General features: G+C 36.2%; 1 protein-coding gene and 1 long non-coding RNA gene across 8 annotated transcripts; one reads left to right on the plus strand and one right to left on the minus strand.

Moving 5' to 3' along the window:
• Nucleotides 1-6046: 6046 nt before the first annotated feature.
• LOC105233073 (protein CBFA2T1) lies at nucleotides 6047-78675 on the minus strand. Of its 4 annotated transcripts, none has more exons than XM_049452085.1 (8): nucleotides 77995-78675; nucleotides 25117-25213; nucleotides 8471-9126; nucleotides 7965-8387; nucleotides 7540-7896; nucleotides 7246-7479; nucleotides 7065-7172; nucleotides 6047-6969 (listed from the first exon to the last, which is right to left on the minus strand). In XM_049452085.1, exons 1-8 carry the CDS (start codon nucleotides 78001-78003, stop codon nucleotides 6751-6753), a joined length of 2103 nt encoding a protein of 700 aa, XP_049308042.1. In that variant the 5' UTR covers nucleotides 78004-78675; the 3' UTR covers nucleotides 6047-6750. The 4 variants fall into 4 exon arrangements, 3 of the variants coding, with proteins under 3 accessions (XP_049308042.1, XP_011213328.1, XP_049308041.1); XM_011215026.4 differs by having other exon boundaries at nucleotides 76761-78675; XM_049452084.1 differs by lacking the exon at nucleotides 77995-78675 and adding an exon at nucleotides 54034-54465.
• A 24919-nt stretch (nucleotides 78676-103594) lies between these two features.
• LOC125777400 (uncharacterized) lies at nucleotides 103595-110480 on the plus strand. 4 transcript variants are annotated; one of them, XR_007422275.1, is made up of 5 exons: nucleotides 103595-105514; nucleotides 105571-105748; nucleotides 105808-106022; nucleotides 106075-106578; nucleotides 110347-110480. It is a non-coding gene; the product is annotated as an uncharacterized LOC125777400 (long non-coding RNA). The 4 variants fall into 4 exon arrangements; XR_007422277.1 differs by having other exon boundaries at nucleotides 103595-105323; nucleotides 105408-105514; nucleotides 105808-106578; XR_007422276.1 differs by having other exon boundaries at nucleotides 103595-104623; nucleotides 105218-105514; nucleotides 105808-106578.
• The last annotated feature ends 33699 nt before the right edge of the window (nucleotides 110481-144179 follow it).

Consider the following 144179-nt stretch of genomic DNA (forward strand, 5'->3'; position numbering starts at 1 on the left):
TTTCTGGTGGCGCCACCTATTGGTGGGTATATCAAATAAAAAGTTTGATCTCTTGTTGACATTTCGTAAAAATTTTAAGACAATTGGATAACTACAATCGATCTTACCGATCAAAAAGTGACAGCAGCTTTTGGTCATCGGTCGTTAAATGCATTTTGAACAAAGAGCAAATATTAAATTTTGTTTTAAACTTGGGAAAACGTTTACTGAAACATTTCAAATGATGAAAAAAGTTTATGGTGATCAGTGCCTATCCCGTAGTAACTCATGGTTTAAGCGATTCCAAGAAGGTCATGAGGACCTCTGGGACGATCAAAAGTCGGTCGTCTTCGGAAGTCAAATATAAAGACAATGCTGATTTGTTTTTACGATTCCGAGGGTATTGTACATCGAGAGTTCGTCCCACCTGGCCAAACGATTAATGCTGTATTTTACCTTGGTGTTATGAAGCGTCTTTTGTCACGCATTCGTCGTGCTCGACCACAATACCGTGAGGCAGGGTGCTGGCGCCTGTTGCACGATAATGCGCCGTGTCATCGGTCGACGCTTGTCACTGATTTTTTGACAAAAAACTCCATATTAACCATTAATCACTCACCCTACTCACCTGATCTGGCACCCTGTGATTCTTACCTATTTGTAAAACTTCATTTGCCCATGAAAGGACACTGGTTTCAGGACATTTCATCTATCCAAAAGGCGACGACCGATATTCTCAGGAGCATTCCGAAAAATGACCTTAAACACTCATTTGAAATGCTAATTGACCGGGCTAAACGCTGTATCGAAGCACAAGGAAACTATTTTGAATAAAAAAATATAACTTTTGAAAAATATTAATTTTTTGTTGTTTTTTTAACAGTCCTGTTTCTTTTGCGACACACCTTGTATGTCTGGAGAAAAAGGAAGGAATGTGGAGATCTGTACCTGTAAAAGAAAGTGACAATACGCTCTCATAATTCAGCAACAAAGAATGTTTTGATGTAACGTGTCTGTATATACGACATTTGATTTAGAAATATATTTGACGCCGACCGTGCCGGACGGAAAGCTCGATAGTTCTTAATATAATATTATAACTGTTTGTTATATATATAAATAATTATAAATCGTGAAATCGCAGAATATTACACCTTATAATCTTGGAAAGGTGAGATTTAAGCTTCATTTGATAAAAAAAAAAATTTATTTCGGGGAATTTGAAAAAAAAGTTACAGCTCTTCAAAAATGAGTGAAAATGCAGAAAATCGCTATATTTTGAAATTTTAGTAGAAAAAGGGAAAAATGCCACACAAGCCACCAATAAAATTTGTGTAGTTTACGGACACGATGCTATATCAGTTCGTGTAGCACAACAGTGGTTCGTTTGCTTCCGTTCTGGCAATTTCGATTTACACCGATGGTCTCTAGCAGAAAAATGGCAAAAAGTGGTCGACCAGAATGGTCCACCATTTGCATTGGGAACTTTCAAAGTAAAAATATAATTGTTCGAGCATTAAAAAAGTTGTGTTTGTTTAGGAATAAAAATTAATGATGGTTATTGCAGACTAGTATTGATAAAACGTTTAGCGCTTCAAGTGGATTATCGCTCTAAATATCGACGTAAACGCTAAATTTACAATGAAGGGACGAGTTGAAATCCGGGTGACTGTCTGTCTGCCCGCCCGTCCGTCCGTTGAAGCTGTAACTTGAGTAAAAATTGAGATATACATATCTATGAAACTTGGTAAGTGGGTTACTTAGTACAAAGAAAATTTTGAATTCGTGGATGGGCGTAATCGGACCACTACCACGCCCTCAAAATCGCCATTAACCGAAAACCTATAACGTGTCATAACTAAGCACTAAATTAAGATATAACAATGATTTAACACTGGGGATTGCAATAGCACGAAGCACCTGTGGGCAAACTATGTATTTTAAAAAAGTGGACGTGACCACCCCACTAAAAAGTTTAATGTACGAATTTCCTAAACCAGTAGTTCTACAAACAACCAAATTTCTTTATCGCAAATAAAGGGTGATTTTTTAAGAGCTTGATAACTTTTTAAAAAAAAAAAACGCATAAAATTTGCAAAATCTCATCGGTTCTTTATTTGAAACGTTAGATTGGTTCATGACATTTACTTTTTGAAGATAATTTCATTTAAATGTTGACCGCGGCTGCGTCTTAGGTGGTCCATTCGGAAAGTCCAATTTTGGGTAACTTTTTCGAGCATTTCGGCCGGAATAGCCCGAATTTCTTCGGAAATGTTGTCTTCCAAAGCTGGAATAGTTGCTGGCTTATTTCTGTAGACTTTAGACTTGACGTAGCCCCACAAAAAATAGTCTAAAGGCGTTAAATCGCATGATCTTGGTGGCCAACTTACGGGTCCATTTCTTGAGATGAATTGTTGTCCGAAGTTTTCCCTCAAAATGGCCATAGAATCGCGAGCTGTGTGGCATGTAGCGCCATCTTGTTGAAACCACATGTCAACCAAGTTCAGTTCTTCCATTTTTGGCAACAAAAAGTTTGTTAGCATCGAACGATAGCGATCGCCATTCACCGTAACGTTGCGTCCAACAGCATCTTTGAAAAAATACGGTCCAATGATTCCACCAGCGTACAAACCACACCAAACAGTGCATTTTTCGGGATGCATGGGCAGTTCTTGAACGGCTTCTGGTTGCTCTTCACCCCAAATGCGGCAATTTTGCTTATTTACGTAGCCATTCAACCAGAAATGAGCCTCATCGCTGAACAAAATTTGTCGATAAAAAAGCGGATTTTCACATTTCGAACCGAACACTGATTTTGGTAATAAAATTCAATGATTTGCAAGCGTTGCTCGTTAGTAAGTCTATTCATGATGAAATGTCAAAGCATACTGAGCATCTTTCTCTTTGACACCATGTCTGAAATCCCACGTGATCTGTCAAATACTAATGCATGAAAATCCTAACCTCAAAAAAATCACCCGTTATTATAATAATCCCTATCGACAGTGTGAAAATGGATGAAATCGGAAAGTAACCCCGCTCACTATCCATATACTGTTAAAAACTACTAAAAGCGCTATAAATCAGTAACTAAATATGACAGAGACATTAAATTTTACACTCTTGATGATATAGGAGAGCTTTATGTGAGCTGGTGCGAAATTTGGACGATGGGAGTGGCACTGCCCACTTTTTGGTGAAATTACATATCTTGGAACTCGACCGACAGTTTTCGACTAAATTTAGTACGTGGTATTCTTCTCATAATCCTATATCACATTGTGAAAATTTGCGAAATGGGACATTCTCATATAACAAAATTTTAAATTCCATTTGATTCTTTTACCTTCCAGTACACAAATCATGACGTAATTAATATAATGGAATAAAATTTACTAATAGTTATTTTGAACCTTATGATCAAAAATAGTCCAAATCCAACCAAAACTGTTCAAACCCCTATGTACCGAATACGTGAACCCCAGTACTTATAGTTGACTTTTGATCGAAAATACCGGTCAATGTGTGAGATATTTAATTGAAATTAAGAGAGAATCCTTTCCTGACAATGGCATCTCTGTGTATGAAAAATTAGTTGAAGTGACTAAATAGTTCCCTGAGCTCTCATATACTTACCTAATATAAAGATTTTCGAATCTTCAGCTGACTTTATGCTGGATATATCGACCAATATTTGAGTTATACCAATGAAAATTATGGAACATGATTTGCTCATAACAGTATATCTATGTATGTGCAAAAAATTGGGGTAAAACTTAACCTAGCCCCCATATAACTATTATCAGGGTTTTCGATAAATTAATGAAGCCCAAGGAACATTTTTTTTTAGTATGTCTATCCACCAATGTTTCAGAGTACCAAGCCAAAAAGATCGCTTATTTTGGCTCACCCTAATGTTTGTATAGTATATTATTGTAGTATCAACCACAGGAATATATGTATGTAAATTTATATTTGGTATATCACCATAACATTCTTAACCAATTTTATTAAAATATCGTCCATATTGATAAAAATATAGTAAGGCGTGAAGTCTAGAACACCGTAGGAACTTTTTTATTCAATCGATATCAGGGGAATCCTATCTTATCCATTCAGAAAACCATCCATTGAAATAGTTCAAACAATTAAAATATACTAAAATAGTAGAGGTCCGCCTAATGCACAATTTTCAAAATCTTAAAACTAAGTGTACCAATTTCAACTTTACCCTCATTGTTGTCAGTTTTGTTACTCTATTAAAACTACATCAACACGGGCTATAGAGGTTGTCCTCGATATCGAAAACAAAACCAAAATGGTATTTTTTTTTAGTATAAATTTAAAAAAATAAGTTGAAGTTTGATTAGAAATACGAAAAGACCTTTTTTCGACTACCCAATATTTAGGGATAGAAGTAAACGAAAAGACAGATGAGTTGACCCGCTCAGCTATTTGAAAGGTTGTTTGAAGCAATATATGTATCCTAAAGGAACAGGTCTTGGAAAACTAGCAACACATACATACTACAAAATTAATTTTGGGTAGTGTTGATGGTGGACAAATCAAAAAGCTTCATTACAGGACACCTACCTTTAGGAATCCAGCATCCGCGAAAGATGATAAGACACTGAAACATTACTTTTGGAAATGCTCAGCCTTCAGCTGGATGAGACGGGATATATTCCATGACTTCAAATGCTTAAGAGACGTTGGACAGACGTTGTCTTTTTTGTTTTTAATTTTATTTTTCTATATCGTGTATGTGCAATGTGGTCGTATAATGATAAAATAGCACCGCCAAGAGCATGAAGTTATAGTTATATCCAACAAAATGTGTAAAACATTTTCCGTTTTTATACTCTTGCAACCAGTTGCTACACAGTATTATTATAGCTTTGTTTACCTAACGGTCGTACGTATCATTTAAAATTAATCAGATATAGGGTTATGTATATATGAATGATCAAGACGACGAGAAAAGTTTATATCCGGTTGACTTTCTGTCTGTCCGTCCGTCAGTGGAAGCTGTAACTTGAGTAAAAATTGAGATATTTCGATGAAACTTGGTGTGTGGGTTCCCTAGTACAAACTAAAATTAACCAAAAACATATAAAGCACTATAAATATAATATAAAGCTGTAATTTAGTATAGAGGATCGCAGTAGCAAGGGGCACTTGTGGTCAAAATTTTTTGGAAAAGTGGGCGTGACCCCGCGCTCTAACAAGTTTAATGTATATATCTCCTAAACCACTTAAGCTACAACAACCAAATTTGCTGAAGGCAAATCTTATAATAACTTCCTCCGACAGTGTGAAAATGGTTGAAAACGGAGGATAACCCCGCTAACTCCCCATATAACGATACTGTTAAAAACTTCGCGCTCTAAATAAATAACTAAATACTACGTCAAAGACGTTAAATATTACCACCGAGATTGTATGAGAGAGCTTTATGAGAGCCGGTGTGAAAATTGGACGATGTGCGTGGCACCTCCCACTTTTTGGTGTAATCCCATATCTCGAAACACGACCAACCGATTTCGACTAAATTTAGTACGAGGCATTATTTTTACGTGCTTATGTCATACTGTGAAAATAGAAATCATATGGCACAATTTTTAATTTCACTTGATTCGTCCAGTTTCCAGTATAACGGGATGAAACTTTGCACCAATAATGTCAAAAATGGGTTGAATTGGACCAATACTTCCCTTAGCCACCATATACGTAATATAAAGATTTTCCAACTTCGAGGTGACTTTTTTACCGCACATATCGGCTAATATGTGAGTTATCCCAATGAAAATGAGAGAGCGAATTTAACTAATGGCAGTGTATCTAAAATAGATAATTTTGAGGGAAAAGTTGGCCAGAATTTTTAGACATCCGACTGACTTTACCCTATATGATTGGTTTTAGACCTTAAGTATTTCCCTGGCTTTGATTCTTGCAGGTTGCAAGAGTTTAAAATGTTCGGTTCACCTGTACTTAGCCCTTCCTTACTTGTGTATATATGTATTCGTACTCACCTTGTTTTCTCTTTTATTGAAAAGGTAAAAGTGTGTCTGTATTTACAGTCAATTAGTTAGCTTTTCATATTTATTTATTTTATCGAGCAATAACATAAATTAATACATTTAAGATTATTAAAATCTGTTTATAATACGTAATAAATAAATTACTAAAATTACCGTATATTTCTTTTGTTTTCTAGTTTTTGGTTTTTCACTCTCAGATTAATTACTTTAATATTAGTTCTACTATATTTCAAATCGGTTTACAAATTTTTAACTTTCTTGAGTCAATGATGGAGAATATTTAAAATTTTCAACCATTGAAATCAAAGTGAGCTTCTACATTGCTCTAGGGGTGCTCTGATATTGTGATATACATATATGTATGTATTTAGTATCTGTGCATAAAACGGTTCAATAACATTTGAAGTCTGCAATTGTATAAGTGAATACTAAACGTTAAAATTGTATCTCCTCTAATTCATTATATTATATAATAAAATTTTAAAGTCTATTTTGATTATGGTTTTGATATTGTTGGGCTGATGTAATAAAATTACTTTTATTTTTAGTGTTTCAATGTCGTTCTCAAGTTCTCAAGTTCTCATTTCCAATTTTTCGCAGGTTTTTATACATAGTATCAATAAATGTAGTTTATATTGTAGTTAATTCTAATTAATTTATGCATATGTTAATTTTTAGTTTAATTTGACTAGCACAAGTACTTTTTCTTCGGTTTCATCATGCGAATGCGTCATTTAGAGCTGACCCCGTTCGCCACGAGTGAACTGGGTGGCGCAACACTGCCGCTGCCTGAGTTCTGCGGCTGCGGCACTTGAGACGTTGACTGTGATGACTGCGGCTGATTGGGCGGAGATCTTGAGATGGAGCCGCGCATGTTCGCCGTAAGTGGGATCCCCTGGGACACACTGTGTTTAGCAGAAAGGTCAGATGATCGCGTGGTGCCGCAAATCTATCAAATAGCATAAAACACGCAAAAAATGCAGTTAAAATATCATACGTATAGTCCAAAGTAGTCTATTGGTCCTACTTAGGTTTTACAATTACCTGGTGATGGTGTTCCCAATCCTTGTGCTGGCAGAAAGCGCCACAATAACGGGCTAAATTGCAGCCAGAACAAGTTTCGGTTGCTTTACGTCCACAATTCCAGCAAGCCTTAACACAAAAGAATAATATGCGTAGGTTATAATGAAATAAAGTCTTTAAAATATTAATTCAATTAATTTACATTTTGCCCGGCTGTAATCGACGGAGACTTGTTGTCCAATTCACGTTCGGCTGGCACAGTTGCTGCTGCCACACCTGCGATAGCTGCACTGGAATTGTGGATACCGCCTGAATGGCGACTCATCTCGACGAAAAACTTTTCCATGCGCAAGCGTTCCTGCGACATCAATTCTGATGCGCGTGTTTCAGCTGCTACCACTGCGCGCTGTATTTCAATCACCGCCTGACGTTTCACCTAAAGCAAAAAAGGATATTTCGGTTCAACTGAGAGATCAGCTAAGGGGTATGCATTTACCTGGTTGACTGCTTCCTCGGCATTTCGTTTGAACTCAGCGACCTTCTCTTCAGTCTGACGTCGTATTTCGGCCAGTGATGCTGGTGTGACTTCGCTGTAGTTGGGCTGTTGGGGCTCTACGCCTCGCTGTTGCAATATGGTAATTGCCCGTTTTGTCTTATCTACCATTGCCGAGATACAGTTCAACATGGTGTGTATATTTTTCCATTCCTCTTCGCCGCCAAGTGTGGTATTGACGCTGCCAGCAGCACCCCCACTAGTGCTTGTGCTTGGCGGACCAGCCCGTGAAGGATGTCGTTGCGCTGCATTTTCAGCAACGATATTAACTCGCAGATCACGATCTTCCCTGTGATTTGCCTATAGATTAATACAGACATGTTATGACTAGCATTTCGAATAAAATTCAACTAATTGCGCAACTGTACCTTCTCCATAAGACTATTGAAATTATTCTCGGATTGAGTTACTGCTGACGTGCTACTAGCTGCCGCCGAGTAATCAAAAACGGTTGGTTGGCTGGTAAACGCAAGACGTGCATCGGCAGATGCGGCGCTTAAGTGAGCCGAATGTGCGTGTAAAGCACGCTTGGCAGGCGGATAAGCGGCCATATAATCATTCCAGTCTTGTATTCCATTGTGGTGTTCCATCAGAGTGTCCGAAGCTCGCCGCTTAAAGACGAGGCTGGTAGTACCGGCGCTGTTGGACGCTGTAGCTTGGGCAACGGCTGCCGCTGCTGCAGCCTGCGCAGCGTCCATGTGTATGAACATGTCACTGTATTCCGCAGAAGGCCCGTGTGGAGAAAACTCCATTACAACATTCTCATTCGTGGTTACGTATTGTAGTGTAGTCTAGAGATGAGCAATCAAGAAATTAGAATCAAGTGTGTAAGATTTCTAGATGTTTATAAACTATACAAGCAACTAACTCTTACCTGATTACTGGCACGCGCTAATTCGGAGATCTCGCGTTGCAGCAGGGAAATATGATTTTTGAGTAATGGAATGACATACGGGCGCAATGGCAAATTGATGGCATCTTGCAGCGTTAGGCGGAACTCATCAATGCTTATGCCTCCACTGACCAGTGAAAGCACCAGCGCACGCACACGATCGCTCACTTCGGGATGAATCTCTTGCGCTAACTGTACCAGAGATCCAAGGAATTTACGTATCTTACTGAGTAGTCGTGCCTGCTCAGCATGCACTGCAGCTGCAGTAGCTGCAGCAGCGGCCGCGGCCAGTGCCGCTTGTGTAGGTGGTGTGGGGAGTGGAGGCGGTGATGTGGTGGTCGTTGCTCCATTCACTACCGGTGAGGCGCTGGCATTACGATTCGGTCGTGGTGGTGGAGGGGCCAGGCTTGAATGATGCAGTTGTGGTGACATAGGTGAACGTGGTGCAATAGCACGTGCGCTCTCCGGGGAGTCGGGGGTGCGGCAACTGCGCGCTCCGTTAACGTTCGGATTCGTACAAGTCGAACTAGAGTTGCTCACCCCACTGCTACCACTTGCACCAGTGCAGCCGTTAGTTTGCGACGAGTTATTGCTGTTGCTCGAGTCCTTGCCGGAAGAAGAGTTGGAGGAAGAATTTGCTGCAATGGGGAACGAAGAGCCGAAATTGTAAATGAATAAGCATTGTTGTAATTAGCGTGTGGTAGATGTGTTCTATTTGGATAAGTGTGCCGCAAGCACCGCAACATCAACATAAGGTAAACGCTTGTTAAAGGCAACAACGTTTTGCTGCTCAACTACCAACCGAAAATGTTACGAAATGTAGCCAGCGGCTGTAGCGTGACCACCAATGCTGGCCAAATGGTCAAATGTGTGGGTGTAAGGGGCGGGCGCTGCCGGTTGTAGTGATTTTTCTTGCAGGCGGGTTGTCATGTTCAAAATATGCAGCACCTGAAACACGCAGTTGCCATTGTCATGTCCGCCCAACCGTACCTCCATTGTTGTGCCATGGCGTTCGTGTGTTTGCGCAACCGCAAATGCCGAGATTTGTGTTACATTGCTTCTGTCACTGACGCCGGCTCAGTTATGCTGTGTTTCGACTGCTGTTGCTACTGTTGCTGACCCGAAGGATAAATGCGTTGCTGGTTGGTAGTGCATGCGAAAGGACATGTCAGCAGCCGACACATCATAAATGCATTAGCTGCAACATGAAGAAGGCATTTCGCTTCGTTGCTTTGCAGCCTTGCGCATTGTTGTATCGCACATTCAAGTACAAACAGAATACAATTTCAGCCATCTCTCGCCTCGGTCATCTGCCTCTACTTCAGCAGCAGAGGCTCGAGGGCAACTGACCAATGTCACAGTACGTCCTGCAAGGTTTCCACACATTGGGAATTGTGCTTTTGTAGAATATGGCGTGCCACACGAGCATGGGGAAGTTTTGGCCGGCCATTAACCGTTACACGTTGCGACAAGGGGCAGCAGGCAACGGGCAACTTCGGTGTGGTGTGGCATTCCCGAACATGGCAAATAAATTAGTAACATTCTGGACAAATTGCACTTGCACACGAGTTTTTCTCATCGCTCGTATTCTTGTTGCAATTGCTGTCATTCTCGTTTGTCGATGATTCTGCCGTTGGTTGTTAGTGATGGTGTTGAAAGCGCAAACACGTGTTTCAACATTTGTTGCCAAATACATGATTGCATTTTGCTGCCACATGTACGGACATGGAAAACTTTAAAGAATTTGCAGCTACAACAATTAACTCAAGTTTAACATAAAAACAGGGAGTGGCAATGACCGTGTTTGAATAGATATTAACTTGACATTCCTGTATTGCCTACAGAGTTCGCTGAAAAAAGCAGAACTAGGTATTGAGATATAATATATACAAATTTAATTAGCTGTTATTTAATATTTAGCTAAGTAGCTAATTTCTCTCTTTCAAAGTCGCGCATTTGTGTTCAATTGATTTCCGACGAAATTTTATTATTTTTAGTGTTCAATTGTAATTCCTTTATAACATGTAAATTTTTGATCACATTTAGAGTAAAAATAAGAAAAAAACGTTAACTTTGGCTGTGGAAAAGCTATGATACCCTTCGCAGGTGCATATTTTATTATTTTTTTTTTTGATTTTGATTTGTCAGTTTATATCGAAGCTATGTGCTATAGTTTCTTTAGAACTTGTAGTAACGCCTTGGATTATATATATATATATTCCATGCCGTGTTGTTAAATAAAAAAGTTTTCCAAAAGATATTTAATAAATAAGAGAGCTGGCGAGGCAACGATGGTGACAGGACATCTTATATAAAGTGATGTACAAACTTGTATGAATAAAATAACTGATAGAAACAATGATGGCATTGTTGGAACGAAAGCCCAGACTACATGATCCATCATACTCGTCGACACTCAACCACTTCAACTCGATTTTGTGTGTGCATGTGTCGATCGAACACCACCTGCTGCCCTGACGTACGCATAGACACCACATCAACCCTTTCCCACAATCCGCATGGACGAGAGTGTATCTGTTCAAATAGGGTTATGTCCATAAGACAGATACATATACCATATGCATGTGGGCACGTGAGCACGTTTATTAAGGTAGATGTGAATACAATATATGTACATATATACCGATTTTGTCGCAGCGCTATTATGTGGGTTTGTTTTTGGGCTGTTAGCTGGGCTTGGTTGACGTGCTCAATCGCTCACATGGTCGACAGAAGACAATTTGCTGTATAAACAAACCAAATCGAGATAAACGAGGCGTGCTAAAACAACAATAGCTGCAACAATAACGAGAAGCGTGCAAACAAAATGGAACTGAAAAAAAGAGACTCAGAATCAATTCGGAAAGCGTGCAGCGACATACGCCAAAAATATTGAATGATGACATGTCACAAAACTTGGTGAGCAGTGCGCAGCCACCTACAATTGGATGAAAGAAATTTTAAGAAACTGAGAATATTGGGTGTTAAAGACGCGTCACTTGAGCCTCACATAAAAGAAAAGCTAAATTTTTACAACTAACTTGCGGAATAAACTGTTTGGCTGGGCTCTTGTAACAAATTTTTGTTTTAGATAATTTTTAATATACTTAAAGAAAGCATGTTTGGTAATATGAAGGAGAAGACTGAAGTTGTATGTCCTATCGGTGTAAAAAAACTTATATCTAATTGTGATCGTAGTCATTTATGTGAGACTCTAATGAAAAATTCTATCAACATGAAAATTCTCTATAGAAAACTCTGAACTAACTACTTTGAATTTGTCTCTCTGTAAAACCATTAGATGAACATTTAAATTAGCTAAACTCAACTATCACATGCTCAATGTACTATTATCGTACAATACATCTTACTTGCTACTCGTATAATGCGATTCTTGTCCGAATATTTTACACCCATATAGTGCCTTATAAGCGAACGGGTATGTAAACACTGCGAGCTACTGCTGCTGCCATTATCAATATTTACCTCATCAACAATGACTATGTCGGAGTAAGTGATGTTGCAGCTGAATCCACAAATTATTATCGCAAAAGCAAACTCCCACATTCGAGAGGTACGCATAAGTATAACGACGATTGAAGGGATAACAGCAAGGAACTGCCATCAGCTCTGGCGAACACTACCTTGTCATCCTTGTATATGTATGTATGTATGTATGTAAAGGCCATACCTATACATATGAACGTTTAACTGTAAGCTGCGATAGCTGGTCGAATTGCAACGCACTCGAGTACAAATACACACAGAAAATATTGTGCCGTTAGCCGGCTTTATTGGCAGCATCGTTATCGGTCCCGCACAAATACGCAACAAATTCTGCACACACGACCGTAAGCAAACTTGAACAAACACCTGTTTGAGAAGCGTGCTAAGGTACGAAGAATTTCCATTAGACTGTGCAAACACGATGAATGATGATGGTTGGGGTGATTTGCCCGTTAGTTAGTCAGGAAAGCGCATTGCGGCAGTTCTCATGGAGATGCTTTGAGACGATGGGCATTTTTCAAAAAATGCGGAGAGTTTGATATTTTATAAAAGTTTGACAAGACAGCTATTCCCGAAGGATATTTACCGCCATTCAATATACATATTTCCATTAATGCATGGATATATTCTACTTTTCATGGACTCATTTCAAAAATGTGAATTATGTGTTAAAACGTTATTTAGGAATAGGATTTCAAAAGAATTTTCTCCCTATTGTGAATACTTTTTGACTTCGCTTTCGTGACAGTTAAGCGTTGTTTTAGCCTCATATTTAATCGGGTTGTTTACTTAGTTTCGGAATGAATGCTTTTTGTGAACGCCGTCAAATACTCGCATGCTCTCTTTAAATATTTAACCCAGTCTTACATCCTGAATATTGTACGCTACAAATTTGTGTATCTAACAACAAGGAAAACAATCCCTTTTAAAATTCATTATGTATTCATTGCTTTAAGAAATGTGTACATTTGTTTTCAGTGGCTCAAGTCCTCTCAACAACTTTATTGCTTCATAAAATGCTGAGTAGTTTTTGAAAATTATGTAAACATCTAACACCTCTTTTAAATTTAAGGTTAGAAGTGCAATAGTTGCTATAAAATACAGTGTACACAGGAGTAGTATTTACTCTGTGTGTCATTATTAATGGTGTAAATCCATGAATACACTGGTAGAAATATCACCGTTTAAAACATTTAAAACTCAGTAAATGTTTTCTAAAGTATATTAACGAAACAGGATTGTTTTTATTTGTTTACAATGATTACACAGCTTTCCAAAAAAAAAATGTTTGACATTTATATTTTTGCAAATTTTGATGGTTTCAAGTGTCCAGATCGCGAATTTATTCATTAAAGTATTGAATATGCTGTTATTCTCATGATATGTGCAATTCTTATAGTTTGACAAGTTTTAGGCTTATCAGCATTAGTATCTATTTTTAGGGACCCTTGCGCCCTTTTTCTCACATACAAGCTTCAAGTGATTCCCACTCTAAGTTTAATTACGGAAAATATGAGGAAGGTTTGAAGGTACAGAATACTAAATACCTAGTTTTTCTAAATGAAAATCTCTCTTTGAGTCTCTAAAGTAATTCGCATGCTCTCAGAAACATCTACGCCAAAGTCATTTTCTCAAAAAGAACTCGAACTGAACTGATGAATTTTGGAATTATACAGCAATATGTGAAAGTGTTGAACGTGAAAGAATATTGTTGAAAATTTTCAAACCTTAGCATGGAAATGTTAAAAAATGGACTATTTGTCCATCCTCAAATATGGTGATTGATGAAAGACACAGACTTTATCAAAGTTCTGACTATTCCCGAAATTGAAGCTTGGAAAGTTTCAAATTTGAGTAGACTAAAAAGAAAGAGAAGAAAATGTATTGAGATGATTACGGATCTGTATAAATTTTCGTATAATTTAGGGAATTATAGGGAGAGAGTGTGAGAGGGTTCCAATGGATCTAAGAGTGATAGAAGAAAGTTATCATGGCTGATTACTGTAAGTCCTTAGAAACAAATTGTCAACCGAAAAAATATAAAGGGAAATAAGACAGATATAACGTTCGTTTTCGATAAACGTCTCTCCGTTTACTTTGATTTGTACTTATTAAAAACAATGATATTATAGAGCAACAAAACTAATAATTAAGAAAATTTTAGATAAATAAATACAAACCTCTGATATTAGACTAGTGCAGAAACCTTTGAAAATTAGAAAAAAAGAAATCATAGTAGATTGAAACCCATCGGAAATGAAAGAAAAGATGACAAACATTAAAGGAAGAAGGAAGGTAAGAAAAGGCTAAGTTCGAGTGCTACCGAACACTTTATACTTTTGTAACTTGCAAGAATCAATGTAAGAAATAATATATATACATATACTCTATATAACTCATACACTAACAGACAAATTGGAGTAGTATCCACCCGGTTTTAACTTTTAACTATTATCATGCCACATACAAAAAAATGTTCACTGGGTTTCATTAAGGTACCTAACCTATCATATGGTGCAATCACCAATGATATAGAGATATATCATCCAGATGTTCGAAAATCTCAGTAATAGATATATGGGGGGGTAGGTAAAGTTTTAGTCCAATTTTATCTATTTGAGTCTCAAAGATACTCTGTTGTGAGTAAAACTTCTGTAATTTTTATTGATATAACTCAAATATTGGTCGATGTATCCATCATAAAATCACCTGGAAAATCTTTCAAGTGGTTATATGAGGGTCAATACTTCCCGACCTGAATCAATCCATTTTCAATACACAGAATTACTATTGCCAGAAAACGATTCTCCCTGAATTTCAAATGTATAGTATATCTTACAGATTGACCGATATTTTCAGTCAAAAGTCAACTATAGATACTGGGGTCCACATATTCGGTACTCAGGGGCTTGAACAGTTTTGTTTTGACTTAGACAAATTTTGGTCATAAGATAGCATATTTTAAAGGTGTTATTGGTACAAAATTATTAACCTGTTATATCAATCACTTCTAGATTTCTGTACCGGAAAGTGAAAGAATCAGATGAAATTTAAAATTGTGTGGTTGTAGTCCGAGTTTACTCATTTTCGCATAGTGACATAGGAACATTAAAAGAATTTCATGTACAACATTTTGCCAAAATAGGTGGGTCGGGCCCGGAAATATGGGATTTCACCGAAAAGTGGTCGGTACCAGGTCCTTCATCCAATTTTCACACCGGATCTCATAAAGCCTTCCCATACCATCTTGAAGATAAAATTTATTGTCTCTGGCGTAACTAGTTATTGATTTATCGCGCTTTTAGTAATTGTTAACACTACCGTTATATGGGGTGTGGGTGCGGTTATCCTCCGATTTCATCCGTTTGCACAGTCAGCAGGATTTCTTATTATATTAAGTCGTTTAAGAGTTATATACAATAAACTTTTTAGAGAACGGGGCCACGACCACTTTTACAAAATTTTTTGCCCAAAAGTGTCCCTTGTTACTGCTATTGCCTGTGCCAAATTAAGGTTTAACATCTTAATTTAGTGCTCAGTTATGGCACTTTAAAATTTTTTGGATATTGACGATTTGTGGGCGTGACAGTGGTCCGATTACTCCCATCTACGGACTCGTAATTTTTTTGGTATTAAGAAACTCGCATACTAAGACATCTCAATTTTTACTCAAGTTGCAGTTTGCACGGACAGACGGATGAGAGTAGAGTTGAAATCCGGATGTCTGTCTGTCCGTCCGTCCGTCCGTGCAAGCTGTAACTTGAGTAAAAGTTGAGATATCATGATGAAACTTGGTACACGTATTTCCGGGCTCCATAAGAAGGTTAAGTTCGAAGATGGGCAAAATCGGCCCACTGCCACGCCCACAAAATGGCGGAAACCGAAAACCTATAAAGTGTCATAACTAAGCCATAAATAAAGATATTAAAGTGAAATTTGGCACAAAGGATCGCTTTATGCCCCTCCTTAAGGCGTGGTTGTGAACCGATTTCGCCCATATTTCGTACATGTCATCAGGGTGTTAAGAAAATATCATATACCGAATTTCATTGAAATCGGTCGAGTAGTTCCTGAGATATGGTTTTTGGTCAATAAGTGGGCGACGCCACGCCCATTTTCAATTTTTAAAAAAAGCCTGGGTGCAGCTTCCTTCTGCCATTTCTTCCGTAAAATTTAGCGTTTCTGACGTTTTTCGTTAGTCGGTTAACGCACTTTTAGTGATTTTCAATATAACCTTTGTATGGGAGGTGGGAGTGGTTATTATCCGATTTCTTTCATTTTTGAACTGTATATGGAAATGACTATAGTAGTTTCCGAGAAATGTAAAAAAAACTTAGTAGGGGGCGGGGCCACGCCCACTTTTCCAAATAAATTACGTCCAAATATGCCCCTCCCTAATGCGATCCCTTGTGTCAAATTTCACTTTAATATCTTTATTTATGGCTTAGTTATGACACTTTATAGGTTTTCTGTTTTTGCGAGAGTATAAAAATTAGCTCAGAAAACGTAAAAAAATAATTCACTAAACTATCAATCCTGCTCTTATTACATCTGCTACTACGAAATAGTAGTAGATAGGTGAAATAAAAAACAGTAATTTAGTAATCACAATAAGATTCAATGTATTCCTGAGCTAAATGTTTTATTAGCACCTAATACTGGAAAAATCTACAGAACTCTCCTTAAAAATTGCTGTCGTTACCATCGCCTACATCCACTGCAATCTATCGTGACCATTGGTATCAACCGCATTTTCACCACACTTTGAAACACCCGTACACATTTCCCAACAGTCATGATGAATATTAACGAGAGTACTGCTTTCCTCTACTCCTTCGACCGGGTCAACCTGCCAGCGTGCGATCCGCTGGGACAGTGAAAGTCGTTTTGCGTATGGTACCAGCCGGTCTTACAACAAAAGCGTTGGTTGGTCACAGCTGCGCAAAGTTGGGACACATTTCGATGGCACATAAAATGAAATTGTAACCTTGTATCAACAAATATAGGTATTATTCTTGTATGTATATGTTTGTGTTTGCATGGATTTGACCAACGCATAGTTTCCACATTTCATTCCAGGCCGTCTCACCATAGTTTTGGTGTACAAATGACCACATAAAGGAAGGTAAGTGGTTTCCACCATTTTAAACAAAAGCTCTAGCGGTAGCTTCTACAAAAGCAAAACATTTTAGTCATAAAGAGTTTTGTGGAACGTAAACTTTCCCTTGACTCACACGAATATGCTGCATTAAAACTTTTTGTTGGTACTGTACAAATGTTTAATGCGGCCCCTTTGTTTTAGACAATATAAGAACTGTCAATAGATTAGCAAATACTTTTCACAAGCAGACTAAGTAAACAATTGGAATACATACAGGCAAACTTATTAGACATGGAATCATGGAGAGAGCTTCCATGGCTATATCTTTCCTCTTTATTTCTCTATGACTCCCAGTAAATAAATTAATACCAGGTTCTATTCAGAAAAACCAAAGTTATTCAGTTCTACTGGGTGACTCAAGGTTAAAAGACTTTGCCTAATTGTTGCATATTATTTACGGGTAATACTTATGTTGTCACCATAACACACTCAAAAGTAAGTAAGTAGTAATTTCGATTCGAGTGAAGAACTACAAAACACAGAGATATTCCTTAGCGCTGTTTAGAATAAATTTAAACGATGATTATTCATCATCCATTCACAATTTTTCTGCTCGCTACTTTGGACACAACTCTCTTGTCAACAATTTATATTTAAAGTCAGCAATAAAGGTAGTGCGTTGTATCCAGTACATACTCGTACACGAACTAATCAGGTCCTATAATCGCTTTCCCCAGAGTCATAATCTTCCGAAAGCAGTTTTTATTCGATTTCAGTGACGTAACTCTTTGATTTCTCATTCATCGAGCTTCCGTAAGTGATATACAACATTCTCTCCAGTGGTGGCGCACCCTAATGCACATGGTACACTTACACATGCTTAACGAATGCATGAGACTTGGGAACTTAGCATTTACGAATACTAAATATCATAACAACTGTCAGATGGTGGGAAAGATGGTAGCCAAGAGCGCACAAGTGGTGTCCCATAAATGACCAAACACAAGTGGACAGTTGCTGCAAATACACATTTAAATATGGAGCGTTGAGTTGGAGGTGATTGGAGCCATACAAAGTTTCTTCTCATGTTATTGCATACATTGTTCTTGTTATTTTTCGTCACTACGGATGACGAAGCTTACAATTGCCGCAACAGTGGCAGCTGTTGCCTCAAAGAAGGTATGTATTTAGTTGAGCTGTGGGTGCGGCGGCAAGTTTTGTGGGTTTTGTGGGGATCGATGCTGCGAAAGTTTTGTTTTCTAAACTTTTCTACAGTTGGTACCTATGTAGTAATGCTGCTAAACTCTGCTCTGTTTTTCTTTGTGTTAGAAGCATTCAAAATTTTTAAAAATAAAAAATCATTAAAGTTTATGTTTGCCTAATGGCGAGGTAACGAAATGGTGCGTGGGTGGGTTAAACGGCATGGCGTGAGTGCATATGTTGCACGCCGGGTGTTGCCAATGAAAGTTGTCCCAAATTTACTCTTACCGTCGACTATGCCAATGACCAACGTAACCAATTCCGTTTTGTACAGTTTTCGCATGCGACATTTATTACATATGTGCTACACAAGTCGCCATGACTATTTATAATCGCTAGCAGCTGTTTTATTTATAACAGTTTGGCAAACTATTGCAACTTTTTTTAAACAAAACCAAAATATTGAATTCGCCGGAATGCAACTTCACAAAGCTCTTTCATAGCTTCCCTATAGCCAAATATTTTACGAGTATATCCCACAGCCAACTCACTCTGAGGAGTCAAAGAGTGCATCATCTCACTAGCAGTAGCATCAAGATACTTCCATATTAAACTTGTCTGGGTGCCTAGCATCGTAAGTGGGGACTAGAGAGGTGCCCATGGAGAAACGTCAACGGGAGTTTGGGGTTGAGTTTCTATTGTCATCCTAGAAGGCCGCTATTTGACCGAAAAATGATTGCATTGTGTTATTCTGTTAAAATTTATGAAAAAGTGGTCCAAAAATATTGGTTAAACTGCTGTGATCAAGTTGAAAGGTAAATTTTTAGTTTATACTTCGCGTGTTTTTCGAATTTGTAAATTTTTATACTCTGAACAGGGTATATTAAGTTTGCGACGAAGTTTGTAACACCCAGAAGGAAGCGTCGGAGACCCTATAAAGTATATATATAAATGATCAGTATGTTGAGCTGAGTCGATTTAGCCATACCCGTCTGTCTGTCTGCCCGTCCGTCTGTCCATCTGTCTGTATATATACGAACTAGTTCCTCAGTTTTTAAAATATCGTTTTGAAATTTTGCAAACGTCATTTTCCAATGCGGAATACTATAACATATAGCTGCCATACAAACTGAACGATCGGAATCTAGTGCTGGTATGGAAAACTTTTGCATTTGACAAGATATATTCACGAAATTTGGTATAGATTATTTTCTAAGGCAACAATGTAATCTCCGAAGAAATTGTTCAGATCGGTTAACTATACCATATAGCTGTCATACAAGCGGAACGATCGGAATCAAGGCCTTGTATGGAAAACTTTCGCATTTGACGGGATATCTTCACGAAATTTTACATGGATTACTACATAAGGTAATAATAAAATCTCCGAAAAAATTGTTCAGATCGGATTACTATAGCATATAGCTTCCATATAAACTGAAACATAGTTACTAAAAGAAGGGTATATTAGCTTCGGTGCAGCCGAAGTTAACGTTTTTTCTTGTTTTTCTGTAAGTTGGTAGTATATTATTGACATCTATGCTAAATTTCACGTCAAAATATTCATTAGTATTTGAGATACGCGTAGTTTTGTGATACTCTAAAAGTGAATTCTTCGATTTTTACTATGTCCGAATTTATTGAACAAAGAAGTGCGATAATGCGCCATCTTATATTGCATTGGTTACTTTTAAACTAATATCGTGCCGCAACCACCGCATTCGCCTGAATTACCTTCGTGCATATTCTGGCTATTCAGCAAATTCACATAATCACTCCGAAGACACCATTTTGACTCAATTGAGGATATAAAAGCTAAATCGAAGAAGGCTGTGATGGCCATCACGACGGAGGATTTTTCCAAGCGCTATGGTGACTGGAAAATTCGTTGGCATAAGTGTATTGCAGCGGGAGGGGATTACTTTGAAGGAGATGAAATGGACAAAATTCTCCTTTCAATTTGATCAAAGTAGTATGTAATTATTATTTATTCTTAAATTATCGGGTATTATTAGCAAATATAGGAATTTGCGAAATTGATTTTCATTATAACTGAATTATATCAGGTAATTTGAATAATTATAAAATCTCGATCACACAATAATCACCATCATCATCCGCATCGAAAATCGTCTAAACCTAATTTAAAAATTTTCAAATTTCTTGTTAGTATTGCTATTGAGCAGGGCTTGCGTAAGATTATTTTAAACAATTTTTTAGAAAAGAAATAAATATACCCTATTTTATATTACAAGGTGTTTTCCAAAGTAAACAGGACTTTATGAATATAGCGCCTCCTGTTGGCGCCTGCTATAAGACAACTGGTGCGTTAAAATCTGCTATCTTTATCGATTGTTCGGTGAGAATTTCATGACATCATCGATCGGAAGTGAAGTTTTTTAAGTGTCAGGATGTTTGTGTTATCGGTGCGAAAATGAGCTTCGAACAAAGAGCCAACATTCAATTTTTTTTAATTGGTAAAACTTTTGCCGAAACATTTCAACTGATGAGACAAGTTTATAGCGATGATTGCTTCTCCCGGAGAAGAGTGCACGAGTGGTTTTAACGTTTTCAAAGTGGTCGTGAGGACATAAATGACGATCAACATGTGGGCCAATCGAAATCCGTGATCATAGGAAATTCCATTGAAACTGTGCGTGAATTCACCAAAAATCAGCCGAAATCAACATGGAAACGGAATTGAACATCTCCAAAACATCGATTTATCGCATTTTGACCGAGCTTTTGGGCTTTGGTTTGTTCCGCACAAATTGACTGACGACCAAAAATTGCTCAGAATCCAACATATTCTACATATTTCCATCGTTAAATGCTGAAATACTGAGGTAGGATCTCAAACGCTCAATTTCCTGTTTACCGGCGGACAGCTCCAACAGCCGTATACCATAGATACTATATGCGTATATGTATTAGTTGTAATTATTTTTAATTTTAATTGTATTTAAATACGAAGCATAGAATTATATAATAAAATAGTAATTTTTTTATGAAGAGATTGCTAATGAAATATTGCACATATTTTCATCGCTAAATCGTAAAATGTAAATAAAATTTGTGATTAAAAAATGTATGTATACTTAAATTATAGGAAATATCGGTTCTATAATTATCTATTCATATCTCTTAAAATTTAATATTCAAAAAAATTATTATGACTAATAATACTAATACTATTTTCTGGCCCACAAATTGTAAAAATGAATATCCAGTTTATCCATTAAAAAGTTAATTAAAACGCTTAAAAATATACCCCATACCAAGATGATACCCCTGTATCTAGATGGTATAATTTAATTTTTTGTCAAAAGCAATAAACATCAATCTATAACCAAAGTTGAAAATAGTATACATATACATATAAATAAAACTGTAGTAGTATAATATATAAATTTTTATTACAGCATTTTTTGTTTTGCGCAACCCGTTTCGACCGCTTTCCACCCTTACTCAACACATTCTGCCATTATGGTTTTATTGTGAACATACACTTGGGAGGTAGGAAAGTACTGTGAATGGTCACTTTTGCTACTCCCTTATACCATGGTGCCTAGTCATATCTAGAGTCTAGACACTTTCTCCTTCACTGCCTAACTGAATTTTATCTGCCAATGTGGCACATCCACACAATTTTAGGGCAAAAAAAAAAAAGTGCCAGACACCTCACACCAACATGTCGCGACAAGTGTCTGTGAAAGCACGATTGTGCTACTGTATTCAACTTCGTAGGCAAGCAAAGAAGAGTTTTGCGATCAGTTGACGCTAGAATAACCAACACAAGCATAACGTGCACACAATCACGTTGGACAACACTGCTTTATAGGTATTGATTTTGCCTCCATTAAGCCTAACTAAATACATACTTTATACTGTAGGTAGTTGCAGACTTTCTTATGGTTAGCCAATGGAACAAAATGTCGTTTCGTTCTTATTCGAGTCCTTCATTACGTTTGATTTGAATGTATGTATACACTTCTAATTTTGTTTATAATATTAAATGATTTTGAAAATTTTCAACAAAGAATAGTTTGTATTTTAAAACAAAATTCCCTGTTAATGAGGCAGAACGTCAAATTGGATAGTAACACATTTAAATATTATATGACTTTGTTTCAAATGAAGCTCAAGTTGTATTAAAGTCAGCAGATATAAATTTATCAGTGTTTGGTTTTATTGAAATGCTTCATCTATGTATTAATCTTTGGTCTGGCAACTGCAAATTTGTTACCAACATTTTCTTAAACAAGTAAAATTACATATGTTTACTCTTACAAGTATAACCTTTTCACCACCATCATATAGCAATATTCTTTGCTCTGTTGACTAAGTAAGTGCTGAATGGGTGACTGGGGCGAATATGGTGAATGAGTGTATTTTTCCAGTTCATGTATTTTCTTAGAAATTGCATGACACAACTCACAAACAACCACAGCAGACACCTGTTTGCGTTCCCAGCAGAGACGGAAGTGTTCGGTGAAGTGGGCGACGAGAGCTTTTCCAAACAATTCGGAATAGAAATCGTACACAAATAATCCCTCGTTGGGTTTCTTGGGCTTTGTCATTGTCTATGTAGTCTTTATTGCTACGTAATTGTTTTTTATGCGAATTCTCATGATGATGCTCTTCATAAAAGACCATGCACATATATGTACATATGTACATCTGTATGAATGTACCACATGAAAACAGTAAATTTGATGGACCGCTTCATCTGTTATGATATAATCTATTGTTGTGCTACAAACAGTGCTTGTGCTCGGGTTTCTTAAGCTGTGGAAGAGCATTCTTTATTTTTCCGTTTAATATTTACAATCACGGGTCGTGTTATTTCCATCTTTTCCCACAATTACATTTGTTGGCAATTGAAGCTTTTCATTGTCGTAATGCGTTTTTATGCTCGTAAATGGTTTAATCAAGCTTAAAGTCGTTTTTAACACTTTTGTACTTTTGTTAAATTTGATGTTAAATAAATAAATATATTCAATATGGTTAACTTTCCTTCTTTGGTTTTTATTTATTTCACACTCTATTCGGAGCATCTTTTCTTTTAAACCATAATCCTTGATACGTCAATCGTATGTGGTGATTTGCATTATAACATACGATAGCAAACAGATCGTAATGTATTTTCAATTCACCATAGTTTTTTATTTCCTCATTGCTTTGGATCGTATTTTTAGGTCACAATAGGTGTGGAACTGTCGAAACTCTTGCATAATTTTCAATAAAATAACAAAAGCTAATTAAATATCAAAATGGATCCGACTTTGTTGTTTTATTTGAGCTCTAGTGAAAGTGATGGGGATAAAAAAATAGTGCGAAGATAGCTAAGAGATCGTAGCAATAGCGTCGGTATAAAAAAAAAAAAACAAATCATGAAAACTCATTAACAAAATTTTCTTTGTAGATGTATCGTTTAACAAAGCATTAGAATCTTAAAAAGACGTAGGAGAATTTTAGAATATGGCAAGAGGCGAAGGCATCATCTCACAAAAGTGGAAGATTTGCTAACATTTGTGCAGCATTACATAAAATTTAAAATAAGTTATGATCCCCAAAATTGCGATTCTAATAACACACAAGAAATAGACACCGGGGTAGCGAACCGCCTCACCGTAACCGACCAAACGATAGGAGACCAAATTAAGTCTAGAAATTTGAAAAAATCGAAAATTTTTTTTTCGTATCTCGATAGTTTTGATATTCAAAAATATCTCCCTAAAAGGATTTTTCAAAACTCAAATTATTTTCAAAGTTATAGCCATTTTAGTGAGCGAATATCGTACAACGGTTGAGCGAATATCGCATGACGTAAAACTTTAATCGCGTTTTTCTCGAAACTACTATTTTCAACACTTCTGACATGATTTCTCAAGTTCTAATGAACCCATTAACTTGAAATTTGGTGTGGACCTTTTTTATACATATATCTCTCTATGGGTGGAACCTGGGATTATTAAAAAATTTTGATTTTTACTATTTTTAAAAAATTTTGATCAAACAGTCGCCATTTACTGAAATTTTTTTTTTTTATCCTATTTCAGACGATAGCGGCATTTGTACTGATTAAATTTTTTTTTATTTTTTTTCGGATCACCCAAAGTGTTGGAATCGTGTCAGGAACCTTATTTTCAACCCCCGCCACGCCACCACGCCGCAATTAATCAAATGATCACAAAATTTTATTTTTTATTTATTTTTTTTTTTGCATTCTTAAAATATCTGATAAAAAATTGGATGGTAAAAATGTTCTTAGTTTTTTTTATTGGACTTTAAAAAATGCCCTTAAATAGCATTTCTAGACTAGAATACCCCCTTAAGTATTCTTTAATAAATTTAATTTAAAAATGCATACATATGTCCTTAACCTTGAAAATAATTTTATTTTTAATATTAACTAAAATATGAACAAAAATCTTGTTCATATAAAATTTTTTAAAAACAAAATTAAAAAAAATTACTCACATTTCCGTAAATTTGTCTATTTCGATTGGCATTATATATTCGAATGACATTTCGAACGAACGGATACGTTTATAAATATACGATAGAAGCGTTACGATAGAAGCGTTACAATCACGTATGTCATAATACGAAATACACACTTTTACGTGACGAGTGATACGTTCACGGGCGTAACGATTCGACCCCATGCCAAACGTTCTATCTAATAACCCGAGTTAACCTAAACAACTTTTTGATTTTTTAAGTAATGTACATATCACCATAAGCCTTAAGAATTTTTTTGTAAAAATTTGAGTGTTGATTGGATTGCAACTGTTTACATAAACCTCATACGAACCTTTGTTCCGTCGACTAGAATTATTGGATGCAGCAGCCTCATAGACGTCCTTATCAGTAATTTCTTCTTTAATTATCGTCTTGCCGTCAAGTGCCATCTACAAGCAAAAAAATCATTGTTATTTCGATGTTATAAGCCAAAATTATAGACGATCTGTAAAATAAAATTACCCAAGCTTATTCGCGGACATATTCCAATAAGGGTTTTTAAAGATTTAGCATTAATACTTATAAAGGTTTGGTGTTAGTTAAATTTTGTACTTTAATTGATTAGAATCCGCTTCACACTTTCTTTTTTTCTTTGCTAAATTTTCGTTTATGTAATTTTATATAATTTATTTCAGTTTCCTTAATTTTATTTACTATTTGATTTTAGTTTAGGTATTTATAACCCTGATTCCAGTACCCAGTTATATTTAGATTTTCTAAATAAATCCTACAGTTATACGCAATCATGTTTGATGACAAATGATATTTTTCCCACAGTACAATTACGCTTTCGAGGGGTTCTAATAATAAAATTGCTATCTGACATGCAAATCAGTACCAAGGACTTTAATGAGCTAAAGCAGACGTTGATAATACTTCGTACGAAGGCAAAAAATTACAAGTTTACATTAATATATTATACAGTGGTATTACAGTTGCAAAACCAATATAGTCGGTTCCGGAAAGGAGAATGGCATTAGTTTGCGCTAATGAAGTTAGTTCGTTTATAACCTATGAAATAGCTTTGGTACAGTTTCACGTTGTGTATATAATACGTACATACATATGAATACTGATTGTAAAGTTATGATCGACCATAAAGAGACAGGGTGATTTTACCCCCTTGGGGATAATTTGTGCGGTATTCCACCCGCGGAACGCAAATTATGCTTTCCAATGAAAATCAAAGGAAAAATATCTGCATCGCCAAGCAAAACATATCGACAAAAACAATTGTTGAAGCGTTGTATGTAGCCTGCTATTTTCCTGTATATTAATGTATGTAAAAATATGTAAGTGCTGGCGGCAGCTGGTTAATGCCTCTTTCCAAACCTTCATCTACTGCCCACTTGGACTCCCTTTGGCTGTCCACTAGCCCAACTGCTGCTGACTGATTAAAATAAACGATGCCGGCGATGAAATCAGCATTCAGTCATTGAATGCGGAGCAACAGTCCCTGCTAGACATAATTGCTAAAAAATCAGCAGCACAAATAAACAACAACAACACGACTACGACTGCAACAACATAAAGCAAGCAGCGTCAATTAAAACAGCTGGCCTCAACAATACGAAGCATTAAAACAAGTGTTGTCAGTAAAAGCTACGCACACACAGATTTACATGTTTCTGATAGAAATATATGTATCTTGGCAGATTCTACGACCAGTTAACAACATCTGTTGCTGCAGCTGGAGTGCGGTGGGCGGCAGATAAGTGTGAGCGCATATGCATATGTATGTATATTTAGGTAATGGTGAGTTGTGACTGGTGAATTGTGAATGGTGAAGCGCACAACTGCGAGAAAAACATTTACCGCTGGTCTCACCTCTCCTCTCTAAATTCACCGTGCTGTGTTGTTTTGTTTTTTTAACCTTTTTCGCCTTTTGCGCCGATTGGAAAAGTAACACCTGCATTCATAAATTGCTTAAAAATCACCTTGGCTGCCGGCAATTGAGAATGACAGAGTGTCTGGCGGACTGACTGATGGGCAAAGAGCTGTAGCGCCACATTTTTGTACGGGGGCAATAGCATGGTGGGGGGGTTGCAGTTGAGTTGTAAGGCTGAAAATGCTCACTGTATTGTCTACTTGGATACTTGGATTGCATGACATACATACAAACAATGTGAACGAAAGGCCGGAAGCCACAAAAATGCATTATGTAAAATATCAAATGTACAAAAAAGTTGCAATTTACGTGTACACCTGCAACTGCGATATCAGCAAATTGCAAAACAATAACATAATTTATTCTACTTTTACGAACACACAAACTTATACTATACATATGTATGTACGTAGAACCTTTTCGTTTCCTACTGATGTTTATGGCTGATTGAAAGAAACAGGGTATAATTTTGAGAAGTTGTGATAAGAAAGTTCAAATCAAGTACCACAAATCTAACGAAATTGCGATTTTATTTATTCTTGAAATCAACAAATTGTTTAAGAAACTCGTTAGCGAAATTAAAACGAGAAATACACTCTCACAATTTGTACGATGATTATATGGTAAGAACTTTCCCGTTTTTTAGCAGAAATCGCTTATTGTCAATGAAGTAAAAGTCGAAAACCCTATAACAGCATGATGAGTTAAGTTGACTTAGCCATGTCCTTCTGTCAGTCCATCCGACCATCTGTCTGTATATACTCGAACTAGTCCTTCAGTTTTTGAAACATCGATTTAAAATCAGCTAAAATATCATTTTATGACTGCGCTTATGTCACATACCAACTTAAAAGTCTTTAATATCTTTATTTAAAAGCTTAATAGAATTTACACAGTATGCATGCATGTAAACTAGAATTTTAAACATACATACATATGTATGTATCTTTCGATTTCCACATTACCAGATCTTTGCTCTTGTTTCTCACTGCGTTTTGGATTTTTTTATTATCTGTTGCTTTAAGTAGTTTCGCAGGTTTTTTTAGTTTAAGAGCGCACAACTGTTTTGTCTCAATGAGTTTCCAATTGATGCCACTTGTGTCAGTTGCAGCTGTCACCCCATCTCAATTTCCCCTGCACCGGTACATTGACAACATGCAGACACGACGCGTCTGTTTCTCCACAACCATTTATAAAATACGAGATATTTGCTGTGGAATTTTTAACACATTGCTCTTATCTAACATTGCGAGCCCATATTTATTCAAATGTTTAGGCTCCTTCTTGATATTTTGCTTCGGCTGACTGGTCAGAGAAGTTCAATTCATTTTTTTTTTGATTATACATACATATATATGTACATATTTACGCGGGTAATACAATTTACTGTCTTGCTATTTGTAAACAACATATTACCTCCGTGGCTCAGGAATTTAAAATATGTATATATGTATGTATGTAATATTTCGAAAAAAATCCCGACGTCACGACGACATTAAAAGAAACAAGTTTTTTTTATAATTTCTAGGAAAGTTTGACAATTATACAGTGCCGGCCTCTTCTCATTCTTTCGCTTATGACGTGGCGTGTCGCAATCTGGGAAATCCATCATTCACTAATCCACACTCTCTTTCAATATTTTGGTCGTTTTGTTGTGTAAAGTGCCGCTTAGCGCGAATCCACATCTTATCTAGCACCAACAAGTGTAGTTCTGACAGACAAGCAGACAAGAACATTCCCATTCACTCCACTTCACTGAATACCACACTAAACTGCTTCCAACAATACCAACTACCAGTTCAGCTCAACTAACTAGCAGCGCTACTCCATACATCAACAAAACAGAAAATTGAAAGAAAGCAAAAAACGAAATATGTATGTATGTAAGTAAATCTAAGGATAACAATTAAGAATGAGGGATTTCTTTCCTCACATTTTTGTAGAGCGGCTACAATGCCGTACTGCTGGTTCGTTAGTATTGTAGAAACGAAGTTGGCTCAGTTACAGCAGTGAAGGAAGAAAGCTCAAAACAATGGCACAAGCAACTGGAATCCATGAAATGGTAGTAGGGGATTCCCTTTGTGAAAACGAATGCTGTTGGAGCATGTGCGTTGTCGCCTGTCTGTTTGTGTTAGTGAATGTGCGGTGTCAGCTGTTGTTGACAACCTGCTGCAATAACAACACAAAGTGTATGGCATCGTTGATGCTTAGCAATTGTTCTGGCAGTGGGGCTGGTGTTGGCAGCAGCAGCAGCGCACTTAATTTTCTCTCCTTTGTGGTGCTGAAACATCAGCGACAACTGCAGTGACAGCAAAAACAACAACACACATATGGACATACATAAATACAGGCATGTAGATGCAATAACTGTAAAGAAAACTACAAATATACATACGATGTTCATATACATACATATTTACATAGAAATGTATGTGTTTTGTACAGGGAATATGCAGTTATGTGCATTAAAGTGTATTAATACTTAAAGTACAAAAAAGTTAATTTTCTTTACAAATGTTTTTCTATAAATCTTGAGCTATTTACCTGCTGTAGCATAGTACCTAAGTTATCTGCTAATAACTACTCTCACCGCCATTAGGAGAATATTACTGCTTATAGTGCGATTAATCCATTATCAATAACACGAGACATATTAAGTTTACTACACCTTTCATCGGTCCTCTTTAAAATATCTTATCCCTTAGAAGCCTTCATATTCGTATAGTTTTCTGATAAGCAAGCCATAACTTAACCTACCACTTAACTTTGCAAGGTATACTTATAAATACTTATAAGAATATATACTAGTTTTGATACAAGCAAACAATAAGTGTAAGACTTTAACATACCTACAAAGGAGTATGCCTTTTCATACCCTGAATAGCGAAAAAGGAAATCTCGGAGACCCCTAAAGATAATACAAACTGGCCGATCAAACTCAAGTCCAAGTATAGTATAGAAAGCCTTTTCATTTTATAAGGTTTTGTCGAGAAATTTGGAAAAGATTATTACTTAAGGCATCGCTACAATCGCCAAAAATATTTTTCAGATTTGACCACTATAACATATTTGTAGCAGTCATTTAAACTGACAGATCAGAATCAAGATAGAGATATTTTTATATCATTAAGATAGGATAAGATAGATAGAGGAGGATTGCACCACGATCTTTCATGCTTAAAAAAACTGCAACTGTGAAGGGTATTATTACTTCGGTGCAGGCGAGATATAGAGCAGATGATGGAAAATATCAAATTACTGTCAAAATTACGTAAGGAATTTGTAACTGCAAAATTTAAGTCTTAAAACATAATTCTGTCTGAGCAAAGCATTACTAAATTTTTCTGATTTGAAATTAAGCACTCTGTTGGGGAAGATGTTGTCAAAATTTTGAGCTCAATTACATTGATTTCGAAGACTCCTGCACAACTGACGAATTAATCGAAATGTCTGCCGCACTTGCCACTCTGATATACAGAAATTACAAAAATACTTGGTCTAGATAGTTATGTACAGAAAAAAGAAAAAATACTGAGAGAATCAAAATATCCAACGAAATACAGAACTTATTTAATGCATTGGGGCAGCCTGTGGCAAGGAGGCAAATTTTTTCATTTTTTTTTTTTTCGTTGCAATACATACATTTGTAAGTATGTACTTTACATACATACAGTGCTTACAGTGGGTACTTATGCCCTTCAAAATTACTTATTTTCCGAGCAAAGAAAATGGAAACTGTCACTAGCACAGACCGTAGTCACAACCGCTGTTGCCGCATGCCGCACCCGCTGTCGATACACAAAGCTGCCAGCACAACCACAGGCAACTGTCAGTCATAACAACAAGAGTAAATGGAAGAACAACAAGAGCGACAGAGACTCTAGCAGCTATAATAAAAACAACAAAAAGCACCACAATGACAACGACAGCCGCTGGCAATTGCTGTGAAAATAATTGCGCGCCACAACGAGCTGTGCATACTGCTGCGACTGCCACGGCCACAAGCCCAGGCTCGAAGCACTCGCACGGGCCCGTCGCGTACGCTGCAAAACAATGCATTGCCACTTTTTGCCTCGCCTTCTGTCGCAAGTGTTCTATGTGGTGTGTATGTATGTATGTAGGCCAGTGTGTGGCACAAACTGTGACCGTGTGGACCCCGTACTCTGTTGACTACAGTGTTCGCTTGCTGCCAACACAAGTGTTGCCAAGTATTAAGCGCGCGCAATTTGCCACCAACTGTTGTCGACTGCCTGCTTGTTTGCCTGTTTGCCTGCCACTGACAGGAGTTACCGATGCCGACAGTGCTGCCACACTTTGTTCGCTGTTCATGTGCTTTTCTTTTTCCGGCTTTTCGCCCTTACTTCGTGCTGTGTTGTTGGATTTGTTTGGCGTCGTTGGCAGACTGTGATTTCCAGTATTTTATTTACACGCTTCCATATTTCTTTCGGCCTCCTTGTGCTGATATAAAGTACACGCACGGACATACACAACTACAGCTGTAAGAGAAATGTGCGAAATAATAGTTTTCTCCCGCTGGCTTTAATCTCGATTGCTTAAATTGTAACTGGCGTTGAAGCTTTCTGTTATTCCAACTTCAGATACTCTAGTTGCCGCCAGCACAATACTCTAGTATCCTTCACCGGAAATTTCCCGTATGCATTTGATATTTTCGAAAGATGGTTGCTAATACAACGGACCTCTAAACTTGAGTTTCATAAATTAAATTTCCCAGGAAATTTAGAAACAGTGACTGAAATTAGTAAGTTATTCTTGAACTGTCTGTGAAGTCTTTTACCATGTCATCTCTTGTTGTAAAAGAGAATGTTACCGGTAAAAGAAAATAAGTTAAGTGTTAACCAGAAGTCAAGAGCTCCCTCGAAGAACAAAGATCAAACTCTACAAGTCGCTCATCATATGTTGCTGAGGCTTGGACGATGACAACATCGGATTCTGCGAAAGACTTATCGATGTAATGTTGAGCTGTACGAGATGTACGAAGACTTTGACATAGTTCAGGAAATTAAGAGACAGTGGCTACGCTAGCTAGATCATGCCGTCCGAATGGATGAAAACACTCGAGCTCTGAGAGAGTATTGGACGTGGTACCAGCCGAGAAAAGCAGAGGAAGAGGAAGATCTCCAATGTGTTGAAAAGACAAGGTGGAGAAGGACAAGCCTACACTTGGAATCTCCAATTGGCGCCTAACAGCGAAAAGGAAGAATGACTGGTGCGCTGTTATTAACTCGGCCTTCGGCTGATTTTCTATGCATTTCAAGTATTGAGTTTACAAATTTTGTTTAAAAATCTAACTTATGAAAGCTCTTGATAGGCTAAAAATCAAAACACACCTTTCAGTTAAAAAATGAAAATTGGTTAAACTCCAGACTCTTCTTCATAAAATTAACTAAAATTTTTAATAAAAAACTATCTTTATAAATTCGTTTGTGCTCAGAAAAAGCAATGTCGACTGTTCAAAACTTCCATAAATAAATCAAATATTGTCACATACCATTAACCTAAGGGTTTCTCCATTCGATGTCATGTGCAGTATCGTTGTTCGAATAGCGTTCGTATCTTTCAGCTGCAGATGTGCGAACGGGTGCAATTGGTGTGTTAGTCCTTTTGAGCCTGTCAACCGCACATTTTCCATATTTTTATCCTTTCACCAGAAGCGCGCACACTGCGCACACTTTTGATGATGGCACAAGCCTCCAAATGCATGCCATCTCTCCTGATATGTCTTTTTTTACAGAAGGATGAAAAATGCTGCGACCCAGCACTATCAAAACTGACTGCCTAAAGCCCTACTGCTCAAGTGCTGTTCGCCTTTCTGAGGCTGTAAAAATATCAATGAACTAGTATAGTTATGGCTGCTATGAAGATGCTGCTGAGCCGTATGTATGTATGTACATACATATATTTATGTTTGCAGATTCTGACATGTACCATATAGGAAAACCTTATGATTAACCGACATTTGTCCTAACTTGTATATTATTTGCATTCTCCTAGTCAAACTTTTCGAATTAGACACAATTATTTTAAACTTTTTCATATTAGGCCGAATTGAAGGAATTTGGAATATGTGTTGATATTTCAATAAGAAAAGGGCTCATTAAGGAAGTCTAAAGCAAGAAAAAAACTTAACTTCGGTTCCACAAAACCTATAAAACCTATCACAAACACAATCCATCTGTGGATTCTCTTCGGATATCGCACCGTTGTCTTGGACAATTAGCCATGCCGAATTTGAAGACATCCCGTCAAATTATAAATCTTTCCAAATCATTAATATGTTATATATAACTAGAGCACCCTCCCACGCTTTACTGTGGCTGATACATAAACTATACTACTAATACCATCCATTTCTAGTCAGTCCCTACCTTTAAAAGATGCGTATACAAATTCGACAGCTGATGAACTATTATTGTGTTAGTTTACAAAAATGGATCAAAAACCATTTTGTGTGCCAATAAAGCATTGCTTTTTGGGGCAAAAATACTACACCGAACTGAAATCAACCTTTGTAAAGAGATTTGCTAAGTTGGAAAGAGTTGAAATGAGCACCAAGGACAATGAAGGCAGTAGACACTCTAAACAGGCGAAAGCTCTGTGCATAGTGCGCGCCCACAGTGGTCGGTCTTGTATGAAATCAGAGGCCAAAAATACTTCCACTGCCTATATTAAAGAGAAATTTGTTCCTAAGCTTTTTAAAATCATAACAAGTAATTAACATAAATAAATCGCTCGTGAAGAAAAATCGAATGTAGGCATGTAATGGAGACAATCCAAATTCGTAGCAATCTGTTCGTACTTCTATTTTCAAGCATTTGTTAATATCGTTCACTTTGCCATCCATCATTGTAAGTTGAAGAATGTGATCGATATAAAATTTGCAATTGGTAGCCGTTTTGAACTCAGTGGGACTTAATTGTTGAGTTTTGAACTGATTTCTTTTGAAACTGAATTCGAACAGGACGGCAATAGCGAGTGGATGAAGGTCGGGGGTTTTTCCAAATTACTTTCTGCTCCTCATCATTTTGCGATTTTATTATCATTTGTAGAGGGGCATATGACGTAACAAATAAATTACTGTTTTCCAAATTATTATTTTCGAATTTTTGCTTATATTCGCTCTGCCCAGAACTGCCATCAAAGCCCCAATTTCCTATTAATGTTAGGTAATTAGAGGAGTCATTGAGTTCATTAATTACCTCGCTTTGCAACTCTAAAATTCGCGACGCAGTGTGATCTAATAATTTTTGTAGCTCAACTTCAGCGTAAGCTTCTGAAACTTTTATTTGCTCACGATAACTTTTCTGTTTTTCCTTTAAAATATTATCATAGCAAGGTAAAAAGTTAACATCAAGTTTATTGTTAACGAAGCTTCTAATAAGTTGATACTGGTGCTTGGTTAAATTTGCTTCGGTGACAAGTGATATTACTTCACATGTCTTTGCGCGAAAGATCGACTTATTCGGTTCCTTACAAGCCAAACGCAAATCATCAGCAGCGGACACATCGAGTTCTGCTAAATCTGATATCCTTCGCCGCTTCGTTCTCTCTGAGCACTCTACCAGACTTAATCTAGGACGTCCTCAATCTTGACTCAATACGGATGATTGTCCCATCCAATTCAAATCTACGGGTTAAGTCGTAACATACTTTTTTAGCTTTATCAGCAAATGAACCTTTTTCCAAACACCACAATTCAAGGATACGAGGTATGTTCAAAAAGTATCGCGAATTTTGTGTTTTTTCAAAAATTATTTATTTATTCATGAATATCTATTTTGTCCCCTTCAAAGTAATCCCCATGAGATATTATACACTTGTGCCAACGGTTTTTCCAATCTTCGAAGCACTTCAAAAAATCATTTTTTTTTATCTTCTTCAGCTCCTCCTTCGATGCCGTCTTTATCTCGTCCAGAGAAGCGTAACGTCGTCCTTTCATGGGCCTCTTCAGTTTAGGGAACAAGAAAAAGTCACAGGGGCCAGATCTGGGGAATACGGTGGCGGCGGCATCATTAGTGTGTTGTTTTTGGCCAAAAAGTCGCGCACAAGCAACGATATGCGAGCAGGGGTGTTATCGTGGTGCAAAAGCCAATTTTTGTTCTTCCACAAATCCGGGTGTTTCTGGCGGATTGCTTCGCGCAAATTGCGCATAACTTGCAGGTAATATTCCTTATTGACCGTTCTTCCCTGTGGCAAGAACTCATGATGCAGCACGCCCCTGCAATCGAAGAAAACTGTCAGTTACGATTCGCGATACTTTTTGAACACACCTCGTATATTGGCGTGAAAGTTCACATTGATAGGACGTTCCTGAAAAAAATAGCGTATAAAACAAACATTTGATAAAAGTGAGAAAATGAAAACCAAAGCTCAAATAAATATGACGAAAAAACATAAAAAACAATATAATATACTCGTCCATACTTATACTTAAATACGAAAAATTATGAAAAATAACACACAAAAAATCGCATACCTGGTAGAAAAACATGAATAACAAAGAAAGTTGCAACTGAAATCATAAGCATAGACTTAGAAAACATTAAATAATATAAACAAACTTTTCTCATTTGTGGGTAAGACTGGGATCACAACTTTTTTTATTACTTAATTCGATGTATAAAGAAAAATATATCACTCAAAAGGTCACTTGTAAAATAATAGTTTTAAAACAATAAAACAATATATTAGTACGGAAAAATCGCGTGGTTCTATAGCACATACTTTTCTTCTTAATAGTCATTTCGATTTATTGGGTTTAAGCACGATTTTATATTGTAATTTAATTTATTATAAGAGATAATTTTAAAGTTATTTTCACTGCACAGCCCGCGTGTTTTTATTGTCTCACTTCTCTCGCTTTTCGTGGCGTGTACGAAAGGGATAGAGCAAAAATTTATTTAACATTATTTTCATTGCTATTTTATAAAATAGTTTTGATACATACAGTGGGAAATTTCAAACTTTTTTTTTTATTTTTGGGCTATGAAATCGACCAGTGTGGTGCCGTCAGGAATGTTTGAGTGCTCTTTAGTTGTAATAAAACAAAATTTTTACGTCGGTGTGTGACAACAGAAACATGGTTCCATCATTATGAAGCAGGCCTCAAGGGAGGAAAGACGAAAAAGTCTGCTGGCAAGGTTACGGCATTATCAGTGGTATAATATTCATCGACTGATTATTGAGTCAGTTATGATTCCTTCACTGCTTATATGTTTGCAGTTCTATTTTACCATTCCCAATATTGCAATTGTATTATTTTTGAGGAAGGATCAGTTTGAAATTTTAAGCTATACTTCATCGTTTCCGTTTAAATATTAAAATGCTTCGACGATATTTCTATATATCTTAAATTATAATACTTTATAATATAACTTTTTTAACTTATAACTTTTTATCAATACTGCAGTTATTCCACTAATTTTTATGTTAGATGTCGCGTTTAGTTTGTCATGAATGCGTTCTTTGCCCATAATATAGCAAAGTAGCCGCAATGCCTTGGCGACAAAAATCTCATTTCCTGTTATGATATTAAAAATATCAGACGGGTTCGTCCTAAAACAAAACTGTCTTGATCAGGAGCAACAATTAGTATAACTCATATACTAAGCACGCATGCATACGAAAATTAGTGTCCTTCCGCATTATTTCTGTGTTGTTATTTTTTTTTTTAGATAGCATTTCTTTCTTCTTTTGAAGTAATAAAATTTTCAAATTATTCTTACATGAATTTTGAACAAATGCTTATGATTTGAAATATAATTTTTGCATTTATGATTTGTATTGAATTTTAACATATCCTATGTATATCCTAGTATCCTATGTCCTTACCGTGGTGCTAAGTTATTTCCCACTAATTTTCAGCCAAATTGGTTCAGCCATAGATATAGATTAATTAATAGAGTCTCCGACGTTTCATTCTGGGTGTTACAAGTTTAGTGGCAAACTTAATATATGCACTAGTAACCTGTTCAGGTCAAAAATATTTTATCCAATGACATAATAGTTGGCGTGCATTAAAATTTGGATTTCACTACGGACGTGGCGCTTATAAGACCGTTCTATCACTTGATGGCCAAATCTTTCAAGATGTTTTTATGCTAATTTGCATTTTAAGATACTGTTACAACAATTATACACACTATCGTAGTTTGCAATTTTCGAAAACGTTGAAAGACGAAGATGACAAAAAAAAGTCACAATGAAAAAATGTAAAATTTTCTTCATATTTCCGAGCAAGCCTACGCTGCTACTAACCCAATGCAAAGTAAAATTCATAAGATCTGTTTCAACTAGCACTGTATGCTGGCAGCCAAAGAATGGTCACAGGTGTCACTGGCGGTATTGTCGGTATACACTGAGAGTAACATTTGCCCGCAACGACTTTGCAACAACTGCAACATTAAAGCTAAAGTAAAATACATAATTAAGGAAGAGTACGACAAAATCCAGAAAGAGCTGGGTGGGAGCGTACGTGTATGTTTCCCTACGTTATAAGCCGTTGCACCACCTCATGCTCACCTGATGCTGGGTCATTACGGCAAGCCGTTTAACTATAATATGATAGAAGCATGTGCCTCAATGGGCTCAATCGTGGCGGCAGTGAGTTGTGTGTTTAGGACGTTAGTACAGCTGGTGCCTCTCCCACAGCGGCTGGCCATGCAACAGTAATAGATCTCCCGTTCTCTTTTTACATCATCCGTCTTTGTTTTTCTTAAATTTTCACATTATTTTTTGTCGGATTAGGCACATTTTTTACTTCAGTTTGCTTGCTTTTTTGAAGAGTTTGTGAGTGAAATTTATGAATGTTCTGTTTGATATTTATTGGTAGACGGTTTCAATGCGGTGGAAGATTAAAAAACATACAAATAAGCAAATCTGAAGAAAAGTTGTTGGATGATCACTACCAAAGATATTGCAACAATAAATAATAATATTATCTGACACATTTATATATACATACATGTGTACGTATAATTTTATACATATGTATAACAACACCTTACGGTATTGGTATTGGAACATTCTTTTTATACTTATTAGCTTATATTTACTCCTTAGCTTACACAGTTTAAAAGAAACGTTGTTTGAACTTTTATTAAGTTGACATGAAGAAAAAAATGTTGGTTAGAGAACGACAACTTAAAAAAGTGTTTGATATAGAGGAAAAAATATGTTCCTTAAGATATGTACATATGTACATATAGTATGTCCAAAGAATATCCCGTTCAACCAAGTTTGCATTTTTAAGGTGTGTGAATTTCTTCAGATAGCAGAGAAAACTAACACAATAATTCAGTAAATATGTATGTATGTAGTATGTAATGTGATACACAATTAATACATACACAAATAAGTACATATTTTTATACTCTTGCAACCAGTTGCTACAGAGTATTATAGTTTTGTTCACCTAACGGTTGTATGTACATATCACCTAAAACCAATCGAGATAAATATAGGGTTATATATGTGTATATATACATATAAGTACATACATATGTAAATGATTAGGATGACTGTCTGTCTGTCCGTCCGTCCGTGCAAGCTGTAACTTGAGTAAAAATTGAGATACATACATATGTATGTATGTCGATGCAACTTGGTATGTGCGTTTCCTACTACAAAAAGTTCGTAGAGGAGTGTAATCGAACCACTGCCACGCCTACAAATCGCCATTAACCGAAAACACATAAAATGCCGTAACTAAGCGCTAAATTAAGATATAAAACGTAATTTCGTATAGCGCATTGCAGTAGTAAGGAGCACTTGTGGGAATTTTTTTTTAAGTAGGCGTGACCTCACCCTCTAACCAGTACATATCTCCTAAACCACTTAAGCTACAAGAACCAGATTTGCTGAGTACAAATCTAATAAAAACTTCTACAGTGTGAAAATGGATGAAATCGGAGAATAACTCCACTCACTCCCCATATAACGGTAATGTTAAATATGCCAGAGGCATTTCATTTTACCACCGAAAAGGTACTTATGTATATACATACATATGTGAGAGCTTTATAGCAGCCGGCATGAGAATTAGACGATGGGCGTGACGCCGCTCACTTATTGGTGAAATCACATATCTCGCAGAAAGCGCAATTTTAAATTTCACTTGATTCGTTCAGTTTCCAGTACACAAATCATGAAGCAATTAATATAACGAGATAAAACTTTGCGCGAACAATGTTTTAGTGTTTGCCTCCTTATGATCAAAAATTGTTTAAATCCAATAAAAACTGTTCAAGCTCCTAGGTGCCGAATATTTAAACCATGGTACCTATAGTGGACTTGGTCGAAAACGTCGGTCATTGTGGGATATACATGTATGTATATAACTGAAATTAAGGGATAATCGTTCTCTTATAATAGCATGTCTGTATGTCAAAATGGGTTTGCACCAATACTTCCCTTAAGCGGCCCACTCACGACAAATTTGTTTGACAAATCTGTTTGAAAACGGTTGAGCACTCCCGACAAACCGATTTGACAAACTTTATTTCCATTGTGTGCTTCGCGGAGTTAACATGTCTGATTATAACGCGGATGATGTAATTGCGCTACTAGTAATACACCAGTGCATGAAGCGAAAAAAGCCAAATGCAAAAAAAAAATAATGAAGAAAGAATGGATGAAAGAGTGGTTATGTGGGATATATAACCACTCACATGTAAAACTATTAAATTCAATGGAGCTGAATTTTTCCACGACTTATCTTTTTGGCATTTATTCTTATAATTTTCACTTTTGCATTGCCATAAGGCCGGTTCATTTTTAAATAATTCAATAAACTCTTCCAAAAAATGTTTGCTCACGCTTGCCATTTTTTTATCCGCTGATGTTTACTCTGCAAAAATTTCAACCAACTGACCAAATGTTTGCAAACCACGCCACTCACGACAAACGAATCTACAAATCGGTTGTTAGTTTTTGAAATATGTCGCAAACCTTCAATCCGTTTGACAACATGCCCACTCACGACAAAAACCACCTCAAACACAAACAGATTTGTCAAACAAATTTGTCGTGAGTGGGCCGCTTTAGCCTCCATATACTTAGCATACAGATTTTCGAACTTCCGGGTGACTTTGTAAGCCTATGTATCGGCCAATCTGTGACTTCTTCCAATGGAAATAAATAATAATAAATTAATAAATACTGCTTAAAATAGATATGTACATATATTTGAGCGAAAACTTGGCCTAGCCCCTATTTAACTAATATCAGGATTTTCGAACATCCGGCTGATTTTACTCTATGTATATAATTAATTTTACACCTTAAAGTATTTCCCTGGCTTTGATTCTTGCAAGTTTTAAGAATATAAAATATTCACTTTCGCCCGAACTTAACCCTTCCTTACTTATTTAATATTATTTTCAGAAATTTGGTACTTGTTCTTAGCATTTTTATTATTCACATTTAAAATTTTTCTTCCGCCCATTAGTTCAACTTGTTCGACGCAAGCCACCCATCATCTCTCTTCTGTTTAATTTCAGGTCCCGCAAATTGAGTGGTTGATACTTGTAGCCAGCATTGTTGTTATTTCTGTGCCTGCTGGTACCATTCAAACTGACATTTGCAACGGCATGGCGTATTCTGCTTGTTGCTTCGCTGCTGGCACTGCTGCGCGGTTTGCTCACTTGCTAATTTACAGTTTTCAATAATAGGAATGCTTTCGACGCAATTACAGCTGCAACATTTCGCTCAGCCGCCACGCAAAGCAAAAGCGTTGCCAAAAGCAATTGTCAGAGGCCGAATGACAACGCTCAGATATGAAACAGATGCCTAACTTGTGTTACGTCAACATAGGCGCGCGCAACAAAAGAACTCACACTCGTAGAAGATGCAAAAGCTAGACATGATGGCCTTTCAGTACTGCACACACATGTATTTGCGTACATAAGAAATTTCACTGGCCATATGCTGTTGAGGCATCGTTCGCATATGGCCGCCGTTGTAAGCGTAAGAGCGCAATCAGCGAATTCCGCAAAACCGCAGCCCGAATCAGCTGATACGAGCGAAAAATGCTACTCCATTCCTCGATTGCCGTCCTTAGCGAGCAAAATGTGTCAAAAGTTGAGCCCGTAGAAATCAGCCATCTTTGCTTTTTTTCATTTGAACAATGATTATATCCCAAATTGCCTACGCATACTAAGATTATAAAATTTGTAATAAATCCTTTAGTTCAAAACAATGTTTCTATTTTAAAACTTTTAAAGTTAACCGTGCAAAGTCGTTTATTTAAAATATTATTCAATTAATTAGCAGAGCCTTTGACAATCGATAAATCCAAAATTCATAAAAATTAGAAGCCACAAAAAAGCCGCTCAAAGCAGACGGTTACGCGCTTAAAGACCATTTATCTGGGAGGTCCTTCCACTAATAATGTTTGGCAAATGATGTCTTATGTTATGATTTTATTCAGAATGCTCCCAACATATACATTTATAGATAAATATAGATTCATATATGCAATGTTCAATTCTGCTGCAATGCGAGGGAAACTTAAAAAGTTAGCTAATTCGGCATGCAGTAACTGAGTAAACGAACGCACATGTTGCAAACGAAGCCAAAGTCACGTACGAGCTCAACAAACAAAAGCAAATGATTAACGAAGCTGGCAAATAAACAAACGAAGCGTACGAAAGCCTTGAATATTCATACTCGTATATGGTGGTTAAAGTGTGAATCTGTAGAATAAGTAGCCAACTATGGACGAGCTGGGCGAGACTTTGAAACGAAGCCAGTGCATACGCTTAGGGGTATGTTCATATGTGTGTAAGAAGCAGTTATGTGGCAATCAGTGTTGCAAGCGACTTGCCAAACTTCCATTTCCACTGCTCATCCACACCCAAACACTTGTTGGCACACCCCCTGGCGGTGCAGTGAACGTAAGGCACACATATTTCCTAATTGCATTTCGTCTGCATGTTGCACGTGCTGCCAGCCAACTCGCCACTTTGCAGTACTCGATAACGTTTAGGACCACCGACGCTCTTTGAATCATATTTAATGCATTCCTCCAACGTATTGTATTTGCGGCAAGCGCCATCAGTACGATAAATAGGCTTTAGATATAAATTCATATGTATGTATATTCGCAAATGTTCACATACATACATATGTATGTGAAAATACGTGTAAATAATTGCCACGTTTACAAACGATATTGCCACGTTGAATTATTTCGTACAAACTGTGCAAATTCTCTTTCACTCTGGCATTTTATAAAACGTGCGGCAAATGTGTGTGTTGCATGCCACTTCTGACAGCTTTTGCATATGGTAAGACAAATATGTACATATGTACATTAGGGTTCCGTTTTTTCCCCAAATTGATTTGTTTTTGCAGAAGCCCGGTTAAATTTCACTAAACGACATTAGAGTGTGCGTTATTTCTTCTTTTTTTGCAGACGCCGGAGAGATTTCACCAAACGTCTCAAAACGGGTTTCTTTTATTCCATTATTATACCTACTATTTCGTAGATGCAGCTGTTTAGCGGAGTTATTTGAATTTTTCACATAAATTCTGTGGTTATGTAAAAACAGTGAGTATACAAAAGATACAGATCTGTTTATTACCTACAACTTTGCCTGAAATCTAGCTAAACCATTTTTAACCCTTAAAAACTCAATCACACTTCCTTCCTCTTTTCAATCTCAGATCGCCCGTAAATTATTTAGAATATTCTGTTTTCTAAGTTGCAGGTTTATTCACTTTGGAGTTAAAATAAGTTAAAACAAAAATCAAAGAATCCTAGGTTATACAATGCTCCGACCGAAAATTTGATGTGATTAGATTACATTTAGTCTATTCACTAATTTAGACTGTGCTTACTGCTATTGGATAATTATAAAATCAGTAGGGTAATCATTTTTTATTTTTTTTTATGCATTTTCTGTTCCCTTATACCCTTGGAATTAATGTAGAAACCCACTTTACCATTGGAAGGCTTCGAAAAAGGCCCAAAAACAATAATTAGGGGTATGTCAATTTTTTCAACGTCTATGGCCATCTTTGCGTGCTTTTTCAGTACCTCAAACTTTAAACGCGTTTTTCTCAAAACACATTTTTTTTAAACTGGCGGACGTGATTCCGGTCGAACTACTCAACCGATTTTTTTTAAATGTTTACAAAACGCCTGACCCTCATATTTTTTTGTAATTTATTGCCAATGTTATGACAAAATTTATGTAAAAAAACATGGGGAGCAATTAAAAAAACTTTAATTACATACTTTTTTATTTATCAAAATTTTTTCACCATTCACGTACTTTTTAAGAATAAATTGGGTTTTTGTGTTTCATATAATCCAAACATGAGAAATCGTGTTCGCTAGTAACAAAACGCATTTCATTCACCCAGCCGTTTCTCCGACAAATGTCATCAAAAAATTCCGAAAAAATGTGTTTATACACTCCACGATATAACTCATGATATGTGAAAATAGTTGTAGAATAACAATTTCTATGAAAAAAATGTCAAAAAAGGGCAGATTACCCTACTGACCCCTTAGCTGGAAATTATGGACGCATTCTTATTTGTTTTTTTTCATTTTTACTTTGTACATAGTATATACATACATTGTATGTACCAACATCAAAGTGATAAATTTCTCTACTGACAAAACAGATGGAGCTAAATTAAAGTCGCATAAGGAGATTTCGAATAGATTAGCTTGAAATTTCTACAACCTAAATCTCATGATTAGGTGTCGGTCGGTCAGAAAAAAATACGATTATTTATTTCTCGAATGCGGTTATTTATGAAAATACCCTTAAAAATTTTTTAATGCGTTTTTGTAAGGGGTATGGAGGATGGAGTCATTTGTAGAAGTTTACGCAAGTGAGGAAAGTTCTCTGGCTCAAGCAGCTCATGACTTCCGGTCCTAGACCAAGTACCCTCTAGGCAGACGAGCTAAAGTGAGAAGGTGAAGGATCCCCTCCACAGGGTTGTGCGTCCTCGTTAGAGTAAAGGCTGACATCACCGCCGTTCAAGAAATGCGATGAAACGGATAAGGACTGAGGCGAGTAGATCTTTGTGGCATTTATTACAGTGGCCACATAAAGGAGCGCAAATTCGGTGTGAAATTCATGGTGGGAGAGAGACTCCGTCGCCGAGTACTGTCATTTACCCCGGTGGATGAACGTCTAGCCACAATTCGCACCAAAGCGAAGTTCTCCAACACATCGCTGATTTGCGCTCCTACCCCGACGGAAAAAAAGACGATGTGACCAAATATGCCTATGAGCGCTTGAAGAACATCTATAAGATCTGCCCCCGCAACTATGTCAAAATCGTGTTTGGTGACATAAACGTCAGGGTAGGCAAAGAAGGTATCTTTGGCACAACAGTCGGTAACATCCCAAATGGGTTGAGGCTGCTTGACTTCGACGGAGTCATATGGTTGTATGTAGTATAAGATTCCAGCATAGAAAAACTCACCAAGCTATCGGGATGTCTCCGGCTCGAAACACCACCAACCAGATCGATCATGTTGTGATAGGCGGAAGATATATACGTCTCCAGTGTTTTAGACGTGCGTACGCTCCGGGGTCCTAACATTGACTCGAACCACTATCTTCTTCCAGCCAAGATTCGTAACCGCCTCAGTGCAGCAAAAAATGCTTGTCAACAAACACAAGGAAGGTTCGACGTCGCAAAGCTGCAATCAAACCAGACAGCCGAACACTTTTCTATTCGGCTTGAACTCCTGCTCTCTGAGAACACTCGTCAACAACTCGGTATAAGGGAATTATGGGAAGGCATTTTAAGCTCCTTACGTACAGCTGCAAACAAAATCATTGGTTTTCGGAATATGTAAAAGAACTGCTGGTACGATGAGGAGTGCCGTGCCGCAACGGAAAGAAAACACTGCCTACCTCGCAACGTTACGATCGACCACATCACGTGTGCGATGGGATAGATACCGAGAGTTGAAGAGGGAAGCGAGACGCATTTGAAGACAGAAAAAGAAAGAGGGCGAAATGCGTGAGTATAAAGAGCTTGACAAGCTAGCCGACAGTGGTAATGCTCGAAATTTCTATGAAAAAATGCGGCGACTAACAGAAGGTTTAAAGACCGGAGCATTCTCTTGTAGAACCCCTATAGGTGATCTGGTAACCGATGCCCAGAGCACAACGCCAGGAGAACCCCATCCCCCAATCGATGACGGTGGAGCAGACGTTCCATTGCCCATGTATTGCCGGATGAGCTATTGAAATACGGCGGCGAAGAACTGATAAGGAGCATGCATCAGCCTCTCTGTAAAATATGGTCAGACGAAAGCATGCCCAACGATTGGAAGGTAAATCTGCTTTGCCCAATCCACAAAAAGGCAGACCCCACAATCTGCGCCAACTACCGTGGGATAAGCCTCCTCAGCATCGCGTATAAAGTTCTATCGAGCGTATTGGGTGAAAGATTAAGGCCCACCGTCAACAAACTGATTGAACCAACAACCGACCAGATATTCACCATGCGCCATATATTGGAAAAGACCCGTCAAAGGAGAATCGACACACACCACCTCTTCGTCGATTTCAAAGCTGCTTTCGAAAGCACGAAAAGGAGCTGCCTTTGTGCCGCGATGTCTGTATTTGGTATCTCCGCAAAACTAATACGGCTCTGTAAGCTGACGTTGAGCAACACTAAAAGCTTCGTCAGAATCAGGAAGGACCTCTCCGAGCCGTTCTATATGAAAGGAGATTTCAGACTTTTTCAACCTGCTGCTGGAGAAAATAATTCGAGCAGCAGAACTTAATCGAGCAGGCACAATCTTTTATAAGAGTGTACAGCTGCTGGCGAATGCCGATGGTATTGATATTATAGGCCTCTACACTCGCGCCGTTAGTTCTGCTTTCCCAGAATGGATAAGGCAGCGAAGAAAATGGGTCTTGTGGTACATGAGGACAAGACGAAATATCTCCTGTGATCGCACTCGCGACTAGGCTCCTACGTCACTTATGACAGTCATAACTTTGTAGTCATAAATAATTTCGTCTATCTTGGAACCAGCATCAACACCAACAATAACGTCAGACTGAATAGGCAATTGAGAAGTAAAGTCTTCTCTCGACGAACAAAAACAAAACTTTTTAAGTCACTCATTATTCCCGTCCTGCTATATGGTGCAGAGGCAGGAACGATGACAACATCTGATGAGTCGACGTAACGAATTTTTGACAGTAAGGGTCTGCGAAAGATTTATGGTTCTTTTGCATTGGCCAAGGCGAATATCGCATTCGATGGAACGATCAGCTGAATGAGATATACGACGACATTGACATAGTTCAGCGAATTGAAAGCTGCGGCTACGATGGCTAGGTCATGTCGTCTTAATGGACTAAAACACTCCAGCTCAGAAAGTATTCGACTCTGTTACGGGGGAAGCAGAGGAAGAGGAAGACCTCCATGGGGTGAATATGGGAGATAAGTTATGTTGTTTTCCGATTTGTTCGATTCTGACAAATGAACAATAGAACATCAAAATGCTCCTATGCACTCGTATTACATTTTACTCGAATATCTCAAAACTGACGAAGAAATTATTACAATCCCTAAAAATAAAAATTTGCCTCAAAGACCGCTGTTTCGAAATCGATTTTAGACCCATATTCCCTTAGGCAAAGTTGTTCAGAATAATCCGTAAAACATTTCTGCATACGCGATTTCTAATGTATGTACATACATAACATACATGGGATTGTCGGTTTTAGAGCAAAAACTGAAACTTCTGAAAAAAATCAACGTGGAAAATAGAGCCCTAATGTACATACATATGAATGCTTCTACGGATACATACATGACTTATAATGACAAAGCGAAAGGTGGCAATTTTGGTATGCATTCATGCCATGTACTAGGGCTCGTAGAATAGGTTTCTCCTCCCTCTGCTCTCCTGTTGCTGTTATTTTTGTGTTTTTGCGGTTATGTCTGTGAGTTGCTGTCCTTGCAAGTTGCGCCGATGCAGTTGTTGATCTGCCGCATGGCAACATACTGACACGTGTCGCCTTCCTAAAAGAATGGCGGCAGCGACTATTGCGGTCGCAGCAGAGGCTTAATTTTCAAAGCTTTTTCTCTTATTTCTGTTATTGAATATGAAACAATACTGTTGTTGTTGTTGTCGTTAATGGAATTCAATTAAAACTGAGTATGACAGCAGGTGTTGCTGATGGCTTCAATGGCTGAGCAACAAATTACTTTACAAATTTCAAAACCTATGTGCACGTATGAATAAGCTTGTGCATAGGGATATGTGTTTATGTATATCCAATTGACTATTGAACAATAAAACTAAAAGGCGGAAACCTAACAGTATCATATACATACATATGTTAGTTGGCTGACCTATCTATTTGCTGTCGTTTGGATGAATCGTTGCTCCAAATCGTTGCTTGTAAAGATCAAGAATGTGAATCAAAGTTTCATCTATAAATCTCTAAATGTAGCCATTGATAAGTAAAATACACATACATAAATACGCCCGTAAAAAACATAAAAGGCACAAGACGATGTATGTACTTAAAACACTGGTCTCTAAATACTTGAAATTCTACCCAAAGTAGAATAACAAGTTACTCCTTTGCTCTGCACTTTTAACCCCATATATTATACATTTCTGTTTTGAATTGTTTAACTTATACGAGTACGCGTCAAATGTTATTTATTTATAAGATCAATATTTTTGTGAGTTTATGTTTCCTATTCTACAAGTACGTCATAATGATTACGTCAGTTGCAAAATATTTCCCTGTCGATTGACCTCTTCCTACGAGTTTGAAACTATAAATAGTTTTTTTGTTTTCATTTAAATTACACTGTATGTTCCTTTCTACAATTTTAAACAATTCAATCACGCAAGAGTGACGTTCTCAAAACGGTAAAAAATATGTACATATGGGTGGACTTACACCCTATTGTGTGAGTATACTATTAGGAGTATAGTAATCGAAGGCAACCGTAGACCAAAATATACATTAGGAGTGGTTATCAGCTATCAATCACAGGCAACTGGCAAAACTTATCCCAACAAACTATCTGCGAATACATTGAAAACTTTACGGAAAATATCTATGTATACTTAATTTTAATTCACTTACGAACGTTTCCAATTGCATAATTTGTTATAATTTCAAACCATATTTACTTGTATACTTTTCATTGTGGAATATTTTTGTAAGATTTGGCAGTATTTATTGATGTGTTATTATGATGAGTTTAAAATGTACAGTTATATGCTCCAATAACACAACACTGTATGCATTTAAAATTTAAAAGTATATTTATACTTATTTCAAGTATACGCTAAAAAAAAGTCCTCCATTGCTGCAGTGATTCCGGCATTCCTAGTAGCTGAAACCAATCCTTTTCGTAGATGGGCGTAATCGGACTACTGGCACGCCAAAAAAACTACTTAATGATCGATAATTCAATAACTTAATACGGTAGAGACATTAAATTTTTCCCGTTAGTTTGTATGATGGGGCGTTAATAAAGCCGGGGTCAAAATTGGACAACGAGCGGGGAACCGCACACATATCTCGAGACCCGCCGGACCGATTTCAACCAAATTTGGTATGTGTATTCCTCTGACATTTTTAAATAACAGTGGGAAAATGTGCGAAATCGGTCCACAGCCACGCCTACTTCCCGTCAGGAAATATTTAGAAAAACTACTTTATTGTATGTTATTTTGTGTTATGTCACTTTAAATATTTACATCTTCAGATATTTTTTAAAGTTTAGTTTATAATATTTAGCTTTTGACAAAGGAAAAGACCGAAAGTCTAAGTAGGTTTTGAGTCATGGTGGCATAAAGCATTAAGAAAATCCATATCTAATTAGTAAAATCTTAAGATTAATACAACGCCAACATTGTTGCTAATACTAATCTTTACTTGAACTATAATCTGTTATGTTTTTTTTTGTTTTTGTTTAATTACTGTGTTTTTTTTGTTGTTTAAATTAAGTAAAATAGAGTAGACTTTATATAACTGATTACAAATGGGATCAGATTAAAATCTTGGACCAACGGTTTCCCTTTGAACGCCTTTGTAAAATTTTTCTATGGCTTGGACTTTTGTCTTCTAGGATAAAGAATTTTTTTTACGACTATAACTACTTTTAAGGGGGTATTCTACTCTAGAATTTTGAAAAAATCCAATTTTTTCATATATTTAAAGCTTAGACCCTTAAGAACATATCCTCCCAAGGATTTTTAAAAACTAAAATTATTTTAAGAGCTACAGTTACTTTAGTGACGCAGTACCTAGCCCGGTTCGGCCGTACTCATTTTTTTAAACGCGTTTTTCTCTAAACTACCTTTTTCCATACGGTACCAGCATTATCTCAAGTTCTATACAACCGATTTACTTGAAATTTTGTGTGAACCTTCTTTATATAATCCTTTATCGTTCCTACCAGCATCGTGTCAAAATTTTTGTTTTTAATATTTAAAAAAAAATTCAGGAATTTCGAAACCAAGCGTAAAAAATGATTTTTATTTTCAGGCAGTCGCCATTTTTCAAAACAATTTGTTTTCGTATTCCCTGGGACTATAACAGCATCCTTACGCTATAGTAATCCGATCTGAACAATTTTTTCGGAGATTACATACATAGTTGCCTTAGAAAATAATCTATACCAAATTTCGTGAAGATACATTGTCAAATGTGAAAGTTTTCCATACAAGAAAATGAATTAAAACTGGCTCAGTAATCATTCGATGAATAATATACCACGTGCATCCCAAAAGACTGATGCCATAACCTTGCCAGCCGATTTTTTTTTTGTCTTTCCACGCTTGAGAACCGTTTCATAATATGCAGTCCACTAGGCTGACTATCGATTGGACTCGCTTTATTTCACTGGTGCACAGCCCAAATTCAACAGTTTTTTCCTACAAAAACCAATGCTTTATTAACACACGAAATGCTTTTCGACTTATTTTTTTTTAAACTAACACAAGAATGTTCCCCAAAAATGATATATCTCCTTAACTAATAGTCATAATCTAAATAATAGAAATCATGTAGATGGTATTAGTAGTAAAACCTACGTAACAGCCACAGTAAAACGGGGACGGGTCCTCTAGTATTTAGTAATGCAAACTAACATTCTAATTTAAGAGCGTTGACTGTATAAATAAAAAATATAACATTGGTACATTATGAATAAATGTAAACAATACATAAAATCGTATTATTTTTCAAATCAATCTTGCTAGAATTATTTTGTTTTGTGTAGGGTAATATTTAAAGTTTATTTTCGAAATTACAAAATAATATAAAAACTTAAAAGCCGCAATAGTGCTCAGTTCCATATTTTCTTGAAAACGTTCTAAAATATTCTTAGTTAAAAATGTACGGGTAACAGGTGTAGTCATCTGTATATAGTTAAGCAATTCATTCAATTACTTTTAAAATACGCTTTGTTTGGATAAGTATGATGCTTCTCATTCATGATAAAATTCGAAGTAGTGACCGAATCTGGAAGTAAACACCACTAGCGGACATTAAGATATTCACATTGCCAGTCATTTCTTTCTGCAAAAACAAATTCACACTCAATTCTGAATTGCAATTGAAGTGCGATAGCAAGCAAATATTCAGCTCTCTGCACTCGAAATGCGCTAGTCTTGCTCCCAGAATGTCTGCCAGTGATTTGGCCAGCAGCACAAATATACGATATTTATGCGCCTGGAACAACATTAAAAACTTGCTTTCCTTTACTGCAGCGGCCGCAAGGAAGGGGCCGGCAGATGGTATAATAACATCAGTAGCTGTATCAGCTGCCCCTTTGCCAAGGATAATTCACAAATTTCAGAATATTTGATGAAGGGCGGATGCTCGGAGTTCGGGCCTATCATAATTAGATGTACTAATCTTCAATACTTCACAAAGAAAGTGGTAGAAATTTATATATTTTTAAACTTATAAAGGCATTTTTTTCATTTTTTACAAAAAGTGTCAATATCACATTCATCAATACTTCCATAGAAAACAAGCAGTCAGCGACAGTTTTGTGTAAAAAAGGACGCCGAACTGTAGCGTTGAGTGCAGTTTAGGTCCTAGTTGAAGTGTGCTTCAAAGTGGACTGCACTGGACTTGAGTGTGGTGATTTGCCTGCAATTGAAATGACGCACATTTGTGTCGCAACGCACAGAAAGAAATATTACAGCTAAATATAAGTACACACAGAACTGTAACAAAACTAAAAAGGAGAAGGGAAACAATGATAAGTAAGCCCAGCGAGTGGACAACTGTATTCGCCAAGTCTCAAGTGGACAATTAGTATAAGAACGTTCATTTCATGCGATCACGGTCGATCTCATTCGTGAAAGCTTAATGTTATGTTGGTATACTTTTAAATATTTTACAATATGCAAGAAATTTTTCAAAATTTGTTTTATAATGGGTTGTCAAAAAAGTCTTGCCGTATTTTTATTGAATTTTTTTTTTATTGAAATTGAAATGAACTTTTGATGTCTCATGCCCAGCTCTTGACCGATGCTACGGCTGCTACTATGCCGGTCTCTTTCGACCAATTCAGCGATTTTATCGCAATTTTCGACGACACTCGGGAAGGCCTGTGGCGCATTTTCGACCACCTCTACACCAAAACGAAAACGTTGAAACCATCGTTGTGCGGTGGAAATGGAAACTGTATCGGGTCCAAATTTTATTTTACAATATATTTTCAATTCCTAACACTTATTTTCGCGTTCGAAATAAGTATGTACATTAATTTTGATTCAATAGAATCATGGTAACCATTAACTCTTTATATTTTTTTCAAGTCATAGCAATTCATTTTGTTCTGCGAATACCATTGTAAGTCCTCAATTGATATTCCGAAGTGGAACACAGAGAACGGGTGCTAGCGAAAATACCAGTTGAGCACTGCTTTCTATATGACCTTATTTTTTATTGCAAATCAAGTCACCGAGTGGCTCTATAAAAATCATTTTTCAAATTCAAAACATCTACATATGTATTTACATACGTTGTTAAGAGCACTTGACACAACTCATAAATTCGAGATGTAAAGAGCCTTTGCTATCTATCAAATTCTCTCACAACGGCTTTCAATCGAAATTTTTTGTTTTCGAGAAGTGGATACACAACTTGCAGTCTTAATTTTAAATGAACACTTTACCGTCTCAATCCTAACGCAATTTTTAGTCAAAAACACGAACCTGAAAATTGGTGTATAGATAGAAAAATGATATGATAAGAAATCCAGAACCTAAAGTGTCCTTTGAGTGTGTCTCAACTGTGAAAGTATGGTTTATCATACTTCTTATTTTCTGCAAGCACAATTTGGTGCTCTTTCTTTCTCTCAAAATCAGTTAAAGGATACGAATATAAGTATGTAGATATTTAATGATTCCTCATTTAAAGTATGGAAATCACGCATAGATATGTATACATGATATATCCATATTTTTGTAAACATTTTCTTTGAGTTACCGTAACAGGTGATAACACCAGGTCCACTTCTCTTAACACAAAAGAGGAATGGTGCATATAGAGGGCAAAGACTTTTCCAACAAAAATCACAACGGAACTTGTTTTCGTTTAAGTTTTCAAAGCGAACAAGCTATGAACAAAACATGTTAATATGCATGTATGTTTGTATGGCTATGTGTGTATAAGTATGTAGTCCCATGTATATGCATGTACTTAAATAGCTTTGTTTTGTTTGGCCTGAATCGTGGCATGTGTTTTTGGCATTTTTAGCGAATTTTCATTCGCTTTTCCAATTTTCAGAAGGTTTGCCGCTCGGCTTCCCCACCTCGTATTGTTTGCTTATTTCGTTGGAACATATTTCGTGATTACTTGGTTTTCTTTTCAGTACTTCCATAACTTAGCCACCGAAACTATTGTGCTATCATACATTTATACATATTCTATTTATGTGTGTATGTGCTTACACATAAGCAATTTGCTAACATATGCATGTATGTATGTATAAACTTGTTGTGCTTTGTTATTATTTTCCTCTATAGTCGCGTAAGCTCTGCTGTGAAAATTTCCGCGCTCACCAGCTAAATGTCAGCTGACATTTGCAGATAAGAAATTTTTAACGTGTTTTCGGTTAGCTTCCATTTTTCCACTCAACAACCCTCCACACGACTGCACTTGCACACTGAAGTGCTGAACACATAGAGCGCGACACGACATGGCAGCATGACAGTAAACTGTAAATGGCGTCGTGAATCCTTCTACATGAACATTTGTAAGAAGGCAGCGACATAACAATGGCCGGCATGTACACAAGACAACACAATTGTCCATTTTGCATGTACACAATTTCGTTGTGGCCATACTAATACCTTTCACTTCAATGAAATTTTAATATTTTGTTCAAAGTGAAATTTTTGATGCAAAAAATATGTAAACAGGTAAATTTATTTGTTTTAAATTATAAATTGTTATTACAAATGATATAATAGAGCTATATTATGCTTTTATTTGTAAAATAACCTCAGGTTTGTTAGAGCTTTGAATAATTTTACATTTTACATATTAGTGGCATCACTCCTCTCTACTGTTAACTCTACTGTCGTCGACAAACTTAAGAATATTTTCAAGTTCGCGAGACCGACAACTGGTGGTCTGCAGTCGTGTAGTCGTGCAGCTGTCTAAATAACTGTGTCCATAAGAACGTGTGTATTTTTATATTTGACAGATGTCGCTTGCAGTCTGTCGCGCTCTATGTGTTCACCACTTAATGCACCAAATGCGACCACCTTCGCCTACAGATACTCATCGCCGACAATTCTACCCAATTGCGCTCTCCACAAAACCATTAAAATTAAAATGTTTGCGATTTTTCGTTTTGTGCTCTGTGGCTGTGCTGATGTGCCTTCTCAAATTGTTTATTTAGTTGCTATTGTTGTTATTATTCTCTACATGTAAATACACAAGTGTGTGTGCGTGTGTGGACTTACCATTTGTTGTTGCAGCTGTCATTAACAGCGGTTATATGGCGCATGTATAAAAAGTAGGTAGGGGAGGAAGCATTAGGGGCAATTTAGTGAGCGCGTTGGAAAACTGATTTCCCGGTTTATCGAATGTAAATGGCACTTGACACCCTCGCCTCCAGCCATCTCCTCGTCAGCCAGTCAGTCTGTGTTCATGTCATAATTCAAATTGAGTTTGTTGTGCACAATTGACGTTGAATTTTTTGTGCTTTTCAGACCAACTGGTTTTGATTTTTGTGAAACACACACACTACCACATACATACATATTTATACTTTTGTATAGAATCTAATTGATTTAACATTCCTTACCTTTATAGTACATGTGAGTTGTTGTAATCGACATGGCATAAGAAATAAACCTGCACACAGAACAAATCAAATGTCAAATAGATGCAGTAGATGTACATACATATATCCAATCAGGTCCCAATGAGAGGCCAGGTAGTGCAATAAATATTTTTCTACTTCCAAACATTTTAATAATTCATCATACATAAACAAATTCTATACTTCTTCCCAAACAAATTTTAACACTTTGCATAAAAAGGAGTGCCATTCGCGATCACTTTCATCCTGAATACTTTGTATGCCACTAATTACTATACAACAAAATGATGAAGTTATGCTTGAGGTTTGAGGGCCCGAGAATCAACCTGTCGAGCGATTCAACCCCCTGTTCGATTACCAGTCTACTGAATGGCATCAGCTGCGTGGGTCTACCATCACTCCATCAATGGATTCCGTAAAATTTACAAGTGCGCACACAAGTCCATACATATTTACTCCCCCAGAGAGTTGGCAAATGGTATGATAAAAAACCGTGCATGTGTTGAGCGATGGCTTACTTGCATGTCTGCGTCACCGTTTTCGCTTTCTCATCGTATTTGAAGCCGTCATATCTATCATAACTTATCATCTGAGAATCGTCCGTCGCTATATTTTTATATATATGTATAAATGTACATATGTCAGTTGTATTAGCAGCGAGAAAAGCATTACCTTTTACCTCAAATACCACATTATCACGCACCTCTGGTTGATCGAGTTTGCATCATAATTTTTACACTGGAGCGGGATACTCTTTCAGACGGGTTTCGTTTTGTTCACTAAACGAAATACCAAAAATTTCATTGAAATACTCGCAAGAAGGGTCTAACTCGATGTCATTAAAAATTTGCAAGAGAACAAGCGATGGTTTCATAATTAAAATGAGAAGAGTTCGTGGGTTGAGAATCTGAGCCGTGCGGGGCTATTTTGTGACAAATCGAGTTAAAAACCTAGCACTTTCCACAATGCGTTGTAATTAAATTCTAAAAAAGTAAGAGACATAAAAGTAATACAAGAGCAAACGTTAACTTCGGCTGCACCAAAGGCATAATCTGTAAATGATTTTACAATACGAAATTCTTTCTTTATTGTAACTAACTATACAACACAATCTGAAAATGTAACGGCTTAACGATTTGCATCTAATGGAAAGCGTTTTGATAGTTCAAGGTATTGATATGAAAAACCTTTAAGTCGAAGTTTGCTTAATAAGGAAACACGATATTTTACGAAGATTTTTAACATGATTTTGATCGGTCAGTTTGTATGTCGCTACATCTTATAGTGCTCGGATATTACTGGTTCTGATAAATGTTTTCTTGGAGAGAAAACGACGCTTGAAATACCCACCGATATAGCCCGATTTTTCAAAAACTGAGAGGCTATTTCGCGTATATACAGATAGCAAGAAATATTCTATGGTCGATAGATAGTTTGTTGATTATTTTCAGTAGATATTGATGGAGACTACCAGGCCACTATATATAATAAAATATTAAGATTTTACGTAAACATGAATTTTCAAAATACTGCTATTTACTTATCACCGTTTTTTTTAAGAACACGGTTTTGCCACCGTACATGGTAAAAGTACTAGTTTCACAATAAAGTAAAAATACAAAGTATGGTGTTGCAACAGGTATTTCATTAGACTTAAAAGTTTTCAAGAATATTTCCAGTGATCTTTTTGATCATCAAAAGTTTTTTTCCACCAGCACTACCGGAAAAGCAAAACAAATGGGTCTGGCAGTGAACGAGGGCAAGACGAAATATCTCCTGTCATCAAACAAATAGTCGTCGCACTCGCGACTTGGCACTCACGTCACTGTTGACAGTCATAACTTTGAAGTTGTAGATAATTTCGTCTATCTTGGAACCAGCGTAAACACCACCAACAATGTCAGCATAGAAATCCAACGCAGGATAACTCTTGCCAACAGGTGCTACTTCGGACTGAGTAGGCAATTGAGAAGCAAAGTCCTCTATCGACAAACAAAAACCAAACTCTATAAGTCACTAATAATTCCCGTCCTGCTATATGGTGCAGAGGCTTGGACGATGTCAACAACGGATGAGTCGACGTTGGTCCTTTGCGCGTTGGCCACGGCGAATATCGCATTCGATGGAATGATGAGCTGTACGAGATATACGACGACACTGACATAGTTCAGCGAATTAAAAGACAGCGGCTACGTTGGCTAGGTCATGTTGTCCGGATGGACGAAAACACTCCAGCTCTGAAAGTATTTGACGCAGTAGCCGCCGGGGGGAGCAGAGGAAGAGGAAGACCACCACTCCGTTGGCAGGACCAAGTGGAGAAGGACCTGGCTTCGCTTGGAATATCCAATTGGCGCCACGTAGCGAAAAGAAGAAACGACTGGCGCGCGGTTGTTAACTCGGCTATAATCGCGTAAGCGGTGTCTACGCTAATTAAGAAGAAGACTACCGGAAAAGTTTAACATGGCTATTTTATCTTGCATGCTTACAATGCTTTAAGTGATTGTCGAGGTTTGGTTATTTTGGGCACTTCAAGTCTTATTTAAAATTATGATAATTTTTTAAATTTTTTAATTTTGAAAACATGCTTTTGTATAGAAATATATTTTTTTATATGTATATGTAATGTTTTGGTGTTTAACATAATTGAAATATATACTACCCTATCTTCTAAGTTGTATCAAATTGAACACAGTGTGATAAATTTTACTAAAACCGGTTCAATAGTTTAGTAGTTTACCCCGGGAAAACACCTTGACACGTTATTTTTATCTACAAACTTACATTTACTTATATGCATTTTACCGAATGTCATATCGTTAGTCTTGTGATGGACTTAATATGTTTCCTTTTGTTTCTGCTCTACTTGTTACTTATTCCTGCACGAACGCGTTAATACACAGTATACATAAACAAATAATTGAAACGGCAAATGTAATAAATGAGCCGAAAATGTGTGAGAAAAATTGAGTCAAAGAACATCTGAGTTCGCAAGAGACTGAGGATTCAATGAATTTGGAAATGTTTTATTTGACAGAAGTACAAAAGCTTATAGCACGATTTTGAGTAGTTGGAGACCATGGTATCGACACGCACTCTTTCTTTCACTCATTAATTTTCGTTTATTTTCTCTTCTACAAAAGTATCCCTTTTCCAGAAATAATGACAATAATGATTTATTTCGCATTATCGTTGTTGCAACGATGTATGGCGCTCAATCCAAAGCGGTAACCGCTCATTTAAAATTTTTTCGAAGCACACAGGTGTTTTTGAGTGATGCGGACTTTAGGTTTAGCAAACATTGAAGCCATGTAAGAGAACTGCTGGCTTGCTTGTTTGGTGGTTTTCCATTCGTTAAAAACTATATCACAAGTCCTATACCAATCACTAATATTGCTGAATGATAGAAAGAGAGACTACGATAATTCATTCCAATTACTATTTTTGCTTAAATTGAGTCAGGAATTAAATTTGTAGTGTTATTTTTAAGGATTTTTATACCAAAATTGAAAAAGTATTACTTAAAATTTCAAAGTGCGTTTGAAATAATAATGAATAAGCGCTAAACAAATCTAAAGGCTTCCGTGTGACAAATTATAAGTTTGTGAGAGACCTATCAATAACTAGTATCAACAATAGGTGCTTACAATAATAATTTTATTTATTGGTTTATTACGTAAACGTTTCAATAAAAATCGCATTAGGAAAATATTAGAAATATCTACATCAACATAATTGCTAGTTAAGTGGATGATAACAAGATGTGATGTGATTACGATTATTTTGAAAACATGTTTTTATATTGTTAACAAATCTATCTTCATATTACCAATAGGCCGTAAGCCCTAATAATAATTAAATCGACCGTCATCGAGTATTGGTGCACAGCGCAATTAAAACAGAAAAATGTTCTGCTTTCTTCGTTGGGTGCATTGAAGCGCAAATTGCAAATAATTGAACGAAAAAGCTTGCTGAGCGAAAGAGTTTAAAATCACCATACATGTCCGGGGTATGAGCACACATGTGAAGTAAATTGATCATTAATAATTCAAAGCGAATGCGCTCAATCAATTGCCGCGATTAAGTTCCATTAATTCCACTGAGCTGAAATTTGCTTCAGAACACCCATGAAATATCATTTTAAAAAATATGCGCCCACTTACGTAGGACCCAACTGTAAGTAGAGGTTAGAGCGGGTTAATTTGTGTGGATGATCGAAAAAACGGAAAAATTGCATAGCCGTAAAATGTTCTATGGATCACTCTGAACAACTTTACCTTTTCACGAACACTTTTAAGTATAGTTGGGGTACTCACAGCTTGTCATAAAGCATGGTAAAATCATAAAATCATAAATTTTTATACTATTTTAAAAAATTTGTTTTTGGATTGCGTACTAAAATAAATTTACGCAAATACAACTCTGAACGCTCTGTTTTCGGATCGTTATAACTTATTTTTTTTTTTTTTCAAAATTAATTTATTTATTGTATCTGCTTTTTCTTAAAGCCTAACAATAAGTAATGAAATCTTAAATCTATTTAAAAACTATACAGACTCAAGCAAGTGATTGAGCTGTTTTGGTGTTACGTCGCTCTTTAATACGCAGGCATATCTCTTCTTTTAAGTCGTGTTTGATCGCTGGAATGTACCAAAGCATAAGCCAAAGGGTTTGGGTGATCTCGGAGTTTAGATATATATTTAATTCTGCTGTCTTCTACTTCTTTTTTTACCATAGGAATACCAAGGTCTTTATGGATATTTTCGTTACGCATGTACCATGGTGAACACGTGATTGTTCTAAGCATTTTTGATTGGAACCTTTGTATTAGATCAATATTAGTTGCACAGGTCGTACCCCACAGTTGAATGCCATACATCCAAATCGGCTTTATGACCGCATTATATAAGAGCACTTTGTTGTCTAGGCTAAGTTTGGAGTTTTTATTTAAAAGCCAATTTAAATTTGCAGCTCTAATCTTCATACATGTTATTTTACTAGATACGTGTTTTCTCCACGTGAGCCTTCTATCTAGGTGAATTCCAAGATATGTTACTTCGTTCGCTTGTGGTACTAAGATATTGTTTATTTTTACTGCCGGGCACATCTTTGGTCTTAGCGAGAATGTAATGTGCTTACACTTCTGTTCATTCACATTTATACGCCAGTTCGCTAGCCATTCTTCGAGAGAACTTAAATGCTCCGTTAATATTCTTGATGCTACAATGTGGCATTTGTTACGGCTCACTATTGCTGTATCGTCCGCAAAAGTTGAAGTTAATACATTGTTAGCTGTTGGAAGATCTGCTGTATATATGATGTATAGTGTTGGGCCTAAAACACTGCCCTGGGGAACACCAGCCCTTATCTGACGTTCATCAGATATGAAATCTCCCACTTTTATCATAAATTTTCTATTTTTTAAATAAGACTCCAAGGTTCTATACAATTCTAAAGGTAGAATTTTTTTAATCTTATATAAAAGACCTTCGTGCCACACCTTATCAAACGCCTGAGCTACATCTAGAAATATTGCTGAACAGTACTCCCTGTGCTCAAATGCTTTTCTTATCTCGTTAGTAATTCTATTGACTTGCTCTATTGTGCCATGTTTCGCACGAAATCCGAATTGATGCATTGGTATTGTGTTATTTTCGTGGAGGAAAGGAGACATCTTTGATAGTAATACTTTTTCAAATACTTTTGAAAGACAGGGTAGAAGACTGATTGGTCTGTATGAAGACGGCTGTGTTAAGTCTTTCCCAGGTTTATCTATCAAGATAATCTGCGACTTTTTCCATGAAATTGGATAGTATCCGAAACTAAGAATTGCATTGAAGAGCAAAGAGAGCACCTCTACAGCAATAATTGGTAACTCAATTAGCATTTTTGGGGAAATTTTATCATGTCCCGGCGATTTTTTTGGATTAAGTTCCTTGATGATACCAATGATTTCAGAAGGTGAAGTCATAAGAGGCTCGAGCGACTCTTTAGCTGTGTTGGGTAAGATTGACAACTTAAAGTTGTTCTTTGGCAAATTGGGTTGAAATACCTTTTCTAGGTGATTTGCAAAGCAATTAGCCTTTTCCTCGTCACTTCGAGCCCAATTTCCTCCCAAGTCTCGTATAGGCATGTTGGAGTCAGTTGGTGGCTTCATGGACTTTTGGGCTTTCCAAAGGGAATTTTGCTTGTTTGAATTCGGACACAGCTTCTTTATATACATTTCGGTGTTCAATTCTTCCTCACGTTTAAGCGCGTTTTTTAATCTACGTACAGCAGATTTTAATTGAAGCTGAGTGGAAGGGGAACGATTTATCTGCCATTCACGTCTTGCACGCCTTTTTACATTTACAAGCATTTCTATTTCTCTATTAGAGATTTTTCTGAAACCAAGCGGCTTATAGCTTTTGTTTGGTGTTGCTAAGACAGCTGCGCAGGTTATTATATCATTGACTTCTCTTATACTTTCGTCAATATCTCTTCCTGTATTTATTTTATACTCAATATTAATGTGGCTACTGACGTATTTTTTATATTTTAGCCAATTTGTTTTATAAGAAGTTAGACCCACTTTTGGATTAACGAATATGGGTTGTTCACATAATTTTATTAGTACCGGAGAGTGATCAGAAGATAGATCAGTACATGTATCTGCTGTTATGTGCGATTTATCTATATTTTTGATTACAGCAAAATCAATTAAATCTGGTATTTTCTTCCGATCACTAGGCCAATATGTCGGCTTACCAGGAGATATTATTTCAAGGTTATTGTGCCTATTTATAACAGTTTGATACAGCTGTCGTCCTTTCGGATTAATAAGACGTGAGCCCCAGTACGTGTGTTTTGCGTTGTAATCTCCACCTGCTAGAAATCTTTGACCTAGTGTTCCAAAAAAGTCTTTAAATTCGCTTTCTGTAATTTTAAAACGAGGTGGACAGTATATAGCCGTAAGGTTTAAGTTACAACCCTGATTTTTTAGTGATATTGTTGTAGCTTGCAACTGTGGTGTAGCATAAGATTCTAGAGCATAGTGGTTTAAACGATTTCTAATCAACACTGCCGTGCCACCATGCGCTTTTCCATCCGGATGATTTGTAACATATAGTCTAAATCCCGGTATGTTGAAATTATTTTTATTTGTTAGATGAGTTTCTGAAATAAGCATTACATCTATATTCTTTTCAGACAGAAATCTGATAATCTCTAATTTATGTTGGTTAACACCGTTAGCATTCCATATGCAGATATTTAGTAAGCTCATTTTTTACTTAATAAATTTTGCAGCATTTGATTTTGTGATTTTATTAAATCTTGGATCATGTTTTGCATGGTAGACATAAATTGTGTCATACACTGTGTAAGATTTATAATCATAGTTTCAATACCTCCATTTGGAGGATTTTGCGGCAGTTGCATTTGCACAGTGTTGCCTTTCACCACATTTGCATAGCTTCCTTGCATATTATTATTGTTAGAAGTAATAGGATTTGTACTTTTTTCTGAGGTTGCTATAATTTCATTACGGGGCGTTTGTAACATTTGGTTACGACGTGCTTGAATTCCCTGTGACAACTTAGATTTCAGATCTTTATATACAGGGCAACCTCTGTAGTTAGCAGTGTGATTCCCTCCGCAATTGCTGCATTTTTTAGTTAACTCTTCTTTTTTAAGAGTACATTTAGAAGTGGGATGTAAATCACCACATACCACACAAACACTGCGTAGAGTGCAGTATGATTTAGTATGCCCATATTCTTGGCAGTTAGTACATTGTACCGGACCGTTTCTTTTATGTGGTTCTTCCACAGTTACTCTACGATGCAGCAAATATTTCAAATTATAAATGGGATGGGTCTCATTTTTTTTAAGTTGATTCGAATTCGGCAACAATTCAATTTTAAACATTGGCTGTGGTATTTTGTTTCTATTAATTATATTTACAACAGTTTTAATACCAAAACCTTCTTCCAATGCTTCTTTGACTTCACTAGAGTCCACGGCGGACTCTATACCCTTGATTACAACAACTAGGCCCTTAGAGCTCTTCAGTTGATACGAATAATAATTTTTGTTTTTATTTGACAAAAATTTAACTATGTCCATAAAACTTTTTTCAGTGTAGGACTGAATTTTTGTTTCATCTATATTGCCTTTTTTCAAAGGCACTATATGGAAATTGTTAGTACCTACAATTTTACTTATTTCAGCAACGAGAGCATTACTGCTACGTTCGCGCAAATATATTGGGGGTGGTTTGGCATTAACGACTGTGGTGGTACCCTTGGCATCGTCGTCTGTTCCATTGCTTAGTAAGGCAAACCTATTGCCATTTAAAACTTCCGGTTTATTCTTAAATGGTGTACCGGCTTGAAATTTCTTGGGATTGACCGCTGACTTTGAAGGACTTAATTTCCTTTTTATGTTAATGTAGCGGTCAATGCCAGTTTGTACAGACTGGCCTTTTTTTATTGGTGCATTCTCACCTTGCTTTATGTTGTTCTTCGCTGCCTGCGTACTTGCTGGTACCTGTTTAGTTGATGTGATCATGTTTGCTGCGTGCCGTTGTTGACTGCCGTTCTCTCCTGCTTTAGTTTTTTGTAAGCTATATATAACTTATAACTTTATAAGCCTATGTGAAACCCCCAAGTATATCAAAGAACAATTCTGCGTAGTTGTAGGTAGTACACGGTAAAATGAAATATGTAGATAATCCATTATTTGGCAGATACTATATATGTGATTGTATACTATTGATGATTCCGATAAAAAAATCAGCACAATATCAAAGTGCACCTGTGCATTAACTTCATTCGGATATCTCAAAAATTTTTTTCAACAAAATTGTATAATCCTTAAAAGCTTAACTTTCCTTGAAAATCGCTGTCTTAGATAAATTTGTTCAGAATTATCCGTAAAATAGTTTCCACATATACGAGCAACCGGCTTTAACCGCAGGTATGTTAAGGTATGAGCACTTACGTAAGCGGACGTAGGTGTGGAACTGCCTTCCTGCATAAGCGTCGCATATCGTTTCTTTGTTGATGCAGTAACAAGTTAAAAAATGTGTAAAACAATTTAATTATAACTAAGCACAGTTGTAGCCTCAAGTGCAGCGGTAAATCCGCAATTTCGTGAATAAACTCGATAAAATGCCATTAAAAACACCTAAATACACATGCACACCACTTAAATAAAAAAGTTATATATTATTTACACACTAATTCTATATTTGTGGTCTGATTCTATCTTGCACATATGTAGTTAGAGTGCTTGTTGCTTTTGTAGGCCCACTAATAAGCAAAACATAAAAGGACTAAAGCTGAGGAAATATTTGAGCAGGTGTTTTTCGAGGCTGAAAGATCAGACGACAGACTCGTAATAATTGAATAAAAATGGTAATTCCAGTAGACACAACAGCACAATAAGACAAATTCTTGTACTTGAACGCTAAAAATTGCACACAAGGGCATTAGTAATTTTTTAATCCAACAATAATTATAAAAGCAATAAACGATGGAAATTGATATGGGCTTATGTGTCGATTCTAATTGAAAATCGCGCAAATTCAATTTAATTTCTCTTGATACACATTGGAAACATAAAAAACTATTAATTTGTATTTGGCTTATGTTCTTTATATGTAGATCACACCGTGAAAAAATCAAGCTTGTGACTTTTTCCACGATATCTGTAAAAACATCACAGTTAAACAGGTCCCATGGCTTGCAATATTTACTATTGAGAGGTGCTAATTTCAGAGAGATCTATTTTAACAAAAATACGAGTTTCAATTTATAATTTTAAACTTCAACCTATTTAACCTTATGCTATTTGAGTAAATTAAGTTATTCTACCAAGATCGTTACATTCACTGTCTTCGGTTCCGGATTACCTTAATGGATGGGTTTTTGTTGCCTCCCGTTATTTTTATGCATCTATCTACAAGTAAAACAAGAATTATAGAAACATGCTTTGAAAGTCTCATTACGTTTGGGTGTATGTTTGACAGAGAAATACAGTGGCTCGTGACGTCATGAATATAAGGAGGTGAGGGTTCCGTTTGCAATTGACATGAAAATTAGACTGATATTTTTGACAGGGAAAGGCTCCTTGATGGGCTTGGATGACAATCAAGCCTACTTCACACATAACAATCCTTAAAATTCCAACTGATTCTTTAACTTTACAGTATACAAATCAAGCATCATTAAAGTTATTCCTTACTTGTTACATATGTAAATCATGATCTGCAGGAATCAATATCGATTTTTAGTGAATAACATAACAGTAGTTCTCCCGGATCAAAGCATTGAGCAGCGGAATCAATTGAATGAAATTAAAAATAGCGCTCCATTATGTACATATACATATATATTGGGTAGTCAAAAAAGTTTTTTCGTTACCGAAAAATCATCTTTTCGGACGAAGCTCATTTCATTGTTGCATTTGGGGCACAGGAAACCTGCACGTAATCGTCGAGAAGCCAATGCACCCAGCACGAATCACTGTATGGTGCGGATTTTGGTCTGGTGGAATCATCGGCCCATTTTTCTTCGAAAATGAAGAAGGAACCGCCGTAACCATCAATGGTGAGCGATATCGCGAACCGAACCGAAAAATACGAGTTTCAATTTATAATTTTAAACTTCAACCTATTTAACCTTATGCTATTTGAGTAAATTAAGTTATTCTACCAAGATCGTTACATTCACTGTCTTCGGTTCCGGATTACCTTAATGGATGGGTTTTTGTTGCCTCCCGTTATTTTTATGCATCTATCTACAAGTAAAACAAGAATTATAGAAACATGCTTTGAAAGTCTCATTACGTTTGGGTGTATGTTTGACAGAGAAATACAGTGGCTCGTGACGTCATCTATCTACAAGTAAAACAAGAATTATAGAAACATGCTTTGAAAGTCTCATTACGTTTGGGTGTATGTTTGACAGAGAAATACAGTGGCTCGTGACGTCATGAATATAAGGAGGTGAGGGTTCCGTTTGCAATTGACATGAAAATTAGACTGATATTTTTGACAGGGAAGGGCTCCTTGATGGGCTTGGATGACAATCAAGCCAACTTCACACATAACAATCCTTAAAATTCCAACTGATTCTTTAACTTTACAGTATACAAATCAAGCATCATTAAAGTTATTCCTTACTTGTTACATATGTAAATCATGATCTGCAGGAATCAATATCGGTTTTTAGTGAATAACATAACAGTAGCTCTCCCGGATCAAAGCATTGAGCAGCGGAATCAATTGAATGAAATTAAAAATATCGCTCCATTATGTACATATACATATATATTGGGTAGTCAAAAAAGTTTTTTCGTTACCGAAAAATCATCTTTTCGGACGAAGCTCATTTCATTGTCGCATTTGGGGCACAGGAAACCTGCACGTAATCGTCGAGAAGCCAATGCACCCAGCACGAATCACTGTATGGTGCGGATTTTGGTCTGGTGGAATCATCGGCCCATTTTTCTTCGAAAATGAAGAAGGAACCGCCGTAACCATCAATGGTGAGCGATATCGCGAACCGAACCGAATTTTTCTTCAAGCAAATTAAAGAGGAAGACTTGGACAACATTTGGTTCCAGCAGGACGGCGCTACGTGCCATACAGCAAACGCTACACTCATATATATACCATATACACTTTTATAAGTATGTATATACAGTGTCTGACAAAACATATTGGACTGATGGCTATGAATGCTAAAAACATATCGTATACTCTAACTTACAATTTTAGGTATAAAAAACGTTTTTTAATATAAAGGCATATTGTTTTTTGGTGAAACAATGAATGCATTTTTTACAAAAGCAATTACAAACAAATTGGACTAGTCGCAGTTTTTCGCAATAAAGGTCGAAAATCCCGTTATTTTCTGGCATTTGCATTCTCTGTGCAATTTGAACAACGACATAAAGAATCAGCATCAATTTAGTTTAACCAAGTGTCCAAGCAACTTTGTGTGTGAGCAAGGGCGTTATCGTGGTGCAAAAGCCCCTGCAATCGAAGAAAACTGTCAGTTACGATTCGCGATACTTTTTGAACACACCTCGTATATAACTCATATGCTGACAGACACATAAGGCTTGTTAGAAAAGCGAAAACCATTATATGTAGTATAGGAAGTTGGGGTAGTATCGACCAGATTTTATATATTTTTCCCAATACCACATATTGTTAACATGTCACATGCCAAAAAACTAATCATATAGAGTAAAGTCAGTCGGATGATCAGTGATGGATTACCGCCTAGGCCCGCGAGGCCTGGGCCTAGGGCGGCACAATTTGGGGGGCGGCAAATTTTTCAGAATGTCAAAATTTTAAATCTGATATAATGTAACGACAATACATTTTAAGGATTTATTCTGATTTTTTTTATATAAATTTACAAATAAATTTCTATGAAATAGAATGTTATTCATTTTCTGATTCACTTTTTTATTCGTGAGTACAATACTGATAAAAAATGTTTTATAACAGAAATAATTGAATATTGATAAGCTTTTTCTGAAGAATTTTCAAAGCTCTGTTGACTTGTTGAATCTTTAGTAAAGTTAATCTTACAAGTGAGCCACTTCTAAAATTACACAATGCTTTCTTATTTTATTTTCAATGAATCCGGTGTTTCATATATGAATTGATATAAGTATTCATTTAAAATTCATGTTTTTGTTTGTATATAAAAATATTTTTATTCTTAAAAATGATTTCTATAGAATCAAATAAATGAATATATTCATTTTATAGCCAATTTTTTGAAATTCGCAAACAATTTGAAGAAAATAAAAATTTAATAACATTGATGTTTCATTTTCGCAATATTGTGAATTATATTGACGAATATTAACGAACTTTTATAGCTTAAAGCAATAATTCGTAATTATTGTAAAATGTTATTAAAATTCAAGTATATATTTATGTCGATATATACAGCCGTGGTCACGCAAATAGCACACATAGTCATAAGAATCAATAAGAGCTTATACAATTGACAAAGTTCTTTAAAAGGCTAAAAAGGGTTTATTTGTTTATTAATTTAATGAATGAATTAATGTCCCTGGCTAAAAGATTTTTTGGTTTTTAGCCGGGATTAAATGACACTTCAGCACAAGATACCAAAGAAATACAATCGAATCTTCCTTCATTGTAAGATACAAATACAAACAAAACGTCGTCAACTTTCCTTTCATCAGAAGATGCGGAAGATAGTCAATCAACCACTGATATGTTTCAATTAAGTGGTGATCCTTTTCTATGGGATATAAATGATGAAACACGAGATTTTATAACTATAAACGGTTTACCACAAAATAATGTAACGGATTTTAAAAATTCACGAAATTTTTATTATGATAAAACGAAGTTCTGTTCTAAAAGCTTATTTCAACGTAATTTAAAGAGCGGAGAAATTCAACATCGTGAGTGGTTAATTTATTCGGAAAGTAAAGGATCAGTATTTTGTGCTCTATGGTTACTATTTGGTAGGAGTGGCGAAGTAAACGCTTTTACTGGTGAAGGGTTTAGAGATCTCTCACAATAAGAGGGCTGTCATTTAGAGAATATTTAGAACGAATTGGAGATCCCCATAATGGAAATTTTTTAGGTTCAGTTGAGCTTCTTGCTAAATTTGATTCGTTTTTCTCAGCACATTTAAAATTATATGCGCACCCTGACCGTGGAAATACTCGTACTTTGTATTTATCTAAGACAATCTACGAAGAAATTATATTATTAATTCAAAATAAAGTATTGCAACATATTTCTAAAGAAGTGCAATCTGCTAAGTATTTTGTTGTAATTGTGGATTCCACACTGATATTGCTCATGTTGATAAATTCACGATAATTATTAGATATGTACGTAACAATGGTAAGCTTATCGAAAGATTTCTGGAATTCATTCCAAATACTGGCCATAAGACAAAAGATATTGAAGATCTCTTGAGGATAATGGTTTAAATATTGGGTTGTCAAAAAAGTCTTGCGGTATTTTCGCTAGTTGGCGCTGAAAGCGCGTAGTTCTAGTTTTATTCGTCGCATCGGGTCATGATATACCTTTTTGGAAAGCTCATTTCGCTAACACGTGTTTGATTGATTGTCGTTTCTTTTAAGTCGTTCGTGAGTTATAGCGTCGCAAACATGGAGCAAAATAAAGAGAAAATACGGCTTATTTTACAGTACTACTACGATAAAGGCAAAAATGCATCTCAAGCCGCCAATAAAATTTGTGCAGTTTATGGACCCGATACAGTTTAAATTTCCACCGCACAACGATGGTTTCAACGTTTTCGTTCTGGTGTAGAGGTGGTCGGAGATGCGCCTCGCTCCGGAAGGCCTGTCGTCGAAAATTGCGATAAAATCGCTGAATTGGTCGAAAGAGACCGGCATAGTAGCAGCCATAGGATCGGTCAAGAGCTGGGCATGAGTCATTAAAAATTCATTTCAATTTCAATAAAAAAAAAAAATCCATAAAAATACCGCAAGACGCAATATAATGAATTGTCGTGGTCAATCTTACAATAATGCAAGCAACATGTCAGGTTTATATTCAGGAGTGCAAGCACGAATCAAAACAACTAATCCATTAGCTAGTCACCCTTTAAATTTTGTGGGAGCTTGTGCAGCTGAATCTGTTACGGAAGCAGTTGACTTTTTTTCTACTTTGCAAAAATTATATAATTTTTTTACCGCAGCATACAAGTTTAAGACTTAAAAGCGTTTCTCAAACTCGTTGGTCGGCTCGAAATGATGCATGCTACACATTAGAAAAAGAGTGGCCTAGAATAATTGTTCACTAAACTTTATTGGTGAAAACAAAGATGAAAACCCTTCTACGCGAGCTGAAGCTAAGGGGCTGCAGCAAAAATTACAACATCTAGAAACAGCAATTCTAGTCATTGTTTGGAATGCAGTTTTGGATCGCTTTAATGCTGCGAATATGAAGCTTCAGGATTCTCAAGCTGATTTATCATCTGTGATAAGAATATATAGTTCTTTGGCATTATTTCTCCAAGATATGAGAGATAAACAATTTTTGATTATAAAAAAAAGCCAAAGCACTATTACCATTATGGCACCCGTCGTAAAAAACCCCGAAAACTTCAGGCTGACGAGTCACGGGAAAATGAAAGAAGAGCTTTATCTGGAGAAGAAAATTTTCGAACCAACGTTTAATATCTAATTTTAGATACTTTAAGTGTACAATTGACAGGACGTAAAAGTGCTCATCATAATCTTTACGAAACATTTAATTTTTTTGACAATTTATATGAAATAGATACCAATGAATTAAAAATTCGCGCAATGTATTAGTTACTAAGTATTCTGATGATTTGGAAGATACTTACGATAGATACGAAAGCCAGAAAGAAGATATTTAAAAATTAAGTTATACATTATAGTTTAAGAAAACTGACTGATTATTCTCGAATTCTCGACGCGTCACTTGAGGAGGACGATGCGTCGATTATTAAGAATAAGAAAAAAAGGAAAGTATATTAGTTTAAGAAAAAACACCCAATTTTGTGTTAAATATATAAAACGAATTTATTGTGTCTAATACGTTAAATTGTTATAAATTACCTTTGTTAATAAGACTGGTGATGATGGCCGGTGGTCGTCTTGATTCTCTTCCTTCTTGGTTGAGGGTTGAAAAAAAGTGATTAGCTTGCTAAGCTATTGAGTGAAGTGTAGTGATTTTAACGAAACTATTGCCAGTTGAGTGAGAGTTGTTAGCGGTTTATGTCAACAGCTAACTGGCAATAGTTTGTTGTATACTCACTAGGGTGGATAATAAGAATTTAGGCACTGGCCTAAACACTGACTGTTATTTATGTTGTTAATATTTATTTCTATTGTTTAACAATTTTACTTTTATGAAATAAATATTATGTCTTAATAAAATGAACGGACTCAAAGAAATAAAATTCTAAATAACATCCTTTAAAAAGGGCGGCTAATCAGACATGGCCTAGGGCGGCAAAATACTTAATCCGCCACTGCGGATGATCAAAAATCCTGACATAAATTATATGGGGGTAAGTCAAGTTTTCGCTCAAATTTACATATTTATGTTTGGCACAAAGATAAACTGTTATGAGTAAAACACGCTAGTTCATTTTCATTGCGATAACTCATATATTGGCCGATATATGTGTTACAAAGTCACCCGGAAGTTCGATTATCTTTATATTAGATATGTATATGGGAACTAAGGGAAGTATTGGTCCGATACAACCCATTTTTGACATACAGACATACCATTGTCAGAGAAGTACTATTCGCAATTATATATCTCAGACATTGACCTATATTTTCTAACAAAAGTCAGTTATAGGTACCGGGGTCTAAATAATGGATACCGAGGAGGGTAAACAGTTTTTAATGAATTTGAACAATTTTTGGTCATAAATTGGCATACACTAAGTGTATTATTCGTGCAAAGCTTAATCCCATCATATCAATTGGTTCTTGATTTTCGTACTGGGAACTGAAGGAATCAAATGAAATTTAAAATTGTGTTATATGAGAAGCAGGCGTGGTTATTTTCCGATTTCGATCATTTTCACAACGTGGCATAAGACTATAAAAAAATGCCAAGTACCATATTTTGTCGAAATCGGTCGGTTGGGTCCCGAGATATGGGATTTCACCCAAAAGTGGACGGTACCACGCCATCGTTGAATTTGCACACCGGTTCCCATAAAGCTCTCTGATGCCATCGCGGCGGCGAATTTAAACGTCTCGATGCATTTATTGATTTATCGCGCTTTTAAGAGTTTTGAACAGTACCGTTGTTTGGAGAGTGAACGGGATTTTCGTCCAATTTCGTCCATTTTCACACAATAGGAAGGAGTTTTTGTACTATTGAGCGAATGTGATTGTTGTAGCCTAAGCGGTTTAGGACATATGTATATTAAACTTATTAAAGGGCTGGGCCACCCCCACTTTTCCAATTTGTTTTGCGCAGGTGCCTCTTCCTACTGCGATCCCCTGTGTCAAATATGAGTTTTATATATTAATAAGGTGCTTTGATATGGCACTTTATAGGTTTTCGGTTTATGGCGATTTGTGGACGTGACAGTGGTCCGATTGCGCCCATCAACTAACTCGAACTTTTTTTTGAAACCTGCATACCACGTTTCATAAAGATATCTCAATTTTTCCTCAAGTTACAGCTTGCACGGACGGACCAACAGACGGTCACCCGGATTTCAACTCGTCTTGTCATTCAGATCATTTATACAATATATAAATAATCAAATATCTACCTCAATTAGTTTTAGGTGATACGTAGAATCGTTAGGTGAACAAAATTATAATACTCTGTAGCATCTGTTTGCAAGAGAATAAAAAGTGGCCATGGATGGAAACAAACATTCAATACAATTAAAACAATTAATTACTAAAGTCTACAGGAGTGGATTGTCAAAAAAAAAAAAACATTGTTAAAAGTTGTGTATCAATTAATTAACAGCAAAACAAGACGATTTGAAAATTTAATTTGAAATATTCAGACTGAATGAGAAGAGTTTGCCAACCAAAAAAAAGAGGTTAGATCCCCGATACTGCCGAGGTACGGTTAAACATGGTGGAGGTGCCATTATTATATGATGTTTTTCCGAGTTCTTCATCGAATCAATGGCATTAAGGATCGATTCATATACAAAAAACATCCTTAAGAACGTGATGCTTTCCCATGCCGAGTTATTATTGTTAAAGTGGCCAATCCTCCTGAGATCTTTGGGATATAATAAATAGAAGGATAGACAGAGAAAGATTGAATGAGGATAAAAAAAAATTGTTCGAAGCCGTCCAGAAGTTATTGACAATCCTATAGCTTCTACGCCGAATAGATGCAGTGAAGCAATTAAAAATAATGATTATGCTATAAAATATTATATAACAATCATTATTCCAATATGTTATGTCGCACTGAATATTGGATATGTTTAATTTTTTCGTATAAAATGGCATGAAGTGAAATAATTTCTAATGTTTTGAATGTTTTTATAAAATAAATAGTTTTTCTTCAAATCTGAGTGATTTGTTTATATTTAAAATGACAATTGCAAGAATGGGAGATGACAATGTAACTCAAAGGTATGAGTCCAATATGTTTTGCCCGACACTTTACATATATATATGTACTTATACATATGTATATAACAAGAGAGATTATATGGCGAAACAGCAAATATAGTCGCTGAAGATTTTGACGCTGATGTCTGTCTGCGGCCGGTCGCCGACTGCATGCGCGATTGTTACCCCATAAGAAACATTCGCCAAGTGCTATTAACAACAGCTACCCCCCACCATTCAGGTGCTTTCCTACCCAATACTTTCGAATATTCGTAAATGAACTTATATAATATATTATTAACAATCAAAACGCAACAACGCTGCAATGATACCAAGAAACAGAAAACTATTTTCCTGAACCTATATATGTACACACATATGTATTTTATTGGGTCACTGACGTTTCCTTCTGGGTCTAACAAACTCCGTGGCAAACGTAAAATACACTGATGAGGGTAAAAATGAAGCTTTGGCCGAGCCATTCAATATATATATGTATATGCAATATCAGGGCACCTTTGATTATATTGGTAACTGAGGTATGTGCAACCAAATTGCTTGGGGCAATGGCAATATTCAATGTCACAAGTAGTCGTTGAGTCTACCATGTGCAACAGATGCAAAGAATTTCCATTCAGTTTTGTATTCGTTTCCAGTAGCAGCAAATGTTGTTTTATCTCATACGCAATTATATACATACATACTTATATACACGGAAGTATCGTATTTCTGTATCGTAAAACTGACTTATTGACCTCATCTATGTTCTAGGACTATGTGAAAATATTTTAAGCAATGCTTTTCAAGAGAGTATTCTATTTCGATTTCGAAAGTTTAGCTAAATATTAAATACGTATAAATATTTTCCTTTTCTCTGAGAGTTTAAACCAACCGTTATAAAATAACTAAGGTCAACACTTTTATATAACTAAAATATACATAGTACATACATACATACATAAGCATACTACATTAGAATATACATAAACATATGTACATGTAATTAAGTCTAATCTGCAAAAAACAATTGTATAAACACATCACATCTGTCTCCAAATGATTTATAAGATAAAAATAAATTTCGTGCATTAATGAAATATATTTTTTAATGAATAAGTAATGATAGTTTTTCCAAAAGCAGCTTGGGAATTGTTTTCAGCGCTCCACACCAGATGAAGCAACCATACGTAGATGGCTTTCTAATTTCCGTATGAGCACTGAAGTTATGAGCAAAACATTTTAAAATTATATTGGATGCTCATGAAGTGATGTTGACCTAGGCGGGAAGGTTTTGAGTGTAGTGGAATGGGCACCTTCTTTCTTATACTCGGCGCGATGGATCCAAATCAATATTTGAGTACCCTAAATTAAAGGCTGTTTCTTTTCGGAGATTGGAACACCCTGTACTAAATAACAACGATTTTTATTAAATTAGATTCCTTATCTACTTAAATAATTTTTCATCTGAAACGGACGCTATTTTCTCAGCTTTAACGATTTCGGTGTTTGACTTCGGAAGTATGCGTGTCACATCGAAATAACTTTTACCCATTATCAATAAATTAATAATTACTAACTATTTTTTTTTAAATCCGGAATACCTTTGTAGAACTGAATGTGAATAAACAAAGCATTTAATGCACACGACAGGGCAGAAAGATTTACTCATTCTTGCATATACATTATGCATTCATACCCGTAAGCATTTATTACATTTTCAAATATATAATACATAAATAGAGATGGAATAAGATAGCGTTCCACTAACTCTATGCCTCGTATACTTATTTACTTGGTAATTTAACATGTGCGCATGTGAATATGATTTCAAAAGTGGTACTGAGCAGCTGCCAAACAGCTGAAGCAATCAATTTGAAGGAAACAAACAGCGCGTCTAGTTAGACATGCATACACATCTACCCAAGTATTTGGCACATACATATGTATATGTAACATGTGACCATTTTGTGTTTACTGCCATCATCGCAACATTAATGACTATGTTCATACGAGGAATCTTTTTGTCGCCCAAGATGATTTTTGCAGGCGTGGGGACGACGAGACGAGAGGAAGGATCGTGCCGCTCCTGCTGGGAGGGCACGTTTTGTGTTTTTATTCATTTATACTTTTGCAACCGGTTGATACAGAGTATTATAGTTTTTTCCACCTAATGGTTGCACGTATCACCTAAAACTAATCGCGATAGATATAGAGCTATATACATTAGGGTGATTCAAAAAAAATTTTTTTTTTTTTCAATTGGTACTCGCAAAAATAGGTTCCTAGACACCTCTAAGAAGGCCTCTCCAAATGTGAGATTTTAATTGTAACGGGAAGGTTCTCCGCCTAACGGTTTTCTATTTTTTCTTATTATCAGATAGAAAAATTTATATCTCGCTTCCAACTACTTGAAAAAATATCTTGTTAATTGGGTTTTGTAGGAAATTGAATGCTCTAAAATATGGTCTTTTATGATTTTTTCGTAAATTTGATGATTTTTGGGAAAATTTTTTATTTCTTAATAATTTTATAACTCAATGAAAAAAAATTATTACGAATAGGTTTTTGGAGAGGCTGACTTAGAGGTGCTTAGGAACCTATTTTTCAGAATACCAAACGAAAAAAAAATTTATTTTTTTTGATCCACCCTAATATGCACTGATTTTTGACGATGAATATCTCGTAAACGCTTAACTTTATCGAAAAATTACAGTAGACCATTTTTATAGAGCAGTAAATTTCCTACAAAACTATGAGTTTCATCATTCATTCAGTTTTGCACCATCCGTGAAAAAATGAAAGAAATGCATTATTAATATTTTGTCCATAGACCCTTATTTTCTATGACCTATGTTATACGTTGTGGCATGCTCGCAACTTGATTTTCAACAATTGTTTTCGGAATATTATTCCACTCTAGTTCAACACGTCCCCAAAGATTGTTTAGGTCGGATGGGGCTGATTGATACTGTCCGAGCCGTCGCTTCACAATTGACCATAGGTTTTCAATTGAATTGAGGTCGGGACTTTGCGCTGGCAATTCCATCACCTTAAAATTTTGGTTTCCCAGCCATTCTTTTACAATTTTCGCAGTGTGCTTGGGATCCCCATCTTGCTGAAAAGTGATTTCATGCTCTGGATACGCACACTGGTCAAGAAAATTGGGAAGCTGTGTTTGCAAAATACTTAAATAATCTTCCTTACGCATAATCCCGTCTATTTTGTGCAACGGTCCCACATTCCAAAACGTGAAGCACCCCCAAGCCATTATGTTGCCTCCTCCATGTTTCACTGTTTGCTTCACGTGATGCCTTTGAAGCTTGTCACCGGGTCTACGCCAACAGTACTGTTTTCCATCCGATTGAAAACGGTTAAACTTGGATTCGTCCGACCAGATAACACGTTTCCAGTCTTCAACTGTCCAGTTTCTGTGTACCTTTGCGAATTTTAGTCGTGCCTTAACATTTTTCTCGGATAAAGCTGGTTTGTTTTTTTTCACAGCTGCGACGTAACCAATCTTAGCCAGCGCTCTTCTAGCTGTGCATCGACTTACTCCTTTATTTATTTTCTTGGAAGCCTCTGCTGGCGTTAAAAGCTTATCTTTCCTCATTTTGGACATCATAAGTCGAGCGTCAGAGTCTGTTAGAAGGCGGCGGCGACCATTCAACATGTTTTCAACACAAACATTTTTTCTTTTTTGCACCTTGACTACCACTGATTGACTAACTTGCAGTTTGTCAGCAATAGTGCGTGTCGAACAGCCACTCTTAGTCAGGGAAACAATACTATTTTCTTTATCTGGAGACAGCTTCTTCATTTTTCAAGAACAATTTAGAGACTAATTTCCAAATGCAATAAAATGACTACAAACTTGTGGAAAAGAGTGATTCTTTGAATTATGACAACGAATAAGGAATACAAAAATACATATAACAGTAAATCTGCAGGTCAATTGCTGATAAGAAAGTAAGAACAGCAAAAATATGTGCGAATAACGGATGGTGCAAAACTGAGTACATGCCGCTTTTTTTTGTTTTTGATTTATAACTGTGCCATTGCTTCTGTTACTATTTTGCTATTTACGCCTAATTGTTACAAATAAACTAGATATTCAAGAAAAAAAAGTTTTTGTCATTTACTTCATTCGTTTATTTTTTATGCGCGCTCAAACATGAAAATGTTGATCGTGGAATCACTTTTGCTCCCCACTGTATGTATATACAAAAATAAAAAAATCCTAATTTGTATGGAGAAACATCTTACCGTTAAGTATTACAATAGTTTTAGGGCTGAGTTCTTAATGTCTGTTCAATTTACGAAAGAAGGAGTAATGATTAAGTTAAGAACTTAAAAGGCAGAAGGCTGCTAGCCAGACATTGAGAAAACGGCACTTAGGATGCCCGCAGAGTGAACGTCAAGCCGAGCGTTAAGCGTCTACTCTGCGGATACCCTTAGAATTATCATAAGATAATAGGAATTCCATTTAACGCTATTTATGTGGACCTTATGTGGTCCACAATTATATACATAATTTTTTAAATTATTAGATATATGTGTCAAAACTAATTTAGCTGGCAATTAAAGTAAAATTGTAAATGTGTACTCACCATAATAAAATGTGCCAATGAGAAAAATGCCGCCAGTGCAAATGTTTACCAAGTCACGATTGCCAAGAGGCGTAGAGCGTGAAAAATTTTCAATTATTGACAAAATGAAGAGTTTATAAACATCTTCTCATCTTAATATTATAGGGGAGAGAGCCATATGATTGATAGAGTGCAACATATGCGTTTTTTAGTGAATTGGGGTTGGAGAAGACGTTGATCGATAATTGATTTAATTCCAAAACGCTCACAGCAGAAAGCCCAACTTAATCTATCACAATTCAATCATTTAAGAGATTATTAAAAGATCACTGGTCGATCCGCCTAAGATACCGCGTGCACAATGATTGTTATTGTTTTTAGCTTCTTTGACAGTTACTTATAATTAGTTATTGTTTACGTCTTAAAAGCTCCTACATACATTCTTAATTGTGTGCATCAGGGGTGGGAGCTGCTGTTTTATATCAATTCGCCGTCTATTTCACGGTGCTTTGTAAAGCGAATGAATTTATGAAAGTTCTCAAATTTTGAACGGTGTTTCTTTCTTTATTATTTTTGTTTCACAATTTCGCACTCATATTTAATTTTCGACATGCATATGTACACACGCGATTATATGGTATGTATGTATGCAGTTGTTTTATTTTGTGCGATAGTCAGTTGGATGACACAGTGAAACAGCTGCAGCTGCTTTCTATCCTTCTCAACGTTTCAGCCGGAGCACATCTACGGTGCACACAGGCGAAATGGAAGGGGGTGTAGTGGAGGCTAATGTGCTAGGTTGCAGCCAAGAAGCGTATGCACTAGTTTGCAGCGGTTTGGTTTTACCCCGAGTATATGAGCTTCCTCTTAAAGGTCCACACTTAGGCACGTGCAACTGCTTTGCTCGGCAACGCTTCACTGTGACTTAATTGTTTACCTTTTGTCAATAACTTTGCCTTTGAATGCAACGCGAATGCGCCTCTTGTTATTGCACTTGTAGTTAAGTTTCCAATGTTTATTTTTTTATTATTTTAGGCTGGCGGCGGCGGCTGCCTCCTTCTGATAGCTGTTTTTACTTAGCTTTCGCACCGCGGGGCATCTGTTTTAAAACACTTTTGCGCAAAATTTATTTATGCTTCATCGGTGAACAATTTAAAAATTCGTTCGGCAGTCGAGTTTCCACTTTTAATTTTTTGCGTTTCAGTTATTTTTTGGTTTTTTGTTTTTTTGCTTATTATTACTGCAATTACTTTACCTTTTGCATTTCATTCCTTCAGCAACGCGGTGTTTGTTGCAAAATATTAAAACAGCTGCGCGCTGGCATGTGTTGTACGAATTACACAAATACAATTTTCATTGCTTCGTCTTAGCATTAACAAGCCCAGTACTTTTTGTTGCGTTGTTTTCATTTTAGTTTGTAATTTGTATAAATTAATTGTATTTTAAATTTTTTCGTTCGCTCGTTAAAACCTACACAAAAGGGCATTCAAGGAGTATGTGCACAAAAGACTAAGGACACAAACTTTCTTCACTTTCATTTCTTACAGAAATCACTTATATTTCTAAATATGCACCTTTTCACTAAGCACCGCGCATAGAGTGGAGGTGCTTATCAACAAAACCGGTCCGCTTGTTTTTCTTCGGTCGCCACACACAACCGGCACTAACTCGAATTCCGATGGCACTGAGTTCAACTGATCCGATAGCTGGTCGCAACACCAGCGCCACGTTCTCATCGGAATTTGAATTGTCTTTGCTGCATTGCTTTGCGTTTGCAAAGACAAAGTGACTAGCCTGACTGGTTTGCTTTTGTTTCATACGAGCACGGTGTAGTTAGGAATGTGCCTTCGAACCAGTTGTTTACTTTGACCTCGCATCCAGTAATTTGTCCGCTTGAACGTGCTCACGGTTCGACGGCGCGTTAATATTTGGCATTACGATTTTGGTCGAAAAAACGTTTTGGCTAAAATGTCATTACTGTTTAGTCCTGTCGTACCCGACACTGAGTTCTTTGCTCTCTCGTAGTTTCACGCTCTCTTAGCTAATATGTTGGGTGTGTGTATGTGCATTGACTCATACGCTTGCTGTCGTTTCTTCCATCTGTTGTCCACCATAACAATTGGAAAATGCTTTTCTGACGCATGCGCGCTATCCAATAATTTGTAGTTGTGGATGTTGTTTGTATGGCAAGCAAAACAGCTGTTCCCTTGATGAGTGCGCACAGTGTGTGCGGCAGTTGCCTAAATGCCTTCGGCGCCTGCCTGCTCACAGCTGCTGTGCACCTTTCGCTAACATTCTTTGCTCTGCCAATGAGTCGTCGTTCTCTTTATACATGCATATACATAAACATTTATACATACATACAGTCGCTGAACAGAGGCGTTTGCTTCAGACAAAAACAAAAAACTGAAAAATATGTAAAGCAATAACTGACAGCCATCGATGAGCATTCAAGAGCAGCCGGTGTTTTTTCCTTCCTTTACTTATTTTTTGCTCACTTAAGCAATTGCATTTGCCTCCACTGCGGTTGTATGCTTGATCTGGTATTATCGATGTTATTCCATATGAATGAATGGCAAGCCAAAGTTGTTGTATTCGAATGATGGCACTGCGAAATGTTATTGTTGTGACGTACTAATATTTTAATTAAAAATTTTTATACGTTTGTTTGAGACTGACGGACATATTTGTATATGTACGCATATACATATGTATATACGTGTGTATGTACATATGTATGTATTGATGTTTATGATATTATGATTATGAGAATATGAGCAGTGGACAAATAACATATTCGAACTGAACGTAGTACTTCTTCAAAAGAGTAACATTAGAAAAACTTATTTTGTTATAGTTTTAAGTTAGTTTCGAAAACTAACTGAACTGAAGAAATATAGAAGACAAGAGAGCCGAATCTTTCCAGAGTACCTTTGCGAAATGGTTATGATACAGCCTGAAACCCACAACGTCACGAACGTGTGCAAAGACCTCGAGGAAATAACGATCCTCGAAGGAACTTAAGCGAAAACAGATAGCTCTTGTATACAGGCGTGCCCACGATGCCAAAGCCGTATTTGGGTTGGGAACAAAAAGATCGGGTGGTCGATCTGCCACCTTTGGGAATATTTTCTATTCCCCGGTGTTTCAATAACGTCACATGGCGTATATAAGTGAGCAATACTTTCAGGGTTCGGAAATAACTATAGTCTTGCAAGGGACAACCCTTAAAGACCTGCTCCTGAGTCTCTTAAATATAATATGTTTCACATGGGTGAATAATACGAATATGATCGTCCCATAGCAGCAATTTCAGAATTTGAAGATTTCTTCTTAAGAGCGATTTTAACGTATGTCAAACATAAACACAAATAGTACCCATATGGCAATTACTGCTAAAATACGGTGCTCCCAAGAGACAGAACTTCTTAGCAAAACCACTTCTGGAAATGGAAGCTGGAATTCACAACATTTTGAAACAGCCACTTTTATACAGCCCTGTTTAAGCTAGGAAAAGGAACTGGTCACAGTACAATGCGTGGAACAAACGCCAATTCCAAAGCTCTGAAATTTACCTAGGCGTCGCCTACAGTGTAACCAGGGTGGAGCGAAGTAAAATCGTCTCAGAGAGGTATTTAAAAGCCACAAAAAGCTCCTGAAGTCGGCATTTACCCGTAGCAAAAAATCATATTTTTAAAAGTTTTGTGATTTCCTATGTGAAACGAAGAACAGAAACTGCAGAGTTACACTCATTATTCACGGAAGAAGAAAAAACTGATCGTAGAGTAACGCAAGGTCCCGTGTTAGGCCACCTCTTAAGCCTCTTGCGGACGGTCTTATGCTAGTAACAGTGGCTAAATAACTAAATGACCTAAGAAATAAATGCAATGAGTACATAAATGGTCTGCGCTAATAGTTATAACTAGCTGAGCACAAAGCAAGTTTTTGCTAAAAAATATATGTACATATGTATGTATATAATTCTAGGAATAACCAAACCAAAAAAGACACAAATAAGGAATAAATTTTCACAAAACTGTAGGAAACCATAAGCATCTCACATAGAATATGCCAATAGCGATTCAATATGCGGGGTGGTACAAGCTGTGCTTGGCATAAAACTTCGCGTGCAATCGGAATAAAAACAAGCATACCCACACGCACTAGGGCACTACAGTATGGCCAAAGTCAAAGTAAGCTGAAAGTGCCAGCCGTGTTAACAACGACAACAGAAACAACAGCAACAACATCAGCAAACAGTATAAGCAGCAAAATGCCAACAGCAGCCGAACACGAAGTTTGCACATAAACCCGCATAAGATCCACCGACCCACCCCAAAACAACACCATCAGTTGGTGCACAGCTGCCGGAGTGCCACACCGTCTACACACAGCAGCCAGCACAAATTCAAAGCAAGCATCAGCCGGCAAATGATGAAAAACGCCATTAGGTGAGATTTGGTCATACGAACAACAATTGCGCAACAATAAATGAGAAGCGACACCACACCGAGGGCAAACAGTCGGCCATATCGAATGTTAGACGCACAAAGTGTGCAAGTAGATGATGGTTGCCAGATTATTCTAAATTAATGAAAACAAATTAAGAAAAAAGTAAGGAAGGGTTAAGTTCTGGCATTTTATGCTATTGCAATTTTTAAAGAGCAAGGTCCGAGGTATATTTTAAGGAATTGGTAAAATTTATTATTAAACCTGACGTTGCCAAAGAATTCGATACTCGTTATACTAAGAAAATATGAATGGATTATAATCATATTCGGTATCTTAGTATTATAAGTTAATAAGATACCAAACATAGGTCGTAGACTGCAATTTTGACTATTTTTAGACTTGAGGTGGCATACCTTAAAGGTATTATCTGTGCAAAGTTTCATCACAATATGTAAATTGGTACATGATTTGTGAAAAAAATAAATAATTATAGTATATGGAATTAAAAATTATATTATGTGGGAAGTAGGCTTGGCTGTTGTTCGACTTTCACCATTTTACATCCTAATATAGGAATGTTCAGGGTGATGTTACGTATCGAATTTGATGATCGGTACAGCAGGTCCCGAGATATAGGATTCAACTTAAAAGTGGGCGGTGACACGCCATTGTTCGCACTATCTCAAGTGTAAATTTAATGCCACTGACGACTTTATTTATTGAGTTTTGGCGTTTTCAGTAGTTTCAACATATATCACCTTTATATGGGGTTCACTCATTCTCCGAGTGTCGAAAAAATACCGAAAAAGTTTGTCCTGTGCAAATTTGGTAATTTTTAATTTAGCGGCTTGGGAGATACATATGAGCATTTAACCAATTTTCAAACCACAAATGCCCCTTCCTAAAGCGATTCGTTGTACTGCAGTTTTGCATCTTCCCGCGGAGCTTAGTTATGGCACAATATACATATGTTTTCGATTGTTGGAGTGTTTCGAGTAGTTGGAGGCGTAGCGACCCGTTAGTTCTTTCGTGTATAAAGAAGTCGATACATCTTAACGTCCTTATTGCTTGACTCAGCAGATTCTTCTGAGAGCTCTCCAATTGAAACTGGTGCAGCTTGAATTAAAAATTTGTGGACTGACGAAGGAAGAAATACCAGGAATATTTTGAAGTTAATTCCCTTGCAGATTCTGAGATCTTTAATTGCTCAGGATGTCTGTTTTTTTTTCATTTAAAATGTTATCAAAGCAGGGTAAAAAGTTAATATCAAGTTTTTTGCTAAACACCACAATTCAAAAATATAATATATAGGCGTTAAAGTTTATACCGATATAATGTGCCTGGATAAAAGCACGTATAAAATAAACATTCGATAAAAGTGAGAAAATGATGAAATGGTGAAATGAAAACCAAAGCTCAAGTATAAATGTATGACGAAAACAAACATAAAAAATTATAATATTTACACGTATATACAAACACGTAAATACAAAAATTTATGAAAAATAACACACAAAAAATCGCATCCCTGGTAGAATAACATGAACATCGAAGAGGTGAGCAGAAGGTTGCAGCTGAAACCAAACGCATAGGCTTAGAAAACATTAACTATTACAATCAAACTTGACTCATTTGAAGTAGACACAGAGATCACATCTTTTTGTAGTTTTAAAATAATAAAACAACGCTATATTATATAAAAACCACTATGCTAAGTGACATATACATACCTCTCTTCTTAATATCCCTTTCGATTTATGGCGATTAAATACGAAGTTTCACACAGACGGACGAATGGACGGATAGACAGACAGTCATCCGGATTCCAAATCGTCTCGTCATCTTAGAGCTCTATTCGATATATATCTCGATTAGTTTAGGTTATACTCTGTACCTATATGTTATAAAAATTTGAAAATTTTATAAGTTATTAATATATTGAAAGATTAATTTTTAAATTTTTTGTAAGCTTATAAAACATAAAAGCTTAAACAAGAACAATTAAGTTGAAAGTCGCATAATTAATTCTTCTATTATTAATTACTGTAGAAATAGACCAATTTTCTTTCGCCAGACTAAGTTGCTACCAAGCTTCTTCTTTTTATAATCAAAAAGAGTTTCAAAAAACGTTTCTTTCAAATATGCAAAAGCTAAAATGTATATAAATTATAACTATAAAAAAATCAAAACATCAAAACGAGATGCTCTTAAAGAGAACATTGCGATTTCGCCATTCCATCATATAAGAAAGGAAAGTTTCAGGAATATATTCAAAATTCAGCCTGAGTAATCCAAATAATATATGGACCCTCCACTACAACACACATCTTTTATGGATTCTCGACCTCAAAACTATTTCGCCTCTTAAGGTTGGTACGCAGCTCTCAAGTAATTGCTCAAGAACAAAAATACATTATTTCTGAAGTAATTTTGACAGCTGGTTACGCATCGTGAATGATCCACATTAGAAGAGCAAGAGAGAATAAACAAAGTAAACAAACTTTGTGCGTATGTATGTATGTATGTATGTGTATGGTAACACAAATATTTTCATTGAGATTTAAGGAATGTTGTTGACGATTGGTTGGTTTTATACAACATTTCAAAATGGAACATACTTTATAATAATGATTTCAACTAATTTAGGATGAATTTGACGATTACTTCGAATTTCCTGCAAGAAACAATTGTTGATTTGATGTTTCTTCGCAAAACCAGGTTTGCCATATTCACATTTTATTGAAACAAAGTATTAAAAATTAGTACTAGCTTTCTTAAGAGCTGCGTACTAGCACAAGTAACTTTATCGCAGGAACGTTTCTGGACCGTTTCTTAAGCGTTTTTTTATATGAAGTTTTTACGTTTCTTGAGAGCTGCGTACTAAGCTTTACATATTTACATATGTATATATATTCATTTCCGATAGAGTTTTTCTGAATAAACAATATAGGAACACTGCTTAAAGTTAAAAACAAATTTAATCAACTCCATTCCATTTTCAAAATCTAAAAAATACACAGAGGTGGATGATCTAAAAAAGGTCCAACTTTAAAAAATATGGTAGATGTGGCAACTTAACTAAAAAATAGTGTTGAAACTTCCTGATCAATGATATAGAGCTGAAGCTTCCTAATCATTACTGAAACTTGCTGGTCAGTGTAATTATTCTTATTAGTTACATATCAAGTGCTCTTTCAGCAGGAAACTTTATGAGCAGAGTTTGCTGCGCTCATTTTAACATTTATGTACGAGTACTTTTAGAAAATTCTAAAATTTGTATACTACTTCAACTTGTAGTATGTTAAGTTTGGGCTAATGAAATAGTCGGTTATATGTGTACTGGCACATATCTACTCTTCAGTGTATAAATTGTTTTACAAATCTTATAGTATGGCAACCTGCTGACGGCCTTAAATTGGCCTCTCAAGCTGTGGCCAAATTACAGGAGAACGTAGTGGGAGAGCAGGAGAAACATTTGTTGCTGATGCGGCAAATAAAGTAGACGACGTAGCAGATGAATTGAAATCACGGCAATTCCCACCGCCAACCCCTCAGCCACTACCACCGACCGACACAGTCAGTGCCGAAACGGTAGTAAAGGCAATGCGTCTCCTCGGGATTTTATTGCTATTTTCAGCTCTATGTTTGTTATAGCTGTTGTTGCCCTCCGAATTCGTGCAAGGTCTGCTAAATTGCACGAAATTGCGTGGGAAATGTTAGCGGACAAATTGTGATAAGCTGACGTATTTTGCCGACAAGGGCGCCCGACCAACAACAATCAAAACGTTGAATTATGCGACAACAAAAACGAAGCAGGAAGGGCAAATATACATAAAGCAAATGTGGCACAATTGGAGCATGTGACACAAACTTTGGTTATTTTGCGACATTCCAAAATATTATTATTTTTTTTTTGACAATTACACTTACTCGTGCGTATGCGTAATGAATACTTGCTGAGGAATCATATGGTGAAACTTTAAACTAGTTAGGGAGTATACTAGTTTGCACCTAGAATGTCCTGAATAACATCTGACTGTCAAAAAAACATACGATTAATTTAAATATAGGGCGAGTTTGCTTGATTGTTAAATATTTATGAATTTTCTTTTAACCATGATTCAAATTTGAAATATTTCAACTTAAGTTTATTGAAGAAATTTTTAAAGTAAAACGAATGATATTTTTTAATATGATGTTCGAGTAGTACTGGTATACATACATATGTATATCTACACGAAATTTGAAAATTTCAGATTTGGAAGTGAAAATTGACTGTTTTAAAGTAATTTATAAGGAAGCGCGAAGTTATATGTTTATAAATATTCATATATACATTACATATGTATATGTACTAAATATATACTATAAAGATATTTATTGTGTTAATACATAAATTCTACTGAAAGCAGTCGAGCATTCAAAATGCCATCCCTGAAGAAGCAATATGATTGTCATTTCTCATTTCAGCGATCGGATTTCGAATGATTACATTCGCTTGTCCTAAGAATTAATTTTTTAGTTAAGACTTTGTAAATATATAAAGGCCAGCGTCGAAAATGAAATATACACATTTGAACTGAAACTAGTTATTTAAAAAATGCGTCGAAATACCACCTCAAAGGACACTTGAACAGATGAATAAATCAAAACTTGAAACAATAGAATAACTGATGGAGGGCGAATTAAGTGACATGTGTAACACAAGCCCCAAAGTTACAAAGTTTGTTTGACATACCTCATATATATGTCCATATATCTTTGATATTACAATTAATGTCCTGGTAATACTCTGATACTTTTTTACGGAATATACATATATAGTGATAAGCAACACAACTTGGAAATTGTGAGGACTAAGCTAAAATTACATTAACTCTTGTCAACAACAAATCTTTTTTATTTAACAACTTCCTAAAGACACTCCGTTTAGAAAAATAATCAATTTCTGTAATACTTACTTCTTCATTAATAAAAAAATAATTGTTGCATCCTATAATTAATAGTTAAAATAGCCCTAAGACCTATAGAACTTATCCAATATCCAATATTGACTATAATGTATGTACATATGTGTGTATCTTTTATATAATACTAACCAAAATTAAGTAAATTTCCACCGGTTTTTGCTCAATCAACACATTTTGACAATCAATCTAAACAGCGTGTCTTATCGAGGCCCTTTACGTTCCACAATACAGCAAACAATGGGAATTACACAGGCTAACATTTATAAATGTTATGATGTTTCTAAAACAAATTAAAACTTTTATGACTAATTAACAGTGGTATGCAATCTGCGATGAATACGTAGCATGAGAATAAATTATTTAAAATATTGAAATTAAGCTAATTAAACTCTTTTATACGTCATTCATTGCATGGTATGCTCGCTCTTTGTCTGGTTGACAATACAGCTATTACGTTCCATACCGTCGAAGGACGAAGGTGGTTTAAAAAATTTATTACTCGCCAATTTTTTTGTACTCTTACTTCTATTGCAGAGCTGTGTAACAGTTAAGCTGAACGAATTTAGTCACAGCTTCGGTTGAATATCTTCTTGACAAATAATTTCATCACATCTCACTAACCACCGACTAGACTTGTAAGAATTAAATAACACGTCTTTCTTGCCTATTTACGGGCTAGTCCGAATTGCAGTGTTAATTGGATAAGGCTACTGAAATAATTTTTAATCATAATGGACAGAAATAAAATTTTCATCAGATGGTATAATTTTACTACTTGATGATTCCTTATGGTAACATTAAGGATGCTCTGAAGTTAATAGCTTTAATTTTAATTTATTGTTCGGATGATATTAAACTCAATTAAAAAAAAGGCTTTTGACATTTCGAAATTTAAGAATAATTTGCTCATAAACCATTTTAATATTTTATCTAGTCACATAACAAAATAGGTCACTGTGCAGGAGCAGGTCATATAGCACACGCCTTCAACTTGCGACATTGTCGATTCAACGTTTTTGTATTGCAGCACTTACCGCCACTTTAACCCACTGATTGAATGCGTGCGCACGAATGTATGGCATATTCGCCAATTGCTGTTTATCTGTCTGGCCCTCGATTTGTGTTCCTGCTTTTATTTGAAATGCACATGCGTACATACACACATGTACATATACTACTGGATGCATGCCCTCATAAACCTCTGTACATGTGTTAGGGTTGGTCGTTTGTAAATGTTCTCTAAGATGCTCCCAATTTTGATGGAACGGAATTAAAGGCGTGTACTGACATTATGGAATACCTGGGTATATGTAGAAAGTATACAAGTGAAAGTAACCTTTGAATATAAGACTCTCCCAACTGGAGTGTAATCTATTTTCAAGGCCGTTTTTCGATGCTCGTGCGTATGAAATATTTCTCGGAAAATGTATAGCATTAAAAATGCAAACATAACATCAGTTGAAACGCTAATAAAATGATTTAAAGAAATAGCAGTTTGTAATCCTTGAACTAATGAATTATTGCGTTTTCGATTTGTAATTGTGTGAAAACTTATAACTACAACCATTTTTCCGCATAACTCAACGCACAACTCCAGCTTAATGAAGAATCACTCATACCATACATACATATGTATGTAAGTACAGAGTGTGTGCCTCTGAGATTATATCCAATTTTGTCATCATATACATAACTCCTGCTTCCTCTTGGCATTCAAACTTACCATACACACATACATGCATCTGGTTTTTCCGAAATGTTCACGAGTAGCTGAGCTGATTATTTGTTGCCACAAAGTCTGCCGACCGCATTATCTGCTGCGGTGTGTTTCGTGGCGATAAAGAAGTTGTTTACTTTGCGCGTTTATGTGGCAACATTTCATGTGTTTACTCTGCTTTGAGTTAGTGAGTGTGGTGTTTTGCAAATGGACAAATGTTCAAATGAGTACGTGCCAATGTTTACAGGCAATTCGAATCAGCATTTTCAAATCGGTAACTGACAATGCCGGCTTAAGCGGAATTTTATGTCCGAGCATACAGACATACCTTTCGTATAAATTAAAAATCAAGAAATTTTAAATAACCAATTACAAAGCAAACGCCTTGAAAATCTTGCTTTCGTTTAAAAGGTAACTCACATGGACTACCCAGAACCAATAAAAGCGCCAACTACCAGATATCGGTGAAGTCGGCCAATGGATGTGTAAAAGAGGCTCAAACATCTACACCAAAGTCTAAGTATAAATAAATTCAGTGATTTAATACGTAATCATGTTAGCAAACAAAAACCAATTTGTCAAAGCGTTGGACATGGAAGGACATTAGTGACATTTGTAAAAAATTTCCGAACTTAGTGTGAAAAAGCAGTACAAAGTTGATGGTTATCAAATATGGCAATTAATGAAAGATCCAGATTATACTCAATCAAAGTTATAGCTGATCGCGAAAATAAAGCTACGAAGGTTTGGGTTGATAGTCGACAATTTGCTAGGCAACCACTAAGTACCAAATTTTGAAGAAATTGTTTAAAATAGGCTAACAAACAGTCAGACCCAAAGAGCAAATTGGAGTATCAAGTTAGACTATATTAGTAGTAATTGGGATTCATTTTTGGATAATGTTTAAAATAGTGAGCAACAAGAAGAAATGTTCAATTACGATGTTGATGAGATCGTCACATGATAGCAGATTACTGTTAGTTCTTAAAAAAAATTGTCGACTGGAAAATTATGGAAGTAAAGTGTATAAAAGGCGTTATATCTTAATATATAAAAATCACGTGTCACGATGTTTGTTTTCGATGGACTCCTAAACTACTGAACCGATTTTAATGAAATTTTCAACACTGTGTGCAGTTTGGTCCAACTTGAAAGATAGGATAGTTTATAACTCTCCTTATAGTCGCATTATTTATTTATTGCAAATTATTTGTTTATTATTAGCAAAGAGCTATCCACCAGTTGGTGGCGCTAAGAGCGGTATTGAGTGCGGTATGTTACAGTAGATGGCGCTACAAACATTAAAAACATTAAATGAAAATGCGTTGTTTGAAGTTTATATTATTTGTGGTAAAGTTATACGAATCTATGACTTCCAAAAAAACATAAAAATTGGGCGGGGCGAAGTTCGCCGGGTCAGCTAGTTGAAATATAAAATATATTTTCGACATTTGTCTCCCTGTTTACTTCAATTAAAACAAAACTCACATTACAAAGACTTCACTTATTTTGTTTCATATTTTCCGATTTTTCTACTCTTGCAACATGTTGCTACAGATTATAATTATTTTGTTCACTCAACGGTTACATGTATCACATAAAACTAATCGAGATATATAAATGGCTATATATATGTATAAACTAGTGATGAGCGATATTTCACTACCGGTGATTTTTTCACTGTGATTGAAAAATCGCAAATCGCAACTTTTTATAAATAGCAGTTCGCTTCTATCGCAATCGCAGTTCGAACCTGTGAATTGCGATCGCAGTTCGAAACTGTGATCGCAGTTCGAACCTGTGATTTACGATAGCAGTTCGAAACTGTGATCGCAGTTCGAACCTGTGATTTACGATAGCAGTTCGAACCTGTGAATTACGATCACAATAGCAAATAGCATAAAAGTAACAACTTTCTTCAGGGTATATTATATATCGTATATGCTATTTTTCGTCATAGCGGTTTGAAGTTTTGAGTGTAACGTTCTCATAATTTTTAATAATGGCAGGAAATGTATCAAGGAAAAGAAGTGAAGTGTGATGTTTGAAGTGGTAGATGAAATATAATCAAAATGGAATATTTTAGTTTGTTTTAATAAAATTTTTAATTTTACTTATTGTTAAAAGAGAATTTGAAAGCTTTTTGTGATGAAAACAAGAATTGTAACTAATTAATTTCAGAAAAAATGATGGTATAAAAAAATTACGGGTTTTTAATATTTTCCCAAAGATTAGAAAACTCGCGTTAATTATTTGGTCTTGAAAATATTAAAAGCGGGTATTCTAAACAAACAACTTATCAACCACTCTAATGGTTGGTTCTAATTCCTTTTAAGAAATGTGTGAAACCATCATACCAACATACAAATGAACTATGAAATACGCTCTAAGTGTCAGGTAGCCGAACCGCTCCAACATTTGCGAAAATGTAGTGAAAAGAAAGGCGGAAAAACTTGACTCGAGTTACAGGAGCCAAAAGAGAATTTGCCGCCAATAACGACAAAATGTTTCCGTCGTTCCCACGACAATCGGGTCTACGTAAGTGGAACAGACCCAGACTTTTATTCGGCCAAACAGTGTCAAATTGGCAGACTCTACCGCTACAACAACAACAACGACGTTTGAACGTCGACTTAGTTGCGATCGCATTAGCAATATAAAATCACAGTGATTTAAAAATAGCAATCACTGAAATCACAGATATCGAAAAATCACAATATCGCTCATCTCTAATATAAACGGACTGTCTGTCCGTCCTTTGAGTAAAAATTTAAATATGTTGATGAAAGTTGGTATGCGCGTTCCTTTGTAAACAAAAAAAAACAGATCGAGCTCGTAAGTGGACGTAATTGGAACACTCCCGCCCACAAAACGCCAATAACCGAAAATATATCCAGTACCATAATTAAGCACTAAATTTGTTGAGGGAAAAAATTTTTAAAGTGGGCATGGTCCCGCCCTCTAATAAATTCAATGTACATATAAAGATTATCGACTTAATATCGCATACATCACCCAATATGTAAAATTATCTTAATAAAATTTACAGATTGTCGCCCCGGGCGCAATGTCTTGGGGGCGGCAAAACGATCTTTGCTGCTTTTTGATATTCAAAAAAATACTTCAACAAATTTATTTATAAAATTTATTATAAAAGATAAAGAGTTGTACACTCACAATGTAATAATCTGAATAACAATGAAAAATATTAATTTTTTGAATTTGTCTTATATCTTTTGGCTTATATCTTTCTTAAAAAATAAAAATAAAATTGATAGAACTTAAAGATGCACTTTTCTACCTTTGATCCCTGCAAAATCACATATTATATCATTGTAATTTAAAGTTTAAGCAGCTTCACATTCTATTGAGAGAATTTTGAATGTAACAAATACTTTTATTTCTACAAATTTTCAAAAATGGTATCTAAAAACTCCAATTCGGGCAAAAATTCCTGCAAATTGTTTTAAAAGTGTACAAGATATAGGGCGAAAATGGTTTTTCTATGGCTTTTAAAAGATGTCTTGTAAATTTACTATCAATTTCCTCAAAAACCGTATTGTGAGAATTTTGGAACTTCAGAATTTGCGTGCCTAGTTCATGAATTTTATATACTTAATATCGAAGATATTTTGTAAAAATTCCCCACCCCGGGCGCCTGAAATTGTAGCTACGTCACTGGCTAAGAGGTATGTAGGGTAAGTGAGGTGTCTTGATTACGAATTTGAGTGCAATTTCCTTCACGTACAGCAATTTTTTTTCATTTTTGTAATTGCTAGTGATTTGACCTCAACTACACAAAAAATCCTATCTGTTAGGAAATTTTCACTATCTTTTTCAGTTCTAGCAACCCCAAATTAGCAATAAACAGCATTTTATATCACTCTCGCAAAATGACTGTAAGCTAGTGTATGAATTTTAAACAAAGGTTAAACAAAACAAGCTGAAATTAAATTAAATGAACGTATAAATATCAATAAATATCAATACTAATTCAAATCACAAAGAGTATTATTTGTGTTCCACTAAACTTTTTTACGTCAAATGCGGTATAATTTTACGATCACTACCAGTCCATTGAATAATATTAAATCAATGTGAAATGAAAAATTTGTATTCTTACCTGTTTGCTCAAGTCCTCTTTTCCATCTACGTAACAAAAGTGGGTATAATCCCCGAGTATTGTAGCTGAGGGTCTTATCAGGTTTCCAGTTGCATATCTCTCCACAGCTCTACAGACACTTGCAGCCTTTTAGCATTTTATGTTCTAACTACAACCACTTGACAGCAAACTAAATTTAACTTTGTCAGGGCTGTGGCTAAAGGCAATTGAATTTCTGTTAGTTTTTCCCTTTGTGTCACAAATTAGTACACGATGGTTTTGTGAGAAATTGATAGAATCACAACATGCATAACTACTAATGAACATCTCTACAAATATGTGTATAAGTGCATAAGCCATACTGACGACTGTAATCGAATGTACTACATATAATAATTTCCAAATATCCCAACAGTGCATTCATCGTTCTCAATTCAAAAGCAGGAGACTTTAACTATATTTTATCCCAAAATAATATTATTTTTATCATCAGGTTAATTTATTATTCCAAGTTAATATTTTAGAAGGAATTCGTTTGGCAAAAAAAGTTGAAATATCATTATAATCGATATATCCCCCTTGATAAAATCAAAGCTTATGTTTAGAGTATGTATCAGAAGAAAGATTTCTGTCAAATTCTTCCGAAAGAGTTTCGATAAGCAAAGTTTAAGAACTAAGTATATTTTAGAAAAAACTTTATTTCAAACTGGCTCTGGTTCGTATACCATTTGTGTACCACTCTTTTGGCTAAGCTTTCCAAAATTCTGACCACAAGTGCGTTATGACATTGTTGCACAAGGTGTGGGTGTTTTGCGTAAATGAGTTTGTGCGGTCTGGCAATTCAGTCAATACCTGTAACTGACATTGATTGCCTTTGATGTTGTACAGTGCAAAGTTTTCAATTTTTGTCATTGAGCCCAATGGAAATTGTGCGCAATTTCAGATTTCTGTCAAATGCCAGCATTTCACCAGTAAAATACCTGTGGGACCTTTATACAAAGCTATTGAAGCAGTGAAAAACTTAATGTCAGCCACATTCTACATTTTGTAAAGACCTACTATGTGCATAATGTTACATTAACATTTAAATTAATCAAAAGGTTATTCAAATACATATGTACATATATTGTGAGGTATATTATACATATTAGAGCTCCCACTCCCGGGCTCCCGAAATCCCGGGATCCCGGACTTAAAACTCCTCCCGGGATTAAAAATTAATTTCCCGGGATATTCGGGATTTTTGTCCTTTTTTTTAAACACTGTTAATTATTATTTTTTCATAAACAAAGTTGTATTTACAATAGATGAACATTGCCAAAAAACAATTAGTACTTTACAACACTGTTTGATCAAAGTTACAGCACTGGTTTGATCAGCTGTTAATTGGCAAGCTGTAGCATGTGCCAAGCATACGATCAACCGCACTGCATTTTACAAACTTACACTTGTGCTTATTGTAGAAATTGTCAAAAAGTACAATACTAATGATGTTGAGAATCGCGATATCGATTTAAAATTAATCGAAAATGAAAAGGAAAAAACGTTGAAGGAAAGGTTGCAAGAAACTGTCAAAGAATCTCGCGTTTTAAAAAGAGATGTCTCATTATCAGTAGAGGAAGCGATACCAAAGGAAATAAATTTACTTCTTGGGGGTGGCGGGCTTGGCAGCAATCTGGAGGTTGCTTGTAATTTTTTAAAGACAATACCACCAACTAATGTCGAATGCGAGCGTTGTTTTTCAGTGTCTGGCCGCATTTGCACTAAAATCAGATCTAGTTTAAACGATGAAACAATGGATGCGATTGTATTTTTAAAATACTATTTAAAATTAGTTCCTACAGAAATCGATCTGTGATTTTTATTATTTGTTTTTTGACAAAATAATATATATATAATACCAAATACATAGGTATATTTTTAATTTAATTCATGTAACTGATTCGAAATAAAAAGTGAATTATATATTTTTTTCAATTTATAAGAAATAATAATTATTATTAAATAATAATTTTTTTATTATAAAGAACCCAAGAACATGGGCATACTTAATTGAATCTATGTAACTGATTGGAAATAAAAAATTAATTTAATTTTTTTAAATTTATAAGCAATAATTAACAATTTTCTCCCGGGATTCCCGGGAAATGAAATTTCGATATCCCGAAATCTCGGGAATTCAAAAACGTTCCGGGAGTGGGAGCTCTAACATACATACATATGTTCTATGTATTCGTACATAGCTACGTTCATAGCTATCAAAATTCTTGTAAAATATGTTGGAAATTGCGAAATGTTAAGTTTTTCATTTATGATTAAATGTTAGTTTCAAATAAATAATAACATATATACGATAAACATCCTGCACCAGATGGGCAGATCGCCATCATGATCACTACTTCACGGGTTAAATGGATTTCACAGCTTTAAAAAATGGATTTTTATTATCTTAGAAGCTTAAGATGATTCGAGTAATAGTTTTAGAGATATAACCTTGAAAAGTTCCGCTCTCAAGGTAAACTATATAGTTACTTAAAACTTTAAACGTAAATATACATATATGTATGTATATTGGCCGATATGCTAGCTATTTTAATGAAATTTAGAGAGCGTGTCTTTCTAGTAACAGTGTACCTTGTGCCTAAAATTGAGCGAGAACTTGAACTTGAACACTTTAACTGATATTCAGGATTTAGAAATGTTCGGCGGACTTTACTCCAAATATATATTCATATACAGCCATAGTCAAATGTTATTACACATTACAAATATTTTTTGCGTTTCGGTAAGACTGCTTCGATTGCTGTTGTTGTTGTTGTTTTCAATATGAAGCAAATTTGTTGTTGGATTAAATGGAGTGTGTAGAAGAAATGAACAAAAATTCAAAGAAAATAACGGAATATTTCTCACAAAAACAATACATTTATTTGATGCATATTGGCATCAGAAGTTATTACACACATTTTAATCGTGTAAAGATCGTTAGTTTTTAGCTATCTTGTGAGTTAAGTAGGCGCATTTTACATGATTCTTGGAGAGGATTGCGCAAAAATTAATATTGTTAATTTAATCCACGAAAATGGTCAAAAGGAAGCATTTAAATATTGAAACACGATCCGAGATTGTAACCAAATTTAAAATGAGAACTTCGGCTCTAGAAATCTATGGACTTTCGCGGAAAACTGTGTACAATTTAGTAAAAAAGAAGGACACTTGTGGGAATTTATAAGATAAAAAAAAAGTGGACGAAAACTCGTTATAGGCCAAAGGGAAAAAACATGATTAATGAGAGTCCTTATGGTAAATCCAACAATAAGCCCTATTCGTCTTGCAGAAAATTCGGAGGAACTAATTGGGAAGAAAGTTAGTGTAGCTACTTTACGTCGCAAGATGAAGAGCATGGGAATCAAGACCTATGTAGTTCGCAAAGTGATCGACATAACTCCAAACAACAAAGCCAAACGCCTTGCCTTTGCTCGAGAGCATATTAATAAGTCCATAGAGTTCTGGCACAACGTTCTGTGGACTGACGAGTCCTCTTTTCAATTCCAGGGGTCTTTTGGGAGAAAGTATATGCATCTACCGTCAACTCTGATAAGCAAAGCACGGCAGCCTCTAAACAGATTCGGTGGAGGATCTGTAATGTTTTGGGGATGCATATCATTCTATGGATTGGGAGAGCTCGTACCGATTGAAGGAACTTTGAATCAATGTGGGTTTATCGATGTGTTGAATGATCATGCATTTCCTTCAGCAAATAGCCTGTTTCCAAATACCGACTGGATTCTGCAACAGGATAATGCTCCTTGCCATAAAGGATGGTTGGTAACGAAGTTTTTAAATGAGGTAGATCAAGCTGTTCTTGCATGGCCCCCTCAAAGCCCGGACCTTAACATCATTGAAAATGTTTGGGGTTTCATGAAACAACAAAGAAAAATTGATAAAAGTCGAAAACTAAATGACACTATTGAAGAAATTAAAAGTATTTGGGCTAAACTACCTCTTTCTTTTATCCACACCTTGATTGAGTCTATCCCGGCCATGTTGCAAGCAGTAACTGATGCCACAGGAGGAGTAACAAAATATTGACTCATTAAAATTAAAAAAAATTAAATATTTATAATTCTTAATACATATAAACCATATAATATGACATTGTGTAATTATCCCTGACACGAACAAAATGTGTATAATAACTTCTGACGCCAATATGCATCAAATAAATGTATTGTTTTTGTGAGAAATATTCCGTTATTTTCTTTGAATTTTTGTTCATTTCTTCTACACACTCCATTTAATCCAACAACAAATTTGCTTCATATTGAAAACAACAACAACAGCAATCGAAGCAGTCTTACCGAAACGCAAAAAAATTTAGTAATGTGTAATAACATTTGACTATGGCTGTATACGTGTTTATAAAATTGATTGCAAATCAATTCCCAAGTATGCCTTCCATTGCTCTGCCCCTGTGATATTTTAATGAAATTAAGGAAAATTAATTAAATTATTAAATTATATTAATGGTTTGGCGCTCAATAAAAATGAATTGGGCTTGGTCTAAACTTTATACAAATGTATAAAATCAATGTATTAAATTTCGTCTCCTCTATATATTTATGATATTTCTATAGAATATCAAAAAGTTTGAATAAAAAATTTAAATTTCAATATAAAAAAAAATAAAAATGTGCCGATAAATCCCTTAAAATAAGCAAACAAAATTTCAAAACACTGACCTATACGGATTCTTACTCTATTAGAATATTTCTGATGTTCCTTTGAACTCCAAGTCCACCATTTTAAAAATATCAATAATAAGTAAGGAAGGGCTAAGTTCGAGTGCAACCTAAGATTTTATACTCTTGCAACTTACAAGAAACAAAGCCATGAAATAGCTTATCTCTTTTAGTCCGGGAGCCGATACATCGGCTCTAGCATATTTCGGTTAACTACTCGCATTGCGGGAGAACTCTATCTCACTTGAAGGTACCTTCAAGTTATGTTTTGTTTTTGTTATGTAATATTGTTCATCTTGTTACAAAATATATATTAGAAATGCAAAGTATATACTTTATAATAATTGATCCATATATTATAGAATTATGATGAAAAGATTACTGTTTGTATGTGCAAATACGTTTTCTATAAAAGATCTCAAATAGATTTACAAATGTTTATACCTTTGTTCTTTCTATAATCAAATGAGTTCGAAAAAACGAGTGTCATTGTTTAGTTCTGTATTTCATCCACAATACGTAGCTTTTTGAATCATGTAAATATTGTTTCCCGTTTGGTTTTTACAAGCATTTTTCCGAACCCTTGTAAAACTGTGAAATTCGCCCGGTTTTTTCGCATAGGCACCTCTATTTCGCCCGGCACTAAAAGAGTTAAGATGTAAAACGTCAATCTAGGGATCGAAATCGAAGCAATTTTATATAAGAATGTGCTATATATCATACGTTGACAGACACATAAGGTTTGTTAGATAAACGAAACCCATTATATGTAGTAGTATGTGGCAGTGGGGGTAGTGTCGACCTAATTCGATCTAATTTCCAAATACCACATACTACTAACACGTCACATACTAAAACACCAATCATATAGAGTACAGTCAGCTGGATGTTCGAAATGGCTTATGTTAGTTATTTAGAGGCTATGTCAAGTTTTTGCCAATTTTTTTTTTAATTTAGGTGCAAAGATACAGTCTTATGAGTGAAATACGTTTTCTAATTTTCTTTAAGATATCTCCCATATTGGCCGATATATGCGATACCTTTATATTAATTGTTTCTTCATGTGTGTACTGGAAAATGACCGAATCAAGTGGAATTTAATGTTGTGCTTTATGGGAAGTAGGCGTGGTTATTGTCTGATTTCGCTCATTTTCGCAAAGTCATATAGAATTTTGAAAAGAATGCCACGTACCAAATTTTTCGAAATCGGTTGGTCGGGTTCCGAAATATGGGATTTCACCAAAAAGTGGGCGGTGCCACGCCCGGCGGCAAATCTTTACGTGTCTGACGCATTAAGTTACTGATTTATCGTGATTTTAGTAATTTTGAACAGTACCGTTATATGGAGAGGGAACTGGGTTTTCATCCGATTTCATCTATTTTTACACTAGAAGTTCCTGTAATATTCGTTCTGGGTGAGTTTCGTCGTTGTACCTTTAGTGGTTTAGGAGATATGTATATATATTAAACTTATTTGAGGGCGGGGCCACACCCACTTTTAAAAAAAAATTTCCTACAGTTGACTCTAGCTATTGCAATCCCTTGTGCTAAATTACAGTTTTATATCTGAATTTGGCGCTTAGTTATAGCACTTTTTACGTTTTCGATTAATGGCGATTTGTGGGCGTGGCAATGAACCGATTACGCCCATCTACGAATTTGATTTTTTTTGTACTAAGAAACCGTCATACCAAGTTTCATCAATACATGGGGCTTTCGAAAGTAAACAGGACTTAAAAAAAACAGAACAAATGGTTTTTTCGGCAAAATCAATTTATTTTATTCAAAATAGTCCCCTTCTGCTTCAATACAGCTTTTTTTACGGTCCAAAAGCATGTCGAACGAGTGTTTTAGCTCGTTGGCCGGTATGGCCGCCAGTATGCCGGTGCTAGCCTTTTGAATGGCCTCTACATCTGCATAAAGCTCTCCTTTCATGGGCAAATGGATTTTTCCGAAAAGGAAGAAGTCGCACGGTGCCATATCAGGTGAATACAGGGAGTGGTTAAAGGTTAAAATGTGATTTTTGGTCAAATAATCGTCTTTCGAATGTTGGATTCTGAGCAATTTTTGTTCAGAATTAAAATGCAGAATTAAATACCAAATAAGGTCTTGTTCCACTCCTTATATGTAGTATTATCATCATAAATCCTACTGGCTGATTCCAATATAAATCGATATGTGAAATTATTATTCAAATTAATGAGACATATTTTTGATTGCCATATATTTTGAATGAAAACAAAACCACACAATAATATTAATTTTAAGGTCAAAGACGGATGAAAATTCCACTTAACTAATATTATGAGTAACATCACTTGACTTTAGACGGCTTATAAATGTGAAAGCAGAATATTTGAACTAGAATTATGCAATTCGGTGGTAACATTAGTTATATCGGTATGTACCTTCTCTGGCAGAAATAATATGAGTTTAAAATTTTTAGAATAAAGTTTTACACCTCAAAACTATAACCGAACTTAATGTTTCCCTTCCTCTTAGTATTTTTTGTTGGTAACGATTTCATTAGTTTTTCCATTACAAGCGTACATTGTGGTATTTACTATCTTAAGGTTCAGTTTTGCAGTGTTATTAATTCGTTTCCGATATTCGATTAAAGCATTCACTACCAACAGATTAACCTATAAACCGTTGCTGGGAGAGGAAAATACAACCGCAATACTCGTAACGAAATCATTCAGTCTGCATGTCCCTTTGTTCAAGTTGAAATTTCTGCTCTTGGCAGCATTTGTTCTTCGCTCTCATTGCGTAGCATGGCTGAAACAGCAACGCTGTCAGCTGTTCTTGTTGCCGAAGCTCTTGCTCCCGCTGCAACTGTCATTCTTGAGCTTGAGTAATTAAATAATTTCATTTCACATCATTGAAAATGTGAAAAAGGTGGGCATTGAAAATATTCTCATAGTTCTTGTTGTTGTTGTGCCACTGTTGGCGTTGTTAATCATGTTGTTATTTCTGTTATTCTTGCTGATGTTGGGGTGCTGATCGCTGTCAGCTGCAATGACAGGTTGGTTTCGCCACCGCTGGTCTCTGGAGAGCGGCGAACACAGGAAAAGCAAGTAAAAAGTCGGTTGAACAATTTTCTCTGCTGCTGGTGTTGCTCATTACAATTTTACTTTGCTTTTTGTATTTTACTCTTTCTGCATCCACTGTGCTACCTGAAAATCAATACCACAAATGGCCCGCGTTACCAGCTGTCAAAGAGGAAATGGCGGCCATTGATGTCGTATCTACCGTTAGTTTGAAAATGCATTTGTGTGTAATAAAAATTTTGCTTATAAATTCATTCTACAAGAGGACAATGATGCATGGAAAATTTCAACTAAAAAACTTACATGCTGTTAACAGCGTTTGCTTTTGGCAGTTCGACATTTTCACTCTCTTAATACACTTGCTTTCATTAACAACAATGCTACAAAAATGAACTTCTGCGTTTATTGTGAAGGAACCAACACAACCGTCTTAATCAATCATTAGAGTAACTTATATAACTAGGCTACGCAGAAAAATTAGTTCTTATTGACTCAATGCGTTTCAAAGAAGTGAATGTTGGGGGTCACGCGCAACGTTATGTATATTTTTTCGCGATCCGAAGACTGCGCCTGTAAGGGGAGACTTCCCCCGTCGGACTGACAGAAAGCTCTCAACACAAGTGTTGTTCTCAAATTGGACAAATTTCTTCAGCTTTTAAATAAAACTGATAATTATTGCTATCGTGATAAATGTTAAATAAGTCTCTAATATCTTTGAACAAATAAGGAAGGAAAAGGTTGGTTAGAATATAAACATATGTACTATATTACAAAATCATCACATGTAGTAAATGAAAATTGGTGTAGTTCGTAGACTAAATTCACATATTTTCGGATTTAAACTATAGTATACACAATATTAGGAGAATGGAGTCATGTGTAGAAGTTTACGCAAGTAAGAAAAGTTCTCTGATTGCTATTCACTTGGAAGTGGCCAGAAACGATTATTTTACATATGGTTTTAGCAGCTGCCGGTCTTAGACCAAGTATCCTTGGATAGCCAAAGAACATCCGTTTGAAGGCAAGGGTTTTGGGCTGGGTTTGGGATTCGCCTCGTAAAAAATCCCAACAATGAAAACAAAACAACAGCCTCGAAAGAAAAACCCCAACTTTCATAACGACCATGGAAAACGAATTGTGCGCTGGGTTTGGGACCCGCCACGTAAAAAACACCCCCAGTGAAAAACAACAAACAGCCTCGGATGAGAGACCCCCCTTTTGACGACGACCATGGCAAACGAAATAAGGACTACGAATTGAGGGCATGCACCTGGAATGTCCGGTCCCTTAATTGGGAAGGTGCCACTGCCCAGCTGGTTGATGTCCTCGTGAAAACAAAGGCTGACATCACCGCCGTCCAAGAAATGCGATGGACGGGACAAGGACAGAGACGGGTAGGTCCTTGTGACATTTACTACAGTGGCCATATAAAGGAGCGCAGGTTTGGTGTGGGATTCGTGGTGGGAGAGAGACTCCGTCGCCGAGTACTATCATTCACTGCGGTGAATGAACGTCTAGCCACAATCCGCATCAAAGCGAGGTTCTTCAACATATCGCTGATTTGCGCCCACGCCTCGACGGAAGAGAAGGACGATGTGACCAAAGATGCCTTTTATGAATGCTTGGAGCGCACTTACATATGTGAGATTCCCCCGTCACGATGTAAAAATCGTGCTTGGCGACTTCAACGCCAGGGTGGGCAAAGAAGGTATCTTTGGTACTACGGTCGGTAAATTCAGCCTCCACGACGAAACTTCCCCACATGGGTTGAGGCTGATCGACTTCGCCGGGGCCCGAAATATGGTTATCTGTAGTACTAGATTCCAGCATAAAAAGATACATCAAGCTACATGGCTGTCTCCGGATCGAAAAACTACCAACCAGATCGATCATGTTGTGATAGACGGAAGACACGTCTCCAGTGTTTTAGATGTGCGTGCGCTCCGAGGTCCTAACATCGACTCGGACCACTATATTGTTGCAGCCAAAATTCGCACCCGCCTCTGTGCAGCAAAAAACGCACGCCAACAAACACAAGGAAGGTTCGACGACGAGAAGCTGCAATCACAATAGATAGCCGAAAGATTTTCTACTCGGCTTGCACTCCTGCTATCTGAGAGCACTCGTCAACAGCAACGGTATAAGGGAACTGTGGGACGGCATTTCAAACTCCTTACGTACAGCTGCAACCGAAACCATTGGTTTTCGGAAAGTGCAAAAGAACAGCTGGTACGACGAGGAGTGCCGTGTCGCAGCGGAGAGAAAACAGGCTGCCTACCTCGCAACGTTACGATCGACCACAACACGTGTGGAATGGAATAGTACCCTAAAGTTGAAGAGGAAAGCGAGACGCATTTGCAGACAGAAGAAGAAAGAGGCCGAAACGCGTGAGTACGAACAGCTCGATAAGCTGGCGGACAGGGGTAATGCTCGAAAATTCTACGAAAAGATGTGGCGGCTTACAGAAGGTTTCAAGACCGGAGCATACTCCTGTAGAACCCCCCAAGGTAATCTAGTTACCGATGCCCAGAGCATACTTAAATTATGGAGGGAACACTTCTCCAACCTGCTGAATGGCAGTGATAGCACAACACCGGGAGAAGGCGAACCCGATGCCCCAATCGATGACGATGGAGCAGACGTTCCATTGCCCGATCATGAAGAAGTTCGAATAGCAATTGCCCGCCTGAAAAACCACAAAGCGGCGGGGGCCGATGGATTGCCGGCCGAGCTATTCAAACACGGCGGCGATGAACTGATAAGGAGCATGCATCAACTTCTTTGTAAAATATGGTCGGACGAAAGCATGCCCAACGATTGGAATCTAAGTGTGCTCTGCCCAATCCATAAAAAAGGAGACCCCACAATCTGCGCCAACTACCGTGGGATAAGCCTCCTCAACATCGCATATAAGGTTCTGCCGAGCGTATTGTGTGAAAGATTAAAGCCCACCGTCAACAAACTGATTGGACCTTATCATTGTGGTAAATCAACAACCGACCAGATATTCACAATGCGCCAAATCTTGGAAAAGACCCGTGAAAGGAGAATCGACACTCACCACCTATTCGTCAATTTCAAAGCTGCTTTCGACAGCACGGAAAGGAGCTGCCTTTATGCCGCGATGTCTGAATTTAGTATCACCGCAAAACTAATATGGCGGTGTAAACTGACGTTGAGCAACACGAAAAGCTCCATCAGGATCGGGAAGGACCTCTCCGAGCCGTTCGATACCAAACGAGGTTTCAGACAAGGCGACTCCCTATCGTGTGACTTTTTCAATCTGCTGCTGGAGAATATTATTCGAGCTGCAGAACTGAATCGAGCAGGTACAATCTTTTATAAGAGTGTACAGCTGCTGCCGTATGCCGATGATATTGATATCATCGGTCTCAACACCCGCGCCGTTAGTTCTGCTTTCTCCAGACTGAACAAGGAAGCAACTCAAATGGGTATGGCAGTGAACGAGGGCAAGACGAAATATCTCCTGTCATCAAACAAACAGTCGTCGCACTCGCGACTTGGCTCCCACGTCACTGTTGAGAGTCATAACTTTGAAGTTGTAGATAATTTCGTCTATTTAGGAACCAGCATTAACACCACAAACAATGTCAGCCTGGAAATCCTACGCAGGATTACGAAGAAACGACTGGCGCGCTGTTGTTGACTCGGCTATAATCGCGTAAGCGGTGTCTACGCCAGTAAAGAAGAAGAAAGTATCAGATAAATATTGGTTTGATTAATAAATAATTAATGTTTTAATTGTTGTTCTTGATTTATTAAAAATCTTGTCTATTGGTTAGTATTTATCTAGTAAGGTAAGATGATTTATGCTATGTTCGGACCGACATTGAAAACATGTTTTCGGGGGAAAAAGTGGTTTTCGCATGAAAACTTGTGTTTTCGTCCATGTAAAATCTGTCAAACGAAAACACAGTTTTCGCTGAAAACTACTTGAAAACTTACATTCCACTCACTATAATCGGTGCCTGCTCTAGTTTAATCGATTTTTTTGGAAGACATATTTTGCTGCCCCTAAATTGCTACTATATATTTGTTTACATTCCATATAAAAATACAGCTGCTCACTGTTAAGGGGATTCTCTTGTTCTTGAAAAACCATTGCATGGTGCATCAATTGCAGAATTTTCTTCTTGGTGCAACGGCACAACAAACACACGCAAAAATTTGTTTGCAATAGCCGTAAAATATGTCAGACCAAAACCCATGTTTATTTTCGTACCGTCATATATCACTAGATTCTGCAATGGGTGCTCTTTTGGCCTTGCATATTTTGGTATAGGATTTTTGCATTTTGTGTCATCGTGCAATCTTGCAAGAGCAAGAGAATACCCGTATTGATAGTTGTCAGTGAAAACTCAGCGAAAACATAAATTGTCGGTCCGAACGACTTACATTCCACAAGATACAAATGTGTTTTCAAAATGTTTTCAATGTCGGTCCGAACATAGTATAAAGTAGATTTGGCCAAATATTTTTTTTCATATCATACCGATATATCGATATTTTTAAATAAAATATTCAAAAATGACCGATACAATATATATCGATACTTTATTCCATTTCCAACATCCCTAATCCAAACTAATCATGCATAGCGTCGTTTTGTTGGTTATGTCAAGACCTTTCAAAGATGTATAGTATTGTCATATCCGCTAAATTCTGTTATTTGAAAAGTCCTTGTGGTTGAAATATATTATTATAATATCATTATAAAATAAAAATGGCTTAAACATAGATCGAATGGTCATTATACGAGTTACTATCATTGAGTGCGGTTAACATCCAAGTGTGCTCCGCAATTGCGACAATTTGCAAATAAACCAATCTGTGGTAATTCGTGGGTGTGTGTGCCGTGGGAGGCATTCATTTTGTCAACACGTTTCACATCGATTTCCTTGGAAACTCATTCAAATCAAATCACATTTTTAATCGAAGTTTGGTTTTTTAAACAATGACAAATCATATAAACACTCAAATAATTAATTTTCGTGGGGAAAAAAGTGTTGTTTCTCCTTCTTTTACACGTTATTTCTGTGTATTAAATCAGCTGTTCTGTTCGAACAATTTCCAATTGCAATCAGCGCTGCCATACTGGCAAAAAACCTGCACATTTAAACTGCATTATCGACAAAATGTCAGGTTTCTAATACCCAGTAGAGAATTCATTATAAAATAAAAATGGCTTAACCTCTTTATGAGGTCAAATATACGAAACCGATGAAAACGAGCTAAAGAAACTGAGTAGATATTCAAAAAAAAGCACTCTTCAAAAAATGCAAAGTTGATACTTCTCCAACAATTGTCAGCCCTTCGAAAAATAAAAATAAAGACCAGGTGGCCAACAATGATACTAAAACCCACCGCCCATCTCATATTATAAGAAGGACGTAAAGGATTTTAATAAATTACGTTTTAATATTACAGATCTAATAAATAACAACATTTTAATAAAGCTTTTCAGCAACGGCGCCTACAAACTTATAGCGGGATTCTGTAAGCAGTCTCTAGTCTCTATTTGAGACATTTTGAGGTAAAGTCTCAATTTGAGACTAGTTACTATTCACAATACAGTCTCTAGTATCAAGTCTCCAAACATTGTCTCAAATTTTGTCAGCTGGTAATAAGCAGGGCACAAACGTATTAAGAAAAGAGAAAACCAGCAATGGACGAAGAAGTCGCAGCTTTTTTGTTAATTTTACAAACTTATGAAAATGAAGAGAGGTAAGTATTGTTTAATAGCAATGAATATAAAAATATTATTAATTTCTTTCAATTAGAAATGCAAACAGGAGGAATTTGGCGCACTTAAGGAATAGTGAGAATCCTTTTTTATTGAAGGAAGGAACATTTAGAAAATATTTTCGTTTTCCGAAATCGTTGTGTTGGGACCTTATGCAGGATTTGAAACCTCACGACAATCGTTTCCGAAAGTGTGCTATTCCTTTTGAGATTCGGGTGAGTCTTCATGCTTTTAAATTAAAATTGTTTATTAAACATTGGTGTACTATTTCTAGTTCGTTTCAGTGCTATATTTTTTCAAATGGCTCATACCAATACTGCATTGGAAATAGCCTTTTATCTGCCATGAGTCAACCTAGCATATCCCGAAGTATAAGGTTCCAACACAAGTTTACATACACATATATAATAGTATACTTGTGTTGGAACACAAAAATGTGGAAATAAGCTTTCCAAATGCAACAGAGCACTACAAAACAATTCAAATGGGGTAAAATATATATATGTATACGAGTTAAATTAAAACATAAAAATATTTATAGTTTCCATAATAAGTTTGGAATAAAAGGAGTGATTGGTGTTATTGATTGCGCCCATGTTACTATAATTGGACCGTCTTCGTCATCTCACGTTATTCCACATGAATACATGAACCGAAAGGGTTACTACAGTATTAATGTAGAAGCGGTAGTTTAAAATATTAATTTAATATAATTAATATATGTATGTATATATGAATTTTATATTTGTGACGACAAACTTATTTTTCGCCATTTAAATGCTCGTTTTCCTGGCTCATGCCATGACTCCGAAATTTGGAGAACATCGCCGGCCAGAATAAAATTATTAAGGTAATATGTTTCTGGTTCATTTAAGCGGCTTCTAGGTGACTCAGGATATCCACTAGAGCCATGGCTTTTGGCTCCTATATCAAACTCATCTGCACCAAATAAAGTTCTTTATAACAGAATCCATATAACGGCCAGGAACATAATTGGAAGAGCCTTTGGTGTTTTAAAGTCTCGTTTCCGTTGCTTATCTTAAGAGTGAGTATTGAGGTATACACTAGGGTGGGTCGATTCCGGAATTTTTTCGATTCGGTATTTCTAATAGTGCGGAAAAGTTGCCTTAGTACTTCCTGATTCTAATGCAACTTTTTGTTTTGAGATCAGATTGCATCTTCAACCCGAACCTCGGCCTTGAAATTTCGGAAATTCGCCTAAAATCGTGAAATTGTCTACCTAGCACCTGAAATACGCATCTCATGGCAAAATGTATAAAACAAAAGTTATTTGTCACGTCATTTGCTACCGAAATGGTATATGTGATCATGGCCGTAGGACGAACCATTCCCGAGATACGAGCGAAAAGGCGGCGCGCCACAGCGCAAGGTGAAAATCGGCTTGCGGCCACACTTCTTGACGTTGATTTCGCCGAGTGCTATCACTCACATTCATTCACCTACGCCAAAGGACACGTTCGGATAGGTCTCCACACAAATATTTTTTCATCGAGTTCCTTCACTCTTGTCGGTGATTTCGCCGAGTTCTATCACTTACATTCATTTCCCTGCGCCATACGATACGTTCGGACTGGTCTCCACATAAATATTTTTTCATCGAGTTCCTTCACTCTTGTCGTTGATTTCGCCAGGTGCTATCACTTATATTCTCTCAACAAAACACAGAACTCAAAATGTCTGTATCTAAATTTAAATTTAGACAGAAATATCCTGTGTTTGGCATATATCCGTACAATCTCTCTGAGTCCCAGTTACCTACTTACCAGGAAGTTTCTTTTGTGTTATCAGTTTGAAAGATTTGGTATAGGCGACTCCGAGGCGACAACTATGAACCTAGGAGTAAAGAGGTTACAGAAATAGTTGCAAAAAAGGTTGAAAATACTTTCAAATAGTCATCTATTCCGATAGTTTCACACACCAGAGTTGTACAAATGCTCACCACATACCATAAGAAATTTCTGACTCTTAAAAAAATGTTTTTAAGGAACCCAATAGGTTTGAGCTCTAAAAGAGACGACTTTGTCTCTTCTGCCGGAAAATTATTTGACATCGCTGCTTGTAAATGCATTTATTTTTCTTCTTGCACTTGTCCAAAGGAAAGGAAAGTTCCTATCAATGAACAACCACTTCTCTTGGACCAGAGAACCACAAGAATTGGTCGCATTGGAAGTGTTGATCTACCTGAAACAAAAAAGATTACAAAGAAAAATGAACGTAAAGAAAAGCTTTCAAAACGTCATTCAACATCAACACTTACCAGAAAAGTATCAGCTAGAACACGTGACCATTCAGATCAGCCAGACTCTCATACAAACGACAACAATGTAGGCGCGTCGCACATTGATTCTTCGAAAAACGATGGTGATGATGAATTTTCTCTTCCATCCTCTAAAACCAAACAAAACACACTAGTATTAGAACACACTGCTTTAGCTGCCCAAAGATTTGGAGTAAGTGATAGAGCAGCGGCCTTGATTGTTTCATCTTCTTTTCTGGATGCCAAAAAAGCAGGTTTGATAACAGAGGATCAGGCTAGCTTTGTCACTGACAAATGCAAGATTAGTCGGGCAAAAAAAAGTGTTGGTGTTAAGCTCCAGAACACCGAAAGTATTGACTCCGTATATGGGCTGTATTTTGACGGCCGCAAAGACAATACACTTACACAAGTCAGCGAAGGTGAAAAGTACTACCGCGACATTGTCAAAGAGGAACATATTTCTCTTATAGCGGAACCTGGTTGTCATTACTTTGGCCACGTCACTTCTCCTTCCGGGTCAGCTGAGGATGAGACGCAAGCTATATGGCAACATTTACAAGACAATTCAGTTGATGTGGAACATCTAGAAGTTGTCGGTGCTGATGGCACCAACACGAACACAGGTTCATTCGGAAACTAGAAGAAAGAATAGGTAGGCCAATACAGTGGGTTGTTTGTCTTCTACATTTCAACGAACTTCCATTCCGTGCTCTTTTCGAACACATAGATGGTGTCTCAAAGAGTCCAAATACATTCTCTGGCGACATAGGTAAATAATAGGCTCCCTTATTGTGAGAAGTTGCCTGTTGTCAAATTTGAAAGTTTTCCATCCTGCCAATTACCTTCTGAGGTTATTAATCCGACCCAACTTAGCACAGACCAAGCTTATCTCTATAAAATATCAGAAGCTGTTATTTCCGGTCAATGTTCCTCAGATTTAGCGTCGATGCATCCAGGTAACATGTGCAAATCTCGCTGGCTCACCTGTGCAAATAGAATTCTGAGATTATACATTTCTACTGACAAACCAACAAAGGAAATAAAGATTTTGGTCAAGTACATACTTACAGTTTACTCACCTTTGTGGTTCTCAATAAGATTCAACAGTTCAATCAAAGATGGCTCGCGCCATCTCTATGCTGCAATTCAAAGGTCGAGATACTTACCCGCTAAACTGCGCAAGGTTGTAGATTCATCCATTCAACAGAATGCTTTCTTTGCTCTTCCAGAAAACATTCTCCTTAGTATGATGACTGACGAACGGATAGAAGTCAGAAAGTTGGCCCTTGACCGTCTTCTGGTAGTCAGAGAAGCAGAGTCTGACACCATAAATGGAAGAGTTAGATGTAATAAAGTGCCAAAGCTGAATTTCAAAGCTAATACTTATTACGATATGATTAACTGGAAGACTATTACCTTGACTGTTCCACCAGTTCTTTGTTCAGTTTCTAACGAAGAACTCATAAAAGGGCTGTCGGGAGACACTGCAGAGGTATGGAAATTTAGTGAATTCCCCTCTCACACCGTGGCAGTCGAGAGAATCGTCAAACTGGTGACAGAGGCATCTTCTAAAGTTATTGGCCCCCAATCTCGTAATCTTTTTATACGCTCTACACTGAAATCTAGGCAACAAGTGCCAAAGTTTAGTACAAAATCTGATTTTATCAATAAATTTGACACAGATTCAGACTAAAACAAGCCTGACATATGGTTGGTTGGTTGGGTTGGGCTTGGGAGGAACCCGAAGAGCAGCTACCTCCACGCGGTGGGTTCTGGGTGACCAATACAGGTTAGCTGAGAGCTGCAACAATTTTGACCTTGCGCTGTGGCGCGCCGCCTTTTCGCTCGTATCTCGGGAATGGTTCGTCCTACGGCCATGATCACATATACCATTTCGGTAGCAAATGACGTGACAAATAACTTTTGTTTTATACATTTTGCCATGAGATGCGTATTTCAGGTGCTAGGTAGACAATTTCACGATTTTTGGCGAATTTCCGAAATTTCAAGGCCGAGGTTCGGGTTGAAGATGCAATCCGATCTCAAAACAAAAAGTTGCATTTGAATCAGGAAGTACTAAGGCAACTTTCCCGCACTATTAGAAATACCGAATCGAAAAAATTCCGGAATCGACCTACCCTAGTATACACCCTCAAACGCCGAGTTCTTAGTTTTTATTTGCTCAATTTTCCACAATATTTTGCAAAAACATGGTATTTGTGACTTCGATGAAATCGACATTGAAAACTTTGAGGGCTCTTCCTTCCATGATAATTCTCCAGCTCAAACAAATCAGTATTACACTGCAGGAATAAATGCACGACGTAACTGCTTTAATTCTCTCACACAATCTTTGTAAATAAATATCTTTACAAATAAATCTTTCAATTATATTTTCATAAAAAATTAACAAATTCATTTATACAGTCTTCTTTTATATGTATGTACATTATAATCATTAATAGGAACAACTTAAAAATATCTTCTTAACTTAAACATATATTTTTTTATTTTATTTTTTTTTTTTTTAAATAGCTTCCGATAGCTTTAAAATAGCACTTGCCATATTGTTCAAAGACTCCGCAACATTTTGGAAAAACATTTGTCAGCAAACATTTCCTGTGAAGTCTGCCTTCGAGAACGTGAAGTTGATGGCATCTCACTTACATCCTTCCATTTGGTAGGCGAACGTGATGGACCTTTCAAGGCGTTTAGCTGCTGAGCAAATTCGATCCACAGCTCTTCTAACCTTTTGGGTCGCGTGGGATCGTTTTTGTGGACCTTCATTTCAGGGTGAAGCTCTAGAAATGCTAAGTAGCATTCAATTTACTCTTTTGTTGTGCGCAAGGATTCTGGAAATGTAACAATTAATTATATACAAGTAAAAGAATATAACAGAAAATCTTTAACTTAACGTATACTTATCTTTGTTTTCCATTTGGAATGTATTGACAATTCACTTATAGAGATCATCACAGATAATAATCGATTGTTGGTGTTTATGTTTTACACAAAACTCAATCAGGTAAAAGTAAACAAAAATCAATTTCACATAAATTTTAGCTCTATAGGGGATTCAAATACAACATTTTATTTTTATTGTAATTGGTAATTAATCTTTTTTACTGCCTTAAAGTTAATTTAATGTTTGTTATCGACAATCTTTTTTCATTCTGGTTTTAGATACATCTCTAAATAATGAAATGTGACAGAGGGTCAGACCTGTTCGTTTTCAATTGAGAGACTCGCAAATTTTTAGTGACTGTCACTTACAAAATAGCAAAATCGTCTCAAGTCTCAAAAATTGTCTCTAACTTAAAATCTCAAATTTAGAGACTTCAGACTGTCTCACATTACAGAATCGCACGGTTAATCTCTTCGATGCAAACAATTATCGCACAATAACAAATTACTTATCTAATGAAAATATACCTTGAGAGAGTAAACATAATAGGCCGATAAAGGTCTTCTTTACTGGCGTAGACACCGCTTACGCGATTATAGCCGAGTCAACAACAGCGCGCCAGTCGTTTCTTCTCCTCGCTACGTGGCGACAATTGGATATTCCAAGCGAGGCCAGGTCCTTCTCCACTTGGTCCTTCCAACGGAGTGGAGGTCTTCCTCTTCCTCTGCTTCCCGCGGCGGGTACTGCGTCGAATACTTTCAGAGCTGGAGTGTTTTCATCCATCCGGACAACATGACCTAGCCAGCGTAGGCGCTGTATTTTAATTCGCTGAACTATGTCGTATATCTCGTACAGCTCATCGTTCCATCGAATGCGATATTCGCCGTGGCCAACGCGCAAAGGACCATAAATCTTTCGCAGAACTTTTCTCTCGAAAACTCGCAACGTCGACTCATCGGTTGTTGTCATCGTCCAAGCCTCTGCACCATATAGCAGGACGGGAATTATGACCGACTTATAGAGTGTGGTTTTTGTTCGTCGAGAGAGGACTTTACTTTTCAATTGCCTACTCAGTCCGAAGTAGCACCTGTTGGCAAGAGTAATCCTGCGTTGGATTTCCAGGCTGACATTGTTGGTGGTGTTTACGCTGGTTCCAAGATAGACGAAATTATCTACAACTTCAAAGTTATGATTGTCCAGACCCATTTGCGTTGCTTCCTTGTTCAGTCTGGAGAAAGCAGAACTAACGGCGCGGGTGTTGAGACCGATGATATCAATATCATCGGCATACGCCAGCAGCTGTACACTCTTATGAAAGATTGTACCTGCTCGATTCAGTTCTGCAGCTCTAATAATTTTCTCGAGCAGCAGATTGAAAAAGTCACACGATAGGGAGTCGCCTTGTCTGAAACCTCGTTTGGTATCGAACGGCTCGGAGAGGTCCTTCCCGATCCTGACGGAGCTTTTCGTGTTGCTCAACGTCAGTTTACACAGCCGTATTAGTTTTGCGGTGATACCAAATTCAGACATCGCGGCATAAAGGCAGCTCCTTTTCGTGCTGTCGAAAGCAGCTTTGAAATCGACGAATAGGTGGTGAGTGTCGATTCTCCTTTTACGGGTCTTTTCCAAGATTTGGCGCATGGTAAATATCTGGTCGGTTGTTGATTTATCAGTTTGTTGACAGTGGGCTTTAATCTTTCACACAATACGCTCGATAGAACCTTGTACGCGCTGTTGAGGAGGCTTATCCCACGGTAGTTGGCGCAGATTGTGTGTGTCTCCTTTTTTATGGATTGGGCATAGCATACTTAAATTCCAATCCTTGGGCATGCTCTCATCCGACCATATTTTGCAAAGAAGCTGATGCATGCTCCTTATCAGTTCTTCGCCGCCGTGTTTGAATAGCTCGGCCGGCAATCCATCGGCCCCTGCCGCTTTGTTGTTCTTCAGGCGAGCAACTGCTATTCGAACTTCTTCATGGCCGAGTAATGGAACGTCTGCTCCATCGTCATCGATTGGGGAATCGGGTTCGCTTCTCCTGGTGTTATGTGTTCACTGCCATTCAGCAGGCTGGAGAAGTGTTCCCTCCATAATCTAAGTATGCTCTGGGCATCGGTGGCTAGATCACCTTTGGGGGTTCTACAGGAGTATGTTCCGGTTTTGAAACCTTCTGTTACACCACTCGTGCGTTGCACAATCCATTTTAAATGATCTAAAATCTCAAGGTATTAAGGTCATAAATGCAATTATTAAACTTAAATGGAAGACTAAAGAACCGCTAGATATGTTTTTAGTAGTATATGATACTACCGAAGACATTAAGAAAATTCACCAGATCAAAACCATTTTTAGTACGCGTTGTCAAAGTTGAGCCTATCAAAACATCTAAATTAATTCCACAGTGCAAAAACTGTTAAGCTTTTGGACATACAAAAAACTTCTGTAATAAGCCATCGAGGTGTGTGAAATGTGGAGGCAAACATCCTACTATTGAAAAGCTGAAAAAGACCTTGCTAAATGTTACAACTGCGGCGATTCTCATCCTGCAAGCTACCGTGGTTGTGTCGTCGCAAAGGAACCGCAAAAACTTAGAGATAAAAAGAATGGTAATTCAGTTGAGGAGAATGCCAATGCTCCGACGAACAAACCCGTTGTGAACTCAGGAGAAGTAAAATCCCTGCCTTCCGTTTCTAAAGTTTCATTTGCGCAAATAGCTAAACAAGGCCACACAAATACAATTCAGAAAAGTAGTCCGTTATCCCAAATCTTGGATAAACTAAATGAGCAAGAGAAACTATTCAAGTTCTTTAATAAGCGGCTCAACGCTCTCGAGTACCATCTACAATTTATTGATGAACAGTAACTTTTTGAGAATAATGCTAGTAAAAATGAACTAGAGGTTATTCTACACGACAGAAATATTGATATAAATATGTCTATTATCTGAAACGCATTTTACAAACCAATCAGTTTTTAAATTTAAAAATTATGAATTATATCACACGCCACACCGGGCAAACTCAGCACGAGGGGAGCGCTATAATTATCAAAAGCAATATTGAACACTGCGAAGAAGATCCGATTAAGACGGAAGAAATTCAAGCTACAACAATTTCAGTTAAATTGCACAATCATCCATTGTACCTTATTGCTCTGTATAGTCCACCTAGACATAATGTTAAAATAGAAACGTATGTATATGAATTTATTAAAAAAACTAGCTGACCCCGCAGCCGTTTTCCTGCGTGAAATTATGTGTTTCGAAATGAAAAGAAAGTTAAATTTATCATTTCTTTTTTTTTTAATGTAACGCAGCTTGATAAACAACATTTTTTTTATCGATTACACCAAACTGCAATACTCAACATTGATATGAGTTGAATGTGAGTTAGTCAATAATGGTGAATATAGCACGATCCATGTGCTGTCAACTTCGATATTCACTCTTCTAAATTGAATGCTGAATGTTCTGCCATTGTCATCTGATGACCGACGCCGATAGAGTGGATATCCATCATTTCTCGTCTATGTTTCCAAAAGAAAAGCACGTGGATACTGTTTCGTGCGTTTATTGTCAGACAGACAAACCGAAGTGGGATTGTGGTGTCCGCAAAGTCCACGAACCTTATTGGTTTTCATCACTTCGTATAATACTGAATCTTTCTCTGCATCAGGAACTTCCGCAGAAATGAGTTCATCAATTTGATCTGGTTTAACAACCATCCACCATCCAAAGAAGATGTGCCTCTCTTTTGCCACTCAACAGAGTACCTCTAGCATCTAACAGCACCACATGTAAGTTGCTTCAAGATAAAGTCAATCAAAAATCGTAACTGTTGTTTGAAAAGTCGTGCTGTGACATCGTGACGATCGCTTGCTGATTTACCGCGATGCATAATACCGAACGTATGTCATCACATCCTGGGACTACTCGGTCATGTGCCTTGGGCTGCTAATGTATGTTGATGCCTAAAAGAACACCGACCGATATTAGCGCAACCTCTTCGTGGCATCGCACTATGGTCGGAAACATCACTTTTCTTGGCCAAAACTATTAAAACTTAAAATAACGGAATTTTTAACTGGAATTTGAAGTTGCAGTATAATTTAAGTGTTTTTGTATAAAATAATAATTTTTTTTTTAACTATCAACATTTAGAATTAAAATAAAAAAAAAAAGTTTACATAAAATTTTTGTTTCTTTTCTTTCTGAGTTTTTATTTTTTTTAGTTCTAAATGAGAAAATATACGATATTTACGAGTAAATATGTTGTTTCTGGAAATTAAAAATATAATTTACACACGTATTTACGAAAATATTAAAATTTTATTAAACTCTTTAATTTAAATACAATTCATTATCCAAAAATGTATTTTCCTGTTCAAGTTCTTCTGGATAATCGTCCTCGTCGCCCTCGTCGTCATCCATATTTTCTAAATTCTCAGTCGCACATGTTTCACCGATATCCTCACAATACAATAATTCCTTTACTTCTAGTGGCAGCGTTAAACGCTTCCTTTGGCGCACACGTGTATTTAAGCGAAGAGATGAAATTAATGGATCCGATGTGTCAAGAGCTCTATGAAATACATCGAAAAGATTATCAATGCGGCTAGTCTTACGTGCATGGTGCAGTCTGTCGCTTTTATATATTTTGTTTCGTGACTCAGCTGCATCCTCTCCGAAGTAACCAACAGGAAGTGGTGTATTCTGCATTATTTGCTTTGAGTGAACTATAACTTTATGTACTGTGGGAGTCATTGGCAACCAGGGGTACTTGCTTTGATATAATATTATTCTCATTCGAAATATTAATTCAGTGTCTACTCCTAAAATTTTCGAAAATTTATCATATTCCGTAAATGCTCTTCGCGACGTGTTGCCGTCAGTTGTGGAACCACAACCACCTGCTTTCGGAATAGCTACATGAAGACTTAGTTCTTTCCAAAACTCATTACGGATATACTCTTTTCTTATCTTAATTACATCTTTATCTTCCTCCGATCTAATTTGCCATTTCTTTACTTCCATCTTGTTTCCTAAATGTAGTACGAACTCAAAAAATGTAATCCAGGAGTGCAGTGGACTAATTCCCTACTTTAGAGTTCCATCGATAGGATGAAATTTTACGCTGTTATAATCTGTGACTTTAACAAAGTCAGTTTGGCTTCCATGACATATTGGACATTTCTGATTTGATTTTGTAACGGTTAAAACATTCAAAACTTTTCCATCTATAACAGTTAAAAACACTCTGAACGTTATTTCGATTATCTTACCAGCTTCGATTTCAACACGTAAGTTTTCATGCTCTTGAATTTGTTTATTTAAGTCAGCAGCTTCTCTTGTTATCACTTCCTTAGTTTCACTCGTGTATTCTAATTTTAAAGGTCGACAAAATCTTGTGGACTGCGGAAAACAATTATTCCAAATCGGGGCTCCCGCGCTAATAAAGAGTCTCAAGGGAATCACTGTTGTGGCCAAAAGACATGAATCAGCATTTCGTGATGTACTTTGATCAAGGAAAGATTGCTTATATTGCGATTGACCAGAGCTGCTGTCAAAACCGGAGCTAAATATCATTTCCGTTGATATGAAGTTACCCGTAATTGTCGCAAATACTTCCTTTTGCATCTCTATAATTCTTTTAGCCGTATGGTTTAAAAGCATTTGTAAAGGAACCTTTGCACATTTGTCATCTACAAGTACACCATCGGGTCTGCACTTACTTTTTATTGCTAATATATTATCATAGGGTGGATAAATATTAGCGTTACGTTCCTTGCTAGAAGTCCGGATGGAACAGTATTGGCTCTTCGAAAAATTGTTTTCGTGAAGAAATGCTAACGCTTCCTCATCAGACATTACAATAGGTGCTTTTACATCATCGACATATAGCTTCCTAATCTTGGATGGATTTGATGGACTTTCGATGGTTTCTTTTAAAACAACTGCCAAATCTACTTGTCCTCCTTTTCGAGCCGAAATTGATGCTGCTTGAACTAACAGATATGTTTCGTTGTGTTCTGACATCGAGAGGTTTGCTGCTTGTCTTCTCTTACTTCGTTTAGATTTCTCAGAGTACTTAAGTTGCGGGCGTCCAGTTAGTGATACAATTTTTTCATCTGGGCTTAGTTCTACTGTGCATTGAGTCTCTGTGGAAGTGTTTTCTAAATTTATTTGCCTGTTTCTGAACAAAGCCAGCCAGAATATTTAATTTTAAAATCATCTAATCTTCTATGACACTTTTCCCACTTTGCACACAAATTATTGTTAAGCATGCGTGTTTTTTTGTTAAATACTTATAGCATTCATCTGAAATGTTATCGGCTCCACATTTTTGTATAAAATAATTTATTAGTGCGTCCTTATTTTTTCCCTTCTTCTGCTTGGTCAACCAAATATCAAAAGCTGCTGAATTCTGTAAACAAATGACGACTGAAAAAAAAAAAAAATTTACTCAAAAACGGCAAAAAACCGCAAATCGAGATAAACATTTTCAAAAACTAAACACTTCAAAGTAATTTTGGTTTTTAATCTTATGCTTAACACTCCTAAACAAAATGTGTTAAGCTTACTCAAACTTAAAAAATAAAATAAATTCCAAAATGTTAAAGACTTTTGGAAAAAGTTATTTTATTTTTTAGAGTATCCAACTTTTGAGTATTATATTTTACAAAATTAATAAACTTACCATCACCTTCGTGTTCCATTTAAACTTTTATTTAACACGCTTTGTTTTCAGCTTTAACAAGCAATTGAAGTAAGCACTATAAAACACCGAACGCAATTATGTTTACAAATGAAGCAAACAAATTCAACTTCGATGACTCACCGAATAACGGTGAATTGCATATTACAACAACAAAATTCATTTTTGGTTGTTTTGGAGCGTTGACTACTAGATTTCAGAAACAACAACATATTTCGGGACTGCAAACATTTTGACTTTTGGCCAACGAAATGAAATTTCCGACCATAGTGCATCGTATCAAATTTCAATCTGTAATTGATCACTTTGTGTGCAACGCACATAGCATTTTCTCTGAATAATTTTCAAAAATTTTTGAAGCAAAAGACAAATTTGAACGATTCAAATAATTGAAAAACAAAACAAAAAAAATTGAAAAAAAAAATTTGTATGGAAAAAATGAACTTTTTAGAATTGTCCAATTTTCCGAATTTTCCTCATGAAGAGCATACAGTTTTTTTTATTTCTAAACCTTCCTCGATCCACACAGAACATTCTCTGAAAATTTCATCAAGATTGGTTCAGTCGTTCCCTTAGCGTTACTAATAAACAAACATTCATTCGTTTGTATGGAAAAAAGAAAAGGGCTGTTTTTAGGGGGTTTCCGGCAGTTATTTGAATTTTTCTTGCCGTAAAAACCATCTTTGAACCTTAACGAACATTTAAAAAAAAATTGGCCTAATTGGTCTAGGCGTTGTTGAGTTATCTGGTCACCAACACATTTTGCGATTCATTTTTATATACATATGTACAAATATAAGATATGACGGAAGGTACATCATTGGTGGTGACTTTAACGCAAAACACACTCATTGGGGATCTCGTTTGACTGCAACCAAAGGTTGAGAACTTCTCAAAGCTATACAAGCAGTTGGATGCAATTTGTTTTCTAAAGGAAGACCCACTTAGTGGCCTACAGATATTCAGGAATTGCCAGACCTTCTGGACTTCATTATAATCAATAAAATACCGAAACTCAATATATATATACAAGATTGCTCAGACCTAAGCTCTAACCGTTCTCCAGTGCTACTAACTCTGCATTAAAAGCCAATTATTTCGGCCGCCAAGCCAACGTTATGTAATAAACACACTAATTGGTATAAATTTAAAAATACATATATTGAATAAAGTCGACCCAAAGCTTAAGCACATATCGACTGGTATTGTGTTGGACTGTGAGGTTGTAGATTCCCGCGTGAATCTAAGTGGTACCAAATACCCAAACTTAAAACTGAGCTTAATAAATGTACAGTGAAACTAAGAGCACAAAATAAAGAGCTTAAAAATTTTTCATTCAAAACTTATCTGGCTGAAATCCACCGACTATTCACTCTAGAAAGCTGCAAGAAATATTAAACAAATAAAACATGTAGCACCATTAAAACTAAACGAAACTGCATGGGCCAAAACGAATGAACAGAATGCTGCCGTATTTGCAAATCATTTGAGAAGCACATTTACGCCTAACAATGAGTATGAGATAAAGTGAAAATAGTTGGATGGATCCTCCTGTTACCATTAAAGAAGAATCTTATCGGGAACACAACACTCAAAAAAGCATTTGGGTACGATTTAATAATTGGAGAAATATTACACAATTTACCAAAGAATTGTATGAAAAAACTTGTAAACATTATAAACAGTGCTTTATGCCTAAGATACGTGCCATAGCTTTGGAAAGTATCTGAAGTCATAATGAAATAATATCTAATCCAGGTAAGCCTAGTACATCAGTTACTTCATATAGACCAATTTCGCTGCTGCCAGCCTTATCTAAAATCTCTAAGAATGTACTCATAAATAGGCTCAAACCAATAATCGCTCAGAAACACCTAATACCAACACATCAATTTGGCTTCCGTGACCACCATTCAACAATTGACCAGATACACCGAATCGTTAATTTCGTTGAAAATACAATCGATAAAAAGAACATTTGTACGGCGGTCTTTTTGGACGTGTCTCAAGCTTTTGACAAAGTTTGGCATATGGGTCTACAGCTCAAATTGAAATACATGCTACCCAAACAATTTTGTGAAATAATTGCTTCATACTTAATAGACAGATACTTCCGCATTGAACTTGCAACCGATAGAAGCCGGTGTTCCCCAGGGAAGAGTGTTGAGGCCAATGCTTTATTTGCTTTTTACCAGTGACCTCCCATCTGATTCTAGTTATATGACAGCGACATTTGCGGATGACACAGCTTTGTTAGCAGCTGGAGAGTCAACTTCAGTATCTAGCCAACGAGTGCAGACAGCAGTCAACGCAATTACTATGTGGGCATCTAAGTGGCGCATAAAATTAAACGACACCAAATCAATTTATGTCGACTTTACCTTGAAAAAGCTGGCATATTGTCAAATTTATATAAATATCATTCATATACCACATCATAACAGTGCTAAGTACCTAGGTATCACCTTAGATGCTAAGCTATGCTGAAAAGAGCATGTCAAAAAAAAGAAGCGAGCTTGATATGTACGAGGTGTGTTCAAAAAGTATCGCGAATTTTGAATTTTCGCGGGTTGCGTATATTCGAATTTCGAATTTTTTGTGGCCTTATGTTGGTACTCATGTCTCTCACTTATGCCGACAAGCTCGGCCATTTTGAATGTTCATTTAATTGTTGAAAGCTGCTTTGCTTGCACGTGTTTTGGATCGTCTTCGATTTTTACCTTTCAAAAAAATTGCACCACGATAACGCCCCTGCTCACACATCGTTGCTTGTGCGCGACTTTTTGGCCAAAAACAACACACTGCCGCAGCCACCGTATTCCCCAGATCTGGCCACCAGTGACTTTTTCTTTTTCCCTAAACTAAGGAGGCCTATGAAAGGACGATGTTACGCTTCTCTTGACGAGATAAAGACGGCATCGAAGGAGGAGCTGAAGAAGATAAAAAAAATGATTTTTTGAAGTGCTTCGAAGATTGGAAAAACCGTTGGCACAAGTGTATAATATCTCATGGGGATTACTTTGAAGGGGATAAAATAGATATTCATGAATAAATAAATAATTTTTGAAAAAACACAAAATTCGCGATACTTTTTGAACACACCTCGCAATTTGGCAAATTTTATCACCTAGTTGGCAGGAAATCCAAGCTATCAATACAAAACAAACTCTTATTATATAATCAAGTCCTAAAACTAGCCTACGGAGCCCAACTGTGGGGTTGCTCAAATCAAAGCTTGATTGCCAGCATTCAGCGCATTCAAAGTAAAGTACTAAGGACTTTAGTTAATGCTCCTTGGTACATTAGATCTGCTGATCTGCACCGTGATCTAGGCGTGAATTCAGTGGTAAATGAAATCACCAAATAGCAAAGTCTAATGAACTGAGGCTTAAACTGCACGTTAATGGAGAAAGCCTCCAGACTTATCGAAACTACCGGGCGAGAAATCCGGTTGAAACCCAAGAAGCCTTGCGACCCAGTAAGACAACAGTATCAGCAAATATATTTCTTAACATTTAGCTTTTAAGTATCTCTTCTAATTATTTAGACCAGAATTGTTGTTTGTATTTTATTTTTAAATACTAGGTGAAATGTAAAATAATAATAAAAAAAATCCCAACAAAACAATCTTCAAAATCATAGGATATTATTTCCTGTTAAAAAATCGGGTCAATACTACCTCTATCTCCATATATCCATTACAAACTTTTGGTTGGCTTTCTACCATATATCAGCCAACTTCCATATACCATATATTGGTTGTCAAAAAAGTCTTGCGGTATTTTTATTGAATCAATTCGTGTGGCACCTGTACATCGAGCTTTATAGTGACTCCAAGCTTCTTCAAATGGTTTATAATGGTTTAATGACTACAATGCCGGTCTCTTTCAACCAATTCAGCGATCTTATCGCAATTTTCGACGACAGGCCTTCCGGAGCATGGCGCATCTTCGACCACCTCTATACCAGAACGAAAACGTTGAAACCATCGTTGTGCGGTGGAAATGGAAACTGTATCGGGTCCATAAACTGCACAAACTTTATTGCCTTTTCTCTTTATTTTGCTCCATGTTTGCGACGCTATAACTCACGAACGACTTAAAAGAAACGACAATCAATCAAACACGTGTTAGCGCGTGAAATGAGCTTTCCAAAAAGGTATAGCGTGACCCGATGCGACGAATAAAACTAGACTTTTTGCCCAATATGTTGGTCATTGTTCACAAAATTGCGCGGAAATATATTGTGTTATATGGTAAGAAAGCGTTTTTTTTTTTGCACTGTGACATAGGAATATCAAATTAACGATATGTACCCAATTTGGTTGATATTTCTCGCGTAGGCCCCAAGATATGTTTTTTTTATATCTCTGAAGTATTTAGTTATTGATTTATCGCGCCTTTAGTAGTTTAAAAAAACGGTATGTGAGGAGGGATATCTATATCGATTCGTTGATGCAAACAAGCATTAGGTGAACAAAACTATTATACTTTATAGCAACATGTTGCAAGACAATGATAATCACACAATCACAAAGATAATATACGCTTACTTAAGCCTCAGACTCGTTTCAATTTCATAGAAAGTATCCGAAGTCATACAAAAACATGATATGCTTACTCCTATTCCAATTGCCACACTTACCGATGATTCCTTTATTATTACGAACGCTAAAAATAAAGCAGAGTCGTCCAAAAGAATGCAATATTTATTTAATCAAATAGTGAAGTGAACACTATCCGTAAGATGGTCTATTCCCTTATTTATACAAGTATGTGTGAAATACTGGACGTATAGCTCAACTGGAAACAGCACACACACATAAAGTTGCAGAGCTAAACTTAAGATATAACAAAATAATCACCGTTAATAACACTAAATAAAATCTTAACACGTTCTACCCGGCGCATTTCATCTATGTTTCTATATACACACATTCCTAATCGTTTTGTTTTAGAAAGAACCATAAAAAATAAATTTTATATATGTTGAAAACACCTACAACAAATATAAATTTATAAATCCCCAATCTATTTTATTTTTACGGTCCACGCCGCCAGATAAATGAATTTGCCTGTGAACCACCGGTGGTCCACGCCTCCAGACAAGCGTAGTGCCCGTGGACCACTACGCCGGCTGAACGTGTTATGATCAAACCTCGAAACCAATCTGATTCACGAAATTGGATCGAAACATGCAGCAAGGCTATAGAAAACGCTGAAGCTAGAAAGCTGGAAGAATCGACTAAAACAACGCTATTCGCAATTGAATGAAATGTAAACCCATAACTTATTCAATAAAAACGTATGTTTTAATAAAAAAAAAATGATCCGCGTTCCAATAACAATGCAATCAGAGGTGCAATGATCCATTTGAGGACATAATAAATGGAAAGTACTTTTAGAACTTCATAAATGAAAAACTTATTCCTTCCCAGAATGATTTCAAGGTTTCTCTTATGTATAGCTATAAATTTAATTGGTAAATAACTTGAATCCCAAAAATGTTTAGGTACTCTGCGGATATAGAATACTGCAAACAAAAGGTTATTTGCTTGTGAAAAATTCTAGCAACAAGGAATGCAAGAGCGTAAGACTGGCAACCTACACCGTGACATAAAACCATTTCGACGAAGATGCATGTTATTGCCTGCGAAGAGCAGATTGGAATAGTGCTACGGAAGGGTAGTAACTAGGCCGGAAGCAATGGGGCGCATGAAGCGTTGCAAAATTTTAGTTATTTCAGATTTTGAATACTTAATTATGAAACTGTCAGTTGCAAAGCATTTTGGGTGGTAAATTCTTATGGAAACTCTTCCCGCTCTGCTTAAACCTATGAAATAATGGCTATGATGTTGTTTTTGGTGTTTTTGTAACAGCTATTGTCTTGTTTGTATTGGACTTGTTATAAAGAAACAGCTCCTGTTGCTGAAATGCATTCATAGATGTTGTAGCAACATAAAGTATTAAGTAAAAGTACAAGAACAGGAAAGAGACGCTTCCTACTTCAATACATTCACTTCATGTTTATACATGAATATGTAAGCATCCGAATGTTGTTGTTGAAACGTAATTATGCCTCAAAAGTGTGACCAAGTATATTATTTGCCGTAACCGGGTGAGTAAGGTGAGGCGCGGGTGGCACTAAATGGTACGTGAAAAACATGTACAAATTTCAAGACGAATATGTAATTTTTGAGATATAACGAGTTGAGGGTCGCAAGTGTTCACATTTCTGAAAATACTGAGTTGACAGCCATCCGAATATCTTCGACGGGTACTGCGTCGAATACTTTCAGAGCTTTCGTCCATTAGGACGGCATGACCTAGACAGCGTAGCTGCTGTCGCTGAACTGAGTATATCATTGTCGTCGTAATAATATGCCGTTTCCAAAAAGGGCCTAACGGTGCTAAAGATTTAACTGCGTACACTCATAACTCGAGGCGAGGTAGTCTCTAATTTTTCAATATTTGGTGAAATTTTTCCTTGATAAGTAAATGTCTACTTTAATATTTTCTTCTGTTATTACGTCGTGCTCAATTAAACCACATTACGTTCAGTTTTATACAAAACGCTATAATTGAGTGAAAATTGTGTTTGCCAATGTTTCAATTTTTCGTTAAAATTTATATTCGTTCATAAGCGTTTTTGGCAGATGCTGCAACTATAAATACTGTTCGGTACATCTGCGGCATCCACAATTTGTCGAATATGTTGGAAGCACATTAACGTAACATGGAATATCCCCCTGACACATCCAATACATACCTAGCGTCACCTGAAAGTGAGGGGTGCGAAAATGTTCGTACACACGCACCAGCATTCGCAGCCATACATATTAACATACGTCGGCAAATACACACACACACATACATATGTACATATTTGAATATTTAATGTGTTGGCCGCCGTGAGTACGAAACACGTGTACACCTCGCCGACCACCTTCACCACAACAGCACGTGTTCGACAATAACATGCTTTTATGCTGCGCTGCGGTATGGTAGAGCGGGAGAAGCAAATGTACGGAAATGTACATACATATGTGAACGTCACATAGCAGTAGTTGAGAAATTATAACAACATTAATCCTACAATAACAGCCGTCGTTGGTACGGGGAGAAGGCGCATGTTAGACTGCTGCTGGCACCGATCAATGCAAACTAAAATTTTAACCGGACTGACCAAATTTCTTTTCCAATACCAAAACCGGGTGATAGGAAAATTCGTGAAACACAACTTACTTGTGAACTTAGACAGAACGTAACCTAATGCTTTTAAGTAGTTTATTTAGTTCCTCGAGTAATTGTTGGAAAGCATGAGCCTTAAATTATTACATTGTCCTTAAAAAAGCTGAGTTTGCCGTAGGGAGTTGTTGGGAGCCAAAGTGCCTTAAGAGAGCAACGACCTGACGATCGCAGGTGTAGGAAAATGTTTTAGCTTCATTATAGCGTGAGCCGCAAAGCGAATAAGTTCTGTTCTCTTTGAATAGTTGTACACAAAAATCCGTACATACATATTTAAAAAATATAAGAAAGATAAGTGTGAAATATCGGAAAGCAGAAGTTTTATTTGGTTATTGTTGCTGCACATTATAGTAATAACAATGTAAAAATCAAAATAATTTACACGTTTCCTGTAAAATACAACGGAAAGGAAGGCTTCTTTAGGTGCATAAATTATATACCGAAATGCGCAATTCCGATTTCGTTGGCGCCGCGATCTGGATATACCGTTGGAAAGAGTAATCCGGCAGACTGCGCTACCATCACAGTATCGAATATTCAATATTATTGTTAAACCCTACAGTTGGTGCTGCGATCAAATTTATAAAAATATTTCGTAGTTTTGTGTTATTATTGTTTGATTTTAAGTCGTGTGCTAATTAAAATATTATATCAAAATATAATTAGTGTTCGAAAAGCTTTGAAGTGTGCAGAAAAAATTATACATTTTGCGAGTTTAGTGCGGAATCGAAGTGAGTATATTTCTTAAAAATTTTTTGTATTAAATTTACACGTTCTTTCATTAACAACCACCCTAACCCTCATATTAATTTGGGTAGCTCATTGACTTCATTACGAATTTTGTTATTTTTTTTATTGTTATTATTAAATTTTTTTGAAATAATTAATAAAAAAAGCAAAGAAATAAAATCACACACAATAATATATATATATTTTCAACAAATCTTTTTAGTTAATTAACTGAAATTTCATGTTCAATAAGTAACTCGCATTTAACAGTTTCTTATTTTTACAGAAAAATGTCACGTTTCGTGGAAGAGCATGAAATATTGGTCGATGTACTCGGATCGCCCAATCGGTTGATGATCGTCGATTTAATAGATAAGTCGAAGAACAATCGACGGATAATATAAATTTAAGAAATCAAGTTGCACGTACACGTGCAAATGAAAATTCAGGGCAACGCACTCAACCTCTTCGTGCTAATACTTTAAGACAACGAAGGGCAGTCAACAAGCGACCAACGCACATGGAGAATATAACCAACGGCAAATACAGGATAATCGAGCATTGGTGCGAGCATCACTTAATCGTCTCGAGTTTGAATATGATCCTGGAATAAACTATAAGTCACACCCATTAATCACGATCGGTGGTATAGACAAAGAGTGTCAACATTGTTATGCTTTCAAGTAGAAAGGTGAATCAGCTGGTTTATGTTGGGCATCTGGGAAAATGCCATTGTCACCGCTCAATACACCACCCGAACCATTAAAAAGTACTTTTAGCTGGAACCACATCTTAATCGAAATTTTTTTGCAGAAAATTCGTAAATTCAATTCATGGTTCCAAATTCAAGACCCTTTCTAACAGACTGCAAAACGACAACTACGTCATTGTCATTAAAGCAGAAAAAGTGCGCTATGGAGAGCACGCAGCACATATAAGGTTCCAACTATTAATGAAATTGCAGTTATTATGGCTGGTGGCCCATGTGAACGTCGAGACGCATACAATACAGAGATAATACGATGCAAATAATTCAAGACAACCATCGTTCTTATGATGCTTTGCAGTATCTGTTGATATTTTGGGAAGGAGAGGATGGTTATCATTTAAATTTTAAACAAAGAAATCCAACTACAGGTACAACTTATAGATTATCTTATAATTTTTTTAAATCAATAATTTCTGTTTATATCATAAATATATTAATTTGCAGGTGAAGAACTGATAAAGCCAGTTAGTGCTATGAACTTCTACGCATATCGGTTGATGATTCGTGCTAATGAAGGCAACAACATTCTCCGATGCAGACAACTACTTCATCAGTACATTGTAGATATGTATGTAAAAATCGAAAGTGAGAGATTGCGATAAATAAAATTGAATCAAGCAAAACTTCGTACTGAGGAGTACATTAATTTGCGTGATGCCATAATCGGCAACGTAGATGCAACAAATGACATCAACAACATCGGCACTGCATATATCCTCTCATCATCATACATTGGTAGTCCAATATTCACGAATACATTCAAGACGCTATGATTTTCGGATGTGCATACCGCCGACCAGATCTTTTTATCACATTGACGTGTAATCCAAACTGGGATGAAATTAAAAATTTGCTGTTGTCTGGTCAAACATCGATGCATCGCCACGATATCACTGCACGTGCCTTCAAATAAAAATTTAAATCTTGGATAAATTTGATTACACATCACTCGGTATTGGGTGAAACACGCTGTTGGTTTTACTCTGTTGAATGACAAAAACGAAGTTTACCTCATGCGCATATTTTGATTTGGTTGGTGAATAAAGTACACTCAGAAAAAATTGACAATATAATTTCCAGATCCAAATGTTGATCAAGAATTGTGTGACATTGTTGCTACTAATATGATCCATGGTCCATCCGGTACTCTAAAAATGATGTTACCATGTATGGACAATGGAAAATGTACAAAATATTTTCCAAAACCATGTCAATTCTCTTACGGTCAATCATATCTTGCATGTTCCAGAGTTAGAAAACCATCGAATTTGTTTGTTTATACGCGTCAAAGATTAACCAAAAATATTGAACATACAATGGCATTACGATAACCCAAGTTTATGCAAATTACAAAATATATACATATATTATAATAACAGGTCCGTTCTTTTCGAATTGGTTGAATTTGTGATAAGTGTACCTGTTTTGGGGTTAGATGTTGTAATAACTTTTTAATAATAATTTTCACCAAAACAGTCCAGATTGTTACAGCTTTTTGAAAAAAGTTTGAAATTTTCGGATTAAAAACTACACACGTCAGGACAACGTCTGTCGGGTACAATAGTATACATATATAAACCGTGCGATTCTGTAACATGAGACAGTCTCAAGTCTCTAAATTTGAGATTTTAAGTTAAGAGACAATTTTTGAGACTTGAAACGATTTTGCTATTCTGTAAGTGACAGTCACAAAATCTATTACATTTCATCATTCAGAGATGTTTTTACACTTGAATAAAAATAATTATGTCGATAACAAATATTAACTTTTCTTTAACATAGTCAAAAAACATAATTACCAATAAAAATATAAATATATGTTGACTCTGTTTCATAATATTTACGAAATTTATGTAAAATTTATTTATTTTTCATCTTTTCGTGTTTGTGTTGCTAACAAAATATTATATAAACAAACGACAATCGATTAATATCTATGATGATCTCTTTTCAGTATGTTCAAAATGGCAGACAAGAGCTCTTTTTAGTTTTGTGACCTGCTTTTGAGACTAAGCTAGAGACTGTTTAGTGAATAGTAACTAGTCACAAATTGAGATTTTGCCTCAAAATGACTCAAATAAAGACTGGAGACTGGTTACAGAATCCCGCTAATAAATTATCAACATGGCGATACGTGTTGAAATCCGAGTGACGGTCTGTCTGTCTGTGTAAGCTGCAAATTTGGGTAAAAATTGAAATATCTTCATATTATTTGGTACACCCATTTCCTTGGCAGAAAAAAATTCCTAGATAGGCGTTATCGGAAAACTGCCACGCCCACAAAACGTGTCTTAACTAAGCACTAAATTAAGTTATAGACACAAGAGATTGCAGTAGCCAGAGGCACCTTTTGGCTAAAAACTTGGAAAAGTTGGGTGTGGGCACGTTTAATGTACATATCTTCTAAACTACTTAAGTTACAAAAACCAATTTCACATAAGACAAATCCTTTAAGCACCCCAAATGACACTGAAAAAATGAAAACGGAAGACAATCCCGTCCACTCCCAATATAACGGTTTTGCTAAAAACTTATAATAGTGTGATTATTCAATAACTAAAAACTCTGAGACATAAAATTTTATGACCGAGATGGTATGAGAGGGTTTTATTGGAGCCGGGGTATAAATTGGACAATGACACTAGCACCGCCCACTATTAGGTCACATATCTCGTGACCTGACGAACCGATTTCGACTAAATTTAGAGCATGGCATTGTTCTCACATTCCTATGCATCGGACTAAATCGGACTACAACTACGCTTACTTCACATATATATGTACATATATATTAATATAATGAGATAAAACTTTGCTCTAATAATTTCGTTAAGGTATGCCACCATAGGACCAAACATTGTTCAAATCTAAACAAAAATGTTCAAGCCCCTAGGTACCGAATATGTGGACTCCAGTATCTAAAGTCGACTTTTGACCGAAAATATCGGTATAATTGAAGTAGATACTTCCCTGATTACCCAATTACTTAATATAAACATTTTCGAACTTCCGGGTGACTTTATACCACATATCTCAGCAAATATGTGAGGTACCTTAATAAAATTAAGATGTCGTGTTTTACTATAACAGTGTATCCCTGTGCCTAAAAAGGGTTACATTAGGCGAAAACTGAACCTCCCTCTCATATACATATTACTAGGATTTTCGAACATCCGAAATTAGCCTTTCCTTACTTGTCATATTTATTAATGTTAACGTTTCCGAATACATTTTTTGATGGCCCTTAATAAATTCTGAAAAAGCATCAAGGTTTAGTTAATACACAAAATGGTATATTTTGTTGTAATTGTTATAATTACCAGTTTATACTAGAAATTGCAATCTCTAAATAGATAGACATATAAAGAAGATAGATAAAAGTCATGTTAATAAATAATCTGACCAATTATCGTCTAAAACGAGGTTCCAAAAAATTCCCAGATATAACCAACTATGAGATATTGGTGTTTTTGAAGCCTCTCGTATATATAACAATATTTGATTTCAATTCTAATTTTTGAAGGGAAGACCTCCATGTCTCTCTTTTGGCGGCAAACCATGCTTGAAGACACCAACCATTCACAATTATTTGCAGCTGACGCTGGCTGACGCTTGCTAAGCGCCTCCCAATAAAGCATTCAGAAAAATCCCATGCTAGTGAAGCTCATCATCGTACCCTCCACTGGCAATCAACAAGATTCTACTGCAGTTGTTTTGATAACTGTGGCTGAGAGTGCGTCGCAGCAGTTGTCGGCGTCACATGTTACAAACTCGTAAAAAAAACTCTCAGATACAACATATCGCCTCAATACATGGGTTTGCGGTGGGGGTGGCAACCTTTTTCTGTTAATTCCAAGTTTAGACAGCTGCAACAGTTCGCACAAACGACAATGAATCGCATCAAACAAGAAAGTGGCAATTGTGCCAAAAGTTCCAACCAATATTTGTGGTATGTACATGCTCTCCTACACTAAACCACCATGAATATTGTATTTGCATTGGATAGAGGGACTGTTTATTTGGTTAACTTATTTCTTGCATACCCGATATTACGCGGATATTTACCACATTTATAAAATTTTTTTATTGAAATAATAATTGTATTTCTATACTTTACTCTCACTCTATCTCGCTGTTTCTCTCTTAGGTCTAAGTCTAAGGATCCTTACTAGTATGGGTTATAAACCACAACATGGATTATCCAAAACGAATATCAGTATTTTTATTTACATAGCAGTTTTTTGGTTGCAGGAGGCAATATTTAAAGAAATGTTTCTAAACAAGAACTAATTATAATAATTATAGAAAGAGATGAAACTGTCTTAAAAAACTAGGATAACAAAGCTTGTTATGGACAAGACGATAGAAACATATGGCGTAGGAAATTTGGCAAAGGAAATAAAATAAACAAGTAAGGAAGTGCCAAGAGCGGGTGCATTCGAACATTATACATCCTTGCTTGTAAAGATCAAAAATCGGGAAATTCATTCATATAATCACCATCATATGGAGCGAAGTCAGCCGGATGTTCGAGCATTCTGATTTTAGTTATATAGGGGTTGAGCCAAGTTTTCGCTCAATTTGATCTATTTTAAAGATACAATGTTATAAGTAAAACACGCTTTGTCATTTTCATTGAGATAGCTCACATTTTGGCCGATATATGAGATATAAAGTCGAACTTCCCGAAAATCTTCTACCCATTTTTGACACATTGACCGATTTTTTAAGTCAAAAGTCAACTGTGAGTACTGGGTTCCATATTATTGATCGGCTTGAACAGTTTTGTTCCGATTTGTATAAATTCTGGTCATAAGATGACTAAGTATTTCAAAGGCAATATTTCTGCAAAGTTTTATATCGTTTTATTAATTAGTATTTGTATACCGGAAAGTGAAAGAATCAAATGGAATTTAAAATTATGTTATGTAGAAGAAGAAGTGGCTGTAGTCCGATTTCACCAATTTTCGCACTGTGACATAGAAATTATATGAAAAGTTAACTAGTTTGGCTAATTTAATTTTTGATTTTTGGCGGTAGTTTTTAACAGTACTATTGGAGTGAGCGGGGTCATGAACCTCTCATCCATTTTTACTATCGGTAGGGGTTCATTTAGGATTTATCTCGAGCGAATTTGGTTATTTTAGCTTGAATCGTTTGGGAGCTATGTACGTTACATCAATTAGGGTCTGGGAGCACGCTCTTTTTTTCAAAAATTTTGGCTCACACGTACCCCTTTGCTATTACGATGCGGCTTTTGAGGTGCTTCATACAGGATATTTCCTTAAGCTTAATGTCATTGAAGCCTAACATATGTATATTATCGAAATCGTTACATATACCCCTTTATGTTTTATATGTTCAAAATAATGATTTACATTATGATTGATATTATAAACAGAATATAAAGAATTAAAAACTCATTCCTACCTCCACCGACTTAAAAGTGAATGTTTTGAAATGCTCCCTATGGCATAAATTAATTTGACACTACCAATTAATTCATAATAATAGCGAGTGTAGATGTGTATTATTTATTTTTTTTATTATTTTTTAACAAAATTTTAAATTTTACAATTTACAAAGGTATCTAATTTTAACTTTTCCTATAATTTAGAAAGTGATTACGATTAAATATATACTTATGTGGACTGTTCAGAAAAATCCAATCCAATGCAAATATCCTTCTTCTTATTATTGGGGATTCATCTTATACACACAAACGCATTGTGCATTCTGAACAGTCGCATGCCTTATCGCGATCAACGGTTAATGGATGATGTCGTAATTAATAGCGTAAGAAGGAAATGGTAAACAAACGGCATTTCCGTTATTATACACATGTTCACAGATATATGTATAAACATCCGTAGCGAAACCTTAGACAATACATTGCCAAAAAGTGCTTCTTGAATCAAAACGCATAGTTGCATTAACAACGTTTCGCAACATGTTGCACAAAGTACAATAGTTTTTTCAGTTAACGGATGTATGCAAATTCTAAAACTGTATAGTGTTATATAAAATCAAATTATCAGAATGACGATAGAAATTGATTATCCTCCTGTCCATCCGTGAGAATATCTTGTCAATAAAAAATTTTTTCTTACAACGACATTATTTATATATACTTACATACATAGCCAAAAACGCTTAAGTTCCTTGGCGACATTCGGAAGTGGGATCTATACAGCTACGAAGTGAGCAGATCACATCTTTCGTAATTGAATGTCGGAAACTCTAGACTTTGATTTTGAGACGTTGATGTTTAAGTTGAAATCTCTCAACCAGTTGAAGATTAAACGAAAATGTGCTTTATGCCTTATGCCATGGTACAAGAATACGAAGTCCAAACCTCGAAACACTTCGTTCATTAGGCGCTGGAACGTTTGAGGGGCATTTCTTAACCTAAAAGCCATATGAGTGAAGTCATATAGTCCAAACGACGTTGTGCTGACAGTTTTGCAAATATTATCGAGATTTATTGGCCCCTGATGAAAGGCTTTTTGAAGGTCTATCTTTGAAAACACAATTTTACCTGCTAAGATTGTAAAAATGTCCTGCAGGAAAGGCAGTTACGGTCCGGTAATGTCACCGCGTTCAGTGCTCTAGTCGCCGCACGGCCTCCACAACCCCTCAGCTTTGCGCATTAAGTGTAATCGACTAGCCAAGTTACTGCAGGAAGGACGACAAATTCCTAGTTTAATTAACTACTAAAATTCTGACGCAGCTGCTAACTTTTGCAGTAACAGTTGTCGTGGTCGGGTGTACTTAGCCGGTCGTGATGATACGATGAACCACAGATATGTTAGTTCGAATATCAAGTGGTGTCGGACAGGTAATTTCAAAAAACTCTTTTGAGATGTCGGAAAATTTTTGCGAAGTGTCGACTGTAGAAATGCTTGGCGTTGTTAGTCGTGTTACTCGGTTAGTCGTAGGCATGGTCCCATCGTTTAATAGGATTTATTCACAAATTGAATGAAAATTAAATTTTTAAATATTTTGCCAATTTGATGACTATATAATATAGAATATAAAGTTTACTGATCGGATAATATTCATACTGCGGAGAGATAGCATGCTTAAAAGAAATTTAAATTTAATTGTTAAAGCTTTACTTTCTGTAGATTATTGACACTTTCTACCAATAACTTCAAAGAATTTAAGGTTACATTAATGGAAACAGTTTAAAATTTATTAATTTTTCTGACCTAGTTTTTATTTATTACGATTGGAATTTAAGTGTGTTATGCCCAATCCATAAAAAGGGAGACCCCGCAATCTGCGCCAACTACCGTGGGATAAGCCTCCTCAACTTCGCGTATAAGGTTCTATCGAGCGTATTGTGTGAAAGATTAAAGCCCACCGTCAACACACTGATTGGACCTTATCAGTGTGACTTTAGACGTGGCAAATCAACAACCGACCATATATTCACCATGCGCCAAATCTTGGAAAAGACAAGTGAAAGGAGAATCGACACCCACCACCTCTTCGTCGATTTCAAAGCTACTTTCGACAGCACGAAAAGGAGCTGGCTTTATGCCGCGATATCTGAATTTGGTATCCCCGCAAAACTAATACGGCTGTGTAAACTGACGTTGAGCAGCACCAAAAGCTCCGTCAGGATCGGGAAGGACCTCTCCGAGCCGTTCGATACCAAACGAGGTTTCAGACAAGACGACTCCCTATCGTGCGACTTCTTCATTCTGCTTCTGGAGAAAATAGTTCAAGCTGCAGAACTTAATCGAGCAGGTACAATCTTTTATAAGAGTGTACAGCTGCTGGCGCATGCCGATGATATTGATATCATCGGCCTCAACACCCGCGCCGTTAGTTCTGCTTTCTCCAGACTGGACAAGGAAGCAAAGCAAATGGGTCTGGCAGTGAACGAGGGCAAGACGAAATATCTCCTGTCATCAAACAAACAGTCGTCGCACTCGCGACTTGGCTCTCACGTCACTGTTGGCAGTCATAACTTTGAAGTTGTAGATAATTTCATTTATTTAGGAACTAGTATTAACACCACCAACAATGTCAGCCTGGAAATCCAACGCAGGATTACTCTTGCCAACAGGCCAGACTCTATAAGTCGCTCATAATTCCCGTACTGCTATATGGGGCAGAGGCTTGGACGATGACAACAAGCGATGAGTACCCGCCAGGGGAGCAAAGGAAGAGGAAGACATCCACTCCGTTGGAAGGACCAAATGGAGAAAGACCTGGCTTCGCTTGGGATATCCGATTGGCGCCACGTAGCGAAAAGAAGAAACGACTGGCGCGCTGTTGTTAACTCGGCTATAATCGCGTAAGCGATGTGACTTGTCTAAACTGCATTATTCGGTGAAGGTACGAAATACTGAGTCTGGATGAAATACGCTATTCATCAGAACATCTCTTTAGAAACCGGACGATAACATGCCTTTGAACTAGACCCGAACCTTTCCTTTCGAGATTTTTATAGTGTATTTTATATTTCTTTGATACTTTAAGTAAAAAGTTCTTCCATTCTCGAAGATACTTAAAATAACAGATATTTTGCATAAAATTTCTGCAAGAACTCACACTATAAGTATACGAGGTGTGTTCAAAAAGTATCGCGAATTTTGTGATTTTTCGGTGGCTGCGGCATCATTAGTGCGTTGTTTTTGGCAAAAAAGTCGCGCACAAGCAACGATTTGTGTGAGCAAGGGCGTTATCGTGGTGCAAAAGCCAACTTTTGTTCTTCCACAAATCCTGGCGTTTCTGGCGGATTGCTTCGCGCAAATTGCGCAAAACTCTCAGGTAATATTCCTTATTGACCGTTCTTTCCTGCCGCAAGAACTCATGATGCACCACGACCCTGCAATCGAAGAAAACTGTCAGTTACGATTCGCGATACTTTTTGAACACACCTCGTATCCGTCTAAAATTTTTGTTAATCGATTTTTAACAAAATAGTTACGTTTGTCTGCATTATTTCACCTAAAGCTTTAAAGCTATTGTAAAAGTAGTTGCCAATTTTAATGCCGACCGCATACCAAACCAAATGCGATGCTGACCAACGTGTTGTCACAACGGTTGCGCCACTCAGCTACAAAGCGTGTTGGTGTCGGTCATTTATCTCCATAAATGTTTACCGCGAAAACATTTCTGCGGTGCAACAACCACTCGCCTTCTGGGACCGTGTCTTCTCAATAAGCCTCGATTAGTAATCAATGTGTTTACACATATACATATACATATGTACATGCATGTAAATACCGTCTGTTAGCTGTGAAATAAAATTCCGATAAGGACTTAATATGAGAAAAAGTCATGTATTCCTCTTATGATACGTTTAACGGTAATATTATATTACCAGTTGTCACATAAACAACGATTTCTGGTAAAAAGTTTCTTTTGTTTCTAACACCTAAGACCCATTTTATTAAACCTAATCCTCAGCTTATTATATAAGATTTTAAAACTTTGGGATCGTAAAGGCAATAATTTTTCTAAAAATCGGCAGTACTCATCCAAATATTTGAAAGCAGTCATCCAACCCGCTTGATTGGCTTTAAAACGTTTGAAAAATCGGCATTGCCTGCGACTTGTTAAAAAAGGTAGATGTACATATTTAAACCCTAAAAATATTCTAGTGGATAGACCCAGTGGTTCTCGACAGCTCACTTGATTTTTCTAATTGGAAAGCCAATACTTTTTTTACTATAAAATTTCTTCTTAAGTTCCGAGTTTATTGGCTAATTTTTCTTTAAATCCGAAAAACCCTGACCTTACTGTATTTTTTTAAACACTGTAACATTTCATGTTTCCACGTGCGAAACCAGAAAATCAATTACTTGCCAAAATTTCAATTTATTAACACATTTTGCAAATGAACTTTCATATAAAGGGTTTACCTACAAGAACGACGTGATGTTAAAATACAATAAAACGCTCAAATTTTATCAAAATTGTTTATGTTTTTCTCAGGCCCGTAGCCAGCTTTTCATTTCGGAGGGGGCTGAAGTAAAAACATATATAAACTTTGAATTTTCTGTTTATTAAAAAAAACAATATAAATTCATATACGTATTACTTAAATTATTTGGTAGTTGTAACTTAAATAAGTAATATTTTTCTTTTCTTCTTGTTTGCCATATCATTAATTACTTCATCTGGATCTATTTTAATATCCCAGTGCACTGCAATAACAGCAAGTGCACTCAGCCGCTCATTGCCCATCACACTGCGTGGTGAAGTTTTTATTCTTTTTAAGGTTGAAGAAGTTCTTTCGAAGGAAGCGGTCCTCACTGGAAGAGTTGGTAAAATTGTAAGCAGGTAGTGAATATTTTTAAAATACGTTGCATCGCAATGTTGCAGTAATTTCAACACTTCTATGGTTGGATCTATTGTTGATAAGCTGGCACACCACAATCGATACTCTGATTTTAATGCTGTCATTGATATTTGCTCCTCGAAGTAAATAGTTAAATTTTTTAATTCTTCGGCATTATCAATTGCAGCAAAACCTGGGAGTAGAATTTGAAATGACGAGAGTATATCCTCATTCACTAATAAACGTTCTGTCATGTTTTGAATCAGAGCATCAACGCATGGAATAAATATTGTAACTCTGAAGTGGCTTTCATGGGTTGTGCAAGGTGGATTAGCACTAGTAGTTTGACGCGAAGTCACTCTAGGCACTACAAGATCTATGTCATAAAAATCTTTAGACATTTGTGATGCTGTTTGGAAAATATCGTTGAAAAAACCATCCGCTGTTTCTCTTATCTGGTGCAGAGTTCTTATTAATTCTTTGGCTCGGTTCATTGCTGATACAAAATCCATAGATTTTTCTTGGAGTTACACAGACAGTGGCAGCGTTAAGCTGAACAATTGCTCACAGACGAATAGACTAAGCAAAAAATCGCTTTTCTCTACCGCTGCTAAGAAGGCTGATGCTTTAGACGAAATGGACCATGTCTTACTCGAAATTATTTCCAAACTTAGTACAATGAATTTGAAAAGCTCCACAAAGCTTATAATGCTTTCATGCCTTTCTATAAACCTTGTTTCACAAAGACGAACAAGTCGTCTTTTTTTGCTTTCTGGTGCGTGCTTCTGTATAACGTCCTGGAAAGTTGTGTTTGCATTTGAATGGTTTCTAAATAAATTTGCTATTTCACTGACAATACCAAGGCAGTTCCGTATTGAAGGTAATGACATAGTATTAGAAAGCGCAAGGTTCAATCGGTGACTAGCGCAATGAACATATCGTGCTTTTGGATACAGTTGTCTTATCCTGGTTTGCACTCCACTTAAATGCCCTGATATGTTTGCTGCTCCGTCAACCAACTTCGCCATATCAAGATGGAGATCTGTACAACGCTTAAGTATGACTTTTGATAAGTTTTCAGTCACCGTCTAGTGTAGTTGCGTACGACTGTTATAGGTTTGAGCTGAGTTGTGTATAAGAGTTTCAAAATATTCAGTCAGTGATAAATCTTTTTTATTTGCGATTTATTTAAAAAATTTCCTTATTTCGGGGGGGGCTTCAGCCCTCTAGCCCCCCCCCCCTGGCTACGTGCCTGGTTTTTCTCATTAAGCAGATAATTATATGCCATCTAAGTTTTAAATAAAATAAAATCAAATGGCTACCACGGCTCCGTTTGCATATATTCATTCATTTAAGCTAATTTTCGATGAACCCATTCACCAATTGTCTTCGAGGTCGTCGAGCTTCGTTGCTGTTTGGTTGGCTTAAATCTTTGATTTAACATACCCCCAGAGAAAATAATCTGGAGCATTTAAGTCGCATGATCTTTGCAGTCATTTGACTGGACAATTCCTGGAAATTAACGAGTCACCACACTTTTCTTGCAGGGTTTCCATGTTTACATAGATGTGAAGCATGACCATATTTTTTTTATGTTCGTTGCCGAAGACATTTGCCAGAAATGGGCCTCATCTAAGAAAATGAACGTGAACTTGCGACATATTCTTGGAAAATTTCCAATCATTGTACCAAGTGAAATATGACATGATGAAATGGAAAACCTTACTATACAATGGCACCCACGAGTTGTCAAAATCACGTCATCCCTATTGGCGGATGCTGTATACGAGTATGTAAGATCAGAATGTACCACGTTCATATATATGTACATACATATCGCTCATTTGCTGCAAGACCGGCATAAGTCAAAAAAATCGATTCGCCAGAAAACGCGTTTAAAGTTTTCAACTTACTACAACCTTACACGGTGACTCCAACCTTACACCTCTTCTCAAGCGGAGCATATAAGAGGTATTCATATGAATTTTTCACTCAACATGAAGTATGATATAACGAACAATTCTGCAGCATTAACTCCAAAATCACGTTTTTTGAATTATGCCGGTCTTGCAGCAAATGAGCGATATATACTTAACCAAATAAGGTAAATAGGTATGTTTGTATAGCCACCCTTCTCTAAAAGTTCACACCAAATTATTGGCTCGACTCATTTTAGTTCATGAAAGTTTTAGTTACGCGTTAAAGATCAAAACAAAAACGAAGAAAAATGTTTACGGAAAATGCTTAAATATATGTGCATACATATATACATATACATATATAAACAAAAAAAACTTTAACTTCGACGATACCGATGGTATAATACCCTTCACTAATAAAAGAGATTACATACAAGGACTTGAGTTTGAGCGATCAGTTTGTATAGTAGGTATATCTAAGTATACGGCAGTTCTGAAATTTTTAACCCAAATATTGGGAGAAAAGATGGTATGCCAAATTTCAAATCAACGCCTTAAAAACTGTGGGAAAAACTGAACAGTACATGTATATATGTACATATATATACATATAATGACGAACAGGCAGAGGACTCAGTTCATTACGATTATCATTTATATACATATATACTTTAAAGGAACTCCTATGTTTCCTTCGTGGAAAACTTAATATACATACCTTGTTGAGGGTATAATATTGCAAAGTTAACAGAGCTAGGTAACGTAGAATGTCGAGCGCTTGAATGGAGCTGCGCATATGGCCAGAAAAGAGAACTTGTAAATGACGTGAATATTTGAATAACGTGAGAAGTTTTTTCATAAGCCAACGGAAGGCAACGGAGGTGTTAAGAACACAAGTTAATATCCAAAATTCAATGCGTTTCATAAAAGTATCCATTATGGACAATTAGTGTTAGGGATGGAAGGGAGAGTCATGAATTATCCAATATTAAAAAACTTGGCCGACGGAGACGTTAAACGATTCGAAACGAAAATCGAGTTGCTTAAGAGTAGATATCGACACTAATTTCTGTGCTGTTGTCGTTGTGTACGCCACCTGGAATTGGCATTAAAAATTTGTAATTGCTACACAAAAAGTTCGCGTTAATTAGAAATATGGGCATGATGGGTTTAAACAATTGATTTAAAGCAGACATACTACATAATTCATACCAGTGCACGAATGTATGCCAAAATATTAATACTGAATCATTTTCTGAAAACTGTAAATAACTTCATTAGCTTTAAACTGACTAAGCATTTTAAATTTCTATAAAAAATGGAAGATTTACAGTTTTTTTATGAGTACTGCTATCACTTATTTATTTTGGGTAGGAAATTTTGATTGCAAAATAAAAATTATGGTGAACCTATATTTATTCGAGTTTTTATTGTAGTTTTTTATCTATAAATTAACTTTATATGTATCTCAGGTCTCACAGAAAACCCGCACGTAATCGTCGAGAAGCCAATGCACCCAGCACGAATCACTGTATGGCGCGGATTTTGGTCTGGTGGAATCATCGGCCCATTTTTTTTCGAAAATGAAGAAGGAGCCGCCGTTCGCCGTGGTGAGCGATATCGCGCAATAATAACCGAATTTAACATATGTATTAATTTCAACAACACCTCTAGAATATTGTCCAAAGTCTTCAAGTTGATCCAAGTAATAGTTTTGGAGACACAGCTTTGAGAACTAGTGCGCTCGAGGCTACCTAGAGTTTTTCTCGAAACACTGATTATGAAATCGGATGGCAAGTTTTTTGGAGAATTGCTGAACCGGTCTTCATGAAATTTTACACAAGTTGGACGAAGCATTTTTTCAATTAAAATGTCGCGAAATTTTCATTTGTTTCTAAAAATGTCTGCCAAAAATCCAATTTTAAGTTTTTTTCCTTCGTCCAAGTTATAAGTTAAGGTTTTAACTAAAACACGTATTTTTCACTTTAGATGATTCTGTAAGAAGTTATCCTGCCAAAGCGGGCGCATCTTTTTTCCGAGGGGTCACCTCAAATGGCGTCGCAACGCCTGTGTTTAAAATACTTTTTCTAAAATTTTTTTTTTTAAGTGTAGTTTGTAACAATAAAAAATTGTAACACAATATTTAATTTTTTTCCAAGAAAAAATTTTTGAAAAAGACCGCTTTTTACCTGAGTAATCCCTTGTCACCCATTAATAGAATAGAAAGTTACTAGAAAAACAAGTATGGAGATACGCATTATTATATTAGTTTTTTTTCCAATTTTGCGAGGGTCTAAACGAACTCTTTTAACATCAGAACTGCCACGCCCACAAATAGCCATTAAAGTAAAACTTATAAAGGGCCGTAACTAAACACGGCCTGAAAATTAATAACCCCTCTCACTACTCATATAACGGTAATGTTAAAAACAAATTCATTTTTTGACCGAGATGGGACTAGACAGACAAAGACTAAACAAAGTATGAAAAGTAGCTAAATACAACCACGCCCACTTCCCATATAGCACAATTTTAAACTCGTTTTGATTATTTCACTTTCCGGTATACAAATCAAGTAGAAAACAATTAACGCAATAAAACTTTGGAAGAATAGTGCCTTTGAGGTATGTTACCTTACGACATAAAAATTGTCCAAATCGAACCAAAACTGTTCAAGCTAGGTACTAAATATTTGGACCCCAATACTTATAGTTGACTTTTTACCGAAAATATCGGTTCACACATTGACCGATATTATATTATTATGATTGAAATTCAGAGGAATCCTTTCCTGATAGTATGTCTGTACGTGAAAAAAAGCTTGAATTGGGTTAATGCTTCTCTTAGACCACATATACTTAAAAACTACTGAAAGAGCGATAAATCAATAACTAAATACGTCAGAGACATTAAATTTTACCGCCGAGATGGAATGAAAGAGCTTAATAGGAGCCGGTGTGAATATTGGACTATGGGCCATTTTCGGTGAAGTCCCACATCTCGGGACCCAACCAACCGATTTCGACAAAACTTAGTTCATGGCATTATTCTTAGATTCTTATATCTTGTTGGAAAAATGGACGAAATCGGACAACAACATCGCCTACTTCCCATATAGCACAATTTTAGATTCCACTTGATTCGTTCAGTTACAAGTGCACAAAACAAGAAGCAATTAATATAAAGGGATAAGAGTTGGCAACAATAATGTCTTTAGTGTGTGCCACCTTATGACCAAACATTTTTTAAATCCCATAAAAACTATTCAACCCCTAGTTACCGAATATTTAAACTCAGGTACCTATAGTAGACTTTTGATTGAAAATGCCGGTCAATGTAGGACTGATATTAAGGGATAATTCTTCACCTATATGGTATGTCTGCATGTGAAAAATGGGTTGAATCGGACAATACTTCTGTTAGCCCCCATATACTTATTATAAAGATTTTCGAACTTCCGGGTGAGTTTGTACCGCATATATCGCCCAATATGTGAATTAACCCAATGAAAATAAGAGAGCGTGTTTTACTCATAACAGCGTATCTTTGTACCTAAAATAGATAAATTTGAGCGAAAACTTGACTATATAACTAATATCAGGATTTTCGAATATCCGGCTGACTTTATTCTATCTGATTGATTTTATACCTTAAAGTATTTCCCTGGCTTTGATTCTTGCAAACTGCAAGAGTTTAAAATGTTCGGTTGCACCCAAACTTAGCCCTTCCTTACTGGTTAGTGTACAAATTGTTGTTTTGGACAAGTCAAACTTGTTAGAAACGTACGATAAAGACTTTCCTTTATCGAAATCCGCGAGTATATTCATTTTGTCATGCAAATAATTTCTTTTTTGTTTCCATGTTGTCTTTCACTATAAATCAAGCAAAACTTGCAACTCGAAAAGAAAAAGCGAATGAAAAAGAAAGCAACCAAGAAATCGAAGCCTACTGTTATCGCAAAAATATTGGGTAGGCTTTTCGTATTTCTAATCTAATTTCAACATATTTTTTTATATTTATAATTTCGTCTACCACTTTTTGCCATTTTTCCGCTAGAAAAATTCAGTGTAAAACTCTTCTGGTTTCTCGGCGAAAAACTGCGACAAGTAAATTTTCACAGGCTTCTCTTGAAGCATACTTTCCTCCTTTAATAGAGTTCTGCATTGACCGAAGCAACCTTTCGTAGTGTCAGTCCTGGCTTTGCGACTATTTGTTGAGCTTCACTAGCTTGATAATGATCTTTTTCGCACGTTATTGTCGTAATTGGTCCACTTTCCGTCTTCTGTTACTATTCACTTCAGAAATGGTTTGATTTCATTTCGTTTCAGTAAAAGGTCGCAGATGTTAATCCATTAAATTTTTCACAGACAATTCCTATGGTACGAGCTTCCTTTTGTAGCCAGCCTTTTTTAAATGGTTCAAAACCATTTGACGGTGAAAGTTAAGTTCGTTAGTGATGTCATGGCTGCTTATGTGACGGTCCTGGTCAATCATTTCCATAATTTCATCGACTTTTTCAGAGCGAGGTACATCTTTCACATCGAAAATTCCAGACCGGAAACGAGCGAACCATTGTTGTGCTACACGAGCTGATACAGCATCGTCATCGTGGCATTCTTCCATTTTTTAAACAAAAATTTTAAAATATAGCGAATTTCTTCATTATTTTCACTAATTTTTGAACAACTGTAACGTTTTTTCAACTTCCCCGAATTTAACTTTATTTGGTTTAATAAAGTAAAATGAGTTAAAATTTCACCTTTTCAACACTATATGGTACGACACAATGTGATTGGTAGCACTGGAGATATACGACTGCAACAACATCTATTGACAAAATACGAAAAGACCCAATATAATACGCAGTTTGAAAAGATCGGATTTTTTTTTGTAAATTTCAATATATTTAAAATCTGTTTAAATATAAAAAACCATAACGAATTTTATGAAAATGCAATGAGGATAAATTATGGTAGTAAAAAACAAACAAACAAATAAAATGAAATTTTAAACAATAAATTAATCGAAAACGAAGGATGTAGCGTCTACTGAATTCTTCGATTGGTTCCTTTACAATAAACAGCTTTAGATCCTGGTAGAGGACATCGTTTCTCACATAGAAAGGAGCCCCCTCTATGGTGCGCAGAACTCCATTTTGAGTACAGGGTGGCTGATGAGTTTTACTACATTAAGAAACTCAAATAATTTTTTTTTTCAGTGTATGTAATTCATTTTTCTTTTATTCGTGTTAAAGCTCATTCAATTTTATTAAATATAGCTCAATTAGTTTTAAAAATAATGGAATTTAAATGCCCCCTGAAAATTCTCAAGAGTTTTTGAGATAAAAAAATAATCGGGACACGTGAATTCACTAGAATTAAAATTCAACCAATTGCCTGCACCGAAAACTTAAACTTATGATATTGCGACGAAAAATTAGCGAAAGGAAGAAAACGCGTGCGATCTCGATGGCGGTCAAATAACAATTCTTTCTTTATTCTAGTTCATCTAGTTGCTTAGCCTAAATCTTAAAACTAACGGAATAAAACAGTTGGAATGGAAGTATACAGGTATGTACAAAAAGAGGTGAGTAATTCATTTTGTATAGTAATAGATTAAGGTAAGTATGTTTCATATTATTAGAGTAAGTAAATGAAAAGAAAACTTTTTATTTCAAATATAAGTAATATTTCAAAAATATATTTAAATTTAACTTAATTAAAATGTCTTAGCTGTGAACATAAGTCACTTGACGCAACACCGGCCGCCTTGACAGGATCAGGATC

This window comes from Bactrocera dorsalis, chromosome 3 (genome assembly GCF_023373825.1).
Source record: "Bactrocera dorsalis isolate Fly_Bdor chromosome 3, ASM2337382v1, whole genome shotgun sequence".
NCBI classification, from domain to species: domain Eukaryota; kingdom Metazoa; phylum Arthropoda; class Insecta; order Diptera; family Tephritidae; genus Bactrocera; species Bactrocera dorsalis.

What these genes read in the sequence shown, in the direction of transcription:
- LOC105233073 (XM_049452084.1), bottom strand. Translation starts at nt 54,072, where the DNA reads ATGCCATGTCGATTACAACAACTCACATGTACTATAAAG. An exon ending in TAGCGCGTGCCAGTAATCAG is followed by an intron (nt 8,388 to 8,470) that starts GTAAGAGTTAGT and finishes GCTCATCTCTAG; the next exon opens with ACTACACTACAATACGTAAC. An exon ending in CCGAGGAAGCAGTCAACCAG is followed by an intron (nt 7,480 to 7,539) that starts GTAAATGCATAC and finishes TTTTTGCTTTAG; the next exon opens with GTGAAACGTCAGGCGGTGAT.